The sequence below is a fragment of the Somniosus microcephalus genome, chromosome 5, assembly GCF_052327205.1.
Source record: "Somniosus microcephalus isolate GS21.2 chromosome 5, FLI_Smic_1.0, whole genome shotgun sequence".
NCBI lineage: Eukaryota > Metazoa > Chordata > Chondrichthyes > Squaliformes > Somniosidae > Somniosus > Somniosus microcephalus.
Window position 1 is genome coordinate 5985338 of NC_140991.1, and position 144179 is coordinate 6129516.

General features: G+C 52.1%; 2 protein-coding genes across 3 annotated transcripts in view; both read left to right on the forward strand.

Annotated features, from left to right (window-relative positions):
• Positions 1–30484: 30484 nt before the first annotated feature.
• On the forward strand, positions 30485–76338 carry LOC147116840 (uncharacterized). Of its 2 annotated transcripts, XM_085987095.1 has the most exons (4): positions 30485–30552; positions 36857–36976; positions 46961–47068; positions 75502–76338. In XM_085987095.1, the coding sequence occupies exons 2-4, from the start codon at positions 36898–36900 to the stop codon at positions 76161–76163; spliced, it is 849 nt and encodes a 282-aa protein (XP_085843221.1). In that variant the 5' UTR covers positions 30485–30552; positions 36857–36897; the 3' UTR covers positions 76164–76338. The 2 variants fall into 2 exon arrangements, with proteins under 2 accessions (XP_085843221.1, XP_085843222.1); XM_085987096.1 differs by lacking the exon at positions 46961–47068.
• A 45555-nt stretch (positions 76339–121893) lies between these two features.
• Positions 121894–144179, forward strand: part of LOC147116841 (IQ motif and ankyrin repeat domain-containing protein 1-like) — a 198029-nt gene continuing 175743 nt past the window's right edge. Inside the window, exon 1 of the mRNA XM_085987175.1 lies at positions 121894–121914. Within this exon, the coding sequence (XP_085843301.1) occupies positions 121894–121914 (21 nt within the window). The remainder of the gene's footprint in view (positions 121915–144179) is intronic.

Here is a 144179-nt window from a genome sequence, read left to right on the forward strand (position 1 = left end):
GACCCATCCTATAGACTCACTAACCATTGGACCATCGAAACCCATCCTATAGACTCACTGCCCATTGGACCATACACACCCATTGTATAGACTCACTGCCCATTTTGCCCATACAGGCCCATCCTATAGAATCACTGACCATTGGACCATACAGACCCATCCTATAGACTCAATGCCCATTGGACCATACAGATCCATCCTATAGAATCACTGCCCATTGGACCATACAGCCCTATGCTATAGAATCACTGCCCATTGGACCATACAGATCCATCCTATAGAATCACTGCCAATTGGACCACACGGACCCATCGTATAGACTCACTGCCCATTGGAACATACAGACCCATCCTATAGACTCACTGCCCATTGGACCATTAAGACCCATCCTATAGACTCACTGCCCATTGCACCACACAGACCCATCCTATAGACTCACTGCCCATTGGACCATACAGATCCATCCTATAGAATCACAGCCCATTGGACCATACAGACCCATCCTATAGACTCACTGCCTATTGGACCATACAGACCCATCCTATAGACTCACTGCCCACTGGAATACACAGACCCATCCTGTAGACTCACTGCCCATTGGACCATACAGATCCATCCTATAAAATCACTGCCCATTAGACCATACAAACCTATGCTATAGATTCACAGCCCATTGGACCCTGCAGACCCATCCTATAGACTCACTGCCCATTGGACCATACAGACCCATCCTATAGACTCACTGCCCATCGGACCATACCCACCCATCGTATAGACTTACTGTCCATTGGATCACACAGACCCATCCTATAGACTCGCTGCCCATCGGGCCATACAGGCCCATCCTATAGAATCACTGACCATTGGACCATACAGACCCATCCTATAGAATTACTGCCATTGGACCATACAGACCCATCCTTTTGACTCACTGCCCATTGGACCATACAGGCCCATCCTATAAAATCACTGACCATTGGACCATACAGATCCATCCAATAGAATCACTGCCCATTGGACCACAAAGACCCATCCTATAGACTCACTGCCCATTGGACCATACAGATCCATCCTATAGAATCACTGCCCATTGGACCACAAAGACCCATCCTATAGACTCACTGCCCATTGGATCATACAGACCCATTCTATAGAATCACAGCCCATTGCACCATACAGATCCATCCTATAGAATCACTGCCAATTAGGCCACACAGACCCATCCTGTAGACTCACTGCCCATTGGACCATACAGACCCATCCTATAGGCGCACTGCCTATTGGACCATACAGACACATCCTATAGACTCACTGTCCATTGGACCATACAGACCCATCCTATAGAATCACTGACCATTGGACCATACAGACCCATCCTATAGAATTGATGCCCATTGGACCATACAGACCCATCCTGTAGACTCACTGCCCATTGGACCATACAGACCCATTCTATAGACGCACTGCCTATTGGACCATACAGACCCATCCTATAGACTCACTGTCCATTGGACCATACAGACCCATCCTATAGATTAACTGCCCATTGGACCACACAGACCCATCCTGTAGAATCACTGACCATTGGACCATACAAACCCATCCTATAGACTCACTGCCCATTGGACCATACACACCCATCGTATAGACTCACTGCCCATTGGACCATACAGGCCCATCCTATAGAATCACTGACCATTGGACCATACAGACCCATCCTATAGATTCACTGCCCATTGGACCATACAGATCCATCCTATAGAATCACTGCCCATTGGACCATACAGCCCTATGCTATAGAATCACTGCCCATTGGACCATACAGATCCATCCTATAGAATCACTGCCAATTGGACCACACGGACCCATCCTATAGACTCACTGCCCATTGGAACATACAGACCCATCCTATAGACTCACTGCCCATTGGACCATTAAGACCCATCCTATAGACTCACTGCCCATTGCACCACACAGACCCATCCTATAGACTCACTGCCCATTGGACCATACAGACCCATCCTATAGACTCACTGCCCATTGGACCACACAGACCCATCCTGTAGACTCACAGCCCATTGGACCAAAGAGATCCATCCTATAGAATCACTGCCCATTAGACCATACAAACCTATGCTATAGATTCACAACCCATTGGACCCTACAGACCCATCCTATAGACTCACTGCCCATTGGACCATACAAACCCATCCTATAGACTCACTGCCCATTGGACCATACCCACCCATCGTATACACTTACTGCCCATTGGATCACACAGACCCGTCCTATAGACTCACTGCCCATCGGGCCATACAGGCCCATCCTATAGAATCACTGACCATTGGACCATACAGACCCATCCTATAGAATTACTGCCCATTGGATCATACAGACCCATCCTATAGACTCACTGCCCATTGGACCATGCAGGCCCATCCTATAAAATCACTGACCATTGGACCATACAGATCCATCCAATAGATTCACTGCCCATTGGACCACAAAGACCCATCCTATAGACTCACTGCCCATTGGACCATACAGATCCATCCTATAGAATCATGGCCCATTGGACTATACAAACCTGTGCTGTAGATTCACAGCCCATTGGACCATACAGACCCACCCTATAGAAACACTGCCCATTGGACCATACAGACCCATTCTATAGAATTACTGCCCATTGGACCATACAGACCCATCCTATAGACTCACTGCCCACTGGACCATACACACACATCCTATAGACTCACTGCCCATTGGAGCATACAGGCCCATCCTATAGAATCACTGATCGTTGGACCATACAGACCCATCCTATAGACTCACTGCCAAATGGACCATACAGGCCCATCCTATAGAATCACTGACCATTGGACCATACAGACCCATCCTATAGAATCACTGCCCATTGGACCATACAGACCCATCCTATAGACTCACTGCCCATTGGACCTTACAGACCCATCCTATAAGGTCACTGCCCATTGGACCATACAGGCACATCCTATAGAGTCGCTGCCCATTGGACCATACAGACCTATCCTATAGAATCACTGCCCATTGGACCACACAGACCCATCCTATAGACTCACTGCCCATTGGATCATACAGACACATCCTATAGACTCACTGCCCATTGGAACATACAGACCCATTCTATAGACTCACTGCCCATTGGAACATACAGACCCGTCCTATGGAATCACTGCCCATTGGACCACACAGACACAACCTATAGACTCACTGCCCATTGGACCATACAGCCCTATGCTATAGAATCACTGCCCATTGGACCATACAGATCCATCCTATAGAATCACTGCCAATTGGACCACACGGACCCATCCTATAGACTCACTGCCCATTGGAACATAGAGACCCATCCTTTAGACTCACTGCCCATTGGACCATTAAGACCCATCCTACAGACTCACTGCCCATTGCACCACACAGACCCATCCTATAGACTCACTGCCCATTGGACCATACAGACCCATCCTATAGACTCACTGCCCATTGGACCACACAGACCCATCCTGTAGACTCACTGCCCATTGGACCAAAGAGATCCATCCTATAGAATCACTGCCCATTTGACCATACAAACCTATGCTATAGATTCACAACCCATTGGACCCTACAGACCCATCCTATAGACTCACTGCCCATTGGACCATACAAACCCATCCTATAGACTCACTGCCCATTGGACCATACCCACCCATCGTATAGACTTACTGCCCATTGGATCACACAGACCCGTCCTATAGACTCACTGCCCATCGGGCCATACAGGCCCATCCTATAGAATCACTGACCATTGGACCATACAGACCCATCCTATAGAATTACTGCCCATTGGACCATACAGACCCATCCTATAGACTCACTGCCCATTGGACCATGCAGGCCCATCCTATACAATCACTGACCATTGGACCATACAGATCCATCCAATAGAATCACTGCCCATTGGACCACAAAGAGCCATCCTATAGACTCACTGCCCATTGGACCATACAGATCCATCCTATAGAATCATGGCCCATTGGACTATACAAACCTATGCTATAGATTCACAGCCCATTGGACCATACAGACCCACCCTATAGAAACACTGCCCATTGGACCATACAGACCCATTCTATAGAATTACTGCCCATTGGACCATACAGACCCATCCTATAGACTCACTGCCCACTGGACCACACACACACATCCTATAGACTCACTGCCCATTGGACCATACAGGCCCATCCTATAGAATCACTGATCGTTGGACCACACAGACCCATCCTATAGACTCACTGCCCATTGGACCATACAGACACATCCTATAGACTCACTGCCCATTGGAACATACAGACCCATTCTATAGACTCACTGCCCATTGGAACATACAGACCCGTCCTATGGAATCACTGCCCATTGGACCACACAGACACAACCTATAGACTCACTGCCCATTGGACCCCACAGACACATACTATAGGCTCACTGCCCATTGGAACATACAGACCCATCCTATAGAATCACTGCCCATTGGACCATACAGACCCATCCTATAGACTCACTGCCCATTGGACCAGACAGACATATCCTATAGACTCACTGCCCATTGGACCATACAGACACATCCTATAGACTCACTGCCCATTGGACCATACAGACCCGTCCTATAGAATCACTGCCCATTGGACCACACAGACCCGTCCTATAGACTCACTGCCCATTGGACCACACAGACACATCCTATAGACTCACTGCCCATTGGACCATACAGACCCATCCTATAGACTCACTGCCCATTGGACCATACCCACCCATCGTATAGACTTACTGCCCATTGGATCACACAGACCCGTCCTATAGACTCACTGCCCATCGGGCCATACAGGCCCATCCTATAGAATCACTGACCATTGGACCATACAGACCCATCCTATAGAATTACTGCCCATTGGACCATACAGACCCATCCTATAGACTCACTGCCCATTGGACCATGCAGGTCCATCCTATAAAATCACTGACCATTGGACCATACAGATCCATCCAATAGAATCACTGCCCATTGGACCACAAAGACCCATCCTATAGACTCACTGCCCATTGGACCATACAGATCCATCCTATAGAATCATGGCCCATTGGACTATACAAACCTATGCTATAGATGCACAGCCCATTGGACCATACAGACCCACCCTATAGAAACACTGCCCATTGGACCATACAGACCCATTCTATAGAATTACTGCCCATTGGACCATACAGACCCATCCTATAGACTCACTGCCCACTGGACCATACAGGCCCATCCTATAGAATCACTGATCGTTGGACCATACAGACCCATCCTATAGACTCACTGCCAAATGGACCATACAGGCCCATCCTATAGAATCACTGACCATTGGACCATACAGACCCATCCTATAGAATCACTGCCCATTGGACCATACACACACATCCTATAGACTCACTGCCCATTGGACCTTACAGACCCATCCTATAAGGTCACTGCCCATTGGACCATACAGGCACATCCTATAGAGTCGCTGCCCATTGGACCATACAGACCTATCCTATAGAATCACTGCCCATTGGACCACACAGACCCATCCTATAGACTCACTGCCCATTGGATCATACAGACACATCCTATAGACTCACTGCCCATTGGAACATACAGACCCATTCTATAGACTCACTGCCCATTGGAACATACAGACCCGTCCTATGGAATCACTGCCCATTGGACCACACAGACACAACCTATAGACTCACTGCCCATTGGACTATACAGCCCTATGCTATAGAATCACTGCCCATTGGACCATACAGATCCATCCTATAGAATCACTGCCAATTGGACCACACGGACCCATCCTATAGACTCACTGCCCATTGGATCATACAGACCCATCCTATAGACTCACTGCCCATTGGACCATTAAGACCCATCCTATAGACTCACTGCCCATTGCACCACACAGACCCATCCTATAGACTCACTGCCCATTGGACCATACAGACCCATCCTATAGACTCACTGCCCATTGGACCACACAGACCCATCCTGTAGACTCACTGCCCATTGGACCAAAGAGATCCATCCTATAGAATCACTGCCCATTAGACCATACAAACCTATGCTATAGATTCACAACCCATTGGACCCTACAGACACATCCTATAGACTCACTGCCCATTGGACCATACAAACCCATCCTATAGACTCACTGCCCATTGGACCATACCCACCCATCGTATAGACTTACTGCCCATTGGATCACACAGACCCGTCCTATAGACTCACTGCCCATCGGGCCATACAGGCCCATCCTATAGAATCACTGACCATTGGACCATACAGACCCATCCTATAGAATTACTGCCCATTGGACCATACAGACCCATCCTATAGACTCACTGCCCATTGGACCATGCAGGCCCATCCTATAAAATCACTGACCATTGGACCATACAGATCCATCCAATAGAATCACTGCCCATTGGACCACAAAGACCCATCCTATAGACTCACTGCCCATTGGACCATACAGGTCCATCCTATAGAATCATGGCCCATTGGACTATACAAACCTATGCTATAGATTCCCAGCCCATTGGACCATACAGACCCACCCTATAGAAACACTGCCCATTGGACCATACAGACCCATTCTATAGAATTACTGCCCATTGGACCATACAGACCCATCCTATAGACTCACTGCCCACTGGACCATACACACACATCCTATAGACTCACTGCCCATTGGACCATACAGGCCCATCCTATAGAATCACTGATCGTTGGACCATACAGACCCATCCTATAGACTCACTGCCAAATGGACCATACAGGCCCATCCTATAGAATCACTGACCATTGGACCATACAGACCCATCCTATAGAATCACTGCCCATTGGACCATACAGACCCATCCTATAGACTCACTGCCCATTGGACCTTACAGACCCATCCTATAAGGTCACTGCCCATTGGACCATACAGGCACATCCTATAGAGTCGCTGCCCATTGGACCATACAGACCTATCCTATAGAATCACTGCCCATTGGACCACACAGACCCATCCTATAGACTCACTGCCCATTGGACCATACAGACACATCCTATAGACTCACTGCCCATTGGAACATACAGACCCATTCTATAGACTCACTGCCCATTGGAACATACAGACCCGTCCGATGGAATCACTGCCCATTGGACCACACAGACACAACCTATAGACTCACTGCCCATTGGACCACACAGACACATACTATAGGCTCACTGCCCATTGGAACATACAGACCCATCCTATAGAATCACTGCCCATTGGACCATACAGACCCATCCTATAGACACACTGCCCATAGGAACATACAGACCCATCCTATAGACTCACTGCCCATTGGACCATACAGACCCATCCTATAGACTCACTGCCCATTGGACCATACAGACATATCCTATAGACTCACTGCCCATTGGACCATACAGACACATCCTATAGACTCACTGCCCATTGGACCATACAGACCCGTCCTATAGAATCACTGCCCATTGGACCACACAGACCCATCCTATAGACTCACTGCCCATTGGACCACACAGACACATCCAATAGACTCACTGCCCATTGGACCATACAGACCCATCCTATAGAGTCACTGCCAATTGGACCGCACAGACCCATCCTATAGACTCACTGCCCATTGGACCATACAGACCCATTCTATAGACTCACTGCCCATTGGACCATACAGACCCATCCTATAGACTCACTGCCCATTGCACCACACAGACCCATCCTATAGACTCACTGCCCATTGGACCATACAGACCCATCCTATAGACTCACTGCCCATTGGACCACACAGACCCATCCTGTAGACTCACTGCCCATTGGACCAAAGAGATCCATCCTATAGAATCACTGCCCATTAGACCATACAAACCTATGCTATAGATTCACAACCCATTGGACCCTACAGACACATCCTATAGACTCACTGCCCATTGGACCATACAAACCCATCCTATAGACTCACTGCCCATTGGACCATACCCACCCATCGTATAGACTTACTGCCCATTGGATCACACAGACCCGTCCTATAGACTCACTGCCCATCGGGCCATACAGGCCCATCCTATAGAATCACTGACCATTGGACCATACAGACCCATCCTATAGAATTACTGCCCATTGGACCATACAGACCCATCCTATAGACTCACTGCCCATTGGACCATGCAGGCCCATCCTATAAAATCACTGACCATTGGACCATACAGATCCATCCAATAGAATCACTGCCCATTGGACCACAAAGACCCATCCTATAGACTCACTGCCCATTGGACCATACAGGTCCATCCTATAGAATCATGGCCCATTGGACTATACAAACCTATGCTATAGATTCCCAGCCCATTGGACCATACAGACCCACCCTATAGAAACACTGCCCATTGGACCATACAGACCCATTCTATAGAATTACTGCCCATTGGACCATACAGACCCATCCTATAGACTCACTGCCCACTGGACCATACACACACATCCTATAGACTCACTGCCCATTGGACCATACAGGCCCATCCTATAGAATCACTGATCGTTGGACCATACAGACCCATCCTATAGACTCACTGCCAAATGGACCATACAGGCCCATCCTATAGAATCACTGACCATTGGACCATACAGACCCATCCTATAGAATCACTGCCCATTGGACCATACAGACCCATCCTATAGACTCACTGCCCATTGGACCTTACAGACCCATCCTATAAGGTCACTGCCCATTGGACCATACAGGCACATCCTATAGAGTCGCTGCCCATTGGACCATACAGACCTATCCTATAGAATCACTGCCCATTGGACCACACAGACCCATCCTATAGACTCACTGCCCATTGGACCATACAGACACATCCTATAGACTCACTGCCCATTGGAACATACAGACCCATTCTATAGACTCACTGCCCATTGGAACATACAGACCCGTCCGATGGAATCACTGCCCATTGGACCACACAGACACAACCTATAGACTCACTGCCCATTGGACCACACAGACACATACTATAGGCTCACTGCCCATTGGAACATACAGACCCATCCTATAGAATCACTGCCCATTGGACCATACAGACCCATCCTATAGACACACTGCCCATAGGAACATACAGACCCATCCTATAGACTCACTGCCCATTGGACCATACAGACCCATCCTATAGACTCACTGCCCATTGGACCATACAGACATATCCTATAGACTCACTGCCCATTGGACCATACAGACACATCCTATAGACTCACTGCCCATTGGACCATACAGACCCGTCCTATAGAATCACTGCCCATTGGACCACACAGACCCATCCTATAGACTCACTGCCCATTGGACCACACAGACACATCCAATAGACTCACTGCCCATTGGACCATACAGACCCATCCTATAGAGTCACTGCCAATTGGACCGCACAGACCCATCCTATAGACTCACTGCCCATTGGACCATACAGACCCATTCTATAGACCCACTGCCCATTGGACCATACAGACCCATCCTATAGACTCACTGCCCTTTGGACCATACAGATCCATCCTGTAGAATCACTGTCCATTGGACCACACAGATCCATCCTATAGACTCACTGACCATTGGACCATACAAACCCATGCTATAGACTCACTGCCCATTGGACCATACACACCCATCGTATAGACTCACTGCCCATTGGACCATACAGGCCCATCCTATAGAATCACTGACCATTGGACCATACAGACCCATCCTATAGAATTACTGCCCATTGGACCATACAGACCCATCCTATAGACTCACTGCCCATTGGACCATGCAGGCCCATCCTATAAAATCACTGACCATTGGACCATACAGATCCATCCAATAGAATCACTGCCCATTGGACCACAAAGACCCATCCTATAGACTCACTGCCCATTGGACCATGCAGGTCCATCCTATAGAATCATGGCCCATTGGACTATACAAACCTACGCTATAGATTCCCAGCCCATTGGACCATACAGACCCACCCTATAGAAACACTGCCCATTGGACCATACAGACCCATTCTATAGAATTACTGCCCATTGGACCATACAGACCCATCCTATAGACTCACTGCCCACTGGACCATACACACACATCCTATAGACTCACTGCCCATTGGACCATACAGGCCCATCCTATAGAATCACTGATCGTTGGACCATACAGACCCATCCTATAGACTCACTGCCAAATGGACCATACAGGCCCATCCTATAGAATCACTGACCATTGGACCATACAGACCCATCCTATAGAATCACTGCCCATTGGACCATACAGACCCATCCTATAGACTCACTGCCCATTGGACCTTACAGACCCATCCTATAAGGTCACTGCCCATTGGACCATACAGGCACATCCTATAGAGTCGCTGCCCATTGGACCATACAGACCTATCCTATAGAATCACTGACTATTGGACCATACAAACCCATCGTATAGACTCACTGCCCATTGGACCATACACACCCATCGTATAGACTCACTGCCCATTGGACCATACAGGCCCATCCTATAGAATCACTGACCATTGGACCATACAGACCCATCCTATAGATTCACTGCCCATTGGACCATACAGATCCATCCTATAGAATCACTGCCCATTGGACCATACAGCCCTATGCTATAGAATCACTGCCCATTGGACCATACAGATCCATCCTATAGAATCACTGCCAATTGGACCACACGGACCCATCCTATAGACTCACTGCCCATTGGAACATACAGACCCATCCTATAGACTCACTGCCCATTGGACCATTAAGACCCATCCTATAGACTCATTGCCCATTGCACCACACAGACCCATCCTATAGACTCACTGCCCATTGGACCATACAGACCCATCCTATAGACTCACTGCCCATTGGACCACACAGACCCATCCTGTAGACTCACTGCCCATTGGACCAAAGAGATCCATCCTATAGAATCACTGCCCATTAGACCATACAAACGTATGCTTTAGATTCACAGCCCATTGGACCCTACAGACCCATCCTATAGACTCACTGCCCATTGGACCATACAAACCCATCCTATAGACTCACTGCCCATTGGACCATACCCACCCATCGTATAGACTTACTGCCCATTGAATCACACAGACCCGTCCTATAGACTCACTGCCCATCGGGCCATATAGGCCCATCCTATAGAATCACTGACCATTTTACCATACAGACCCATCCTATAGAATTACTGCCTATTGGACCATACAGACCCATCCTATAGACTCACTGCCCATTGGACCATGCAGGCCCATCCTATAAAATCACTGACCATTGGACCATACAGATCCATCCTATAGAATCACTGCCCATTGGACCACAAAGACCCATCCTATAGACTCACTGCCCATTGGACCATACAGATCCATCCTATAGAATCATGGCCCATTGGACTACACAAACCTATGCTATAGATTCACAGCCCATTGGACCATACAGACCCACCCTGTAGAAACACTGCCCATTGGACCATACAGACCCATCCTATAGAATTACTGCCCATTGGACCATACAGACCCATCCTATAGACTCACTGCCCATTGGACCATGCAGGCCCATCCTATAAAATCACTGACCATTGGACCATACAGATCCATCCTATAGAATCACTGCCCATTAGACCATACAGACCTATGCTATAGAATCACTGCCCATTGGACCACACAGACCCATCCTGTAGACTCACTGCCCATTGGACCATACAGACCCATCCTATAGATGCACTGCCTATTGGACCATACAGACCCATCCTATAGACTCACTGCCCATTGGACCATGCAGGCCCATCCTATAAAATCACTGACCATTGGACCATACAGATCCATCCAATAGATTCACTGCCCATTGGACCACAAAGACCCATCCTATAGACTCACTGCCCATTGGACCATACAGATCCATCCTATAGAATCATGGCCCATTGGACTATACAAACCTGTGCTGTAGATTCACAGCCCATTGGACCATACAGACCCACCCTATAGAAACACTGCCCATTGGACCATACAGACCCATTCTATAGAATTACTGCCCATTGGACCATACAGACCCATCCTATAGACTCACTGCCCACTGGACCATACACACACATCCTATAGACTCACTGCCCATTGGACCATACAGGCCCATCCTATAGAATCACTGATCGTTGGACCATACAGACCCATCCTATAGACTCACTGCCAAATGGACCATACAGGCCCATCCTATAGAATCACTGACCATTGGACCATACAGACCCATCCTATAGAATCACTGCCCATTGGACCATACAGACCCATCCTATAGACTCACTGCCCATTGGACCTTACAGACCCATCCTATAAGGTCACTGCCCATTGGACCATACAGGCACATCCTATAGAGTCGCTGCCCATTGGACCATACAGACCTATCCTATAGAACCACTGCCCATTGGACCACACAGACCCATCCTATAGACTCACTGCCCATTGGATCATACAGACACATCCTATAGACTCACTGCCCATTGGAACATACAGACCCATTCTATAGACTCACTGCCCATTGGAACATACAGACCCGTCCTATGGAATCACTGCCCATTGGACCACACAGACACAACCTATAGACTCACTGCCCATTGGACCATACAGCCCTATGCTATAGAATCACTGCCCATTGGACCATACAGATCCATCCTATAGAATCACTGCCAATTGGACCACACGGACCCATCCTATAGACTCACTGCCCATTGGAACATACAGACCCATCCTTTAGACTCACTGCCCATTGGACCATTAAGACCCATCCTACAGACTCACTGCCCATTGCACCACACAGACCCATCCTATAGACTCACTGCCCATTGGACCATACAGACCCATCCTATAGACTCACTGCCCATTGGACCACACAGACCCATCCTGTAGACTCACTGCCCATTGGACCAAAGAGATCCATCCTATAGAATCACTGCCCATTTGACCATACAAACCTATGCTATAGATTCACAACCCATTGGACCCTACAGACCCATCCTATAGACTCACTGCCCATTGGACCATACAAACCCATCCTATAGACTCACTGCCCATTGGACCATACCCACCCATCGTATAGACTTACTGCCCATTGGATCACACAGACCCGTCCTATAGACTCACTGCCCATCGAGCCATACAGGCCCATCCTATAGAATCACTGACCATTGGACCATACAGACCCATCCTATAGAATTACTGCCCATTGGACCATACAGACCCATCCTATAGACTCACTGCCCATTGGACCATGCAGGCCCATCCTATACAATCACTGACCATTGGACCATACAGATCCATCCAATAGAATCACTGCCCATTGGACCACAAAGAGCCATTCTATAGACTCACTGCCCATTGGACCATACAGATCCATCCTATAGAATCATGGCCCATTGGACTATACAAACCTATGCTATAGATTCACAGCCCATTGGACCATACAGACCCACCCTATAGAAACACTGCCCATTGGACCATACAGACCCATTCTATAGAATTACTGCCCATTGGACCATACAGACCCATCCTATAGACTCACTGCCCACTGGACCACACACACACATCCTATAGACTCACTGCCCATTGGACCATACAGGCCCATCCTATAGAATCACTGATCGTTGGACCACACAGACCCATCCTATAGACTCACTGCCCATTGGACCATACAGACACATCCTATAGACTCACTGCCCATTGGAACATACAGACCCATTCTATAGACTCACTGCCCATTGGAACATACAGACCCGTCCTATGGAATCACTGCCCATTGGACCACACAGACACAACCTATAGACTCACTGCCCATTGGACCCCACAGACACATACTATAGGCTCACTGCCCATTGGAACATACAGACCCATTCTATAGAATCACTGCCCATTGGACCATACAGACCCATCCTATAGACTCACTGCCCATTGGACCATACAGACATATCCTATAGACTCACTGCCCATTGGACCATACAGACACATCCTCTAGACTCACTGCCCATTGGACCATACAGACCCGTCCTATAGAATCACTGCCCATTGGACCACACAGACCCGTCCTATAGACTCACTGCCCATTGGACCACACAGACACATCCTATAGACTCACTGCCCATTGGACCATACAGACCCATCCTATAGACTCACTGCCCATTGGACCATACCCACCCATCGTATAGACTTACTGCCCATTGGATCACACAGACCCGTCCTATAGACTCACTGCCCATCGGGCCATACAGGCCCATCCTATAGAATCACTGACCATTGGACCATACAGACCCATCCTATAGAATTACTGCCCATTGGACCATACAGACCCATCCTATAGACTCACTGCCCATTGGACCATGCAGGCCCATCCTATAAAATCACTGACCATTGGACCATACAGATCCATCCAATAGAATCACTGCCCATTGGACCACAAAGACCCATCCTATAGACTCACTGCCCATTGGACCATACAGATCCATCCTATAGAATCATGGCCCATTGGACTATACAAACCTATGCTATAGATTCACAGCCCATTGGACCATACAGACCCACCCTATAGAAACACTGCCCATTGGACCATACAGACCCATTCTATAGAATTACTGCCCATTGGACCATACAGACCCATCCTATAGACTCACTGCCCACTGGACCATACACACACATCCTATAGACTCACTGCCCATTGGACCATACAGGCCCATCCTATAGAATCACTGATCGTTGGACCATACAGACCCATCCTATAGACTCACTGCCAAATGGACCATACAGGCCCATCCTATAGAATCACTGACCATTGGACCATACAGACCCATCCTATAGAATCACTGCCCATTGGACCATACAGACCCATCCTATAGACTCACTGCCCATTGGACCTTACAGACCCATCCTATAAGGTCACTGCCCATTGGACCATACAGGCACATCCTATAGAGTCGCTGCCCATTGGACCACACAGACCCATCCTATAGACTCACTGCCCATTGGATCATACAGACACATCCTATAGACTCACTGCCCATTGGAACATACAGACCCATTCTATAGACTCACTGCCCATTGGAACATACAGACCCGTCCTATGGAATCACTGCCCATTGGACCACACAGACACAACCTATAGACTCACTGCCCATTGGACTATACAGCCCTATGCTATAGAATCACTGCCCATTGGACCATACAGATCCATCCTATAGAATCACTGCCAATTGGACCACACGGACCCATCCTATAGACTCACTGCCCATTGGAACATACAGACCCATCCTATAGACTCACTGCCCATTGGACCATTAAGACCCATCCTATAGACTCACTGCCCATTGCACCACACAGACCCATCCTATAGACTCACTGCCCATTGGACCATACAGACCCATCCTATAGACTCACTGCCCATTGGACCACACAGACCCATCCTGTAGACTCACTGCCCATTGGACCAAAGAGATCCATCCTATAGAATCACTGCCCATTAGACCATACAAACCTATGCTATAGATTCACAACCCATTGGACCCTACAGACACATCCTATAGACTCACTGCCCATTGGACCATACAAACCCATCCTATAGACTCACTGCCCATTGGACCATACCCACCCATCGTATAGACTTACTGCCCATTGGATCACACAGACCCGTCCTATAGACTCACTGCCCATCGGGCCATACAGACCCATCCTATAGAATCACTGACCATTGGACCATACAGACCCATCCTATAGAATTACTGCCCATTGGACCATACAGACCCATCCTATAGACTCACTGCCCATTGGACCATGCAGGCCCATCCTATAAAATCACTGACCATTGGACCATACAGATCCATCCAATAGAATCACTGCCCATTGGACCACAAAGACCCATCCTATAGACTCACTGCCCATTGGACCATACAGGTCCATCCTATAGAATCATGGCCCATTGGACTATACAAACCTATGCTATAGATTCCCAGCCCATTGGACCATACAGACCCACCCTATAGAAACACTGCCCATTGGACCATACAGACCCATTCTATAGAATTACTGCCCATTGGACCATACAGACCCATCCTATAGACTCACTGCCCACTGGACCATACACACACATCCTATAGACTCACTGCCCATTGGACCATACAGGCCCATCCTATAGAATCACTGATCGTTGGACCATACAGACCCATCCTATAGACTCACTGCCAAATGGACCATACAGGCCCATCCTATAGAATCACTGACCATTGGACCATACAGACCCATCCTATAGAATCACTGCCCATTGGACCATACAGACCCATCCTATAGACTCACTGCCCATTGGACCTTACAGACCCATCCTATAAGGTCACTGCCCATTGGACCATACAGGCACATCCTATAGAGTCGCTGCCCATTGGACCATACAGACCTATCCTATAGAATCACTGCCCATTGGACCACACAGACCCATCCTATAGACTCACTGCCCATTGGACCATACAGACACATCCTATAGACTCACTGCCCATTGGAACATACAGACCCATTCTATAGACTCACTGCCCATTGGAACATACAGACCCGTCCTATGGAATCACTGCCCATTGGACCACACAGACACAACCTATAGACTCACTGCCCATTGGACCACACAGACACATACTATAGGCTCACTGCCCATTGGAACATACAGACCCATCCTATAGAATCACTGCCCATTGGACCATACAGACCCATCCTATAGACACACTGCCCATAGGAACATACAGACCCATCCTATAGACTCACTGCCCATTGGACCATACAGACCCATCCTATAGACTCACTGCCCATTGGACCATACAGACATATCCTATAGACTCACTGCCCATTGGACCATACAGACACATCCTATAGACTCACTGCCCATTGGACCATACAGACCCGTCCTATAGAATCACTGCCCATTGGACCACACAGACCCATCCTATAGACTCACTGCCCATTGGACCACACAGACACATCCAATAGACTCACTGCCCATTGGACCATACAGACCCATCCTATAGAGTCACTGCCAATTGGACTGCACAGACCCATCCTATAGACTCACTGCCCATTGGACCATACAGACCCATTCTATAGACCCACTGCCCATTGGACCATACAGACCCATCCTATAGACTCACTGCCCTTTGGACCATACAGATCCATCCTGTAGAATCACTGTCCATTGGACCACACAGACCCATCCTATAGACTCACTGACCATTGGACCATACAAACCCATGCTATAGACTCACTGCCCATTGGACCATACACACCCATCGTATAGACTCACTGCCCATTGGACCACACAGACCCATCCTATAGAATCACTGACTATTGGACCATACAAACCCATCCTATAGACTCACTGCCCATTGGACCATACACACCCATCGTATAGACTCACTGCCCATTGGACCATACAGGCCCATCCTATAGAATCACTGACCATTGGACCATACAGACCCATCCTATAGATTCACTGCCCATTGGACCATACAGATCCATCCTATAGAATCACTGCCCATTGGACCATACAGCCCTATGCTATAGAATCACTGCCCATTGGACCATACAGATCCATCCTATAGAATCACTGCCAATTGGACCACACGGACCCATCCTATAGACTCACTGCCCATTGGAACATACAGACCCATCCTATAGACTCACTGCCCATTGGACCATTAAGACCCATCCTATAGACTCATTGCCCATTGCACCACACAGACCCATCCTATAGACTCACTGCCCATTGGACCATACAGACCCATCCTATAGACTCACTGCCCATTGGACCACACAGACCCATCCTGTAGACTCACTGCCCATTGGACCAAAGAGATCCATCCTATAGAATCACTGCCCATTAGACCATACAAACGTATGCTTTAGATTCACAGCCCATTGGACCCTACAGACCCATCCTATAGACTCACTGCCCATTGGACCATACAAACCCATCCTATAGACTCACTGCCCATTGGACCATACCCACCCATCGTATAGACTTACTGCCCATTGAATCACACAGACCCGTCCTATAGACTCACTGCCCATCGGGCCATATAGGCCCATCCTACAGAATCACTGACCATTTTACCATACAGACCCATCCTATAGAATTACTGCCTATTGGACCATACAGACCCATCCTATAGACTCACTGCCCATTGGACCATGCAGGCCCATCCTATAAAATCACTGACCATTGGACCATACAGATCCATCCTATAGAATCACTGCCCATTGGACCACAAAGACCCATCCTATAGACTCACTGCCCATTGGACCATACAGATCCATCCTATAGAATCATGGCCCATTGGACTACACAAACCTATGCTATAGATTCACAGCCCATTGGACCATACAGACCCACCCTGTAGAAACACTGCCCATTGGACCATACAGACCCATCCTATAGAATTACTGCCCATTGGACCATACAGACCCATCCTATAGACTCACTGCCCACTGGACCATACACACACATCCTATAGACTCACTGCCCATTGGACCATACAGGCCCATCCTATAGAATCACTGATCGTTGGACCATACAGACCCATACAGCCAATTATAGAGAAAAAAACAAGTCAGCTTGGTAGACAGGGCAAATATATAAGGGCAAGGCTGGATGGCATCTATTTTAATGCAAGGAGTCTTGCGAATAAGGTGGATGAACTGAAGGTGTTGATAAACACATGGGAGTATGATATTGTTGCTATCACGGAGACATGGTTGAGGGAAGGGCAAGACTGGCAGCTCAATATTCCGGGGTACAGAATCTTCAGGCGAGACAGAGGGGGAGGTATAAGAGGAGGGGGTGTCGCAATATTAATTAAGGAGTCAATTACTGCAGTAAGGAGGGATGATATATTAGCAGGGTCCTCTAATGAGGCCATATGGGTGGAGCTTAAAAACAAAAAGGGGGCAAGCACTTTGCTGGGAGTGTACTATAGGCCTCCAAACAGTCAGGGGGAGATAGAGGAACAGATATGTAGGCAAATCTCAGAGAAATGTGCAAATAATAGGGTAATAATAATGGGGGATTTCAACTTCCCCAATATTAACTGGGATAGTCAGAGTGTGAAAGGCTCAGAGGGTGTAGAATTCTTAAAGTGCATCCAGGAGAGCTTTTTGAGCCAGCATGTAGAAAGTCCTACAAGAGAGGGGGCGGTACTGGACCTAATTCTTGGGAATGTGGCCGGCCAAGTGGAAAAAGTGCTAGTAGGTGAGCACTTTGGTGATAGTGACCATAATATGGTAAGATTTAAGGTGGCCATGGAAAAGGACAGGGATGGGCCGGAAATAAAGGTTCTAAATTGGGGGAAGGCCGATTTTAATAGGATAAGGCAGGATCTGGCCAAAATGGACTGGGATCAGCTACTTGTAGGAAAATCCGCATCGGAGCAATGGGAGGCTTTCAGAAGGGAGATTGAGAACATACAATGGCAACATGTTCCCGTAAAGGTCAAGGGTGGTTCCAAAAACCACAGGGAACCTTGGATGTCAGGGGATATACGGGAATGGATTAGGAAAAAAAGGAGGGCTTTTGGTAGATACAAAAGGCTAAAGACGGAGGAAGCCCTAGAGGAGTACAAAAAGTGCAGGGGGATACTTAAAAAAGAAATTAGGAGATCAAGGAGGGGCCATGAAATAACACTGGCAAGCAAAATAAAGGAAAATCCGAAGATGTTTTATAAGTATATTAAGGGTAAGAGGATAACTAGGGAAAAAATAGGGCCCATTAGGGACAAAAGTGGCAATCTGTGTGTGGAGCCGGAAGATGTAGGAGGGGTTCTGAATGAATTTTTTGCGTCTGTTTTCACTATGGAGAAGGACGATGTAGACATAGAAATAGGGCGGGGGGACTGTGATATGCTCGAACATATTAACATCGAGCGGGGGGAGGTATTGGCGGTTTTAGCTGGCCTAAAAATGGATAAATCCCCAGGCCCGGATGAAATGTATCCCAGGCTGCTGTGTGAGGCAAAGGAGGAGATTGCGGGGGCTCTAACACATATATTCAGGACCTCTCTGGCCACAGGGGATGTGCCAGAGGACTGGAGAACCGCTAATGTAGTACCATTATTCAAGAAGGGTAGTAGGGAAAAACCGGGGAACTACAGGCCAGTGAGCCTAACATCAGTGGTAGGAAAATTATTGGAAAAAATCCTGAGGGACAAAATGTGTCTCCACTTGGAGAGGCAAGGATTAATCAGGGATAGTCAACATGGCTTTGTCAAGGGAAGATCATGTCTGACTAATTTGATTGAATTTTTTGAGGGGGTGACTAGGTGTGTGGATGAGGGTAACGCAGTGGATGTGGTATACATGGATTTCAGTAAGGCCTTCGATAAAGTCCCGCACAGGAGACTGGTCAAGAAGGTAAGAGCCCATGGAATCCAGGGTGCCTTGGCACATTGGATACAAAACTGGCTTAGTGGCAGAAGGCAGAGGGTGATGGTCGAAGGTTGTTTTTGTGACTGGAAGCCTGTGGCCAGTGGGGTACCACAGGGATCGGTGCTGGGTCCCTTGCTGTTTGTGGTCTACATTAATGACTTGGATATGAATGTAAAGGGTATGATCAGTAAGTTCGCGGATGATACAAAAATTGGTAGGGTGGTAAATAGCGAGGAGGGTAGCCTCAGTCTGCAGGACGATATAGATGGGTTGGTCAGATGGGCGGAACAGTGGCAAATGGAATTTAACCCGGAAAAGTGCGAGGTGATGCACTTTGGGGGGACTAACAAGGCAAAGGAATACACAATGAATGGAAAGACCCTAGGCAAGACGGAGGGTCAGAGGGATCTGGGTGTGCAAGTACACAGATCCCTGAAGGCGGCGGAACAGGTGGATAAGGTGGTAAAAAAGGCATATGGGATACTTGCCTTCATTAGCCGAGGCATTGAATATAAGAGCAAGGAGGTTATGATGGAGCTGTATAAAACACTGGTTAGGCCACAGCTGGAATATTGTGTGCAGTTCTGGTCGCCACACTACAGGAAGGATGTGATCACGTTAGAGAGGGTGCAGAGGAGGTTCACCAGGATGTTACCAGGGCTGGAGCGCTTCAGCTATGAAGAGAGGCTGGGCAGGTTGGGTTTGTTTTCCTTGGAGCTGAGGAGGCTGAGGGGGGACATGATTGAGGTGTACAAAATTATGAGGGGCATAGATAGGATGGATGCTGAGGAGCTTTTTCCCTTAGTAGAGGGGTCGATAACTAGGGGGCATAGATTCAAGGTAAAGGGCGCGAGGTTTAGAGGGGATTTGAGAAAGAACTTTTTCACCCAGAGGGTGGTTGGAGTCTGGAACTCACTGCCTGAAAGGGTTGTGGAGGCAGAAACCCTCACAACATTTAAGAAGCATATGGATGTGCACTTGAAATGCCATAACATACAAGGCTACGGGCCAAATGCTGGAATATGGGATTAGATTAGACAGGGCTTGATGGCCGGCGCGGACACGATGGGCCGAAGGGCCTCTATCCGTGCTGTATTACTCTATGACTCTATGACTCTATCCTATAGACTCACTGCCCAATGGACCATACAGGCCCATCCTATAGAATCACTGACCATTGGACCATACAGACCCATCCTATAGAATCACTGCCCATTGGACCATACAGACCCATCCTATAGACTCACTGCCCATTGGACCTTACAGACCCATCCTATAAGGTCACTGCCCATTGGACCATACAGGCACATCCTATAGAGTCGCTGCCCATTGGACCATACAGACCTATCCTATAGAATCACTGCCCATTGGACCACACAGACCCATCCTATAGACTCACTGCCCATTGGACCATACAGACACATCCTATAGACTCACTGCCCATTGGAACATACAGACCCATTCTATAGACTCACTGCCCATTGGAACATACAGACCCATCCTATAGAATCACTGCCCATTGGACCATACAGACCCATTCTATAGACACACTGCCCATTGGAATATGCAGACCCATCCTATAGACTCACTGCCCATTGGACCATACAGACCCATCCTATAGACTCACTGCCCATTGGACCATACAGACACATCCTATAGACTCACTGCCCATTGGACCATACAGACACATCCTATAGACTCACTGCCCATTGGACCATACAGACCCATCCTATAGAATCACTGCCCATTGGACCACACAGACCCATCCTATAGACTCACTGCCCATTGGACCACACAGACACATCCTATAGACTCACTGCCCATTGGACCATACAGACCCATCCTATAGAGTCACTGCCAATTGGACCGCACAGACCCATCCTATAGACTCACTGCCCATTGGACCATACAGACCCATCCTATAGACCCACTTCCCATTGGACCATACAGACCCATCCTATAGACTCACTGCCCTTTGGACCATACAGATCCATCCTGTAGAATCACTGTCCATTGGACCACACAGACCCATCCTATAGACTCACTGCCCATTGGGCCATACAGACCCATGCTATAGAATCACAGCCCATTGCACCATACAGATCCATCCTATAGAATCACTGCCCATTGGACCACACAGACCCATCCTGTAGACTCACTGCCCATTGGACCATACAGACCCATCCTATAGATGCACTGCCTATTGGACCATACAGACCCATCCTATAGACTCACTGCCCAATGGACCATACAGGCCCATCCTATAGAATCACTGACCATTGGACCATACAGACGCATCCTATAGAATCACTGCCCATTGGACCATACAGACCCATCCTATAGACTCACTGCCCATTGGACCTTACAGACCCATCCTATAAGGTCACTGCCCATTGGACCATACAGGCACATCCTATAGAGTCGCTGCCCATTGGACCATACAGACCTATCCTATAGAATCACTGCCCATTAGACCACACAGACCCATCCTATAGACTCACTGCCCATTGGACCATACAGACACATCCTATAGACTCACTGCCCATTGGAACATACAGACCCATTCTATAGACTCACTGCCCATTGGAACATACAGACCCATCCTATAGAATCACTGCCCATTGGACCATACAGACCCATTCTATAGACACACTGCCCATTGGAACATACAGACCCATCCTATAGACTCACTGCCCATTGGACCATACAGACCCATCCTATAGACTCACTGCCCATTGGACCATACAGACACATCCTATAGATTCACTGCCCATTGGACCATACAGACACATCCTATAGACTCACTGCCCATTGGACCATACAGACCCATCCTATAGAATCACTGCCCATTGGACCACACAGACCCATCCTATAGACTCACTGCCCATTGGACCACACAGACACATCCTATAGACTCACTGCCCATTGGACCATACAGACCCATTCTATAGAGTCACTGCCAATTGGACCGCACAGACCCATCCTATAGACTCACTGCCCATTGGACCATACAGACCCATCCTATAGACCCACTGCCCATTGGACCATACAGACCCATCCTATAGACTCACTGCCCTTTGGACCATACAGACCCATCCTGTAGAATCACTGTCCATTGGACCACACAGACCCATCCTATAGACTCACTGCCCATTGGGCCATACAGACCCATCCTATAGAATCACAGCCCATTGCACCATACAGATCCATCCTATAGAATCACTGCCCATTGGACCACACAGACCCATCCTGTAGACTCACTGCCCATTGGACCATACAGACCCATCCTATAGATGCACTGCCTATTGGACCATACAGACCCATCCTATAGACTCACTGTCCATTGGACCATACAGACCCAAGCTATAGATTCACTGCCCATTGGACCACACAGACCCATCCTATAGACTCACTGACCATTGGACCATACAAACCCATGCTATAGACTCACTGCCCATTGGACCATACACACCCATCGTATAGACTCACTGCCCATTGGACCATACAGGCTCATCCTATAGAATCACTGACCATTGGACCACACAGACCCATCCTGTAGACTCACTGCCCATTGGACCATACAGATCCATCCTATAGAATCACTGCCCATTAGACCATACAGACCTATGCTATAGAATCACAGCCCATTGGACCATACAGACCCATCCTATAGACTCACTGCCCATTGGACCATACGGACCCATCCTATAGACTCACTGCCCATTAGACCATACCCACCCATCGTATAGACTTACTGGCCATTGGATCACACAGACCCATCCTATAGACTCACTGCCCATCGGGCCATACGGGCCCATCCTATAGAATCACTGACCATTGGACCATACAGACCCATCCTATAGAATTACTGCCCATTGGACCATACAGACCCATCCTATAGACTCACTGCCCATTGGACCATGCAGGCCCATCCTATAAATTCACTGACCATTGGACCATACAGATCCATCCTATAGAATCACTGCCCATTGGACCACAAACTCCCATCCTATAGACTCACTGCCCATTGGACCATACAGATCCATCCTATAGAATCATTGCCCATTGGACTATACAAACCTATGCTATAGAATCACAGCCCATTCGACCATACTGACCGATCCTATAGAATTACTGCCCATTGGACCATACAGACCCATCCTATAGACTCACTGCCCATTGGACCATACAGACCCATCCTATAGAATTACTGCCCATTGGACCATACAGACCCATCCTATAGAATTACTGCCCATTGGACCATACATACCCATCCTATAGACTCACTGCCCTTTGGACCATACAGGCCCATCCTTTAGAATCACTGATCATTGGACCATACAGACCCATCCTATAGACTCACTGCCCATTGGACCATACAGACCCATCCTATAGACTCACTGCCCATTGGACCATACAGACCCATCCTATAGACTCACTGCCTATTGGACCATACAGACCCATCCTATAGACTCACTGCCCATTGGACCATACAGACCCATCCTATAGAATCACTGCCCATTGGACCATACAGACCCATCCTATAGACTCACTGCCCATTGGACCATACAGACCCATCTTATAGGGTCACTGCCCATTGGACCATACAGACCCATCCTATAGAGTTGCTGCCCATTGGACCATACAGACCTATCCTATAGAATCACTGCACATTGGACCATACAGACCCATCCAATAGAATCACTGCCCATTGGACCATACAGACCCATCCTATAGACGCACTGCCCATTGGCCCATACAGACCCATTCTATAGACTCACTGCCGATTGGACCATACAGACCCATCCTATAGGCTCACTGCCCATTGGACCATACAGTCCCACCCTATAGAATCACTGCCAATTGGACCATACAGACCCATCCTATAGACTCACTGCCCATTGGACCATACAGACCCATCCTTTAGAATCACTGCCCATTGGACCATACAGACCCATCCTTTAGAATCACTGCCCATTGGACCATACAGACGCACCCTATAGAATCACTGCGCATTGGACCATACAGACCCACCCTATAGAATCACTGCCCATTGGACCATACAGACCCATCCTATACACTCACTGCCGATTGGACCATACAGACCCACCCTATGGGAGTCTTGCAAATAAGGTGGATGAACTGAAGTTGTTGTTGAACACATGGTAGTACGATATTGTCGCTATCACGGAGACATGGTTGAGGGAGGGTCAGGACTGGCAGCTCAATATTCTGGGGTATAGAATCTTCAGGCGAGACAGAGGGGGCTGTAAAAGGGGAGGGGGTGTTGCAATATTAATTAAGGAGTCAATTACTGCTGTAAGGAGGGATGATATATTAGCAGGTTCCTCTAATGAGGCCATATGGGTAGAACTTAAAAACAATAAGGGGGCAAGCACTTTGCTGGGAGTGTACTATAGGCCCCCAAACAGTCAGGGGGAGATAGAGGAACATATATGTAGGCAAATCTCAGAGAAGTGCGAAAATAATAGGGTAATAATAGTGGGGGATTTCAACTTCCCCAATATTAATTGGGATAGTCAGAGTGTGAAAGGCTTAGAGGGTGCAGAATTCTTAAAGTGCATCCAGGAGAGCTTTTTGAGCCAACATGTAGAAAGTCCTACAAGAGAGGGGGCGGTACTGGACCTAATTCTAGGGAATGTAGCCGGGCAAGTGGTGGAAGTGTCAGTAGGAGAGCATTTTGGCGACTGTGACCATAATTCGGTGAGATTTAAGGTGGTCATGGAATAAAGACAAAGACGGCCCGGAAATAAGGGTTCTAAATTGGGGGAAGGCCGATTTTAATATGATAAGGCAGGATCTGGCCAAAGTGGACTGGGAGCAGCTACTTATAGGAAAATCCACATCAAAGCAGTGGGAGACTTTCAGAAGGGAAATAGAGAGAGTACAACGCCAACATGTTCCCGTAAAGGTCAAGGGGGGGACCAACAAGCAAAGGGAACCTTGGATGACAAGAGATATACAAAAATGCATTAGGATTAAAAAGGGGGGCTTTTGGCAGTTACAAAAGACTAAAGATGGAGGAAGCCCTAGAGGAGTATAAAAAGTGCAGGGGCATACTTAAAAAAGAAATTAGGAGAGCGAGGAGGGGCCATGAAATAACACTGGCGAGCAAAATAAAGGAAAATCCTAAGATGTTTTATAAGTATATTAAGGGCAAGAGGATAACCAGGGAAAGGGTAGGGCCCATTAGGGACCAAAGTGGCAATCTGTGTGTAGATCCAGATGATGTAGGCGGGGTTTTAAATGAATGTTTTGCATCTGTGTTCACTATGGAGAAAGATGATGTAGACATAGAAATCGGGCAAGGGGACTGTGATATACTTGAACATATTAGCATCGAGAGGGAGGAGGTACTAGCGGTTTTAGCAGGCCAAAAAGTGGATAAATCCCCAGGCCCGGACGAGATGTATCCCAGGCTGCTGTGTGAAGCAAAGGAGGAGATTGCAGGGGCTCTGACACAAATTTTCAGAACCTCTCTGGCCACAGGGGATGTACTAGAGGACTGGAGAACAGCTAACGTAGTACCATTATTCAAGAAGGGTAGCAGGGATAAACCAGAGAATTACAGGCCAGTGAGCCTAACATCTGTGGCAGGGAAATTATTGGAAAAAATTCTGAGGGACAAAATTAGTCTCCACTTGGAGAGGCAAGGATTAATCGGGAATAGTCAGGATGGCTTTGTCAAGGGTAAATCATGTCTGACCAATCTGATTGAATTTTTCGAGGGGGTGACTAGGTGTGTGGATGAGGGAAATGCTGTGGATGTGGTATACATGGACTTCAGTAAGGCTTTTGACAAAGTCCCGCATAGGAGACTGGTCAAGAAGGTAAGAGCCCATGGTATCCAGGGTGCCTTGGCACGTTGGATCCTAAACTGGCTGAGTGGCAGGAGGCAGAGGGTGATGGTCGAAGGTTGCTTTTGTGACTGGAAGCCTGTGTCCAGTGGGGTACCTCAGGGATCGGTGCTGGGTCCCTTGCTGTTTGTGATCTACATAAATGATTTGGATGAGAATGTAAAAGGTATGATCAGTAAGTTCGCAGATGACACGAAAATTGGTGGGGTGGTAAATTGCGAGGAGGAAAGCCTCAGGCTACAGGACGATATAAACGGGTTGGCCAGATGGGCGGAAAAGTGGCAAATGGAATTTAACCCTGAAAAGTGCGAGGTGATGCATTTTGGACGGACAAATAAGGCAAGGGAATACACAATGAGTGGTAGGACCCTAGGAAGTACAGAGGGTCAGAGGGACCTTGGTGTACATATACATAGATCCCTGAAGGCAGCGGAATAGGTAGATAAGGTGGTTAAAAAGGCATATGGGATACTTGCCTTCATTAGCCGAGGCATAGAATATAAGAGCAGGGAGGTTATGATGGAGCTGTACAAAACGCTGGTAAGGCCACAGCTGGAGTACTGTGTGCAGTTCTGGTCGCCTCACTATAGGAAGGATGTGATTGCTTTGGAGAGGGTGCAGAGAAGATTCACCAGGATGTTACTTGGGATGGAGCGCCTCAGCTATGAAGAAAGACTAAACAGGCTGGGGTTGTTTTCCTTGGAGCAAAGAAGGCTGAGGGGGACCTGATTGAGGTGTACAAAATGATGAGGGGCATAGATAGGGTAGATAAAGAGGAACATTTCCCCTTAGTAGGGGGGTCAATAACAAGGGGGCATAGATTCAAGGTAAGGGGCAGGAGGTTTAGAGGGGATTTGAGGAGGAACTTTTTCACCCAGAGGGTGGTTGGAGTCTGGAACTCACTGCCTGAAAGGATGGTAGAGGCAGGAACCCTCACAACATTCAAGAAGCATTTGGATGAGCACTTGAAATGCCATTGCATACAAGGCTATGGACCAAATGCTGGAAAATGGGATTAGATTGGACAGGGCTTGATGGACGGCGCAGACACGATGGGCCGAAGGGCCTCTTTCTGTGCTGTATAACACTGACTCTATAGAGTCACTGCCCATTGGACCATACAGACCCATCCTATAGACTCACTGCCCATTGGACCACACAGACCCATCCTATAGACTCACTGCCCATTGGACCACACAGCCCCATCCTATAGACTCACTGCCCATTGGACCACACAGACCCATTCTATAGAATCACTGCCCATTGGACCATACAGACCCATCCTATAGACTCACTGCCCATTGGGCCCCACAGACCCATCCTATAGCCTCACTGCCCATTGGACCATACAGACCCATCCTATAGAATCACTGCCCATTTGACCACACAGACCCATCCTATAGACTCACTGCCCATTGGACCACACAGACCAATTCTATAGAATCACTGCCCATTGGATCACACAGACCCATCCTATAGACTCACTGCCCATTGGACCACACAGATCCATTCTGTAGAATCGCTGCCCATTGGACCATACAGACCCATCCCATAGATTCACTGCCCATTGGGCCACACAAACCCATCCTATAGACTCACTGCCCATTGCACCATACAGACCCATTCTATAGACTCACTGCCCATTTGACCATACAGACCCATCCTATAGACTCACTGCCCATTGGACCACACAGATCCATTCTGTAGAATCGCTGCCCATTGGACCATACAGACCCATCCCATAGACTCACTGCCCATTGGGCCACACAAACCCATCCTATAGACTCACTGCCCATTGCACCATACAGACCCATTCTATAGACTCACTGCCCATTTGACCATACAGACCCATCCTATAGACTCACTGCCCATTGGACCATACAGACCCATCCTATAGACTCACTGCCCATTGGACCATACAGACCCATCCTATAGAATCACTGCCCATTGGACCATACAGACCCATCCTATAGACTCACTGCCCATTGGACCATACAGACCCATCCTATAGACTCACTGCCCATTGGACCATACAGACCCATCCTATAGACTCGCTGACCATTGGACCATACTGACCCATCCTATAGACTCACTGCCCATTGGACCATACAGACCCATCCTATAGAATCACTGCCCATTGGACCATACAGACCCACCCTATAGAATCACTGCCCATTGGAGCATACAGACCCATCCTATAGAATCACTGCCTATTGGACCATACAGACCCATCCTATAGACTCACTGCCCATTGGACCATACAGACCCATCCTATAGAATCACGGCCCATTGGACCATACAGACCCATCCTATAGACTCACTGCCCATTGGACCATACAGACCCATCCTATAGACTCACTGTCCATTGGACCATACAGACCCATCCTATAGAATCACTGCCCTTTGGACCATACAGACCCATCCTATAGACTCACTGCCCATTGGACCATACAGACCCATCCTATAGACCCACTGCCCATTGGACCATACAGGCCCATCCTATAAAATCACTGACCATTGGACCATACAGATCCATCCTATAGAATCACTGCCCATTGGACCATACAGACCCACCCTATAGAATCACTGCCCATTGGACCATACAGACCCATCCTATAGACTCACTGCCCATTGGACCATACAGACCCATCCTATAGACTCACTGCCCATTGGGCCATACAGACCCATCCTATAGAATCACTGCCCATTGGGCCATACAGACCCATCCTATAGAATCACTGCCCATTGGACCATACAGACCCATCCTATAGACTCACTGCCCATTGGACCATACAGACCCATCCTATAGACTCACTGCCCATTGGGCCATACAGACCCATCCTATAGACTCACTGCCTATTGGACCATACAGACCCATCCTATAGACTCACTGCCCATTGGGCCATACAGACCCATCCTATAGCTGTGGCCAGTTGGGGCACGTGGTCAAAGCAGAAGTCGGAATGTTTCCCGCGCGAATATCATTCTGAGGGGGCGGGGCAAAGGTCGGAACGCAATTTCCGGCAGCGGGCGGTTGCTAGGAGACACTCACAAACACCGAGAGAGAGAAAGAGAAAGAGAGCAACTAGAAGAATGGTAAAAACAGAGAGGGAGAGACTGGGATAATAGAGAGAGAGAGAGAGAGAGACTGGGATAAAACAGAGAGAGAGAGAGAGAGAGAGACTGGGATAATAGAGAGAGAGAGAGAGAGAGAGACTGGGATAATAGAGAGAGAGAGAGAGAGACTGGGACAATAGAGAGAGAGAGAGAGAGAGAGAGACTGGGATAATAGAGAGAGAGAGAGAGAGAGAGACTGGGATAATAGAGAGAGAGAGAGAGAGACTGGGACAATAGAGAGAGAGAGAGAGAGAGAGAGACTGGGATAATGGGAATAATACAGTGAGGGAGACTGGGATAATGGGAATAATACAGAGAGGGAGACTGGGATAATGGGAATAATACAGAGAGAGAGACTGGGATAATGGGAATAATACAGTGAGGGAGACTGGGATAATGGGAATAATACAGAGAGGGAGACTGGGAAAATGGGAATAATACAGAGAGGGAGACTGGGATAATGGGAATAATACAGAGAGAGAGACTGGTATAATGGGAATAATACAGAGAGGGAGACTGGGATAATGGGACTAATACAGAGAGAGAGACTGGGATCATGGGAATAATACAGCCAGAGAGACTGGGATAATGGGAATAATACAGAGAGAGAGACTGGGATCATGGGAATAATACAGAGAGAGGGAGACTGGGATAATGGGAAAAGCAGAGAGGGAGAGACTGGGAATAACGGAGGGAGAGAGAGAGACTGGGATAATGGCAATAATACACAGAGAGAGAGACAGAGACTGGGAATAACAGGGAGGGTGAGAGAGAGACTGGGAATAACAGAGAGGGAGAGAGAGACTGGGATAATGGGAATAACAGAGAGAGACACTGGGATGTTTGTGGATTGTGCATTGGAACACTTGATATGGTATTTGTGGGGGTTACCTCAGCACACTTGGCACGGTATCTGTGGCAATGCACTGGTACACTGGGTGCAGGGTATCTGCGGGCAATGCTCTGGTACACTGGGTGCAGGGTATCTGGGGGCAATGCTCTGGTACACTGGGTGCAGGGTATCTGCGGGCAATGCTCTGGTACACTGGGTGCAGGGTATCTGTGGGCAATGCTCTGGTACACTGGGTGCAGGGTATCTGCGGGCAATGCTCTGGTACACTGGGTGCAGGGTATCTGCGGGCAATGCTCTGGTACACTGGGTGCAGGGTATCTGGGGGCAATGCTCTGGGACACTGGGTGCATGGTATCTGAGGGCAATGCTCTGGGACACTGGGTGCAGGGTATCTGCGGGCAATGCTCTGGGACACTGGGTGCAGGGTATCTGCGGGCAATGCTCTGGGACACTGGGTGCAGGGTATCTGCGGGCAATGCTCTGGTACACTGGGTGCAGGGTATCTGGGGGCAATGCTCTGGGACACTGGGTGCAGGGTATCTGCGGGCAATGCTCTGGGACACTGGGTGCAGGGTATCTGCGGGCAATGCTCTGGGACACTGGGTGCAGGGTATCTGCGGGCAATGCTCTGGGACACTGGGTGCAGGGTATCTACGGGCAATGCTCTGGGACACTGGGTGCAGGGTATCTGCGGCCAATGCTCTGGTATACTGGGTGCAGGGTGTCTGCGGGCAATGCTCTGGTACACTGGGTGCAGGGTATCTGCGGGCAATGCTCTGGTACACTGGGTGCAGGGTATCTGGGGGCAATGCTCTGGGACACTGGGTGCATGGTATCTGAGGGCAATGCTCTGGGACACTGGGTGCAGGGTATCTGCGGGCAATGCTCTGGGACACTGGGTGCAGGGTATCTGCGGGCAATGCTCTGGGACACTGGGTGCAGGGTATCTGCGGGCAATGCTCTGGTACACTGGGTGCAGGGTATCTGGGGGCAATGCTCTGGGACACTGGGTGCAGGGTATCTGCGGGCAATGCTCTGGGACACTGGGTGCACGGTATCTGCGGGCAATGCTCTGGGACACTGGGTGCAGGGTATCTGCGGGCAATGCTCTGGGACACTGGGTGCAGGGTATCTGCGGGCAATGCTCTGGTACACTGGGTGCAGGGTATCTGGGGGCAATGCTCTGGGACACTGGGTGCAGGGTATCTGCGGGCAATGCTCTGGGACACTGGGTGCAGGGTATCTGCGGGCAATGCTCTGGGACACTGGGTGCAGGGTATCTGCGGGCAATGCTCTGGGACACTGGGTGCAGGGTATCTGCGGGCAATGCTCTGGGACACTGGGTGCAGGGTATCTGCGGGCAATGCTCTGGTACACTGGGTGCAGGGTGTCTGCGGGCAATGCTCTGGTACACTGGGTGCAGGGTATCTGCGGGCAATGCTCTGGTACACTGGGTGCAGGGTATCTGGGGGCAATGCTCTGGGACACTGGGTGCAGGGTATCTGCGGGCAATGCTCTGGGACACTGGGTGCAGGGTATCTGCGGGCAATGCTCTGGGACACTGGGTGCAGGGTATCTGCGGGCAATGCTCTGGTACACTGGGTGCAGGGTGTCTGCGGGCAATGCTCTGGTACACTGGGTGCAGGGTATCTGCGGGCAATGCTCTGGTACACTGGGTGCGGGGTATCTGGGGGCAATGCTCTGGGACACTGGGTGCATGGTATCTGAGGGCAATGCTCTGGGACACTGGGTGCAGGGTATCTGCGGGCAATGCTCTGGGACACTGGGTGCAGGGTATCTGCGGGCAATGCTCTGGGACACTGGGTGCAGGGTATCTGCGGGCAATGCTCTGGTACACTGGGTGCAGGGTATCTGGGGGCAATGCTCTGGGACACTGGGTGCAGGGTATCTGCGGGCAATGCTCTGGGACACTGGGTGCAGGGTATCTGCGGGCAATGCTCTGGGACACTGGGTGCAGGGTATCTGCGGGCAATGCTCTGGTACACTGGGTACAGGGTATCTGCGGGCGATGCTCTGGGACACTGGGTGCAGGGTATCTGCGGGCAATGCTCTGGGACACTGGGTGCAGGGTATCTGTGGGCAATGCTCTGGGACACTGTGTGCAGGGTATCTGCGGGCAATGCTCTGGTACACTGGGTACAGGGTATCTGCGGGCAATGCTTTGGGACACTGGGTGCAGGTTATCTGCGGGCAATGCTCTGGTACACTGGGTACAGGGTATCTGCGGGCAATGCTCTGGGACACTGGGTGCAGGGTATCTGTGGGAAATGCTCTGGTACACTGGTTGCAGGGTATCTGCGGGCAATGCTCTGGGACACTGGGTGCAGGGTATCTCTGGGAAATGCTCTGGTACACTGGTTGCAGGGTATCTGTGGGCAATGCTCTGGTACACTGGGTGCAGGGTGTCTGCGGGCAATGCTCTGGTACACTGGGTGCAGGGTATCTGCGGGCAATGCTCTGGTACACTGGGTGCGGGGTATCTGGGGGCAATGCTCTGGGACACTGGGTGCATGGTATCTGAGGGCAATGCTCTGGGACACTGGGTGCAGGGTATCTGCGGGCAATGCTCTGGGACACTGGGTGCAGGGTATCTGCGGGCAATGCTCTGGGACACTGGGTGCAGGGTATCTGCGGGCAATGCTCTGGTACACTGGGTGCACGGTATCTGGGGGCAATGCTCTGGGACACTGGGTGCAGGGTATCTGCGGGCAATGCTCTGGGACACTGGGTGCAGGGTATCTGCGGGCAATGCTCTGGGACACTGGGTGCAGGGTATCTGCGGGCAATGCTCTGGTACACTGGGTACAGGGTATCTGCGGGCGATGCTCTGGGACACTGGGTGCAGGGTATCTGCGGGCAATGCTCTGGTACACTGGGTGCGGGGTATCTGGGGGCAATGCTCTGGGACACTGGGTGCATGGTATCTGAGGGCAATGCTCTGGGACACTGGGTGCAGGGTATCTGCAGGCAATGCTCTGGGACACTGGGTGCAGGGTATCTGCGGGCAATGCTCTGGGACACTGGGTGCAGGGTAACTGCGGGCAATGCTCTGGTACACTGGGTGCAGGGTATCTGCGGGCAATGCTCTGGGACACTGGGTGCAGGGTAACTGCGGGCAATGCTCTGGTACACTGGGTACAGGGTATCTGCGGGCAATGCTCTGGGACACTGGGTGCAGGGTATCTGCAGGCAATGCTCTGGGACACTGGGTGCAGGGTATCTGCAGGCAATGCTCTGGGACACTGGGTGCAGGGTATCTGCAGGCAATGCTCTGGGACACTGGGTGCAGGGTATCTGCAGGCAATGCTCTGGTACACTGGGTGCAGGGTAACTGCGGGCAATGCTCTGGGACACTGGGTGCAGGGTAACTGCGGGCAATGCTCTGGGACACTGGGTGCAGGGTAACTGCGGGCAATGCTCTGGGGCTCTGGGTGCAGGGTATCTGCGGGCAATGCTCTGGTACACTGGGTACAGGGTATCTGCGGGCGATGCTCTGGGACACTGGGTGCAGGGTATCTGCGGGCAATGCTCTGGGACACTGGGTGCAGGGTATCTGTGGGCAATGCTCTGGGACACTGTGTGCAGGGTATCTGCGGGCAATGCTCTGGTACACTGGGTACAGGGTATCTGCGGGCAATGCTTTGGGACACTGGGTGCAGGGTATCTGCGGGCAATGCTCTGGTACACTGGGTACAGGGTATCTGCGGGCAATGCTCTGGGACACTGGGTGCAGGGTATCTGTGGGAAATGCTCTGGTACACTGGTTGCAGGGTATCTGCGGGCAATGCTCTGGGACACTGGGTGCAGGGTATCTCTGGGAAATGCTCTGGTACACTGGTTGCAGGGTATCTGTGGGCAATGCTCTGGTACACTGGGTGCAGTGTGTCTGCGGGCAATGCTCTGGTACACTGGGTGCAGGGTATCTGCGGGCAATGCTCTGGTACACTGGGTGCGGGGTATCTGGGGGCAATGCTCTGGGACACTGGGTGCATGGTATCTGAGGGCAATGCTCTGGGACACTGGGTGCAGGGTATCTGCGGGCAATGCTCTGGGACACTGGGTGCAGGGTATCTGCGGGCAATGCTCTGGGACACTGGGTGCAGGGTATCTGCGGGCAATGCTCTGGTACACTGGGTGCAGGGTATCTGGGGCAATGCTCTGGGACACTGGGTGCAGGGTATCTGCGGGCAATGCTCTGGGACACTGGGTGCAGGGTATCTGCGGGCAATGCTCTGGGACACTGGGTGCAGGGTATCTGCGGGCAATGCTCTGGTACACTGGGTACAGGGTATCTGCGGGCGATGCTCTGGGACACTGGGTGCAGGGTATCTGCGGGCAATGCTCTGGTACACTGGGTGCGGGGTATCTGGGGGCAATGCTCTGGGACACTGGGTGCATGGTATCTGAGGGCAATGCTCTGGGGCACTGGGTGCAGGGTATCTGCAGGCAATGCTCTGGGACACTGGGTGCAGGGTATCTGCGGGCAATGCTCTGGGACACTGGGTGCAGGGTAACTGCGGGCAATGCTCTGGTACACTGGGTGCAGGGTATCTGCGGGCAATGCTCTGGGACACTGGGTGCAGGGTAACTGCGGGCAATGCTCTGGTACACTGGGTACAGGGTATCTGCGGGCAATGCTCTGGGACACTGGGTGCAGGGTATCTGCAGGCAATGCTCTGGGACACTGGGTGCAGGGTATCTGCAGGCAATGCTCTGGGACACTGGGTGCAGGGTATCTGCAGGCAATGCTCTGGGACACTGGGTGCAGGGTATCTGCAGGCAATGCTCTGGTACACTGGGTGCAGGGTAACTGCGGGCAATGCTCTGGGACACTGGGTGCAGGGTAACTGCGGGCAATGCTCTGGGGCACTGGGTGCAGGGTAACTGCGGGCAATGCTCTGGGACACTGTGTGCAGGGTATCTGTGGGCAATGCTCTGGGACACTGGGTGCAGGGTAACTGCGGGCAATGCTCTGGGACACTGTGTGCAGGGTAACTGCGGGCAATGCTCTGGGACACTGGGTGCAGGGTATCTGTGGGCAATGCTCTGGGACACTGGGTGCACGGTGTTTGAAGGAGATACTTTGTTCACTTTCATGACATGGTACGTGTGGGACGTACATTGTTAAATTTGGTTTGTTTTGTGGTTCAGTTGGGGCAGCATGTATTTAGCAGTTGCACTCTGCTCGGTCGTAGTTCCTGGGATGTTCAGCTAGGCTGGTGGGACCCACGGGTTCTGCCTACATTTAGCTCATGCCATTGCCCTTCTTGGAGTCCTTTTCCCTGCCTCCGAGTCTCTTTGTTAAGTGCTGGGACCATCCCTCTTCGCAGTGTCTTCAGCACTACATTCAGCTCCGGGGCAGCTATTTCCCCGGTGATTAACTGGAGATAAATTCTCTCTCTGTTCCAGTGACGCTCCCGATCAGAGAGTTTTTTGATGCGTTTAACAACATGTCCAACCGCAAAGGAGGGAAATCAAAGCCCGGAGCTGGGAAAGCAACAAAGAAATCCAGTCAGGCGGCAAAAAAAGGTATTGAAAATACTTGTAGATATTGGATCACAAAGTACACAAAGCAGAAGTCTGACCGAGGGAGTCTGCAGCTGGCAGAAAGCACGGCTGCAAAGGGCACGCGATTTGAAACCTCCAAATCCTCAGCTTGATTGTAGGATTTTTGTGTTCCTTCCTCCTCCTTTCCACCAGTTTTCTCCTCGTCAGCAGCATCAGCGAAGGAGTGGAGAAAATTGTGAGCAAGACAAACATAGAAACATAGAAGATAGGAGCAGGAGTCGGCCATTCGGCCCCTCGAGCCTGCTCCGCCATTCAATGAGACCATGGCTGATCATCGACCTCAACACCACTTTCCTGCCCGATCTCCATATCCCTTGATTCCCCTAGAGTCGAAAACCTATCGATTATACTCAAAGACTCAGCATGTACAGCCCTCTGGGGCAGAGAAATCCAAAGATTCACAACCCTCTGAGTGAAGAAATTCCTCCTCATCTCAGTCTAAAATGGCCGACCCCTTATCCTGAGACTGTGACCCCTAGTTCTAGACACTCCAGCCAGGGGAAACAACCTCTCAGCATTTACCCTGTCAATCCCCCTCAGAATCTTGTATGTTTCAATGAGATCACCTCTCATTCTTCTAAACTCCAGAGAGTATCGGCCCATTCTACACAATCTCTCATCATAGGACAGCCCTCTCATCCCAGGAATCAATCTAGTGAACCTTTGTTGCACCACCTCCAAGGCAAGTATATCCTTCCTTAGATAAGGAGACCAAAACTGTGCCCAGTACTCCAGGTGTGGTCTCACCAAGGCCCTGTACAATTGTAGCAATACCTCCTTACTCTTATACTCCAATCCCCTTGAAATAAAGGCCAACATGCCATTTGCCTTCCTTATTGCTTGCTGTACCTGCATGCCAGCTTTCTGTGTTTCTTGTACAAGAACCCCCAATTCCCTCTGAACACCAACATTTAATAGTTTCTCGTCATTTAAAAAATATTCTGTTTTTTCTATTCTTCCTACCAAAGTGAATAACCTCACATTTCCCTACATTATACTCCATTTGCCACCTTACTGCCCAGTCACTCAGTCTACCTATATCCCTTTGCAGGTTCAATGGCCTGAACTTTAATCGGGAGAACAGGTTTCCTGCAGGTCCTGCTGAATTTAATGGCAGGGCCTGATTTGCTTTGGAAACCTCTGTTTCCCACCTGCAGCCAGCTAGATTGAGAGGTTGGCTGGCTGCGGCCTGGTAGGCCTTTGGCACTAGGCTGCAGAGAGGAGGCCGGGAGGGAGGCAAGAATCGAGATGGAGCTGGGGCGTGGTCGCGGGGGTGCCGGAGGAGCCCGGGGAGGGGGCCCTGGGGTCGGGGGGGGTGGGGGGTTAGTAGGGATCGATTGGGGGCCGAAGCAGCTGATTGGAGGGCCGGAGGTTCGGGGGAGTGTTGCGGAGTGATCATCAGAAGGTCGGAGCACCGTGTGGGGGTCAGGGGTGATCATCAGAGGGTCAGGGCACCGTGTGGGGGTCAGGGTTGACCATCAGAGGGTCGGAGCACCGTGTGGGGGTCGGGGGTGACCATCAGAGGGTCGGAGCATCGTGTGGGGGTCGGGGGTGATCATCAGAGGGTCGGAGTATTGTGTGGGGGTCAGGGGTGATCATCAGAGGGTCGGAGCACCGTGTGGGGGTCAGGGGTGACCACCAGAGGGTCGGAGTACCGTGTGGGGGTCAGGGGTGATCATCAGAGGGTCGGAGCACCGTGTGGGGGTCAGGGGGCGATCATCAGAGGGTCGGAGTATCGTGTGGGGGTCAGGGGTGACCATCAGAGGGTCGGAGCACCGTGTGGGGGTCAGGGGTGACCATCAGAGGGTCGGAGTACCGTGTGGGGGTCAGGGGTGACCATCAGAGGGTCGGAGCACCGTGTGGGGGTCAGGGGTGATCATCAGAGGGTTGGAGTATCGTGTGGGGGTCGGGGGTGATCATCAGAGGGTCGGAGTATTGTGTGGGGGTCAGGGGTGACCATCAGAGGGTCGGAGCACTGTGTGGGGGTCAGGGGTGATCATCAGAGGGTCAGAGCACCGTGTGGGGGTCAGAGTTGACCATCAGAGGGTCGGAGCACCGTGTGGGGGTTGGGGGTGACCATCAGAGGGTCGGAGCACCGTGTGGGGGTCGGGGGTGATCATCAGAGGGTCGGAGTATCGTGTGGGGGTTAGGGGTGATCATCAGAGGGTCGGAGCACCGTGTGGGTGTCAGGGGTGACCACCAGAGGGTCAGAGCACCGTGTGGGGGTCAGGGGTGACCATCAGAGGGTCGGAGCACCGTGTGGGGGTCAGGGGTGACCATCAGAGGGCCGGGGCACCGTGTGGGGCTCGGGGGTGACCATCAGAGGGTCGGAGTATCGTGTGGGGTCAGGGGTGACCATCAGAGGGTCGGAGCACCGTGTGGGGGTCGGGGGTTTTGCAAAATGGGACAAACACCCAATTGAGATCCTACATGCGGAATTCTGTAAAAGTATCCTCCGGACTCAAAGGAAAACAGTAAACAACGCATGCAGGGCGGAACTAGGCCAATACCCATTAATAATCACTATCCAAAAAAGAGCCACCAAATTTTGGAATCACCTACAAATGAGCAACCCCCAATGCTATCACTACGACGCCCTGAAATGCCAAGAGCTGACCATAAAGAAGAATACCCTCAGTCAACTAGTCCTGGGACTCAATAAAGTAACTAATAACAATACTAACAATAACCAGCCCCAGGACAGTGACAGGGTAACACAAAGAATTCGACCCAACACAATCGTCGCTAAGCAAAAGGAAAAATATCTGTCATATTGGGCAGAAACAACAAAAACCCAAAGCAAACTCAATTGCTACTTGGCCCTAAACAGACAATACAACATAGCTGATTACCTGACCATGGTAAAGGATAACAAACTGAGAAGAACCTTGACAAGGTACAGACTTAGCGAACATAGCCTAGCGATCGAAAAAGGCAGACACAGGCAGACCAGGCTGCCAAGAGAAGACAGGATATGCTCTCACTGCAGTCAGGGAGTAGTTGAGACAGAGATGCACTTCCTCACAGCCTGTGGAAAATACCAGGGCATCAGAGAGAATTTCTATCAAAAATTCTCACAAATATGCCCTGAATTCAGAAATCTGACTGACAACCAAAAACTCCCATTCCTACTGGGGGAGGAGAGAAGCTGTGTAACACTGGCGGCACACTATGTTACAGCTTGCCATGAACAGAGGGACAACCAGTAAACTAAGACAAGAGTATATATAAACAAGGCGAAAATATATTTATAAACTCAGGGATATACCTGTTTATACACTGTATGAATGGAACCGCGTTTATGTGTTCAACCATAAATGTATTTTGATGCTTTGGCAACATAAGATGTACCTTATCATGCCAATAAAGCGATTTGTATTGTATTGTATTGGGTGACCATCAGAGGGTCGGCGTATCGTGTGGGGGTCAGGGGTGACCATCAGAGGGTCGGAGTATCGTGTGGGGGTCGGGGGTGACCATCAGAGGGTCGGAGTATCGTGTGGGGGTCAGGGGTGAGCATCAGAGGGTTGGAGTATCGTGTGGGGGTCAGGGGTGACCATCAGAGGGTCGGAGTATCGTGTGGGGGTCAGGGGTGACCATCAGAGGGTCGGAGTACCATGTGGGGGTCGGGGGTGACCATCAGAGGGTCGGAGCACCGAGTGGGGGTCAGGGGTGACCATCAGAGGGTCGGAGTATCGTGTGGGAGCTGGGGGTGATGATCAGAGGGTCGGAGTATCATGTGGGGGTCAGGGGTGACCATCAGAGGGTCGGAGTATCGTGTGGGGGTCAGGGGTGACCATCAGAGGGTCGGAGTATCGTGTGGGGGTCAGGGGTGACCATCAGAGGGTCGGAGTATCGTGTGGGGGTCAGGGGTGACCATCAGAGGGTCGGAGTATCGTGTGGGGGTCAGGAGCGATCATCAGAGGGTCGGAGTATCTTGTGGGGGTCAGGGGTGACCATCAGAGGGTCGGAGTATCGTGTGGGGGTCAGGGGTGACCATCAGAGGGTCGGAGTATCGTGTGGGTGTCAGGGGTGACCATCAGAGGGTCGGAGTATCGTGTGGGGGTCAGGGGTGACCATCAGAGGGTTGGAGTATCTTGTGGGGGTCAGGGGTGACCATCAGAGGGTCGGAGTATCGTGTGGGGGTCGGGGGTGACCATCAAAGGGTCGGAGTATCGTGTGGGGGCCGGGGGTGACCATCAGAGGGTCGGAGTATCGTGTGGAGGCCGGGGGTGACCATCAGAGGGTCGGAGTATCGTGTGGGGGCCGGGGGTGACCATCAGAGAGTCGGAGTATCCCTTTGACCAAACTTTTGGTCACTTGTCCTGATATCTCCTTACAAGGCTCGGTGTCAATTTCTGCCTGATTATATATTATGAAGCGCCTTGGGACATTTGACAACATTAAAGGAATAATATAAATGCCGGTGGATATTTCTTTGGAGAAATTGAAGGAGTACTTATGTGTAAGAAATGTCCCGATCACAAGGGACAGGGTATCACTATTACACACCGGGCTAGTAGGTATAGGGCAGTGCGAGTTAATGTCCAAGGGATACGAGTGGCCAAACCACTTAAGCGAGCGGCTGACGTTACTGAACCCGAATAGGTATCGGGGCAGACCTGAATTCATAACGCCCTCAAATACCGTAATCTCAGCAAGTGGAGATCAGGAATAAAAACAGAAAATGCTGGAAACACTCAGCAGGTCAGGCAGCATCTGTGGAGAGAGAAACAGAGGAGGAATTTTCCCAGCCCTGGGGAGGCGGGACTGCCGGGAAAATGGCAGAAACTGGAAGCGGGTAACGAACCCGCTCCCAACCCGCCTCCGTGCCATTTTCCTGGGAGGCGGGTCCTCAACTCACGCAGGGACCCGTCTCCTCGAGGCAGCAAGGGGATTAGAGCCAATTAACTGCCTGTTAACAGGCAGTATTGAGGATTATCCCCATTTTACCCTTGCAAGTGCGGGCTCCCCGACGGCTGTGAACCTCGCCAGGGTCAGCGAGGCGAGCAGTGGGTCTCCGGGGGTGAGAGGGATCGAAAAGTGCGCTGTGGAGGTGAGTGATGGGTGCAAGTGTGGAGAGGTAAGTATGAGAGGTGAGTGTAAAGTGTTGGAAAAAGTTTACTTACCTTTGTTTCTTCCTGCAGGTTTCAACCCTTGGGGATCCGGAGGTGCCTCATCTCAGCAGCAGAGATGACAGAATGGCTGCTGCATTCTCAGATAGAGATGACAGAGTCGCTGCTGCATTCTCAGATAGAGATGACAGAGTCGCTGCTGCATTCTCAGATAGAGATGACAGAGTCGCTGCTGCATTCTCAGATAGAGATGACAGAGTCGCTGCTGCATTCTCAGATAGAGATGACAGAGTCGCTGCTGCATTCTCAGATAGAGATGACAGAGTCGCTGCTGCATTCTCAGATAGAGATGACAGAGTCGCTGCTGCATTCTCAGATAGAGATGACAGAGTCACTGCTGCATTCTCAGATAGAGATGACAGAATGGTTGCTGCATTCTCAGATAGAGATGACAGAATGGTTGCTGCATTCTCAGATAGAGATGACAGAGTCGCTGCTGCATTCTCAGATAGAGATGACAGAATGGTTGCTGCATTCTCAGATAGAGATGACAGAATGGTTGCTGCATTCTCAGATAGAGATGACAGAATGGTTGCTGCATTCTCAGATAGAGATGACAGAGTCGCTGCTGCATTCTCAGATAGAGATGACAGAATGGTTGCTGCATTCTCAGATAGAGATGACAGAATGGTTGCTGCATTCTCAGATGTAGCAGCCATCTGATTTCTGCTGAGAAAAGAGGTTTTGGTGAGCCTTCTGTGCAAGGGCTCACCTTAAAACAGGGATTGTCGGTGTTTGGCAGCTTCTCTAAACTGTCAAACGCTGACAATTCATCTGTCAAAAAGTTTTCGGCAGATGAAACGTCATACGCTGACGCCCTCTGTCACCGGCTTTCCCTTAATTGACTGGCTAAGCCCGCAGGGCGGGCTTAACAAGGTCAATCAAGGGAAAATAGCGTGGATTGGCCAGACGTCATTGGGTGCGGGACTGAAACCCGAAAACCAGCAGTCCCGCCCCCAACGCGCCCCCATTCACAAAATCCAGTCCAGAGTTAACATTTCAGGTCGATGACCTTTCGTTAGAACTTTCATCAGAATGGAGATCAGGTGTTGCTCACAGAGAGGGAGGAAAACTCAGAGCTAGAGATGCCTGCTCACGTACATCTCATGGCGGCTGGTTCCAGAGGGTACGGGGATTGGTCTACGAGTGAGTTACCCATCCGCTCTTTCACCCAGGCTCTGTGGCACAGGGAAGACAATTGGGGGAGAACAAGAGAAGGTAATCTAAAGTGGGGGTACGTGACTTCCCGAAAACTTGTGCCCAATGCACAGCTCTGGACGATCCCAGCTTCTGTCCTGGGACGCATTGACTGAGCTGGCCTCAGTTGGGACAGTGGTGAGGTCACTACAATTGGCCTCAGAGCCCCGGGGCTAAGGAGGGTGGGGGACACACCACGTGCTCCTGTCTGCTGTCCTCTGAGCCCCCTGGAAAGTGCGCATGTGTGGACGCTGTGGGGAGACAGGACCCGGCTAGGTCTTGACGCATTCCATGATCAAATATTGTGGCAACACAACGTCTAGGCTTGCACCTGAAGAATAAGGACCTGGGCGAAGTGCGGTAGGGTAGAGAGCACCTGTAAACTATCCCAGCACAAGCCAGCAGCTTCAGGGCAGGATGGGTGACAAGAACAGCAGGCGAATGGGAACACCACCACCTCCAAGTTCCCCTCCAAGTCACACACCATCCTGACTTAGAAATATATCGGCCGATCCTTCATCGTTGCTGGGTCAAAGTCCTGGAACTCCCTCCCTAACAGCACTGTGGGAGTACCTTCACCACATGGACTGCAGCGGTTCAAGAAAGTGGCTCACCACTACCTTCTCAAGGGCAAATAGGGATGGGCAATAAATGATGCCCACATCCTATAAAAGTATGTAAAAAAAATAAGCAAGTACGCAGCTCTCCCGCTGATTGTCCCGTCACACCTCTTATCTATCAGAAGGTGCATCCTGTTGACATAGCATCACAAAGGCACAGAAGGAGGCCATTCGGCCCATCGAGTCCGTGCCGGCTCTCTAGAACAATCCAGTCAGTCCCATTCCCCCGCTCTATCCCCGTAGCCCTGCAAGTTTATTTCCCTCAAGTGCCTATCCAGTCTCCCCTTGAAAACATTCAGTGTCTCCGCTTCCACCACTTCCGTCGGCAGTGAGTTCCAGGTCTTCACCACTCGCTGCGTAAAAAGGTTTTTCCTCACGTCCCCCTGTATCTCTTGCCCAAAACCTTAAATCTGTGTCCCCTAGTCCTTGTACCATCAACTAGTGGGAACAGCCTTTCCCCGTCTAGCCTATCCAAACCCGTCATAATCTTGTACACCTCTATCAAATCATGTCTCAACCTCCTTTGCTCTAATGAAAACAAATCCAGCTTCTCCAACCTGTCCTTGTAGCTAAGATCCCCCATCCCCGGAACCATTCTGGTAAAACTCCTCTGCACCCTCTCAAGGGCCTTCACATCCTTCCTAAAGTGTGGTGACCAGAACTGGACGCAATACTCCAGTTGTGGCCTAACCAGCGCTTTATAAAGGTTCAGCATAACTTCTCTACTTTTGTACACAATACCTCCATTTATGAAGCCCAAGATCCCATATGCTTTGTTAACCACTCTCTCAATATGTCCCGCCACCTTCAGGGACCTATGCACATTAACTCTCAGGTCCCTCTGTCCCTGCACACTCTTTAAAACTGTGCCATTAAGTGTATATTGCCTCTCCCTGTTCCTTCTGCCAAAATGCATCACCTCACACTTCTCTGTATTAAATTCCATCTGCCACTTGTCTGCCCATTCTGCTAGCCTTTCTATGTCCTGTTGCAGTCGATTGGTATCATCCTCACTGTTTGCCACACCCCCAAGTTTGGTGTCATCGGCAAATTTAGAAATTCTACTCTCTATTCCAATATCCAGGTCATTTATATATATCAAAAAAAGCAGTGGCCCCAGCACTGACCCTTGGGGAACACCACTGTCTACCACCCTCCAGTCTGTAAAACAGCCATTTACCACAACTCACTGTTTTCTGTCCTTAAGCCAATTCCTTATCCAAGCTGCCACTGACCCACCTATTCATAAGAACATAAGAACATAAGAAGTAGAAGCAGGAGTAGGCCACACGGCCCCTCGGGCCTGCTCCGCCATTCAATAGGATCATGGCTGATCTGAACCTAGACTCACGTCCACTTCCCTGCCCGCTCCCCGTAACCCCTAATTCCCTTATCAGCTAGGAAACTGTCTATCTCCGTTTTAAATGTATTTAATGTCGCAGCTTCCACAGCTCTCTGAGGTAGCAAATTCCATAGATTTACTACCCTCTGAGTGAAGAAGTTTCTCCTCATCTCAGTTTTGAAACGGCAGCCCCTTATTCTAAGATTATGCCCCCTAGTTCTTGTCTCACCCATCAGTGGAAACATCCTCCCCGCATCCACCCGATCAAGCCCCCTCACAATCTTATATTATTGCATGAGCCTCAATTTTGTTAACCAGCCTTCTATGTGGTACTTTGTCAAACACCTTCCAAAAATCCATGTAGACAACATCCATTGCATTCCCTTCATCAATCCTCCCTGTTACTTCATCAAAAAATTCAATTAGATTAGTCAAACACGATCTGCCTTTTACAAATCTGTGTTGGCTCTCCTTAATTAGCTTAAACCTCTCCATGTGCCCATTCATTTTTTCCTTGATTATTGTTTCTAAAACTTTACCCACCACTGATGTTAAACTGACCGGCCTGTAGTTACTAGGATTGTCCTTACACCCTTTCTTGAACAATGGTATCACATTTGCCACTTTCCAACCCTCGGGCACCTCCCCCGCATCTAGGGAAGATTGGAAAATTATGGCAAGCCCTTCCGCTATCTCCTCCCCCAATTCCCTTAGCAACCTGGGATGCAAGCCATCTGGACCAGGCGACTTGTCAACTCTAAGCATACCCAGCCTTTCTAGTACATCCTGTCTATCAATTTTCACCCCTTCCATTGCTTCTACCTTTTCCACTTCTACCGATATTTTGTCAGCATCCACCTCCTTAGTAAACACCGATACAAAGTACTCATTGAGTATTCTAGCCTTGCCCTGCACCTCTAAGTATATATCACCTTCTTTGTCCCTAATAGGCCCCACCCCGCCTCTTACTACCCGCTTACTATTTACATGCCGGCAGAAGATTTTTGGGTTCCCTTTTATGTTAACCGCCATTCTACTCTCATATTCTCTCTTTGCCAATCTTATTTTCATCTTCACTTCCCCTCTCAACTTATTGTATTTGGCCTGATTCTCCCTTGAAGAATTCACCTGACATGCATCAAACACCCTCTTTTTTTGTTTCATCATCTTCTCTATCGCCCTCATCATCCAAGGAGCCCTTGCTTTGGTTCCCTTACCCTTCCCTCTTGTTGGAATGTACCTAGCCTGTACTTGGAACATCTCCTTAAAGATCACCCATTGTTCCGTTACTGTTTCTCCTGTCAGTCTTTGGTTCCATTTTACCCAGGCTAGATCCTTTCGCATCCCATTGAAGTTAGCCCTATTCCAGTTTAGAAGTTCCACTCTAGATTGTTCCTTGCTCCTCTCCATTGCTAATCTAAATCTTATGATACGATGATCACTCGCACCCAAGTGTTCTCCCACAAACACTTGGTCGACCTCATTCCCCAACACCAGATCCAGCAATGTCTCCTTCCTAGAACATATTGGTCAAGGAAATTTTCCTGACCACATTTCAGAAATTCCTCCCCCTCCTTTCCCTTTACCCCAGCATTATCCCAATGTTCACTTCATCTGGCTCATTTGTTTTTCTCCCCTTCTTTTCTCTCAGCTTCTGAAAAGAATCCAACCACCTCCAGCCCCAAGAAGTCCAACAAAGCGGACAGCGGGAAGTTTGATCCTGAGCTCTCTGCCATAAAACCTGCCAACGATTTGGAAGGTACTGTGCAGCCCCAGAGCCCGCGCGGTGCAGGGTCCCCGTGAGAACGCGCGAGGGTCTGTGAGTGGGAGGAGAGAAAGACAAGCTGTGGATGCTGGGAAAACACAGCGAGTCAGAGAGCATAACAACAAAAGAAGTAAGAGCAGGAGCCGGCCATTCGGCCCCTCGAGCCTGCTCCGCCATTCAATAAGATCATGGCTGATCATCGACCTCAACTCCACTTTCCCGCCCGATCCCCATATCCCTTGATTCTCCTAGAATCCAAATATCTATCGATCTCAGCCTTGAATATACTCAACGATTCAGCATCCACAGCCCTCTGGGGCAGAGAAACCCAAAGATTCACCACCCTCTGAGCGAAGAAATTCCTCCTCATCTCAGTCTTAAATGGCCGACCCCTTATCCTGAGACTATGCCCCCTAGTTCTAGACTCCCCAGCCAAGGGAAACAACCTCTCAGCATTTACCCTGTCCATCCCCTTCAGAACCTTGTATGTTTCAATGAGATCACCTCTCATTCTCCTAAACTCCAGAGAGTATCGGCCCATTCTACACAATCTCTCATCATAGAACAGCCCTCTCATCCCAGGAATCAATCTAGTGAAACTTTGTTGCACCGCCTCCAAGGCAAGTATATCCTTCCTTAGATAAGGAGACCTAAACTGTGCCCAGTACTCCAGGTGTGGTCTCACCATACGATAACCTCACGTTTCCCTACATTATACTCCATCTGCCACCTTACTGCCCACTCACTCAGTCTACCTATATCCCTTTGCTGACTCTTTGTGTTCTCCTCACAGCTTACTGTCCCACCTAGCTTTGTATCATCAGTAATCTTGGATACATTACACTTGGTCCCTTCATCGAGATCATTAATATTAATTGCAATTAGCTGAGGCCCCAAGCACTGATCCTTGTGGCACCCCACTAGTTACAGCCTGCCAACATGAAAAAGACCCGTTTATCCCTACTCTCTGTTTTCTGTCCATTAACCAATCCTCTATCCATGCTACTCTATTACCCCCAACCCCATGAGCCCTTATCTTGTGTAATAACCTTTTATGTAGCACCTTATCAAATGCCTTTTGGAAATCCAAATATACTACATCCAGTGGTAAACCTTTATCTACCCTGCTAGTTACATCCTCAGAAAACACTAATAAATTTGTCAAACACGATTTCCCTTTCATAAAACCATGTTGACTCTGCCTAATCATGTTCTGAGTTTCTCAGAGCCCTGATACCACTTCCTTAACAATGGATTCCAGCATTTTCCCAATGACTGATGTCGGGCTAACTGGCCTGTAGATCCCTGTTTTCTCTCTCCCTCCTTTCTTGAATAGCGGGGTTACATTTGCGACCTTCCAATCCACTGGAACCATTCCAGAATCTGGGGAATTTTGGAAGATCAAAACCAAGGCATCCACTCTCTCTGCAGCCACCTCTTTTAGAACCCTAGGATATAGGCCGTCAGGTCCAGGGGATTTGTTGGGTTTTAGTCCCAATAGTTTCTCTAGTACTTTTTCTCTACTTATATTAATTACGTTAAGTTCCTCACCCTCATTAGACCCAAGTTCCTCACCCTCATTAGTTCTCAACCATTTTTGGTTTGTTTTTTGTGTCTTCTTCTGTGAAGACAGATACAAAAATATTTGTTTAACATTTCTGCCATTTCCTTATTCCCCATAATAATTTCTCCTGTCTCAGCCTCTAAGGGACCAATGTTTACTTTTGCTATTCACTTCCTTTTTACATACTTGTAGAAGCTCTTACAATCTGTTTTTATATTTCGTGTTAGTTTTCTCTCATACTCTATTTTTTCCCTTTTTATCAATTTTTTGGTCATCCTTTGCTGGTTTCTGAAACTCTCCCAATCCTCAGGCTTACTATTATTCTTCACAACATTATAAGCTTCTTCTTTCAATCTAATGCTAACCTTAACTTCTTTACTTAGCCACGGATGGATTTTTCCCTCAGAATTTTTGTTTCTCAATGGAATGTATTTTTGTTGAGAATTATGAAATATTTCTTTAAATGCTAGTCACTGCTTATCTACCGCCATACCTTTTAAGCTATTTTTCCAATCTACCTTAGCCAATTCACCCCTCATACCTATGTAATTGGCTTTATTTAAGTTTAAGACTCTAATTTCAGACTTAGGCAAGTCACTCTCAAAATTAACGTGAAATTCTATCATATTATGATCACTCTGCCCCAGAGGATCTTTTCCTGTGAGATTGCTAATTAACCCTGTCTCATTACACAAAACAATATCTAAAATAACCTGTTCTCTGGTTGGTTCCATGAAGTATTGTTCTAGGAAACTGTCCCGAATGCATTCCATGAACTGATCCTCCAGCCTACCTTTGCCAATTTGATTTGTCCAGTCTATATGAAGATTAAAGTCTCCCACGATTATTGCATTACCTTTGTTACAAGCTCCTACTATTTCTTGATTAATATTCTGTCCAACGGTATAGCTACTGTTAGGGGGGCCTATATACTACTCGCATCAGTGTTTTCTGCCCCTTGTTATTCCTTATCTCCACCCACACTGATTCTACTTCCTGATCTTCCGAACCGAGATCCTTTCTCTCTACTGTCCTTATGTCATCTTTTATTATCAGGGCTACCCCCCTCCTTTTCCATTCTGCCCATCTGTTCGAAACGTCAAGTACCCTGGAACATTTAGTTCCCGACTTTGGTCACCTTACAACCACGTCTCTGTAACGGCTATTAGATCAAACCCATTTATCTCTATTTCTGCCATTAGTTCATCTATCATGTTATGACTGCTTCATGCATTCAGATAAAGAGCCTTTAATTTAATTTTTTTTACCATTATTCCCTGATTTGACCTTATTCTCTGCTGCACTGCTACCGTTAAACGCTCTGTCCCTTCCTGTCACACTCTGCTTATTTTTATCCAAATCGCTACACTGCTCTATTGCCTTGACCTTTCTCTTTAGATTTTGAAAGTTCCCCTCACCTGACCCCTCCCCACCCCCTGTTTTAGTCTAATAGAGAAATATATGTTAACGTTTCCATTAATGTCTCAGATCCTCGTCCAGCCAGAGCCTCACCCCAACCTACCTCAGCGATCTCCTTCCTGCAGGCATCCTCCACATCTCAGAGTGTGGCCGACCATTTTCCCAGCCCTCGCTTCCCTACTTCAGCCAATCTGTCCCTGCCCACTGGACCTCCCCCATCAGCATCTCTGCTTTGGCACCTCTCTCCTTACCTTTAGTTACTTCCGAAAGACCCTTCTCTTCGACTGTGCTTTCACTACTCTACCCCAAAGATACCTTTTGTCCTTGCTCGGTCTCCACTCTTTGCCCAGTGCCCTGGAAGGCATTCTGCAACGTCTCTGTGCTTGAGGAGGACAGCAAGTTCTAGTTAAAGCCCTTCATCAGAACTGGTATTGTCAGCAGAGCCCCTTCCTAAGACTGGCCTTTGTATAATATACAGGCTATTTATAGTCCTTCACTGGATGTGGGCATCGCTGGCAAGGCTAGCATTTATTGCCCATCCCTAATTGAGAAGGTGGTGGTGAGCCGCCTTCTTAACTACAACTGAGTGGCTTGCTCGGCCGTTCCAGAGGGCAGTTAAGAGTCAACCACATCGCTGGTAGATCTGGAGTCACATATAGGCCAGACCGGGTAAGGACGGCAGATTTCCTTCCCTAAAGGACATTAGTGAACCAGATGGGTTTTTACGACAATCCGATAGTTTCATGGTCACCATTACTGATACTAGTAATTATTCCGGATCATTAGTCCAGGCCTCTGGATTACTAGTCCAGTAACATAACCACTATGGTACCGTATCCCCCCCCCCCACCCACCACACCCTCATGACTTGTTGGTCAATGCTTCTCCTCTGTTACTGTTCAGCAGTGTACCTTGACAGGGCAGTTAGTTCTCCCCTGAAGATAGCGGTTGGAGCTGGTCTACAGCAGACACCAGCTGGCCTACAGTAACTCTCCCGACGGTCAGTTCCTCAGGTGTGGTCCCAGACTATAGGCAATTTATCGATTCAGTGGGGGGTCTCACAGCCACATCTGACCCTCCCCTTGCCTGACTGCCTCTCCAGCAGAGGTCACGGCGCTGATTAGGAATTGGAACTCTGCCTAATTTCCATTTCCCCCGGCCTACACATGCTAAGGACAGCAACACTGTCCTGATTTCTGCCTGGCTGAGATGAGATTGAACATAGGATTTGACCCTGAGCTGAGCTTCCGACCCCATAGCCTCTCCATCACCAAGACCGCCTACTTCCACCCCTGTAACATCGCCCGTCTCCGCCCCGCCTCAGCTCATCTGCTGCTGAAACCCTCATCCTTGCCTTTGTTACCTCCAGACTCGACCGTTGCAAAGCTCTCCTGGTTGTCCTCCCATCTTCCACCCGACGTAAACTTGAGTTCATCCAAACCTCGGCTGCCCGCATCCTAACTCGCACCAATTCCTGTTCACCCATCACCCCTGTGCTCACTGATCTACATTGGCTCTTGTCCGGCAACGCCTCAACTTAAAAATGTTTATCCTTGTTTTCAAATCCCTCTCTGGCCTTGCCCCCTCCCTGTCTCTGTAATCGCCTCCAACTCTACAACCCTCTGAGATCTCTGTGCTCCTCTAATTCTGGCCTCTTGCACATCCCCGATTTTAATCACTCCACCATTGGTTGTCTGCCCCTCCGGTCCTGCCTCTGTTAAAACCGGAAGTGGGTGGGTTGGAGGCGGGATCAGTTCAGAAATCCCATCTTTAATAATTTAACTGCCTCCTCGCCCCAAACTCAACCGTATTTTAGGTTAAAATTCCCCCAAAGTATTTGTTTTATGTCTCTGCCATTTCCTTATTCCCCATTATAATTTCACCTGTCTCAGACTCTAAGGGACCCATGTTTACTTTCACTAATCTCTTCCTTTTTACATGTAGACGCTTTTACAATCTGTTTTTATGTCTCTCGCTAGTTTACTCTCATATTCAATTTTCTCTTTCTTTATCAATTTCTTGGTCCTCCTTTGCTGAATTCTAAAATCCACCCAATCCTCAGGCTTACTGCACTTTTTGGCAACATTATAAGCCTCTTCTTTTAATCTAATACTATCCTTAACTTCTCTAGTTAGCCACGGTTGGACCACATTTCTTGTGGAGTTTTTATTCCTCAAGGGAATGTATGTTCTTTGAGAATGATAAATTATTTCCTTAAATGTTTGCCATTGCTTAACCACCATCACATCTTTTAATCTAATTTCCCAAACTACCTTAGCCAACGCGCCCCTCATACTTGGCTTTGTTTAAATTTAAGACCCTAGTTTCGGACTTAACCACATCACTCTTGAACTGAATTTGAAATCCTACCATATTATGATCGCTCTTCCCTAGAGGAGGCTTTACTATAAGATTACTAATTAACCCTGTCGCATTACACGATACCAGATCAAAAATAGTCCGTTCCCTAATTGCTTCCTTGACATATTATTCTAGAAACTGTTTCAACACCCCATGAACTCATCCTCCAAACTACTTTTGCCAATTTGGGTTGCCCAGTCTATATGAAGATTAAAGTGCCACATGATTATTGTATTACACTTGTTACCAGCGCCTCTAATTTCCTGATTTTTACTCTTTCCAACAGTATAGCTCCTGTCAGGGGGCCTGTAAACTACTCCCATCAGTGTTTTCTGCCCCTTGCTATTTCTTAGCTCCACCCACACTGAGTCTACATCCTGATTTTCTGGGCTAAGATCCTTTCTCTCTACTGCCTTTATTTTCATCCTTTATTATCAGGGCCAACCCACCTCCTTTTCCATTTTGCCTATCTCTTCTAAAAGCCAAGTACCCTGGAATATTTAGTTCCCAACCTTGGTCACCCTGCAACCATGTCTCAGTAATGGCTACTGCATCAAACCCATTTATCTCTATTTGTGCCATTAATTCATCTATCTTGTCATGAATGTTGCGTGCATTCAGATATAGCGCCTTTAATTTTAACTTTTTGCTGTTTTCACCTGATGTGACCTTAGTCACTAATGCCCTATTACCTTTGTTAAACTCCCTGTCCGCTCGTGACACACTCGGCTTGATTTTACCCAAATCGTTACTCTGCTCCACAGCCTTGACTTTTCGCTTTAGACTTATAAATTTACCCTTACCGGAACTCGCCCCCCCATCCCCCCTTCATTAGTTTAAAACTGATGTGCCTTCAATAACCACAAAACTAGAAGTTATAAACTTTAACAAGTTGGCTTTTAATCACTAAGATCAGAGCTAACATCTCAACACACTGACTGGCTCACAGGAATGAGTCATACAGATCCTGGGATCTTTATGTAAGAGAAGTCAGGGGCGGAGCCAAGAGCCAAGACCTGGAACATTCCAGGTTAGTCAGGAAAGAGGAAGTGAAACTATACACCGTGTGGGGGAGGGTAATATACATGAGTGCAAAACGAATACAGGCAAGCCAAACACATTTCATTACATTCACCCCTTCTTTAGATTTAGTCCATTGGGGTGATGTTTCTTAAAAGTTGGTATAAGTGAGTCTGTCAGGAGGTTTTGCGGTTCTCAGTGATCGGCACAAAGCCGGTTGGGGTGCCTCTAGGGGAGTGGATTCTGGTTCCTCCGCTGTCCGGGCCTCCGCAGTGTCTTCCAGGTTATCTGCAGTGTCCTCCAGGTTAAAGTTGGGTATTGATACCTCTGGGCGTCCTGTCTCTTTTTGGTGTAGGTCTTCCTCGGGTAGTCTCTCATCGTTCTCTCTGCTCCCCGAGGGAGCGAGGTCTTTTATGGAAACAGTGTCCTCTCGCCCATCAGAGTATTCGATATAGGCGTACTGAGGGTTTGCATGGAGGAGCTGTACCTTTTCCACAAGGGGGTCCGTTTTATGGCCTCTCACGTGCTTCCGCAATAGTACTGTCCCCGGAGACGTCAGCCACGCGGGTAGAGATATGCCCGAGGTAGATTTCCGGGGGAAAACGAACATCTTTTCGTGAGGGGTAGCGTTAGTGGCTGTACATAACAGAGACCTTATGGAGTGGAGCACGTCTGGGAGGACTTCCTGCCAGCGGGAGGTCGGAAGGCCTTTTGACTTTAAGGCGAACGTGACAGCCTTCCAAACAGTAGCATTCTCCCTTTCCACTTGCCCATTACCCCGGGGGTTGTAGCTAGTGGTTCTGCTAGTGGCTATCCCCTTTGAGAGCAAGAACTGGCGCAGTTCGTCACTCATAAATGACGTCCCCCTATCGCTGTGTATGTAGTTCGGCATGCCAAACATGCAGAATAGATTACCGAGACACTTGATGACCGTGGCACTGGTCATGTCTGGGCAGGGAATGGCGAAGGGGAAGCGGGAATATTCATCGATGATATTGAGGAAGTATACGTTACGGTCGGCAGAGGGAAGGGGTCCCTTGAAGTCCAGACTTAGGCGCTCGAATGGCCGTGTGGCTTTGATAAGGTGTGCACGGTCAGGCCTGTAGAAACGAGGCTTGCATTCCGCACAGATGCGGCAGGCTCTGGTCATTGCCCTGACCTCCTCGATGGAGTGGGGCAGATTGCGGGACTTTATAAAATGGTATAGTCGGGTGACCCCTGGGTGACAGAGGTCGTTGTGGAGACCCTGTAATTTGTCCGTATGAATGCTGGCACACATTCCCCGCGATAGGGCGTCTGGGGGTTCATTAAGGGCTCCCGGCCTGTACATAATATCATAGTCGAACGTGGATAGTTCGATCCTCCACCTGATTATTTTGTCATTCTTGATTTTCCCCCTTTGTTTGTTATTAAACATGAAAGCCACCGACCGCTGGTCGGTGAGCAGGGTGAAACGTTTGCCGGCTCGGTAGTGTCTCCAGTGCCGCACTGCCTCCACTATAGCCTGTGCCTCCTTCTCGACAGAAGAGTGCCTGATTTCAGGTCCCTGAAGGGTTCGGGAGAAGAAGGCCACAGGTCTCCCAGCCTGATTGAGGGTCGCAGCTAAAGCAAAGTCTGACGCATCGCTTTCGACTTGAAAGGGAATGCTTTCGTCCACTGCACACAGTGCAGCCCTTTCAATGTCCTGTTTGATACTGGTGAAAGCCTCCCGAGTTTCAGCTGATAGTGGGAAGGGCGTCGATTTAATGAGGGGTCGGGCCTTATCAGAGTAATTGGGCACCCATTGGGCATAATACGAAAAAAATCCCAGGCACCTTTTTAAGGCTTTGGGATTGTGTGGCAGGGGCAGTTCCTTTAGGGGGCGTAATCGGTCAGGGTCCGGTCCAATTACCCCATCTTCCACCACACAGCCGAGGATACAGAGACGGGTTGTGTTGAAGACACATTTGTCTTCATTGTAGGTTAGATTCAGCTTTAGGGCAGTTTTTAAAAATCTCGCAAGATTTAGATCGTGGTCTTGCTGGTTGTGCCCGCAGATAGTGACATTGTCCAGATAGGGGTAGGTAGCTTGTAGTTTATTCTCATCAACCATGCGGTCCATCTCACGTTGGAAGACCGAGACCCCATTTGTTACCCCGAAGGGCACTCTGAGAAAATGGTAGAGGCGTCCGTTCGCCTCAAAGGCGGTGTATGGGCGGTCCTCCGTTCTAATGGGGAGCTGGTGATACGCGGATTTGAGGTCGATAGTCGAGAAGACTCGGTATTGCGCGATCTGGTTAACCATTTCTGATATGCGGGGTAAAGGGTAGGTGTCCAGCTGGGTATAAATATTAACAGTCTGGCTGTAGTCAATTACCATCTGTTTCTTTTCGCTATTTTTAACTATGACTACTTGGGCACGCCACGGACTGGTACTGCATTCAATAATGCCTTCCCGCAGGAGTCTGTCCACTTCCGCCTTGATAAAGTGTCTGTCTTCCAGACTGTACCGTCTACTTTTGGTCGCTATGGGCCTACAGTTCGGAGCGAGATTAGCGAATAAAGAGGGCGGGCTGATTTTTAAGGTTGATAGGCCACAGACTGTGAGTGGCGGCTGGGACCCGCCATATGCTAGCGTGACACTTTCGTGGTGGCACTGGAAGTCCAGGCCCAAGATTACATTAACACAGAGTTCTGGCATCACGAGGAGTTTAAAATCCTTATAGTCCGTGCCTTTTACAGTCAGTGTTACCACACAGTAGCCCAAAATGTCCGAAGTGTGGGGCTTAGCAGCCATAGCAATTCTGCTCCGTGTAGGGGTTACCATTAATGAGTGCCGCCGTACCAGGCTAGGGTGGATAAAACTCTCGGTACTCCCACAGTCAATTAAACATTTCGTTAAATTCCTGTTTACCTGTATGTCCATCATGGATTTTGTCAACGGGTGTGGCCTGGATTGATCCACCGTGATCGAAGCCACTGTTGGGCCCTGGGCGGCCGTTGAGTCGGGAAAAGATGGCGGATCCCAAGATGGCGGCCCGCACGGCACGCATGAGGCGGTGACGGAGTTGGAAATCGGATTCCCCCTGCAGACTTTGCTAAAATGCCCCTTTTTCTTACATTTGAAGCATGTAGCGTCCTTCGCTGGGCATCGTTGTCTGGGGTGCTTGGCCTGGCCGCAGAAGTAGCATTTCGGGCCTCGAGACATTGCCGCAGTAGTAGGACTCCTGGGTGAACTTCTGTGTGGGGACTCCGGCGGCGTAAAGCTGGTCTGAGACCTGGATGGGGAAGATGGCTGATTCCAAGATGGCGGCCCGCTCGGCGCGCACGAGGCGGTGAGGGCCGCATGGCCGGAAGAATAAGAGTCAGAGTTTTTCTGGGCCACGTCCAGCGATCGCGCAGTGGCCACTGCCTTTTTTAAGTCCAGGGCCTCCTTCTCCAGCAGTCTCTGCCGGATATAATTCGATTTGAGGCCCGTGATGAAGGAATCGCGGACCAATTCGTCAGAGTATGCGTTGGCCGTCACGGCCTTGCAGTTACAGTCCCGGACCAAGTCCTTTAGGCCCTGTAAGAAATCGTCCATTGATTCCTCAGGTCGCTGCCTGCGTGTAGCCAGCAGATGTCTGGTGTACACTTCGTTTACTGGCCTCTGGTATTGGGCCATCAGGATAGTGATGGCCTCCGTGTAAGAGGTGGCGTCCCGGATGAACGAATAAATCCGATGATTAACGCGAGTAGTCAGTAGACTCAGTTTATCTACCTCGCTAGCGGATGAGGCCCTCGCGAAGAGTTCGAAGCATTTGAGCCAGTGTCCAAATTGATTTGATGCTTCAGCAGAATGCGGATCCAAGTCCAGATGCTCTGGTTTTAGGAGTCGATCCATCCTAGTATTCTTTAGTGATTAAAATTGATGTGCCTTCAATAACCACAAAACTAGAAGTTATAAACTTTAACAAGTTGGCTTTTAATCACTAAGATCAGAGCTAACATCTCAACACACTGACTGGCTTGCAGGAATGAGTCATAAAGATCCTGGGATCTTTATGTAAGAGAAGTCAGGGGTGGAGCCAAGAGCCAAGACCTGGAACATTCCAGGTTAGTCAGGAAAGAGGAAGTGAAACTATACACCGTGTGGGGGAGGGTAATATACATGAGTGCAAAACAAATACAGGCAAGACAAACACATTTCATTACAAAAACCTTGTCTACTGCCCTGGTTATTCGATTCACCAGGACACTGGTCCCAGCCCGGTTTAAGTGGAGCCTGTCCCAATGGAACAGCTCCCTCTTTCTCCAGTACTGGTGCCAGTGCCCCAGGAATCGAAACCCTTGTTGGTAATTTTACACCAATTTCTGGTGACACCAAGTGATGTGACCAGAGTAAGAGAGCTTGTTGGCAATTCATGAAGTTATGGACCAGTTCAGCCAGTAAGCTGACCAAATGACCAATTCGCATTGCTCATATTAACATAATAATTGGGGCCTGGGAAAGGGTTTGGGTTTGGGTGATTCTTAACCATTCACTGAAAATGTCCAGTTAATGTGAAGATGTTAAAAACATTAATCATGGAGTTTGGATGAATCTCAAGGTAATGTGAGTGTACGTTCAACCAAGGTACTGTAACCATGGGAAGGAATTATTTGGGATACCCTGTGCAGTATTAGACACCGTTAACGGGCATTGATATGTTGGAGAGGACTCGCAGAGAGCAATAAAGATAAATGCAAGAATCTTGTAGCACAGAAGGAGGCCATTCGGCCCATTGTCTCTGTGCCGGCTCTTTGAAAGAGCTCTCCAATTAGTCCCACTCCCCTGCTCTTTCCCCAGAGCCCAGCAAATTTTCCTTTTCCAGTATGTATCCAATTCCTTTTTGAAAGTTACTATTGAATCTGCTTCCACCGCCCTTTCAGGCAGCGCATTCCAGATCATAACAACTTGCTGCATAAAAAAGTTTCTCCTCATCTTCCCCTTGTTTTTTTTGCCAATGATCTTAAATCTGTCTCCTCTGGTTACCGATCCTCCTGCCAGTGGAACTAGTATCTCCCTATCAACTCTACCAATACCCCACATAGGCCTGGGGTTCTGAGTGTGCCGTACTACCCTACAATGCCATAATCTGGGTGGTGTGACAATAGTATCTAAGTGATCTGAACTGGATATTCGCAACCTTTAAACCAGTACTGCTTCAAACTCTCTGAAGGCACTCCGAGAAAACAGTTAAGTATTAGTAAAAAAATAGTACTGGAGAAATTAATGGGACTGAAAGCCGATAAATCCCCTGGACCTGATGGCCTACATCCTAGGGTTTTGAAAAAATTGGCTATAGAGATAGTGGATGCATTGGTTGTCATTTTCCAAAGTTCCATAGATTCTAGAACGGTTCCCGCAGATTGGAAGGTAGCAAATGTAACCCCACTATTTAAGAAAGGAGGGGGAAAGAAAACAGGGAACTACAGACCAGTTAGCCTGACATCAGTAGTAGGGAAAATGCTAGAATCTATTATTAGGGACATGGTAACAGGGCACTTAGAAAATAATAATAGGGTTGGGCAGAGTCAACACAGATTTATGAAAGGGAAATCCTGTTTGACAAATCTGTTAGAGTTTTTTGAGGTTGTAACTAGCAGAATAGATAAGGGGGAACCAGTGGATGTGGTGTATTTGGATTTTCAGAAGGCATTCGATAAGGTGCCACACAAGAGGTTATTAAACAAAATTAGGGCTCATGGGATTGGGGGTAATATACTAGCATGGATTGAGGATTGGTTAACGGACAGAAAACAGAGAGTAGGAATAAACGGGTCATCTTCGGGTTGGCAGGCTGTAACTAGTGGGGTACCGCAAGGATCAGCGCTTGGGCCTCAGCTATTCACAATCTACAACAATGATTTGGATGAGGGGACCAAATATAATATATCCAAGTTTGCTGATGATACGAAGCTGGGTGGGAATGTAAGTTGTGAGGAGGATGCAAGGAGGCTTCAAGGGGATATAGACAGGCTAAGTGAGTGGGCAAGAACATGGCAAATGCAATATAATGTGGGGAAATGTGAAGTTATCCACTTTGGTAGGAAAAATAGAAAAGCAGAGTATTTTTTAACTGGTGAGAGATTGGGAAATGTTGGTGTTCAGAGGGACCTGGGTGTCCTTGTACACGAATCACTAAAAGTTAACATGCAGGTACAGCAAGCAATTAGGAAAGCAAATGGTATGTTGGCCTTTATTACAAGAGGATTTGAGTATAAGAGTAAAGACACCTTACTGCAATTATATAGGGCCCTGGTGAGACCACACCTGGAGTATTGTGGACAGTTTTGGTCTCCTTACCTAAGGAAGGATATACTTGCCATAGAGGGAGTGCAACAAAGGTTCACCAGACTGATTCCTGGGATGGGGGGATTGTCCTGTGAGGAGAAATTGAGTCGACTAGGCCTATATTCACTAGAGTTTAGAAGAATGAGAGGTGATCTCCTTGAAACATACAAAATTCTTACAGGGCTTGACAGGGTAGATGCAGGGAGGATGTTTCCCCCTGACTGGGGAGTCTAGAACCAGGGGTCACAGCCTCAGAATAAGGGGTCAGCCATTTAGGAGGGTGGTGAATCTTTGGACTTCTCTACCCAGCGAGCTGTGGAGGCTCAGTCATTGAGTATATTCAAGACAGAGATCGATATTAAGGGAATCAAGGGATATGGGGATAGTGCAGGGAAGTGGAGATGAGGTAGAAGATCAGCCATGATCTTATTGACTATCGGAGCAGGCTCGAAGGGCCAAATGGCCGACTCCTGCTCCTATTTCTTATGTTCTTAATAGGGCAAGCCAGATAAGAATTATTTCACAACTGCGAACATACATAGTTACATTGGTACAGGAGGAGGCCATTTAGCTCCTTGAGCCTGTTCCACCATTCAATGAGATCACAGCTGATTTGTGACCTAACGCCATATAACGTAGCATTGAGCAAGTTATAATTTGACTCACTTCCTTCAATCAGTACAGTTTTTCTTTGCAGAATCATACAAACTAATGAACATGCCACACTCTCCACGTTAGCGGATCGTCTTGCTTGACTTAGAACATCTCCTAACTCCTTGTTCTTACAGTCCACCCTATTCTGCAGCTTTTGTTGGGTCTGATTACCTCGCAGTTTCTGCTGTGTTATACCTTTCCCTGTTCAGAGGCAAAAAGGGTTCCTGGACTTTCCAGCATAATGGGTGTGGGGAGTTCACCAATTGCAAAGACATGCTAACAAATTCTGCTCACTGCGGAAACAACCTCATTCGTAAATTATCAATCATAATCATAATCAACTTTTATTGTCATTGTTAGTGCACAAGTGCAGTACAACGAAATGTAGGCTTGCGGCTCCCGAGAGTGTACATTTAGATTAAGACATTTAAACATTCAACATACATTTGGCTTGTAATACATTAACATAAACATAACCATAATAAAGTGCATTGGCAGATGTGCAGGCTTTAGAGTTTATTTGTGGAGTTCAGTAGGATGACAGCCCTGGGAAAGAAGCTGTTCCTAAATCTGGTTGTTCGGGTGCGAATGTATCTGTAGCGTCTCCCAGATGGCAGGAGGGCGAACAGACTGTGGCTGGGGTGGGTAGGGTCTTTAATGATGGTCCATGACCTCCGTAAACAGCGTTTCTGGTATATGTGCTCTATGGTCGGTAGCCGGGTGCCGGTAATGCGTTGGGCAGTTTTGACTACCCGCTGCAGGGCTTTCCGGTCATAGTAGCTACAGCTACCATACCATACTGTGATACAGTTTGTCAGGATGCTCTCTATTGTGCAGCGGTAAAAGTTAGAGAGGATCAGGGGTGACAGGTTACATCCCTTCAGCCTCCTTAGGAAATATAGGCGCTGCTGGGCCTTCTTCACCAGAGAGGAGGCATTGAGGGACCAGGAGAGGTCTTCCGTGATGTGGACTCCGAGGAACTTAAAGCTGTCCACCCTTTCCACCACAGCCCCATGGATGTGGATGGGGGTGTGACTTCCACCTTTAGACTTCCTGAAGTCCACAATGATTTCTTTGGTTTTCTTGATGTTAAGGGCCAGGTTGTTATCGGCGCACCACTTCACGAGATGCTGGACCTCCTCCCTGTAGGCTGACTCATTGTTGTTGGTGATCTGGCCTACTACCGTGGTATCATCCGCAAACTTGATGATGGTGTTGGAACCATGAACAGCCACACAGTCGTGGGTGAAGAGGGAGTAGAGGAGGGGGCTCAGCACACATCCTTGTGGGGCCCCTGTGTTCAGGGTCGGGGGGGGGGAGGTGTGGTTACCTAATTTGACAGACTGGGGTCTGTTTGTTAGGAAGTCCAGGGTCCAGTTGCAGAGGGAAGTGTTCAGGCCAAGAGTGTGGAGTTTGGTGGCCAGCTTGTTGGGGACGATAGTGTTGAATGCTGAGCTGTAGTCTATGAACAGCATTCTGATGTAGGTCTCTTTACCATCAAATTAATCACCTTTTGTCTAGGTGTTCTATTAACTACAGCTATGTGAATACATTATACTTCAAAAATCCAATATATAAAGGCAAACCTTGTTACCAATTCCGTTCTGTGGATAATTTTTTTTTTTTTAAAGCGTGATGTTGTGGCGGAGCCACCAAAGGACTCAGCAGTTGTACATAATTCCTTTAACAGCAATGTAGTCACTGTCTGTGCCTGTACCTTTAATTACACTGTTTGACTGTACAATGTCTAGTTACCTTTACAGCGCGGTTTCAACGTGATGACGTCATGCCGTTAGTCACGTGATGCCCCAATGGCGGGAAGAACGTGATGACGTTAGTCACGTGATGCCCCAATGGCGGGAAGAACCTGATGACGTGATGACGTTAGTCACGTGATGCCCCAATGGCGGGAAGAACCTGATGACGTCATGACGTCAGTCTCCTGATCAGGGGATCAGTCCTCGTGGAGCCCTCAGGGAGAGTAGACCTGTTATTGATGTGTTCGAGCAGTTTCCAGTTTAAACTCGTTTGATTTCATTAAAGTTCATTATTTTAATTGCCTGAGTCGAACTCAGTCTTTTTGATAGGAACCTCCGTTCCTACATTGGTGACCCCGACTTCTACGAACGATTTTCGTGGAAGATTCGACATGGACACGAACGCCGTCACGCTGAAACTGCCACAGTTCTGGGAGCAACAACCAGACGCCTGGTTCATCCAGGCCGAAGCCCAGTTCGCCATTTGGAACATCATCGCGGATCAGACCCGTTATTATTACGTGGTCTCCGCCCTCAACAGCGCAACTGCAACATGGATCATCAGCCTCCTCGGTAGTCCTCCTACTGACAGCAAGTATGATGCAATTAAGGTGCGGTTGCTTCAGGTCTTCGGGCTATCAAAGTTGGAGCCTGCTCACCGGCTCATCACACTGCCCGGCCTCGGGGACTCCAAACCGTCCGAGCTCATGAGCCAAATGCTCACACTCTTGGGTGCTGATCCGGAATGTTTCCTCTTCCGGGAGCTTTTCCTCTATCAACTGCCTGAACAGGTTCAGGCTGCCCTAGCCAGATCCGACATTACAGACTGCGCCAAGCTTGCGGCCAAAGCCGATAAGATTTTCACGGTTACCCAGCAGTGCTGCGCGGCCACGAGGCGCCCACCCTTCACAGATGCGGTTCCGGCTTCTCCTACAGCGGGCTGGTGCTCCTACCACACCCGTTTTGGTGCGAAAGCACGATGCTGCCATTCCCCCTGCAGTTTTTCGCCCAAAAAAACAAGAAAGCGCAGGCGGTGTCACTGGCGATGGATGACCAAGTCTAACGGGCGTTCCGCAGTGGCGATGGCCGTCGGTTCTACGGGGAAACTCCTCTATATCACCGATTCCCTCTCGGGCCGCCATTTTCTTTGTGACACCGGGGCGCAGTGTAGCATTCTACCTGCGGCGAAGCTCGACATGCAGACTGGGAACCTCGTTTTTTCCCTCGTAGCGGCTAATGGCGCAGCAATTCAAACGTTCCGAAAGTGGCGGGTCGAAGTCTGTTTCGGCGGTCAGCGCTTCTTTTGGGAATTTGTCACGGCCACAGTCTCACAGCCTATCCTAGGGGCAGATTTTGTGTGTGCCAACAGCCTACTAGTCGATGTCTGGCACCGCCGGTTGATCAACGCGGCCACCTTCCACTCGATTCCGTGCTTCCACGGTACCTCCGTGACACGCTCCATTGCCTGTGCTTTCCCTCCTCCAGATGATTTCACGCGGCTCCTCGGGGAGTTTCCGGAGCTGACAAGGCCCACCTTCTGCTCTTCGGCGACGAAACATGGTGTTGAACATCACATCACTACTACTGGCTCCCCGGTTTATGCGCGGGCTAGAAGGCTCGAACCCGGCAAGCTCGCAGCTGCGAAGGCGGAGTTCGACACGATGGAGCGGCTCGGGATCATTCGGCGATCCAAGAGTCCCTGGTCCTCGCCTCTCCACATTGTGCCGAAACCAGGCGGCGGCTGGCGGCCATGCGGTGACTACCGACGCCACCACTCCGGATCGGTACCCGATCACGCATAGCCAGGACTTCTCGGCCCACTTGGCGGGAAATTCTATCTTCTCTAAAGTCGACCTCGTCCGTGGATATCACCAGGTTCCAGTGCACCCACAAGACGTCCCGAAAACCGCAGTCATCACCCCTTTTGGCCTCTAATAGTTCCTGCGGATGCCGTTTGGCTTAAAGAACGCAGCACAGGCGTTCCAGCGTTTAATGGACTCCGTTCTTCGAGACCTGCGTTTCATTTTCGTCTACCTTGACGACATACTCATCGCCAGTGCCAGCAAGGAGGAGCACATTTCCCATTTGCGTTCCCTCTTTACGCGCCTCAGCCAACACAGTTTAATCATCAACCCGGCCAAGTGCCAGTTCGCCCTGCAACAAATCGACTTCCTGGGACATCGCATAACATCGGACGGCGCCGTCCCTTTGTCGACAAAGGTTGAGGCGGTTACTTCTTTCCCACGGCCGTCGACAGTCAAGGCCTTGCAGGAGTTCCTGGGGATGGTCAACTTCTACCACCGTTTTGTCCCCAAGGCGGCTCAACTCATGCAACCCTTGTTCGGGGCCCTCAAGGGCAAGTCCGGTAAAGATCCAATCAGCTGGACAGCTGAGATGATCCAGGCGTTCGGCGACACCAAGAACGCTTTGGCCAATGCAACCATGCTGGCGCACCCACTTCCAGGTGCTACTATCGCCCTTACCACCGATGCGTTAGACTACGCCATCGGTGCAGTGCAAGAACAGTGGGTCAACGGCACGTGGAAACTGCTGGCGTTTTTCAGCCGTCAACTACGAAAGAATGAAAAAAAGTACAGCACCTTCGATAGGGAGCTACTGGCCCTTTTCCTCACCATTCGCCATTTCCGGTTTTTATTGGAGGGGCGTCCCTTCATGGCTTTTGTCAACTACAAACCCCTTACGTTCGCCATGGCCAAGACCGCCGAACCGTGGTCCGCTCGTCAACAACGTCACTTGACGTTCATTTCCGAATTTACCACGGACATTCAACATGTGTCTGGTAAGGACAACCTGGTGGCAGATTGCCTCTCCCATGCGACGGTCCACGCAGTGCACCTGGGAATCGACTACGCCCTCATGGCTGCAGATCAGGCCTCGGACTCGGAGGTCCAATCATATAGAACCATTCCCTCTAGCTTCCAAGCGACCGACGTCATCTTCCAGGCCGCAGGTGCCACGCTCCTTTGCGACGTTTCCATGGGAGTTCCTCGATCTATCGTGCCAGTCGCATGGCGCCGGAAGGTTTTTGTTGTCATACACAGGTTGGCGCACCCGGGGATGAAGGCTTCGCAACGGCTTATGTCGGCCAAGTTCGTCTGGAAAGGTATGCACATCGATTTCCGTGACTGGGCTAATACCTGCGTCGTATGCCAGAAGGCCAAAGTCCAGCGTCATGTCAAGGCTCCAGTGGCTGCGTTCACTGTTCCGGAGCGTCGTTTCGACCACGTGCATGTGGACCTCGTGGGGCCGCTTCCGCCTTCTCAGGGTTATACTCATCTCCTCACCATAGTGGACCGCACCACTAGGTGGCCAGAGGCAATTCCTTTGGTTTCCACCACTTCAGCAGACGTCGCTAGAGCTTTCATCTCCTGTTGGGTTGCCCGTTTCGGGGTACCAGTGGACATCTCTTCTGACCGCGGGCCACAATTTTCCTCGGAACTTTGGAACGCTGTGGCTCAGGGGCTCGGTACCAAACTTCATCGCACCACCGCCTATCATCCACAGGCAAACGGCCTTTGCGAGCGATTCCACAGGTCGCTTAAAGCCTCTCTTCGAGCCAGTCTTCAAGGCGCAGGATGGGTGGACAGACTCCCATGGGTCCTGTTGGGTCTTCGTACGGCGCCCAAAGACGACCTACAATCGTCTTCGGCTGAACTCGCCTATGGCCAGCCGCTCCGTGTACCAGGAGATTTCCTCCCTTCTCCCACAGAGCCATGGTCCGCCTCCCAGCAACTCGTTCGCCACCAGGAAGCGGCCAGATGCTTCGCTCCGATACCTACGTCCAATCACGGTTTGCAGAACTCCTACGTGCCACCGGGACTGACGAATGTGGAGTATGTCTTCATCCGCCACGACGCTCACCGGGATCCACTCAAGCCCCCTTACACTGGTCCTTTCCGCGTCATCGAACCAGGAGACAAATCCTTTTCGGTCGACGTCGGGGGGAAGCCGGATCACATCTCGGTGGACTGCTTGAAGCCGGCTCACCTGGGCCTGGACCACCCTGTCGTAGTTGCTCAACCGCCCAAACGTGGCCGACCGCCCGCTGCCGCCGCACCAGATCAACCACAGCCGCCTGCCAACTCGACTGCGCTCGCTGCGCCTGCTCAGCCGCAACCGACTGCCAACTCGACCACCGGTCGTCAACTTCCTCTACCAGGGTATCGAAGTCGATCGGACAGGCTCATCAGGCCTCCTCCTTGCCTCACCTTTTCTGTTAAAGACAATTCTGGGGGGGCACATGTGGCGGAGCCACCAAAGGACTCAGAGCGGTTGTACATAATTCCTTTAACAGCAATGTAGTTACTGTCTGTGCCTGTACCTTTAATTACACTGTTTGACTGTACAATGTCTAGTTACCTTTACAGCGCGGTTTCAACGTGATGACGTCATGCCGTTAGTCACGTGATGCCCCAATGGCGGGAAGAACATGATGACGTCATGACGTCAGTCTCCTGACCAGAGGATCAGTCCTCGTGGAGGCCTCAAGGAGAGTAGACCTGTTATTGATGTGTTCTAGCAGTTTCCAGTTTAAACTCGTTTCGTTTAATTAAAGTTCATTATTTTAATTGCCTGAGTCGAACTCAGTCTTTTTGATGGGAACCTCCGTTCCTACAATGTCTTCAAACTTTGATACAAGAAAGTAGGAGCCTTGTACAAAAAACTCCGAGACCCAAACACAAAATCAGCCGTTCTCAGCCCGTCCTTCTCCTCCCCCGCCGTCCTTCTCTCTCTCCCCGCTCCCCCGCATCCCCCGCTCCTCCGCACCCCCCCATCCTTCTTTGTTGGCAGAGATGGGGAGAGCGAGAGATGGAAAAATGGGAGGTATATGTGCGAATGGGAAGTGCATGAGCAGATACAGGGATGGCTGCTAAAATTGGACTCAGTTTCTTTGGATTAAAGAAAGGAAAAATCACTGATGACTTTTTTTTACATATATAAATGTTGCGTTTGCAAAGATAATCCAGAGGCCGTAAGCAGAGTTCAGTTCATGTTGCTTTTTAATGCTGCTCCACACACACACTCCCAGGCAAAAGCAATCGAATACCTATACACAATACAATGATAACAGCACCATCAAACTCCATGTGCTCAGGCCAAGGCAATCGAGTACCTATCACCAATGTCAGACATAACAATAAAGTTATGCTCAGGATGTGGGTGATGCTGGCAAAGTCACATTTAATTCACACCCCTAGCTGCCCTGAAAAGATGATGGTGATGAGCCTTCTCCTAGAACCGCTGCCGTCCTCACATGGACGCTGCCGCTACGATGGTGTTAGAGAACTCTCGGATTTTGACTCCGCGACAATGGAATGAGGCCGATACGTGTCCAAGTCAGGATGGTGTGTGACATCGCTCCTCTTGCCCTCGGTGGTAGAGGTCTCCGGAGAGGGAGGTGATGTTGAATTAACCTTGATAAGTCGCTGCAGTGCATCCTGTAGATGGTATATACTGCAGCCACAGTGCGCCGGTGGTGGAGGGAGCGAGTATTGAGTCCAGTGACAGGGCACTGATCAAGCAAACTGACCTGTCCTGGATGATGTCGAGCTTTTGCATGTTGATGCACCCAGCTAGGCTAGTGGTGAGTATTGCAGCGCGCTCCTGTCTCGAGCCCTGCAGATGGTGGAGAGCCTGTGCTAGATCAGGAAATGATGCACTTGTCGCAGAGTCTCCAGCCTGTGTCCTGCTCTTGGAGTCACCTTGTTGATAATGTCTGGGCCAGATAAGCTTCTGGTCAGTGGTGACTCCACAAGATGAGGGCCAGACAGACTCTCAGAATATTTTCAGTAGTGGGAGGCCTTAGCTGGTGAAGATCGGAGGACATGGCTGGGCTTTCTCTTGTTGGAGATGGCCGTTGCCTGGCACTAATGTGGTACGACTGTTAGCTGCCACTTGTTGGGCCAAGACTGGACGTTATACAGGTCCTGCTGTGGACTGACATGGAGTTGAACACTGGAATTGCCAGTGAACAACCCCACTCCTGGCATCATGGCTGAGCAATGGTTGGTGATGAAGCATCTGGGTGTGATTGAGCTGAGGCACTCCTGCAGCTGGGCCTGTGATGATTGGCCTCCGACAACCACAACCTTCTGGTCCGGAGGGTTTTCCATTTAATCCTCATCGATCTCCGTTTCCTTGGGCTTCTTGGCCAAATGCTGCCTTGATGTTGGGGGCAGCCACTCGCACCTCTCCTCTGGCATTCAGTACTCGTGCCCATGTCTGGATCAAGGCTGTGATGAGGTCTGGAGCCGAGTGGTTCTGGCGGAACCTGAACTGAGCACCGGTGAGCAGGTTATTGGTGAGCAGGTGTTGCTCACCGGTAGTATAGATGACTCCTTCCATCACTTTATTTATGAGTGAAAGAAGGCTGATAGTTTGGCAAGGTGGAAGTATCCTGTATTTGGGGGATCAAATCAAATCAAATCAAATCAACTTTTATTGTCATTGTTAGTGCACAAGTGCAGTACAACGAAATGTAGGCTTGCGGCTCCCGAGAGTGTACAATTTGGATTAGGACACTTAAACATTCAACATACATTTATACATTTGGCTTGCAGTATATTAGCATAAATATGACCATAATAAAGTGCATTGGCAGATGTGCAGGCTTTAGTGTTTATTTGTGGAGTTCAGTAGGATGACAGCCCTGGGAAAGAAGCTGTTCCTAAATCTGGTCGCACCTGGGAAATCTTACTCGTCGTTTGGTAGATGGCAGTTTCAGAGCTCCACTGAGATTCCCTAGATTTTATAACAGTCCCCAAGGATTGGAATGTAGCAAATGTAACCCCACTATCTAAGAAAGGAGGGAGAGAGAAAACGGGGAACTACAGACCTGTTAGCCTCACATCAGTAGTAGGGAAAATGCTAGAATCTATTATTAAGGACGTGGTAACAGGGCACTTAGAAAATAATAATAGGATTGGGCCGAGTCAACATGGATTTATGAAAGGGAAATCCTGTTTGATGAATCTGTTAGTGTTTACTGAGGTTGTAACTAGCAGAATAGATAAGGGGGAACCAGTGGATGTGGTGTATTTGGATTTTCAGAAGGCATTCGATAAGGTGCCACACAAGAGGCTATTAAACAAAATTAGGGCTCGTGGAATTGGGGGTAATATACTAGCATGGATTGAGGATTGGTTAACGGACAGAAAACAGAGAGTAGGAATAAACGGGTCATTTTCGGGTTGGCAGGCTGTAACTAGTGGGGTACCGCAAGGATCAGTGCTTGGGCCTCAGCTATTCACAATCTATGTCAATGATTTCGATGAGGAGAACTGGCTTAATGTATCCAAGTTTGCTGACAATACAAAACTAGGTGGGAAAGTAAGCTGTGAGGAGGATGCAAAGAGGCTGCAAAGGGATAGAGACCGGTTAAATGAGTGGGCAAGAACATGGCAGATGGAATATAATGTGGTGAAATGTGAAGTTATTCACTGTGGTAGGAAGAATAGAAAAGCAGCATATTTTTTAAATGGGGAGAGACTAGTAAATGTTGGTGTTCAGAGGGACGTGGGTGTCCTTGTACACAAAACACTGAAGGTTAACATGTAGGTACAGCAAGAAATTAGGAAAGCAAATGGTACGTTGGCCTTTATTGTAAGGGGGTTGGAGTATAAGAGTGAGGAAGTCTTGCTGCAATTGTACAGGGCCTTGGTGAGACCACACCTGGAGTACTGGGCACAGTTTTGGTCTCCTTATCTAAGGAAGGATTTACTTCTGTTAGAGGTGGTTCACAATGAAGGTTCACTCGAGTGATCCCTGGGATGAGAGGGCTGTCCTATGAGGAGAGATTGAGTAGAATGGGCCGATACTGCCTAGCGTTTAGAAGAATGAGAGGTACAGGAAACTCTTTTTTATCCGGCACCGACGGGACCGGCACAGATCCAGGCATCCCTGTTGCTTAGCAACAGGTGCAGGAACCCCGGCCACAAGATCCAGGCATCCCTGTTGCTTAGCAACAGGTGCAGGAACCCCGGCCACAAGATCCAGGCATCCCTGTTGCTTAGCAACAGGTACAGGAACCCCGCCACAAGATCCAGGCATCCCTGTTGCTTAGCAACAGGTGCAGGAACCCCGGTTACACAGCCACAGATCCAGGAACGGCCACTAATATGAAGTAAAACTTACCTGAAACTACTCCTGAATTTTGCCGGTTAACAGAGATTTCCGGTTATTTAGGTGCCGGTAAATCGAGAGTTTCCTGTAATTTGATGAAATGTATAAAATTCTCAGAGGGCTTGACCCGGAAGATGCTGAGAGGCTGTTTCCCTTGGCTGGAGAGTCGAGAACTAGGGGGCAGAGTCTCAGGATAAGGGGTCGGCCATTTAGGACTGAGATGAGGAGGAATTTCTTCACTCAGAGGGTTGTGAATCTCTGGAATTCTCTGCCCCAGAGGGCTGTGGAGGCTCAGTTGTTGAGTATATTCAAGGCTGAGATCGATAGATTTTTGGACTCTAGGGGAATCAAGGGATATGGGGATCGGGCGAGAAAGTGGAGCTGTTGTAGATGTTCAGCCATGATCTTATTGAATGGCGGAGCAGGCTCAAGGGGCCGTGTGGTGGAGCAGGCTCGAGGGGTCGTATGGTGGAGCAGGCTCAAGGGGCCGTGTGGCGGAGCAGGCTCGAGGGGTCGTATGGTGGAGCAGGCTCAAGGGGCCGTGTGGCAGAGCAGGTTCGAGGAGTCGTGTGGTGGAGCAGGCTCAAGGGGCCGTGTGGCAGAGCAGGCTCGAGGGGTCGTATGGTGGAGCAGGCTCAAGGGGCCGTGTGGCGGAGCAGGCTCGAGGGGTCGTATGGCGGAGCAGGCTCGAGGGGTCGTATGGTGGAGCAGGCTCAAGGGGCCGTGTGGCGGAGCAGGCTCGAGGGGTCGTATGGCGGAGCAGGCTCGAGGGGTCATATGGCGGAGCAGGCTCGAGGGGTCGTATGGCGGAGCAGGCTCGAGGGATCGTATGGCGGAGCAGGCTCGAGGGGTCATATGGCGGAGCAGGCTCGAGGGGTCGTATGGCGGAGCAGGCTCGAGGGGTCGTATGGCGGAGCAGGCTCGAGGGGTCATATGGCGGAGCAGGCTCAAGGGGCTGTGTGGCGGAGCAGGCTCAAGGGGCCGTGTGGCGGAGCAGGCTCGAGGGGTCGTATGGCGGAGCAGGCTCGAGGGGTCGTATGGCGGAGCAGGCTCGAGGGGTCGTATGGCGGAGCAGGCTCGAGGGGTCGTATGGCGGAGCAGGCTCGAGGGGTCGTATGGCGGAGCAGGCTCGAGGGGCCGTGTGGCGGAGCAGGCTCGAGGGGTCGTATGGCAGAGCAGGCTCGAGGGGTCGTATGGCCGACTCTTAATCCTATTTCTTAAGTTCTTACTGGAACAGTTTGGCAAGGAGAGCATCTAGTTCTTCTGTGCAGTTGTTCAACACTGCAGCCAGGCTGTTGTCAAAATCCATAGCCTTTGCTGTATCCAGGGCACTTAGTCACTCCTCATTGTCACGAAGCGTAAACCGAATTGGGTGGACATTGATGTCTATGATGGTGCGAACCTCAAGAGGCGAAGTTGAATTGTTAACTTGGCATTTTTGGCTGGCGAGGCTTGGAATCATCTCAGTCTCATCTCCTACACTCATGCTGGGCTTCAGGTTGAAGATAGAGATGTTGACGGAGCCTCCGTCTCTTGTTGGTTACCAGGTTGTCCAATATCCTCCCTCCCCCCCTCCCTCCCTCCCCCCTCCCCTATTGTGGAGATGAGAGCTTGCCTTATCAAGGTCTGTGTGGTGATTGCTCCTATCACTGCTATTGCGGGCAGATCACTATTGGAACGTGCGCACATTTGTTAACCAGTGAGAACAGGATCATCCACGGAACCATTCTGCAGCAAGTCCGCTTCAGGACAGAGGCAGAGAAAATGGGAAGTTCAATTCAGACAAGGTTCTGAGAGTGTTTATACACTCAGCAGTCTGAAACTGGAGTAGAGAGATAATAGCGGTGGGACTTATGGTGGATAAAGGATTACGAATCCCAGCTGCTGATTTACTAACTCTGCGCAAGAGCTCATTTGACAATATTTTAGTTTGCGCTCAAGTGCAGTGAGTGCACGGACGCAGCGCTTCAAGAAGGCGGCTCACCACCACCTTCTCAAGGGGCGATTAGTGATGGGCAATAAATGCCGGCCTTGCCAGCGATGCCCACATCCCATAGACGAATTAATAAAATTATTCTGAGGTTGCCACCTCAGTGTGCCGGTGAGGTAGAGGACCCTAGGGGAGGGGGCATTACTGCCAGGAACAGGAAGATGCAGCATGGAGCGTAGAGTGCGGATAGGTGAGGAGACGACAGTTTGCAGAGGCTGAAGAGGATTAGTGGAAGAGAGACTCACACAGAAGAGGAGTGTTTTTGGGGGGCCAAGGGCATGTCAAAGTGAAAGACATGTTGACATTTTTGGATAAAATGTAATGCCCCATCCTGTGAGACATGTGTGGGGAGGAGATAAGAACATAAGAAATAGGAACAGGAGTAGGCCATTCGGCCCCTCGAGCCTGCTCTGCCATTCAATGAGATCATGGCTGATCTTCTGCCTCAACTCCATTCACCGGCCCTATCGCCATATCCCTCGATGCCCTTACTAGTCAGAAATCTATCGACTTCTGTTTTGAATATACCCAATGACTGAGCCTCCACAGCCCTCTGGGGTAGAGAATTCCAAAGATTCACCACCCCCTGTGTGAAGACATTTCTTCTCATCTCTGTCCTGAATGGCCTACCCTTTATCTTGAGGCTGTGGCCCCTGGTTCTAGACTCCCCAGCCAAGGGAAACTCTCCCAGCATCCATCCTATCAAGCCCTGAAATAATTTTGTAGGCTTCAATGAGATCCCCTCTCATTCTTCTGAATTCAAGAGAACACAGGCCTTGTTTACTCAATCTCTTCTCATACGACAGTCCCGCCATCCCAGGAATCAATCTCGTGAACCTTCGTTGCACTCCCTCTATGGCAAGTATATCCTTCCTTAGGTAAGGAGACCAAAATTGTACACTGTACTCCAGGTGTGGTCTCACCAAGGCCCTATATAATTGGAGTAAGACTTCTTTACTCCTGTACTCAAATCCTCTTGTAATGAAGGCCAGCATACCATTTGCCTTCCTAATGGCTTGCTGCACCTGCACATTCACTTTCAGTGACTCATGTACAAGGACACCCAGGTCCCTTTGAGCATCTGCATTCCCCAATCTTTCACCATTTAGGAAATACTCTGCCTTCCTGTTTTTTCTACCAAAGTGGATAACTTCACATTTATCCACATTATATTCCATCTGCCATGTTCTTGCCCACTCACTGAGCCTGTCGAGATCCCCTTGAAGCCTCTTCACATCCTCTTCGCAACTGACACTGCCACCTAGCTTTGTATCATCAGCAAATTTGGAAATGTTACACTTAGTCCCCTCATCCAAATCATTGATATAGATTGTGAATACCTGGGGCCCAAGCACCGATCCTTGCGGTACCCCACTAGTCACAGCCTGCCATCCTGAAAAAGACTTGTTTATCCCTACAGTTTGTTTTCTGCCTGTTAACCAATTCTCAATCCATGCTAGTATATTACCCCCAATTCCATGTGTCCTAATTTTGTTCACCAACCTCTTGTGTAGGACCTTATCGAAGGCCTTCTGAAAATCCAGATACACCACATCTACCGGTTCCCCTTTGTCTACTCCACTAGTTACATCCTCAAAGAACTCCAATAGGTTTGTTAAACAGGATTTCCCTTTCATAAATCCATGTCAACTCGGCCCAATCTTACTATTAGTTTCTAAGTGCCCAGTTATTACATCCTTTATAATAGATTCCAGCATTTTCCCAACTACTGATGTGAGGCTAACAGGTCTGTAGTTCCCCGTTTTCTCTCTCCCTCCTTTCTTAAATAGCGGAGTTACATTTGCTATCCTCCAATCTGCAGGAGCCATTCCAGAATCTATAGAATTTTGGAAGATGACAACCAATGCGTCCACTATCCCAATGGCCACCTCTTTCAAAATCCTAGGATGTAGGTCATCCGGTCCTTGGGATTTATCAACTTTTAGTCCCATTAATTTTGCTAGTACTGTTTTTTTACTAATAATAATTTCTTTAAGTTCCTCATTCTCGTCACACCCTTGGTTTTCTTGTATTTCTGGGAGGTTTTTTGTGTCTTCCTTTGTGAAGACAGAAACAAAGTATTTATTTAATTTCTCAGCCATTTCCTCATTCCCCATTATAAATTCTCCCGTCTCTGACTGTAAAGGACCTACATTTACCTTCGCCAGTCTTTTCCTTTTCACATACCTATAGAAGCTTTTACATGCCGTCTTTAGATATCTGTAAATGTTTGGGCCTCTTGCCCATCCCCCATTTTAATCGCTGTACCATTGGCGGCCGTGCCTTCAGCTGTCTGGTCCCTAAGCTCGGGAATTCCCTCCCTAAATGTCTCCGTCTATCTACCTCTCTCTTCTCCTTAAAAGCTACCTCTTTGGTCACCTGCCCGAATATCTCCTTATGGGGCTCGGTGTCACAATTTGTTTGATAATCGCTCCTGTGAAGCGCCGTGGGACGCTTTACTGTGTTAAAGGTGCTATATAAATGCAAGTAGTTGTTGTTTAATGCAGGGGTATGTGGGGAGGAGGGATTGGTTGTGGGAGGGGAATGGTGGCCAGTCCTCTCCTGTATGTTGTGCTGGATGATCAAAAAGCCATCAAATTGTTTTGCTTGGAGATCATTGAGGAAGCAAAGCTCTGGCAGCCTCATGCAGGCAGCAATGTTCTTTTTTTCAATTTGTTCTGGAGGTGGGGCAAAGCTGACAGGGCCGCATTTATTGCTCATCCAATGTTGACCTGAAGCGCTACAGTCCTTGTGATGGTGTCGCCGTCCCCCACAATGGGAGGAAATTCCAGGATGTTGCCATTCAATACCCAAGTCAGGATGGTGTGTGACTCAGAGGGAACGTGGAGGTGATGGTGTTCTCATGATGCTGTTGTTTTTGTCTGTCTTAATGGTAGACGGCATGGGCTGGGAGTTTGCTGTTCCAGTAACCGTGCGGTATCACTGCCGTGCATCCTGTAGATCGTACATAAGGCAGCCACAGTGCACCGGTGATGGAAGGAATGGATATTGACTTCAGCTAAGCTTATTACCACCCGTATGAGAATATATTACTGTACATAGTTTTGCTCATCACTGCTGAGTCTATGCATCCTTATGCCAAGCTTGGTATCCAAGTTCAATAAGGATCACGCAATAAATAGGTGTGAAGAAAGAGGGACACAGGGCAATGTGTTTGTGAAAGTCCTTTTCACTCTCTCACCATGATCCACCATTATTTTGCAGGTAGAGGAGACAAAGAGAAAGGCAAGTCTGAGAAGCTAGCAGTATGTTCGCAAAGCACTACAACACAGGGACCATCTCAGCCCCTAATGTATGCCCTAAAAAGGACACCCAGTGATATTCTAGAATCGCCACAGACCTTCATCTCGAGCAGACAGCGTTATAGGGGCCCAGCCAATCAGGAGACACAGAAGCGCCAAAGTTCTCCAACTTCCACACCAAATCATCAGACAATATTCAACAGATACAACAGATGGGATAGGAGTCAGTCAGTGTCTCCTAATAACCTGCCCACATTTGAGAGGGAAATGAATCAGCCTGACGTTGGGTCCCAAGTGAAGGAGGCCATTGCCTCTGGGCTCGCACAGACAAACGCTTCCTTCCAGCAAAAGATGGACTTGCTTCAAGAGGTGATTGAGGCAAACAACAGGAAGACTGAACGGGCTGTGGGGCAGGTTTGCAACTCTGTGAACAAGGTTAAGCTCAACCTGGAGATGGTGGACTCCACCCTGGAGATGATGAACTCCAGGCTGCTGGAGTTCCAAAGAGGCGTTAAGTCTGGACTGAAGGAGCTCACCAAGGAGGTTGGCAACTTGGCCTCTTCACTGGTGAGAAACGGCGCTGACCGCCAGGAGGATTTAGATGATATATGCCCTGATAATTGACAACCCGTTGTGCTTTCCGTACCACGGTCTTCCTCAGACCCGAGGCGGGGTGGCCCATAAGCATTGTGAGAAGTGGTAGGAGCCGAGGATGAAGATCATGGGGTGCAGGCGGATGTGCTGCCACCTCAGAAACTAGGGGACAAAGGAAGACAATGAATAAAATAAAGTGAAGTCATGCTGCAAGAAAGATCTCTGATTGTAATCCTTCACAACATATATCTTGTGTCTTTTGCACCATAAGCACATAAGAATTCTTTAGGAAGAGGAAATGATTAAACCTAAAAGCAAGACCCCTTTCAGGTCATAACCTTGGCTTCTCATCATCTCCCTCAATCCTTCTCTCTTTGGTGTGGAGATGCCGGAGTTGGACTGGGGTGGACAAATGCATCTAATTGCCTATTGGGCCCATTGATACTGTCTACTTGAATGTATGTCCCTGGTAACGTTCTGCACAACTCGTGCCCATTGGCTGACTCTTTCTTTCCTCATACCTCCTAATTTATTCATGTTTCCCGCCCCCAACTATTTTAATCCTTTACTGTGGTGAAAAATTTTGTTTGGATCAATTCTATTAATTTCCTTCATAGTCTTGAAGCTTTGAATTCCATCACCCCAACATCTCCTCATTTCCAAAGCAGAAAGTCCAGTTTTCTTAAACTTTACCTTGTAACTTCCAGTCTCAATACCCAGAATAACCCTGGTGGCTCCCTCTGTACCTTATTCTATACATAGACGTTCTGTCACAGAAACAAGCCATTCAGTCCGAGTCGGCATTTACTCCCCACTTCTAATCACATCTACCCGCCCTGTTCACATATCCCTTGATCCCCTCTCCCTTCAGGTCCCTCTCTCCAATCTAATCCTGAATGTTGACACAGTTTCTGCCGCAACCACTAACCCTGGGAGTCAATGCCACAGACTTACGTCTCTCTCAGGGAAGAAGTTTCTCCTGCCCTCTGTTCGAAATCTCTTACATTTAATCTTATATCTGTGGCTCCTCGATCCTGACCCCTCAATCACTGGACACAGTCTGCTTCTACCCTGTCCCATCTCTCCGTAAGATTAAACACTTCTAACATTGCGGCACGTATTTTGTGATATTCTAACAAAAAAGCCCCAATTTTTCAAGTCTTTAATTGTATTTGTATTTCCTCAAAGCAGGCAGCATCCTAGTGAACCTGGGTTGTACCCTCTCTCTAAAGCCTCAGTATCCTTCCTGTAGCATGGAGCCCAGCACTGCGCACAGTATCGAACTGAGGTCTGAAGGTTTTATATCAGCTCATCATTGCCTCTTGGCTGTTATATGCAAAAACTCTGGTTAATAGTGTCCTGCAATGACCAGGGGGCTAGAACTGCACACTTTCGGCAGGATTTTCATTGGGCCATGGAGTTGGGATTGGAGGTGTGTGGGGGGTTAAAATCCCGAAATCGGGGGTCCCGACCCCATCCCGCCCCCAACCCGCCTCCATGCCAGTTTCAAAGGAGGCGGGTACCCGCCCCGCACTGGGACCCGCCTCCCCGAGGCGGGAAAGGGATTAGTGCCAATGAACTGCCTGTTAACAGGTAGTTAACAGGCAGTTTTTAGCCTAATCCCTATTTTCATTCTTGAAGTGTGAGATTCCCGACGGCTCCAAACCACGCCAAGTTAGCGAGGCGGGCCGTCAGAATGAAGGGCTTGGAGGGTTCGAGATGTCCGGTGTTCAGGTGAGTGATGGGTGCATGAGTGCAGAGGTAAGTGTGTTTGGTGTGTGTAAAGTGTTTAAAGAAGTTCTACTAACCTTTACTTACCTTTACAGCCTTCCTTCCTTCAGGTCTCGGGAGTCCCTCATCTCACTGGCACAGAAAGCAGAATGGCCGCGATCTGTCAAAATCTGCAGCCTCTGCTTTCTCTTCCAGGGAGATCTCTAAATCATCCTGAGAGGCAGGAATTAACCTGGAGTACAGATTGTCAGTGTTTGACAGCTTCAAACAGCTGTCAAACGCTGATATTTCATCTGTCAAAAGCTCTTGACAGATGAAATATCAATCTGTGACGTCACCTGTTGCCGGGTGGCCCTTAATTGGCCTGCTGGGCCCGCTGGGCGGGCTCAACAAGGTCAATCAAGTGAAAATCGCGTGGGTTGGCCACAACTTGATGGGGGCGGGACTACAACCCCGAAAGTTGTAGTCCCGCCTCCTACCCGACTCCTCAATGAAAATCCAGCCCATTCACTCCACATGGCAGCTGGCGATTATGGGATTGCAGGTAACACCTCGGGGTATGTAGGCGTTTGCTACCTGTAAATGTGGGAGGGGGAAGAGCGAGGCAGTATCTAAAATTGGTATGATTTAGAAGATCAGCAAAGCAACTAGTGCCCGGGTGCGGCGGCGGTAGCCGGAGGCGCCCCGCGGCTCTGCGCCTCAGGTGAGGACGACATCGTTGTGCGCAACGCCCCGCTCACACCCCAGCCGCAAACCTGGCTCGCGCCCCCTGACCCAGCGCCAGACGCCATGTCCGACAGGGTCAGGGTGCCGTGTCCGACAGGGTCGGGGTGTCGTGTCCGACAGGGTCGGGGTGTCGTGTCCGACAGGGTCGGGGTGTCGTGTTCGACAGGGTCCGGGTGTCGTGTCCGACAGGGTCAGGGTGTCGTGTCCCACAGGATCAGGGTGCCGTGTCCGACAGGGTCAGGGTGTTGTGTCCGACAGGGTCGGGGTGTTGTGTCCGACAGGGTCGGGGTGTTGTGTCCGACAGGGTCAGGGTGTCGTGTCCGACAGGGTCAGGGTGCCGTGACTGACAGGGTCGGGGTGCCGAGTCCGACAGGGTCAGGGTGCCGTGTCCGACAGGGTCGGGGTGTCGTGTCCGACAGGGTCGGGGTGCCGTGTCCGACAGGGTCAGGGTGCCGTGTCCGACAGGGTCGGGGTGCCGTGTCCGACAGGGTCAGGGTGCCGTGTCCGACAGGGTCGGGGTGTCGTGTCCGACAGGGTCGGGGTGCCGTGTCCGACAGGGTCGGGGTGTCGTGTCCGACAGGGTCAGGTGTCGTGTCCGACAGGGTCATGGTGCCGTGTCCGACAGGGTCAGGGTGTCGTGTCCGACAGGGTCAGGGTGTCGTGTCTGACAGGGTCAGGGTGTCGTGTCCAACAGGGTCAGGGTGTCGTGTCCGACAGGTTCCGGTGCCGTGTCCGACAGGGTCAGGGTGTCGTGTCCGACAGGGTCAGGGTGCCGTGACTGACAGGGTCGGGGTGCCGAGTCCGACAGGGTCGGGGTGTCGTGTCCGACAGGGTCAGGGTGCCGTGTCCGACAGGGTCAGGGAGTCGTGTCCGACAGGGTCGGGGTGCCGTGTCCGACAGGGTCAGGGTGCCGTGTCCGACAGGGTCGGGGTGCCGTGTCCGACAGGGTCGGGGTGTCGTGTCCGACAGGGTCAGGGTGCCGTGTCCGACAGGGTCGGGGTGCCGTGTCCGACAGGGTCAGGGTGCCGTGTCCGACAGGGTCGGGGTGCCGTGTCCGACAGGGTCAGGGTGCCGTGTCCGACAGGGTCGAGGTGCCGTGTTTGCGGCCGGGGAGGCGCGAATTAAAGGGCAGGGGCCGGGCAGCCATTTTTTTTGGCCACCTGCCAGCACCTGCCCCCCTCTGGCCTCCTCCTTCGGGGTGCCGGCTGCAATCGGTCAGCCCCGCGCCCCTCTTGAGTACCGGGCTCTTGTCCCGGCACCCCGCTCCCCGGTGGGCCAGCAGAGCCCCGGGTCGCACTGCGCTAGGCCCTTCCCCTTTAATCAGGGGAGGGAGGCCTGGAGTACCGCGGCGCTACCAGCCGACACGCGTGGCGCTGCTGCACGTAGCGCGGCGATATTTACTGGGAGCGCCCCAAGAGGGAGGGGGAGTGTTTCCAGTAGCATCCCGCCTCCTGCTTGGGGTGCTACCATTGAATTTTGGGCACGGGGGCGCCCCAAAGGGGTTGCGACCCAATGTTTCCCCCCTAATATTATCAGGGTTGATTGGCAAGTAGGCTTTAGTACCTCAAGATACAATTCTCCCAGTACAGTGATACATAAATCTGAAGCTATAATTCTCCATACACATGTCTCTGATGTGTCATACTACTTGTCCGACATCCAGTGCTGGATGAACAGAAATTTCCTCCGACTAAATATTGGGAAGACTGAAGCCATTGTTATTACGTCCGTGAATGATTGAGACACGGACAGCAGGAGTTGAACAACACAAGTTTTTACTGATGGAAGTCAATAGTGAAACTGAAACAACAGAGGCTCACTAGCGCCTTTTATACAGGGGTGGTCACGGCCGGTACTGCAGGCTGAGACCAGTTATTCTCTTAAAGTTACATACACAACAATTCCTCCCCTTTTAGATAAACAGTACATAACATTCAGTTAACAACTAAATAATAACTAATTACAATCACAATTACGGTTGCTAGATACATTGGTTAAGTTTAAGCAATTATAAGTTTAGTCTTTGAGGAGGCTTCCTGATTCTGTCTGGATAACGCCTCTTTGGGGTATCAGGTTCTTCTGGCAATGTTGAGTCGGGATCAATGTCGTTGTTTGGTTCATCTGCTTCCAATATTACCGGTTCTGCGGTAGCTGCGTTTGGAACGTTGATTTCATTACCAGGTGTATCAGATCGTGGTGTGGAGTTGACGTTTTCCAGTGACTCTAGAATCTGGTCAGCATGGCGTCTTACAATGCTCTCCCCAACGTCCACGGTATACATGAGAGGTCCTTGTCGTGTACAAATCGTTCCTGGCTGCCATTTCTCAGTGCGGTAGTCCCGGGCCAAAACTGGTTGACCTATCTTAAAACTCCTGGTCGGCCTCTCTAAACCATCAAGGAATTTATGTGACAGTACCGCCCCAATGCCGTAGGGAGACGCATCACACGCCAGTCTGATCGGCAGTGCTGGGTTGTAGTGAGCCAATACTTCCCTTGAAGTGATTAAGCCCTTACTCTTCTGAAAGGCCCGCTTACAATCATCGCTCCATTTCCATGCTACCCCCGTTCATAGCAGGGCGTTCAGTGGGTGCAGAATTGTCGACAAATTCGGCAAAAACTTATGGTAGTAATTCACTAATCCGAGGAATGACCTCAGTTGCGACACATTTTCAGGTGCTGGGGCCTTAACAACCGCTTCAATTTTGTCAGGGGACTGATGTAACCCCTCTTCATCAATCACGTGGCCACAATACGATATCTGTTTCTTAAAAAATTCGCACTTGGGGCGGTTGGCTCGCAGCCCATGTTCCCGTAGTCTAGTGAGCACCTGTTCCAGGTTGTTAAGGTGTTCACTGTCATCTTCACCTGTCACAAGGATGTCGTCCAAGTAACACTGAGTCCCCGGAATCCCTTGCAGGACTTGTTCCATCGCTCTTTGCCATATCGCTGGAGCTGATGCTACTCCGAATACCAATCGATGATACTGGTAAAGACCTTTGTGAGTGTTTATTGTGAGATACTTCCTAGAGGACTCTTCAACCTCCATCTGCAAATATGCTTGTGCTAGGTCAATTTTTGTAAAATACTTCCCTCCAGACAGTGAGGCGAAGATGTCTTCTATCCTTGGAAGAGGATATTGTACTGTGTGAAGGACTGGGTTCACCGTCACCTTGAAATCCCCACAGATGCGAATCTTCCTTGGCTGCCCGGACTTATTGCTTAACGTTTTCTTCATGACAGGAACGATGGGTGTCGCCCACTCGCTCCAGTCGACCTTAGACAACACGCCTGTCTTCTCCAGATTCTCCAGCTCTGCCTCGACGGCTGGGCGAATTGCATATGGTACCGGTCTTGCTTTGAAAAACTTGGGAACTGCATTCTCTTCTATTTTTATCGAGGCGGTTACGCCTTTAAGCGTGCCCAGTTCTTGTTGAAATACCTATTTGGCGTTAGCTAAGATTGTTGACAATCGTCCAGGAGTGACGTCTTCATCTTTTTTACCGTCCACCGTCATCGCATGAATGGAGTGCCAATCTAAGTTTATCTTCCTGATCCATTCCCATCCTAATAACGGTGGTCCACCATTTGGCAGTATGTAGAGATACAATTTCCATATTTTCTTGTTGTTGTATTCGACAGGCACCCTTATTTTTCCTCTGGGGTATACCTTTTGCCCCGTATACGTCGTCAAGACGATGGATGTCTCTCTCAAGGGTATGTGTGAAAATAGCCGCTTGTAGTCTCGTCGATTCATGGCGGTTAGCGCTGATCCTGTATCCAATTCCATTTTAACTTGGGACCCTGCTATCGTGAGGGTGACCCAAATGGTTCGGTGATCCTCTTTTGCGATTACATTGTGAAGTTTGAGACAGCTTAGTCTCCTGTTCCCGGATTCACTATTGCTCATCTGGTCTTCGGAACTACTGTCTGTCATCTTTTGTACTTTCTTGTACGGTTCCTTAGTAGCCTTTTTGTTGTCGCTGGTCTTCTTCCCAGACCTGCAAACTCGTGCAATGTGTCCCATCTTCCCGCATTGCCTGCATATTTTGTCTTTGGACCAGCAGTCCTTCTGGTCATGGTTAGTTCTGCCGCAGCGATAACATTTTGCAAATCCCCGTGTCATTTCGTGGGTGCCGCATTCCTGTGGTTTTTGTTGAATTTCTTCAGCTCCCCTGGCTGCTGCTTCATACGATACTGCCACGCTGAAAGCCTTATCTAGCATCAGCTCTTTTTCTGAAAGTAACTTCTTCTGTGTTCCTTCACTCAGGAGTCCACAGACAAATTTGTCCCGTAGGGTATCTGCCAGTCCTGCTCCGAACTGGCAGTGCTTTGATAGCTTGCGTAGTTCCGTAAGGTACTCAGCATTGCTCTCATCTTTATGCTGAGTTCTCCTGTGGAATTTAAATCTTTCTGTTATCAACAGCGGTGCAGGGTTTAGGTGTTCCTGTAGGACAGCAACAATTTCGTTAAAACTCTTCGCCTTCGGTTTGGCTGGAGTAATCAGGTCCCGCAATAGGCCGTACGTTCTAGCGCCCATTAAGTTTAGCAATACCAATGCCTTTTTCTCCTCCGCTATTTCGTTTGCCTCGAAATAGACCTCAACTCTTTCCACATACGTGGTCCAGTCCTCTACTGTATTATCAAAAGCAGTGATACAGCCAGTCTTCGGCATCTTGCAAATCTAAAATGGCGCCTCCCGCGCTTTGCCTTCTTCCCCAATTTAACAAAATGGCGCCTCCCGCGCTTTGCCTTCTTCCCCGCTGATTAAGATGGCGCCTCCCGCGCTTTGCCTTCTTCCCCGCTGTTGTTAGCGCTGCTTTCCGTGGTTCCCGTTGCAACCTGCAGCTCCTCGCGGTTTCTTGCGCGTTTAATATTTCTTTTTTTTATTATTTTCCCGTCGTGGAACAACCATGTGGGACTCTTGCCTCCCTCTTCGCGGGTCTATACGCAGCCCGGCTTCGTAGCACCAGCTGTGCCCTGTGAGCTCCACCCTCTCTCTCTTCTTCCCGACAACGCTGCTCGGCCCCGTTGCAAACCACCCGCTCGAGTTCGCGACCGCCGCAGCCCAGGAAGGATCAGTGCACTACCTGCCACCAGCCCGATTAGCTGAAGCACCGTCGACAGGAACCAGGCCCCGCTTCCGACAGCTTCTCCAGCAATCTTCAACTCCGCAAACACAGGGGCGGATGCCCACGGTCTACTGCCTCTTACTTTCTTTTCTTTCTGGCCTTGACCTCTGCTCACTTCGCTGTAGGAATGGATCCCAGGAGGTGGTGCAGACTGTAGGTAGGTTCGTATCTGCTCATCGCCAGTATTATGTCCGTGAATGATTGAGACACGGACAGCAGGAGTTGAACAAAACAAGTCTTTACTGATGGAAGTCAATAGTGAATCTGAAAACAACAGAGGCTCACTAGCACCTTTTATACAGGGGTGGTCACTGCCGGTACTGCAGGCTGAGACCAGTTATTCTCTTAAAGGTACATACACAACAATTGTCTTCAGTCCCTGCCACAAACTCCGTTCCCTCGCCACCGACTCCATCCACCTCCCTGACAACTGTCTGAGGCTGAACCAGACTATTTGTAATCTTGGCATCCTATTTGACCCCGAGGTGAGCTTCCAACCCCATATCCGCTCCATCCCAAGACCGCCTACATCCAGCTTCCTAACATCGCCCGTCTCCGCCCCGACTCAGCTCCTCCGCTGCTGAAACCCACATCCATGCCTTTGTTACCTCCAGACTCGACTATTCCAACGCACTCCTGGCCGGCCTCCCAGTTCCACCCTCCCTAAACTTGAGCTCATCCAAAACTCTGCTGCCCCGTGTCCTAACTCACACCCAATCCCGTTCACCCATCACCCCCTGTGCTCATTGCCCCGTGTCCTAACTCACACCCAGTCCCGTTCACCCATCACCCCCTGTGCTCACTGCCCCGTGTCCTAACTCACACCCAGTCCCGTTCACCCATCACCCCCTGTGCTCACTGCCCCGTGTCCTAACTCACACCAAGTCCCGTTCACCCATCACCCCCTGTGCTCACTGCCCCATGTCCTAACTCACACCCAGTCCCATTCACCCATCACCCGCTGTGCTCACTGCCCCGTGTACTAACTCACACCCAGTCCCGTTCACCCATCACCCTCTGTGCTCACTGCTCTGTGTCCTAACTCGCACCCTGTCCCGTTCACCCATCACCCCCTGTGCTCACTGCCCCGTGTCCTAACTCACACCCAGTACCGTTCACCCATCACCCCCTGTGCTCACTGCCTCGTGTCCTAACACACACCCAGTCCCGTTCACCCATCACCCCCTGTGCTCACTGCCCCGTGTCCTAACTCACACCGAGCCCCGTTCACCAAGCACCCACTGTGCTCACTGCCCCATGTCCTAACTCACACCCAGTCCCGTTCACCCATCACCCCCTGTGCTCACTGCCCCATGTCCTAACTCACACCCAGTCCCGTTCACCCCTCACCCCCTGTGCTCACTGCCCCGTGTCCTAACTCACACCCAGTCCCGTTCACCCATCACCCCCGGTGCTCACTGCCCCGTGTCCTAACTCACACCAAGTCCCATTCACCCATCACCCCCTGTGCTCACTGCCCCGTGTCCTAACTCACACCCAGTCCCGTTCACCCATCACCCCCTGTGCTCACTGCCCCGTGTCCTAACTCACACCCAGTCCCGTTCACCCATCACCCCCTGTGCTCACTGCCCCATCTCCTAACTCACACCCAATCCCGTTCACCCATCACCCCCTGTGCTCACAATTTTTCACAATTCACAATTCAAATCGCTTTATTGGCATGATAAGTTACATCTTATGTTGCCAAAGCATCAAAATACATTTATGGTTTAGCACATAAACGCAGTTCTATTCATACAGTGTATAAACAGGTATATCCCTGAGTGTATAAATATACATTCGCATTGTTTATATATATTCTTTTCTTAGTTTACTGGTTGTCCCTCTGTTCATGGCAAGCTGTAACATAGTGTGCCGCCAGTGTTATACAGCTTCTCTCCTCTCCCAGTAGGAATGGGAGTTTTTGGTTGTCATTCAGATTTCTGAAATCAGGGCATATTTGTGAGAATTTTTGGTAGAAATTCTCCCTGATGCCCTGATATTTTCCACAAGCTGTGAGGAAGTGCATCTCTGTCTCCACCACTCCCTGACTGCAGTGAGAGCATATCCTGTCCTCTCTTGGCAGCCTGGTCTGCCTGTGTCTGCCTTTTTCGATCGCTAGGCTATGTTCGCTAAGTCTGTACCTTGTCAAGGTTCTTCTCAGTTTGTTATCCTTTACCATGGTCAGGTAATCAGCTATGTTGTATTGTCTGTTTAGGGCCAAGTAGCAATTGAGTTTGCTTTGGGTTTTTGTTGTTTCTGCCCAATATGTCAGATATTTTTCCTTTTGCTTAGCGACGATTGTGTTGGGTCGAATTCTTTGTGTTACCCTGTCACTGTCCTGGGGCTGGTTATTGTTAGTATTGTTAGTAGTTACTTCACTGAGTCCCAGGACTAGTTGACTGAGGGTATTCTTCTTTATGGTCAGCTCTTGGCATTTCAGGGTGTCGTAGTGATAGCATTGGGGATTGCTCATTTGTAGGTGATTCCAAAATTTGGTGGCTCTTTTTTGGATAGTGATTATTAATGGATATTGGCCTAGTTCCGCCCTGCATGCGTTGTTTACTGTTTTCCTTTGAGTCCGGAGGATACTTTTACAGAATTCTGCATGTAGGATCTCAATTGGGTGTTTGTCCCATTTTGCAAATTCTTGTTGAGTTAGCGGTCCCCATACCTCACTGCCATAGAGTGCAATTGGTTCAATTACTGATTTGAAAATTTTGAGCCAAATGCTAATTGGGATTTCTATTTGGATTGATTTTTTGATGGCATAGAAAGCCCTTCTTGCTTTCTCTTTCAGTTCATTCACAGCCAGTTTGAAGTTTCCCGTAGAACTGATTTTTAAGCCCAAGTATGTGTAGTTAGTGGTTTGTTCAATTTTGGTTGTTCCTACTGTGAAATTTATTTTGGGTCCCTGATGTTTGGATCTTTGCTGGAACACAAGGACTTTGGTTTTTTGGGGATTTATTGTCAGGGCCCAAGTCTGGCAGTACGACTCCAGCAGGTCCAGGTTTTGCTGTAGCCCCTCTTTAGTAGGTGACAGCAGAACCAGGTCGTCTGCATAGAGGAGGAATTTAACCTTGGATTCATATAGGGTGAGGCCGGGTGCTGTAGATTGTTCAAGTAGTTTTGCCAATCCATTTATGTAAATATTAAAGAGTGTCGGTGAGATTGGCGAGCCCTGCGTCACCCCCCGCCCCTGTGGGAAGTATTTTGTTTGTTTGTCTCCAATTTTAACTGCACATTTGTTGTTTGTATACATTGATTTAATGACATCATATGTTTTCCCTCCTACCCCACTTTCGATAAGTTTCAGGAATAAACCGTCATGCCAGATGGAGTCGAAAGCCTTCTGGAAATCTACAAAGCATGCGTAGATTTTGCTTTTGTTATGGTGAACGTGTTTGTCAATTAGGGTCTGTAGGGTGAAGATATGATCGGATGTTCTATAGTTTGGCAGGAATCCAATTTGGCTTTTACTCAAGACATTGTGCTCCTCAAGGAAGTTTATAAGTCTTTTGTTTATGATGCTAAAGAATACCTTCCCCAGGTTACTGTTTACACAGATGCCTCGATAGTTGTTTGGGTCGATTTTGTCCCCACTTTTGTATATGGGCGTTATGAGTCCTTTGTTCCAGATATCAGGGAAATAACCGACACTCAGAACCAAGTTGAAGAGTTTTAGGATAGCCAGTTTCATTTTGTTGTCTGTGTGTTTAATCATCTCGTTTAGTATGCCGTCTGTCCCGCAGGCTTTTCCTGGTCGCAGGTCCTTGAGTTTTTCAAGAAGTTCTTTTTCTGTTATTATGGCGTCCAGCGGGTTTTGGTTATCTTTTATGGCCATTTCTAGCTTTTCCAGTTTTTTGCATATTTGGTGTTGCTCTGGTCTTAGTGTGTTTTTCTGGTATAATTTTTCAAAGTGGTTTACCCATGTGTCCCCATTTTGAATGGCCAAATCGTCGTGTTGTTTTTTGTGTAGTGTTTTCAAGTTTTCCCAGAAACAATTGGAATCAATGGATTCCTCCATGGAGCTGAGTGTATTCTTAATATATTGCTCTTTTTTGGTTCTGAGTGTGTTTCTGTATTGTGTTAGTGTCTGACAATAAGTAAGGCGTAGTTCCTCGTTTTCTGGATGTCTGTGTTTTTGGTTTGATATTTTTCTAAGTTTTTTCCTCGTGTTATGGCAATCTCGGTCAAACCATTTTTCATAGTTTTTTGTTTTGGGTTTGTTCTTGCGAGCTTTCAAGTTTGCATTTGTTGCCAAATTATCAAAAATATTGTTTAGTTTACTAACTGCCCGGTTTACGCCTTCTTTATTGTGAGTGTATATGTTATCCAGAAAGGTGTCTAAGAGAGCTTGAGTTGATGCGTTGCTAATTGTTTTCTGGTATTTTTCCGTGTCGTTTTTGGCCCATCTGTACGATTTTTTGGTGTTGTATAGTTTACTGGGTTGTGTTTCTATGTTGTTTGTTTCTGTCTTTTTGAGGAACATAGTAATTTGACTGTGATCTGACAGTGTTGTTTGTGGTTTGACTGTGAATGCTCTGAAAGAGGATGGGTCTAAGTCTGTAATCATATAGTCTACTGTGCTGCAGCCAAGAGGTGAGCAATAGGTCGATCTTCCTAGGAGGTCTCCTATGAACCTACCATTGACAATGTACAGACCCAGGTTTCGACAGAGCTGTAGTAGCTGTTTTCCGTTGGTATTTGACTGCTTGTCGCAGTTATGCCTGTATGGAAGGGAAGGGATGTCAAAGTGGCTATTCCCGAAAACGTAATTGTTTCCCTGATTATTGGTGAAGTCTGGTTCTTCGCCCGTTCTTGAATTGAGGTCCCCACAGATCAACACGTTCCCCTGGGCCTGGTATTGGATAATTTCCCCCTCCATGTTGGAGAAGGTGTCCTCTTTAAAGTACGGGGAATCGATTGGAGGGATATAAAGTGCGCAAATGTAAACATCTTGGGTGTTTGAGATAATCTCCCTCTCAAGTTTGAGCCACATATGGTTTTCGCCCTTTTTTATAAATTTGATGTAATTCTTAAGTTCTGTTTTAAACCAGATCAGTATGCCTCCGGAGTCTCTGCCTTGGGTTACACTTGGTAATTTATTGGAGGGGACCACCAGCTCAGTGTACCCTTGGGGACAGCCAGTGTGTCCTTTTCCTTTATACCAAGTTTCCTGTAAAATGATAATATCTAGGTCTTTAGTTTCATCTATGAACTCTGGGGTCCTACTTTTCACTTCTCGCAGTGAAGAGCGTAGACCTTGGATATTCCAGGTCGAAATATATAATGATTTCATGTTAAGTTTGATCTTTTACTATGATAGGTTAAAGAGTGGTACGTGTTTGTCGTGTCTAAGTGTGGGAAAAAAAAGATCACATCAGTTGTCTACAAAAGTTAATACAATTTGGTTACAGTTCTTTCTATTAATTAGTCCTTGATCCATAAGGCGGAAGTAGATGCTGCTGCACATCTGCTTATTGTCTCTTAATGGATTGTTTCTGTCTGAGGTATTGCGTACGTCCTGTGCATCTCTCCCTCTGTCTGGCTGGGAGCAGTCCTATTCCCCTGTGGGACAGGAGTGGTGCAGGTCTGATATTGTTGTTTTGCATGGGGATCCTCTCTGGTCTCGGTTGGTGTGTTGGTGGTCCTTGTAGTGTTCCTGATATGTACCCCGCTGATCTCTGGTGGTCGGGGGGGGTCCTCTTGGAGTCTGGGTATGGACCCGGTTAAAAGCGACGTCCTTCAGGGCTTTAGCAAAGATCGATATTCTTTGCCTTTGGATGTGGACGTGGTCGTAAAGACATTCCTCATCGAGGGTGGGGTGTTGGGCCAGGTGTACGTTGTGGTTTGATTCGCAGTCTCTTGCTATGCTGGCATTTATCTCATGAATTGTGTTGTTGTTGAAGTCTGTTCTCGGCAATATTGTGGAAACAGTGATTCTAGTGTTTGGAAATGTACTGCTTGCTTTCCTAATCATTGCTCTGAGCGATGTTGCTACTTCTTTCTGTTGGGTCTTTAGGTCATTTGTGCCCGTGTGTATTATTATGTGTTGGGGGGAGCCTAATTTGGCTTTGGTCAGCCATCCCATGGCTCTGTTTGTTGTTGGGCACCAGATCTTTTCTACTTTACTTCTAGGGAATAGCTTTTTCTCCCATAGAAATTTCCCATTTGAGTCTATGAGTATTACAACGTCAGCCTTGTTTGTGTTTACTGTCTGGTGGCTTTCGCTTGGACTCATAGTGTGTGTGCTGGGCTGGGGTGTCTGGTGTGTGCGTACCTCTTGTGAGCGGCCCGCTTGTGGTTCCACGGTGGTGGGGGAAGATTGCGAATCAGTATGCTGGTCGGTCTGTGTGGCACCCCTTGTATTGTGTGTCTGTTGCTTTTGTTCCGTGTGGGAGTGCAGCCGTTCCGTCCGGCTCTGTCTTGTCTTATCTCTAGCCTCTGGTTGCTGGTCTAATGGTGTTATCTCTCCTCTATGGCTCTCTTCTTTTTCCTGCAGCTCTTTCACCTGATTCCTAAGTAGATTCACCTGGTTCTCAAGTAGCTTCAGCTCTCTCTTGTGTCTCTCCCTCTCCTGATTTTGATCGTCATTCATTTTGAGGAAGTCCTCTCTAAGTTTAACCATCTCTATCTCTAATTGATTAAATTTATCTTTTGGTTGTATCTGGCTGTGTGATCCCGGGGTATGTGTCTGGTCGGCCCTGGAAGGCTCACTCACTTCCTGGCTAGGCTGGTCGGCCCTGGAGGGCTCACTCACTTCCTGGCTATGCTGCTCTTCTCTTGGTGAGCTGGGAATGGTAGGGGGACTATGTGTGGCTTCCTCCCTGGTAGTTATGCTGGGGTTTGTCAGTTGTATCGTGTGGCTGTGGTTCCCCGGGGTTAGTGTCTGGTTTGAACTGTGTGGCTCGTTCACCTCCTGACCAGGCAGATTTTCTCCTGGTAAGTTGTCAATGTTGGGGGGAGTGCGGGCCACTCTGGGGCTGTTCCTTCCCCCCTTACTTAATTTTTTCAGTGTCCTGAAGGCCGTTGCAAATTTGTCGAGGTTGCCTTGCACTAATATTGTTCCGGTATTGTACGCGTTGACCGCCGTAGTTGAACTGTCTCCTGGTGTGTTAATTTTCATTATGGACCCATTTGCGGTATTTTCTAGCTTAACATTGGTATAGTGTGATTTTATTGCTGTGATCCAAGCCACTGGCTGATCTGAGTAGAAAATGAGGTTACTTTTTGTCCCATTGTTGTAACAGTCAGCAAAAAGTGTTTCTGGTTTTTCTCTCATCTGCTCATGCTTGATCGCTTTTATAGCTTTTTTTGCGGTGTTGGGGGGAATCTGGAAGCGGGGCTGTTGTGGATCTTCTGATTCGCTCATTTTTGGTAAAGTATTGTTGATCTTAGAATAAGCTTTTCTGGGGCCCCGGGTTTGGTGTTTCCCTCTCCCTGTTCGCGAACTTTCCCGGTCCCCCTCTCCGACCCCGTGGTCCCTGGGCCTCGGCTTCTGGGTTCACCCTTCTCAGGTCTGGGTCTGTGAGCCGCTGTTTCCCGGTGCCTTCGGGCTGTTCCCCTCCCCCTCAGAGGTCTCTGTGCCTCTGTCTTGGCCTGGCTCCTCGGGCCTTTCCCTGGCTTCAGTCTCCCTTCCTGGGCCCTGTACTCACAGTCTTGGTTTGCTTCTGGAAGCCTTCTGGTTGCTCCCCTTCTCCTCAGAGGTCTCTGGGCCTGGCTCCTCGGGCCTTTCCCGGGCTTTCTAGCCCAGCCGCCGCTCGGGCTGTGCCTCGTTCGCCGTTCGGGTGCTGGACTGCGGTCGTCGCTCGGGTGCTGGACTGCGGCCGTCGCTCGGGTGCTGGACTGCGGTCGTCGCTCGGGTGCTGGACAGCGGCCGCCGATCGGGCCGTGTCTCGTTCGCCGCTCGGGCTCCCCGAGTCACCTCGTTCCGGCTGCCGCTGCGTCTCCGTGCGGCCTCCCCGATTCGCCTCGTTTCCCGAAGCGGCCTCCCCGAGTCTCCTCGCTCCGGCTGCCGCTGCGTCTCCGTGCGGCCTTCGCGCCTCGGTTCCCGATGCGGCCGAGTCACCTCGCTTCTGCTGCTGCTGTGGCCCCGTGCGGCCGCTGTTCTTTGGTTTGTATATTTTTTTTTCCATTATTTCTTTTTTTTCTTTGGCTTTTTTTTTTCTAATTTCCTCTGGGTTTTTTTCCTTTGGTGGTCTCTTTGGTGGTCTTTTCCTTCTTTACTTAATCTAGACTAAACTAAACTTAAACTTAACTAAACAAACTAAACTAACTTAACGAGAACTAAATTTAACTTTAAAACCTTTTTAAACTTGAAATGAACCTTTTTTTCCCCCACTTTAAACACTAAAAACACTAAAAATTCAGCAGCCCATCTTCAGCGTGTGTATTCACTCTGTCTGGCTCACACCCAGTCCCATTCACCCATCACCCCCTGTGCTCACTGCCCCGTGTCCTAACTCACACCCAGTCCCGTTCACCCATCACCCCCTGTGCTCACTGCCCCATGTCCTAACTCACACCGAGCCCCGTTCACCAAGCACCCACTGTGCTCACTGCCCCGTGTCCTAACTCACACCCAGTCCCGTTCACCCATCACCCCCTGTGCTCACTGCCCCGTGTACTAACACACACCCAGTCCCGTTCACCCCTCACCCCCTGTGCTCACTGCCCCGTGTCCTAACTCACACCCAGTCCCGTTCACCCATCACCCCCGGTGCTCACTGCCCCGTGTCCTAACTCACACCAAGTCCCGTTCACCCATCACCCCCTGTGCTCACTGCCCCGTGTCCTAACTCACACCCAGTCCCGTTCACCCATCACCCCCTGTGCTCACTGCCCCGTGTCCTAACTCACACCCAGTCCCGTTCACCCATCACCCCCTGTGCTCACTGCCCCGTGTCCTAACTCACACCCAGTCCCGTTCACCCATCACCCCCTGTGCTCACAGCCCCGTGTCCTAACTCACACCCAGTCCCGTTCGCCCATCACCCGCTGTGCTCACTGCCCCGTGTCCTAACTCTCACCCAGTCCCGTTCACCCATCACCCCCCGTGCTCACTGCCCCGTGTCCTAACTCTCACCCAGTCCCGTTCACCCATCACCCCCTGTGCTCACTGCCCCGTGTCCTAACTCACACCCAGTCCCGTTCACCCATCACCCCCTGTGCTCACTGCCCCGTGTCCTAACTCACACCCAGTCCCGTTCACCCATCACCCCCTGTGCTCACTGCCCCGTGTCCTAAATCACACCAAGTCCCGTTCACCCATCACCCCCTGTGCTCACTGCCCCGTGTCCTAACTCACACCCAGTCCCGTTCACCCATCACCCCCTGTGCTCACTGCCCCGTGTCCTAACTCACACCCAGTCCCGTTCACCCATCACCCACTGTGCTCACTGCCCCGTGTCCTAACTCACACCCAGTCCCGTTCACCCATCACCCCCTGTGCTCACTGCCCCGTGTCCTAACTCGCACCCAGTCCCGTTCACCCATCACCCCCTGTGCTCACTGCCCCGTGTCCTAACTCACACCCAGTCCCGTTCACCCATCACCCCCTGTGCTCACTGCCCCGTGTCCTAACTCACACCCAGTCCCGTTCACCCATCACCCCCTGTGCTCACTGCCCCGTGTCCTAACTCGCACCCAGTCCCATTCACCCATCACCCCTGTGCTCACTGCCCCGAGTCCTAACTCGCACCCAGTCCCGTTCACCCATCACCCCCTGTGCTCACTGCCCCGTGTCCTAACTCACACCCAGTCCCATTCACCCATCACCCGCTGTGCTCACTGCCCCGTGTCCTAACTCACACCCAGTCCCGTTCACCCATCACCCTCTGTGCTCACTGCTCCGTGTCCTAACTCACACCCAGTCCCGTTCACCCATCACCCCCTGTGCTCACTGCCCCGTGTCCTAACTCACACCCAGTCCCATTCACCCATCACCCCCTGTGCTCACTGCTCCGTGTCCTAACTCGCACCCAGTCCCGTTCACCCATCACCCCCTGTGCTCACTGCCCCGTGTCCTAACTCGCACCCAGTCCCGTTCACCCATCACCCCCTGTGCTCACTGCCCCGGGTCCTAACTCGCACCCAGTCCCGTTCACCCATCACCCCCTGTGCTCACTGCCCCGGGTCCTAACTCGCACCCAGTCCCGTTCACCCATCACCCACTGTGCTCACTGCCCCGTGTCCTAACTCACACCAAGTCCCGTTCACCCATCACCCCCTGTGCTCACTGCCCCGTGTCCTAACTCACAACCAGTCCCGTTCACCCATCACCCTCTGTGCTCACTGCCCTGGGTCCTAACTCACACCCAGTCCCGTTCACCCATCACCCCCTGTGCTCACTGCCCCGTGTCCTAACTCACACCCAGTCCCGTTCACCCATCACCCCCTGTGCTCACTGCCCCGTGTCCTAACTCAAACCCAGTCCCGTTCACCCATCACCCCCTGTGCTCACTGCCCCGTGTCCTAACTCACACCCAGTCCCGTTCACCCATCACCCCCTGTGCTCACTACCCCGTGTCCTAACTCACACCCAGTCCCGTTCACCCATCACCCCCTGTGCTCACTGCCCCATGTCCTAACTCACACCCAGTCCCGTTCACCCATCACCCCCTGTGCTCACTGCCCCGTGTCCTAACTCACACCCAGTCCCATTCACCGATCACCCCCTGTGCTCACTGCCCCATGTCCTAACTCACACCCAGTCCCGTTCACCCATCACCCCCTGTGCTCACTGCCCCGTGTCCTAACTCACACCCAGTCCCGTTCACCCATCACCCCCTGTGCTCACTGCCCCGGGTCCTAACTCGCACCCAGTCCCGTTCACCCATCACCCCCTGTGCTCACTGCCCCGTGTCCTAACTCACACCAAGTCCCGTTCACCCATCACCCCCTGTGCTCACTGCCCCGTGTCCTAACTCACACCCAGTCCCGTTCACCCATCACCCTCTGTGCTCACTGCCCTGGGTCCTAACTCACACCCAGTCCCGTTCACCCATCACCCCCTGTTCTCACTGCCCCGTGTCCTAACTCGCACCCTGTCCCGTTCACCCATCACCCCCTGTGCTCACTGCCCCGTGTCCTAACTCACACCCAGTCCCGTTCACACATCACCCCCTGTGCTCACTGCCCCGTGTCCTAACTCACACCCAGTGCCGTTCACCCATCACCCCCTGTGCTCACTGCCCCATATCCTAACTCACACCGAGCCCCGTTCACCAAGCACCTACTGTGCTCACTGCCCCGTGCCCTAACTCACACCCAGTCCCGTTCACCCATCACCCCCTGTGCTCACTGCCCCGTGTCCTAACTCACACCCAGTCCCGTTCACCCCTCACCCCCTGTGCTCACTGCCCCGTGTCCTAACTCACACCCAATCCCGTTCACCCATCACCCCCGGTGCTCACTGCCCCGTGTCCTAACTCACACCAAGTCCCGTTCACCCATCACCCCCTGTGCTCACTGCCCCGTGTCCTAACTCACACCCAGTCCCGTTCACCCATCACCCCCTGTGCTCACTGCCCCGTCTCCTAACTCACACCCAGTCCCGTTCACCCATCACCCCCTGTGCTCACTGCCCCGTGTCCTAACTCACACCCAGTCCCGTTCACCCATCACCCCCTGTGCTCACTGCCCCGTCTCCTAACTCACAGCCAGTCCCGTTCACCCATCACCCCCTGTGCTCACTGCCCCGTGTCCTAACTCACACCCAGTCCCGATCACCCATCACCCCCTGTGCTCACTGCCCCGTGTCCTAACTCACACCCAGTCCCGTTCACCCATCACCCCCTGTGCTCACTGCCCCGTGTCCTAACTCACACCCAGTCCCGTTCACCCATCACCCCCTGTGCTCAATGCGCCGTGTCCTAACTCACACCAAGTCCCGTTCACCCATCACACCCTGTGCTCACTGCCCCGTGTCCTAACTCACACCCAGTCCCGTTCACCCATCACCCCCTGTGCGCACTGCCCCGTGTCCTAACTCACACCCAGTCCCGTTCACCCATCACCCCCTGTGCTCACTGCCCCGTGTCCTAACTCACACCCAGTCCCGTTCACCCATCACCCCCTGTGCTCACTGCCCCGTGTCCTAACTCGCACCCAGTCCCGATCACCCATCACCCCCTGTGCTCACTGCCCCGTGTCCTAACTCACACCCAGTCCCGTTCACCCATCACCCCCTGTGCTCACTGCTCCGTGTCCTAACTCACACCCAGTCCCGTTCACCCATCACCCCCTGTGCTCACTGCCCCGTGTCCTAACTCGCACCCAGTCCCATTCACCCATCACCCCTGTGCTCACTGCCCCGGGTCCTAACTCACACCCAGTCCCGTTCACCCATCACCCCCTGTGCTCACTGCCCCGTGTCCTAACTCGCACCCAGTCCCATTCACCCATCACCCCTGTGCTCACTGCCCCGGGTCCTAACTCACACCCAGTCCCGTTCACCCATCACCCCCTGTGCTCACTGCCCCGTGTCCTAACTCACACCCAGTCCCATTCACCCATCACCCGCTGTGCTCACTGCCCCGTGTCCTAACTCACACACAGTCCCGTTCACCCATCACCCTCTGTGCTCACTGATCCGTGTCCTAACTCACACCGTGTCCTGTTCACCCATCACCCCCTGTGCTCACTGCCCCGTTTCCTAACTCACACCCAGTCCCGTTCACCCATCACCCCCTGTGCTCACTGCCCCGTGTCCTAAGTCGCACCCAGTCCCGTTCACCCATCACCCCTTGTGCTCACTGCCCCGTGTCCTAACTCGCACCCAGTCCCGTTCACCCATCACCCCTTGTGCTCACTGCCCCGTGTCCTAACTCGCACCCAGTCCCGTTCACCCATCACCTCCTGTGCGCAGTGCCCCGTGTCCTAACTCACACCGTGTCCTGTTCACCCATCACCCCCTGTGCTCACTGCCCCGTTTCCTAACTCACACCCAGTCCCGGTCACACATCTTCCCGTTTGATAAAGTACCACATAATAGACTTGTTGGCAAAATTCAAGCCAATGTTAAATTAAAGTTTGCAGGTGACACCAAAACTGGGAAATGTAGTAAACAGTGAGGAGGATAGTGACAGACTTCAGGAGGAGAGAGAGAGACTGGTGAAATGGGCAGACACGTGGCAGATGACATTAGAGCAGTGCGATGTGATACATTTTGGTAGGAAGAATGAGGAGAGGCAATATAAACTAAATGGTGCAGTTTTAAAGTGAGTGCAGGAACAAATCTTTGAAGGTAGCTGGACAAGTTGTGTAGGCTGTAAAAAAAAGGATCTTGGGCTTTATAAGCAGAGGGATAGAGTACAAAAGCAAGGCAGTTGTACGAAACATTTATAAAACACTGGTTCGGCCCCAGCTGGAGTATTGTGTCCAATTCTGGGCACCACACTTTAGGAAGGATGTCAGGGCCTTGGAGAGGGTGCAGAGGAGATTGACCAGAATGGTTCCAGGATTGAGTGACCTCAGTGAGTGGAGAGACTGGAGAAGCTGGGATTGTTCTCCTTAGAGCAGAGAAGGTTAAGGGGAAATTTAAAGAGGTGTTCAGAATTATGAAGGATTTTGATAGATGGGTCGGTAACCAGAGGACACAGGTTTAAGGTGATTGGCAAAAGGACCAGAGGCGAGAACTGGAGACTTTTTTTTCCACAGCGAGTTGTGATGATCTGGAATGCGCTGCCAGAAAGGGTGGTGGAAGCAGATTCAATAGTAACTTTCAAAAGAAAGAAAGACTTGCATTTCTATAGCGCCTTTCACAACCTCAGGATGTCCCAAAGTGCTTTACAACCTATGAAGTAGAGCAGAGAAGGTTGAGAGGAGATTTGATAGAGGTGTTCAAATCCATGAGGGGTCTGGACAGAGTAGATAGAGAGAAACTGTTCCCATTGGCGGAAGGGTCGAGAACCAGAGGACACGGATTTAAGGTGATTGGCAAAAGAACCGAAGGCGACGTGAGGAAAAGCTTTTTTACGCAGCAAATGGTTATGATCTGGAACTCACTGCCTGAAAGGGTGGTGGAGGCAGATTCAATTGTGGCTTTCAAAAGGGAGTTGGATAAATACCTGAAAGAAAGAATTTGCAGGACTACAGGGAAAGGGCGGGGGAGTGGGACTGGTTGAAGTGCTCTTGCAGAGAGCTGGCACGGGCTCAATGGGCCGAATGGCCTCCTTCCCCACTGTAACCATTCTATGATCCAGCAGCACAGTGTGTCAGCGCAGAACTACCTCCAGCACTGGACATTGAGCGGAATGTTGCTTTTTACTGCAGATACTTAAGCCCTCAGTAAATTCTAATTATTACTGAACCTATAATAAATGTCTCCTAGTGGCTCAGTCAGTGAATGGCCCACCACTCCAGGCCATCAATATAAGATAGTCACTAATAAATCCAATAGGGAATTCAGGAGAAACTTCTTTACCCAGAGAGTGGTGAGAATGTGGAACTCGCTACCACAGGTACTTTTGCAGTGTAGTCATTGTTGTAACATGGGAAATGTGGCAGCCAATTTGTGCACAGCAAGCTCCCACAGACAGCAATGTGATAATTACCAAATAATCTGTTTATGTGATGTTGATTGAGGGATAAATATTGGACAGAATACTGGGATAACACCCCTGCTATTCTTCGAAATAGTGTCATGGGATCTTTTACATCCACCGCAAGGAAAGATGAGACCTCGATTTAACGTCTCATCCAAAAAACGGCACCTCTGACAGTGCAGCGCTCCCTTAGTACTGCCCCTCTGACAGTGCAGCGCTCCCTCAGTACTGCCCCTCCGACAGTGCAGCGCTCCCTCAGTACTGCCCCTCTGACAGTGCAGCACTCCCTCAGTACTGCCCCTCCGACAGTGCAGCGCTCCCTCAGTACTGCCCCTCCGACAGTGCAACGCTCCCTCAGTACTGGCTCCTGCTCCCTCATCTCACTCTTCTTAATCCAGCCACCTATACCATGATAGGTCAGCCTACACGCTGCTGCTAAAATTCGCAGGGCTACCCACATACTGAAAATGAGAGAAACAAGAGCTGGTACTTTCTCCAGATCCAGACCACTTATTATATCAAAAACGGCCTGCAGTCCTGTCGCGGTCGCCATTATGTAGGGGTGCTTCTTTTAACTGGTTTAAGGTAATTCACCTGGTCTGCAGCCTTTGACTGCACTCTGACCAATTCCAATCTTTTACCTGGTTTACGGTACTTCACCTGGTCAGACAGCCTTGCTGCTACACTGTAAACCAATTCTCAAACAGCGGTTTCGAATCGCTACCCCACCTTCCAGTTCTGACTGAAGGACTTATAATTAATGATATTAAAATGGACAAATGGTCTGGGTGAGAGAAAAATCAAGCTTTACTAACTAAAAGAAACTATAATCAAATATCAAACTATACCACACGAACACAGTAATTACAGTAAAATTGCTTAAATGGGGGAATGCAGACGGTAAAAACGAGGGATTAGATGGCTCCAATGTTACTTAAACAATCTTAGCAATTTCCCCTTAATTACCATCCCCGAACTCCTTACTCGGTTGCTTTGCTGAGGAGTCAGAAACCCTGCTCACATGTGGTCCAGCGAAGTGAGAGAGAGAGAGAGAGAGAGAGAGAGAGCGAGGCTCACCTGTGGTCCCAGGAAGTAAAGAGAGAGTGATAGCTTCTCAGGAGCTATTGTATATACCTGGTGAGCCCACCCCCCCTGCTGTTTGCCTGTCTGGAAGATTCACACCCAAAAAGTTCCAACTCACAAGAGAAAAGCTGTGATTGGCTAACTCAAAGTGGTTGGACTGGGTTAGTGTGTCTGCACTGTGGGGCCGAAATGTTCCCGCCCACATCCGGAGCTCACCTGGGCTAAAACAAAAGAGAATGCAACAGCCCTATTGTCCAGAATGATGGGTGATTTAAACACATTCAATGCTTAAACTGTTGCCTTTCAAAAGTCAATTTCAGGGTTTCAGTCTCTCATTGTCTGTGAGAGAGTTCTGAATGGCTGTGTAAACAGAAGCAGTTTCAAATCGATTGTCCTGCGGTCAATTCTCAAGTGGGCAATTGCTTAAGTCAATAAACAACTTCAAGTGCTTCGAAGGGAACCTCCCTTTGATTGGCAGGTCTGACTCACAGCCCTTGTATCCTCCCACTTTTTCACACAGACAACTCGCTGCGAGCTGTTTTGCTGCTTTGTCCTTTTGGCCAAGCTTTCTCTGGCCATTTTAAAACCTTTTGTGATATTCCAAACTCCAGGGAACGACTTTATTAAGATGTACTGTCTCAAGGTGTGTGAATATTTTCCACAGAATTCCTTGACTCCCGTGGTGTCCACGTTCTTTCCATCTCAGAACAGTCATTTTGCAGTTCTAGGCACACTTTAAAACATTGTAGACAAGTCACACCACCCAATTCTTCGTCCACGATGTGGACCAATCTTTTCAATCTTCAGGGAAAAATAGGGGAATTTTGCGAAACCCCTACAACTGACCCTCCGACAGTGCAGTGCTCCCTCAGTACTGCCCATCCAACAGTGCAGCACTCCCTTAGTACTGATCCTCCGACAGTGCAGCACTCCCTCAGTAGTGCCCCTCCGACAGTGCGGTGCTCCCTCAGTACCGCCCCTCCGACAGTGCAACGCTCCCTCAGTACTGACCCTCCAACAGTGCTGCACTCCCTCAGTACTGCACTGGGAGTGTCAGCCTGGATTTTGTGCTCGAGTCTCTGGAGCGGGTCTTGAACTCACGACCTTCTGACTCAGAGGCGAGAGTGCGACCCACTGAGCCTCGGCTGATAGGGAATTGGATTGATACTTGAAAAGGTGACAATGTGCAGGGCTACGGGGAAATCGCAGGGAATGGGACGAATTGGATAGCTCTTTTACTGCCCCACATTCCATCCGTGCCCCACATTCTGTCAGTGCCCCACATTCGGTCAGTGCCCCACATTCGGTCAGTGCCCCACATTCCGACAGTGCCCCACATTCGGTCAGTGCCCCACATTCGGTCAGTGCCCCACATTCGGTCAGTGCCCCACATTCGGTCAGTGCCCCACATTCGGTCAGTGCCCCACATTCCGACAGTGCCCCACATTCCGTCAGTGCCCCACATTCTGTCAATGCCCCACATTCAGTGGTTAGGGCGGAAGAGTGAGGGGTTTAGGGACGGGAAAGGGTGTGCAAGGGTACGTTGGAATGAGTGAGATTTGAGTGGGTGGAGGGTGTGGATGTATGTAGGAGTGGGTGAGGTTACAGGACATGGCAGAATGAGGGGTGGGTGAGTAATGCAGGGGTGGGTGAGGTTACAGAGCGTGGCAGAGTGAGGGGCGGGTGAGTAATGCAGGGGTGGGTGAGGTTACAGAGCGAGGCAGAGTGAGGGGCGGGTGAGTAATGCAGGGGTGGGTGAGGTTACAGAGTGTGGCAGAGTGAGGGGGTGGGTGAGTAATGCAGGGGTGGGTGAGGTTACAGAGCGAGGCAGAGTGAGGGGTGGGTGAGTAATGCAGGGGTGGGTGAGGTTACATGACGTGGCAGAGTGAGGGGGTGGGTGAGTAATGCAGGGCTGGGTGAGGCTACAGAGCGAGGCAGAGTGAGGGGTGGGTGAGTAATGCAGGGGTGGGTGAGGTTACAGAGTGTGGCAGAGTGAGGGGTGGGTGAGTAATGCAGGGCTGGGTGAGGTTACAGAGCGAGGCAGACTGAAAGGTGGGTGAGTAATGCAGGGGTGGGTGAGGTTACAGAGCGAGGCAGACTGAAGGGTGGGTGAGTAATGCAGGGGTGGGTGAGGTTACAGAGCGAGGCAGACTGAAGGGTGGGTGAGTAATGCAGGGGTGGGTGAGGTTACAGAGCGAGGCAGACTGAAAGGTGGGTGAGTAATGCAGGGGTGGGTGAGGTTACAGAGCGAGGCAGACTGAAGGGTGGGTGAGTAATGCAGGGGTGGATGAGGTTACAGAGCGAGGCAGACTGAAGGGTGGGTGAGTAATGCAGGGGTGGGTGAGGTTACAGAGCGAGGCAGAGTGAGGGGTGGGTGAGTAATGCAGGGGTGGGTGAGGTTACAGAGCGTGGCAGAGTTAGGGGTGGGTGAGTAATGCAGGGGTGGGTGAGGTTACAGAGTGTGGCAGAGTTAGGGGTGGGTGAGTAATGCAGGGGTGGGTGAGGTTACAGAGCGAGGCAGAGTGAGGGGTGGGTGAGTAATGCAGGGGTGGGTGAGGTTACAGAGCGAGGCAGAGTTAGGGGTGGGTGAGTAATGCAGGGGTGGGTGAGGTTACAGAGTGTGGCAGAGTTAGGGGTGGGTCAGTAATGCAGGGGTGGGTGAGGTTACAGAGCGAGGCAGAGTTAGGGGTGGGTGAGTAATGCAGGGGTGGGTGAGGTTACAGAGCGTGGCAGAGTTAGGGGTGGGTGAGTAATGCAGGGGTGGGTGAGGTTACAGAGCGTGGCAGAGTTAGGGGTGGGTGAGTAATGCAGGGGTGGGTGAGGTTACAGAGTGTGGCAGAGTTAGGGGTGGGTCAGTAATGCAGGGGTGGGTGAGGTTACAGAGCGAGGCAGAGTTAGGGGTGGGTGAGTAATGCAGGGGTGGGTGAGGTTACAGAGTGTGGCAGAGTGAGGGGGTGGGTGAGTAATGCAAGGGTGGGTGAGGTTACAGAGCGAGGCAGGGTGAGGGGTGGGTGAGTAATGCAGGGGTGGGTGAGGTTACAGAGCGAGGCAGAGTGAGGGGGTGGGTGAGTAATGCAGGGCTGGGTGAGGTTACAGAGTGTGGCAGAGTGAGGGGGTGGGTGAGTAATGCAAGGGTGGGTGAGGTTACAGAGTGTGGCAGAGTTAGGGGTGGGTGAGTAATGCAGGGGTGGGTGAGGTTACAGAGCGAGGCAGAGTGAGGGGTGGGTGAGTAATGCAGGGGCGGGTGAGGTTACATGACGTGGCAGAGTGAGCGAGTGCAGGGTTGTGTAACTGAGAACCAGGACCTTGAATTGATTGCACCGAGGGGCAGGGAGGCAGGTCCATTCAGCAGAGACAGGGCGATATGTGAGCTGGACTTTGAGCGGCTGAGTGCTGCATGAGGTGGAGATTGTGGCGGAGGTGTTGGGGAATCCGTTGGGTGGGTCGCTGAAGGAGTTTGTTTCAGGGTGAAGAGTCCATGGACCTGACCCTTCAGAATGACTCATCCTCTGTTAACGAGGGTGTGTGGGAATCTCCCTGTCGAACCGAACGTGTTCGACCTGGGATCAGCTGGGATCACGACCTGGGATCACGACCATCAGAGACACAAAACAGAGACAGACCCTCACCAGGTACAGACTAAGCGACCACCAACTGGAAATTGAAAAAGGCAGATACAAGAAATCCTGGCAGCCTAGAGAGAATAGAATATGCGATCAATGTCTGGCCGGCGAGGTTGAAACAGAAATGCATTTCCTCCTAAAATGCGAAAAATTCAACACATCAAGAAACATATTATTCAACAAGCTAAGCCAAACAACCCCAGATTTCAAGGAATTGGATGACCTGTCAAAATTGAGATTAGTCCTGGGAGAAGGAGACAGACCATACCTTGGGGCCAAATATGTAACAACATGTCACAACCTGAGGACTGTTTAAAATTAAGACTGTTTAAAATTAATATTGAATGTACCAAATGAAGTACAAAGACTGTTTAAAATTAATATTGTTTAAAAGTAATATTGTATGTACCCAACAAATGTCAAATCGATTGACACCTACAAAATGTTGAAAATGTACCTTTTTACTATGTAAGCTTTGGCAATATGGTTCTCTGTAAACTTTCATGCCAATAAAGCATTTGAATTTGATTTGAAAACAATGAGTGGAATGTCCTGTTGCAGCCCCACCCTGCTTACAAGCACCGGATTAGCAGGCACAGGATGGTCTGCCTCTCACACCCTGTTCATTATACAGACTGCCCCTGCTCTCAATATCAGCCCTCACCCCCCACAATCCCCTCACTCTGCAATCACTGATACACAACCTTCTCATTCAGGCGCTGACCTGGTGTTTACTGGAAGTTTATGAGACGACATGGTGAGAAGAAAATGATTGCTGAATGGGTGATCACGTCACTGCACCAGTCACACCTGTGGCTGTTGTCATGTGGAAAGATATTTTTAGTTTGCTGTGAAGGGACCGCAATCTGTTTCTGTGATAACTCTCAGACCAGAGCGATGTTGCGCAGATCAATCCACTCTCTGAGAATGCTCTCACACTGCTTGATCGGCAGCCCATCCACCACCTTTGTACATAGCAACAGGAGGAGGCCATTCAGCCCCTCCAGCCTGTTCCGCCATTCAGTCAGATCAGGGCTGGTCTGTATCTTAACTCTATCTACCCGCCTTTGCTTCTGCGACCCTTAATGCATTTACCCAACAAAAACCTATCAACCGGAGTCTTGAAATCTGCAAGTGTACGAACACAAGTCTTTGAAGGTGGAAGGACAAGTTGAGAAGGCTGTTAAAAAGCACATGGGATCCTTGGCTTTATCAATAGAGGTGGAGTGGAGTACAAAAGCCAGGAAGTTATGATAAACCTGTATAAAACACTGGTTTGGCCTCAGTTGGAGTATTGTGTCCAATTCTGGGCACCATACTTTTCTGCCAGAGCTCTGAATTCACTCGATGTGAACTGGGTTCCATTGTCACAGATTACCTTTTCCGGGATTCCTTGTTCAGCAAACAAGCTCTTTGCAATCCTGGTGGTAGTTGTGGCTCTCAAGTCTTTCATCCTTCTCACAAAAGGAAACTTGGAATAGTAATCTGCCACTATGAGATACCATTCTTGATTGCACATGAAGAGATACATAGAAGATAGGAGCAGGAGTAGGCCATTCGGCCCTTCGTGCCTGCTCCGCCATTCGATGAGATCATGGCTGATCCTTTAATTCAGTATCCCGTCCCCGCCTTCTCTCCGTAACCCTTAACCCCTTTTGCCCGTAGAAATATATCTAATTCCCTCTTAAATATATTTAATGAGCTGGCGTACACTGCCCTCTGTGGCAATGAGTTCCACAGGTTCACCACTCTCTGAGTGAAGAAATTCCCCCTCATCTCTGTCCTAAATGGTTTAGCCCTTATCCTTAAATTATGTCCTCTAGTTCTGTTCTCACCCGCCAAGGGAAACATTCCTTCTGCATCCAGTCTGTCTAGACCTGTCAGAATTTTATACACTTCTATGAGGTCCCCTCTCAATCTTCTAAACTCCAGTGTGTACATCCCTAAACTACATAGTCTCTCCTCATAGGTCATTCCCGCCATTCCTGGTATCAGCCTGGTGAATCGCCGCTGCACCCCCTCCATGGCAAGAACATCCTTCCTCAGATGAGGCGACCAAAACTGTACACAGTACTCGAGGTGTGGTCTCACCAGTGCCCTGTACAGCTGCAGCAAGGTATCCCTGTTCCTGTATTCTAACCCTTTTGCTATGAAGGCCAGCATACCGTTTGCCTTCTTGACCGCCTGTTGCACCTGCATGCTCGCCTTCAGTGACTGGTGTACAAGAACACCCAGGTCTCTCTGTACTTCCCCCTCTCCCAATCTATTGCCATTTAAATAATAATTTGCCCTCCCGTTCCTGCACCCAAGGTGGATAACTTCGCACTTGTCCACATTATAGTGCATCTGCCATTTATCCGCCCAATCGCCCAGTCTGTCCAAATCGCTCTGGAGCTTCCTGGTCTCTTCCTCTGAGCCCACCCCCCCTCCTAGTTTAGTGTCGTCTGCAAATTTGGAAATGCTGCATCCGACTCCCTGATCCAGGTCATTAATGTAAATTGTGAACAGCTGGGGGCCCAGGACAGATCCCTGTGGTACCCCACTTGTTACTGCCTGCCATTCAGAAAATGAGCCGTTTATTCCAACTCTCTGTTTTCTATCTGACAGCCAGTTCCCTATCCACGCCAAAACTTTCCCCTTTATCCCATGAGCCTCAATTTTCCATGCTAATCTTTTATGTGGGACCTTATCGAAGGCCTTTTGGAAGTCCAGGTACACCACATCTACTGGCTCTCCCCCATCTATTCTACCAGTTACTCCCTCAAAAAATTCCAATAGATTAGTCAAGAGATCTGCCCCAACAGTGTGCCATGGTCTTGACGGTATTTCAATAGGTATCATCTCCTCTTTCTGTTGTGCATTTCTGTATTTCTGGCATATACCACATGCAGAGACCATCTGTTGATATTTTTGTACATGCCTATCCAGTATACAGCTGATCTGGCTCTCAGCTTGCATTTCTCCATTCCCATGTGGCCTTCATGTATGAGATGGAGAAGTTGTGTCTGCATCATCTTTGGCACGATGATCCTCGATCCAGCAAGGAGAATACCGTCTTCCACTGCAATATCGTCTTTAATCGTCCAGTATTGATGAATTGTTGCCTGTACCTGCTGGATTCTCTCTGGCCATCCCTGTATTACTTGTTGTGTGAGTAGTTGCAATTCCTCATCTTTGCTAGTCTCATCTCTGATTTGACTGAGCTTTGTAGGGGTGACACTCACTAGGTGGTGGATTTTTACTGTTAGGCCCTCCACCTCGTGTTTCTCATATGGTGACAATCGAGACAACGCATCTGCTAGCACCATTTCCTTTCCTGGCTTATATTTAAGCGTGAAGTCATAGCTTTGGAGCCTTAGAAGTAGTCTTTGCAGTCTTGCAGGTGCTTTGCACAGATTCTTCTTGTAGATCTGTTCCAGTGGACGATGGTCACTCTCTATTGTAAACTGCCTTCCATACAGGTATGTATGGAATTTCTCGCATCCGTACACTACTGCTAATAGTTCTCTTTCTATGTTGGCGTATCACGTCTCGGCTGACGTCAAGGCCTTTGATGCGAAAGCTATCGGCTTTCCTTCCTGCACCAGAGCTGCCCCTAGTCCTCTGGTAGAAGCGTCTACTTGCAGAGTGATTGGTTTTCTTCTGTCATAATATGACAGACTTGTTTCTTTGCACAACAGTTCTTGAAGTTGTTTGAAATTCCTTTCGTGTGATTCAGAGTATTGGTATTCGGCGTCTTCTTTCAATAGCTCTCTGAGATTTGTTGTATGTTCCGACATGTGTGGGATGAAAGAACTCATGTATTGGACCAAGCCGAGGTAACTCCTCAGCTCTTTCTTGTCTTTGGGTGGTTTCATTTCAGCAATCGCCGCAATCTTCTCTGGATTTGGCTTGACTCCCTCTGGTGTATAAATCATACCGAAGAATTGGCATTCCTTGACTTTAACTATGCACTTACCTGCATTTAACTTGATGCCAGCCTTCCTGGTACGCTCCATGGCCTCATGTAGGTGCATGTCATGGTCTCTTTCATCTGCTCCATAGATCTGAATATCATCAGCTATTCCTATAGCTCCTCCACAGCCTCTATATGTCTCGTCTACTTTCTGTTGAAAGATATCTTGACTGACCTTTAACCCGAATGGTAGCCTCAGGAATTTGTAACGCCCAAATGGTGTGTTGAATGTTGTCAGTGTTGTTGATTCCTCATCCAACGTCACGTTCCAATATCCATTTCTGGCATCTAGTTTTGAGAAAACCTTGGCTCCTGCCAGTGATGGCGTAATCTCCTCTAGCGTTGGGGTGGGATAGTGGTCCCTCTTTATCGCCTGGTTTAGATCTTTGGGGTCCAAACATATTCTGAGATGCCCGTTTGGCTTTTCTCGTACCACAATTGAGTTTACCCAGTCTGTGGGTTCAGTGACTTTCACTCCCTTTTCTTCCATCTCCTTTAGCTCTCTTTCAAGCTTTGTCTTCAGCTCGATGGGTACTTTTCGTGGAGCATGGATAACGGGCTTTACCTCTGGATCGATGGTGATGTGGTATTGGAAATCTCCGAATCATCCCACTGTATCATCGAAACATTCCGGATACATGTCTATCAAGTCTTTTTTACTCTTGATTTGTGGGCGGTTCTCCAGTGGGGTGTTGCTGTCTATCCTCAGTGACGTTTCCATCAGCTCGTGATGCACTGAGATCAATCTCAACTTCTCGCAGCTGTTTAATCCCAGGATCGCTGGCCCCTCAGTGTCGGTGACATAGAACATGCAGTTGATGTTCTTTCTTTTATGTGTCCCTTTGATAAAGGTTATTCCGAGTTGTTTAATCTCACTCCCCCCGTATGCTGTCAGCGTGATATTACTTGCTTTTAAACAACCGCTTTTCGGGTAGCCATCTTCTCTCAGGTTTTCGGGAAAGATCTGCTGGTACAGTCTCAATGGGAGAATGTTGCTCTGAGCCCCTGTGTCCAGCTTCAACTTTAAATTGATGGTTGTGGGCCGACCTTTGACCTTTTTTTCGATTTGGATGATGGTGTGCAATTCTCTCCTCTGAGTATTTTCCGCTCTGGACATCTCGTGAAGCTGTATCTTTATGGTTTCGATGTTTAGTGCATTGTCGTGATCATCATCATCATCCTGCTCATCCATGGCATGGATATTGTGTTTCTTTCTCTGGTTCTGCTGTCCGCCTTTGTTTTTGATGTATGTTCCTCCTTTCTTCGTTCTACACCTCTTTTCCCAGTGGTTTAGTTTGCCACATGCATTGCAGCTTGTTCCATATGCTGGACATTTCCTCTTGTCTGTGTAGTCGTGCGGTCTTCCACAATTTCTGCACGTTTCCCCCGTTGTCATGTGCATGTCTTTGTGTGTTGTACTTTTCTCTCACTGCATCCACTCTGTTGTCCGTCTCAGAAGCCGTCCGCATGTCAGCCGTTTGAGAAATCAACGTTTTCATTTGCTGCTTCATGGCTTCATGAGCTCTCGCAGTATCTACAGCTTCTGTTATTCCGAGCTTTTCTTTTCCTATCAGGGCTTTTTGTACCTCTACATGCGCTGACCCCCATATTAACTGGTCCACAAGCCTTTCCTCCATTCCCTTAAATTTACACTTGCTGGCTTCATTTCTCAGCCTTGTCAGGAAATTGTCAGCTGTTTCACCGGGTTGCTGTCTTAGACTCTGGAATTTGTATCTGTGTATACGGTGATTGGATTTAGGCTCTAGATGGTTGCTGAATTTATCAAAAATTGTCGCTGGGTTTTCCTTTTCCTCTTCAGTCAAACTCCAGCTATTATACAAATCTAGGCCTTTTTCTCCTGTCCACAACAGAATGTAACTAACATTTTCCTCGTTGGTAGTACCCTTCAGGAAGCTTTTGAATGTAAGCTCACATTTCTGTTTGAACTTGCGGAATGCTTCTACTATATCGTCGGCTTCCCAGCTCATGAGGGGTTGCATTTGCACAGTCGTCATTTTAGTTTCCCGTATAATTCACTCTCAAATCACCGCAGACATCGGCACTCACAATCAGCTCATAAAATCACTTTTCGTCTTATTCGTAGTTCATATAGCAGAATTTGTACTCACTTATACCGCTGCCACCATGTTGTGTCTCCTTGTGTTCTTATACCATATATGTTACAGACACCTTTAGTTCATTTTAGTTAGTGCTTTTACTTAGCTGTATTCTTGCTTTTGTTACAGTGCTGCCGCATGGTGCGGAGTGATACAAGATGTCCGACGCTGCACTGTGCACTGCCCGTGCACAGTGTGCCACATAGCAATATAACTACACCATACCAAAGTAGTTCCATTTAACGATGTGATAGTATAACAATGTAACAGGAACTTTTACATCCACCCGAGAGAGCAGACGGGGCCTTATGTTTAACAGATCATCTGAAAGACGGCACCTCCGACAGTGCAGCGCTCCCTCAGTACTGCCCCTCCAACAGTGCAGCGCACCCTCAGTACTGCCCCTCCGACAGTGTGGCTCTCCCTCAGTACTGACTCTGTGACAGTGCAGCGCTCCCTCAGTACTGCCCCTACGACAGTGCAGCGCTCCCTCAGTACTGCCCCTCCGATAGTGCAGCGCTCCCTCAGTACTGCCCCTACGACAGTGCAGCGCTCCCCCAGTACTGCCCCTCCGACAGTGCGGCATTCCCTCAGTACTGCCCCTCCGACAGTGCAGCGCTCCCTCAGTACTGACCCTCCAACAGTGCAGCGCTCCCTCAGTACTGCCCCTCCGACAGTGCGGCTCTCCCTCAGTACTGACTCTGCGACAGTGCAGCTCTCCCTCAGTACTGCCCCTCCGATAGTGCAGCGCTCCCTCAGTACTGCCCCTACGACAGTGCAGCGCTCCCCCAGTACTGCCCCTCCGACAGTGCGGCATTCCCTCAGTACTGCCCCTCCGACAGTGCAGCGTTCCCTCAGTACTGACCCTCCAACAGTGCAGCACTCCCTCAGTACTGCCCCTCCGACAGTGTAGCGCTCCCTCAGTACTGACCCTCCAACAGTGCAGCGCTCCCTCAGTACTGCCCCTCTGACATTGCAGCGCTCCCTCAGTACTGACCCTCCAACAGTGCAGCGCTCCCTCAGTACTGCCCCTCCAACATTGCAGCGCTCCCTCAGTACTGGCCCTCCGACAGTGCAGCGCTCCCTCAGTACTGACCCTCCAACAATGCAGCACTCCTTCACCCTCCCCCTCCCCCTCCCTCCCACCTCGCCTCCACCCTCTCCCCTCACCTACACCCTCCTCGACCACACCCTCCCCCTCGCCCCAACCCTCCCCCCTCACCCCACCCTCCCCCTCTTCTCCCTCCTCCCCTCTCCCCCTCCCCCTCCCCCTCCCCCACACTCAACCCCACCCTACCCCCTAGACCCCTTCTCTCCCCTCACTTTTACCCTCCCACACTCTCACCCTCACTCTTGCCCTCTCCCCACCCTCCCCCTCTCCCGCTCTCCCCACCCTCCCCCTCTCCCCACCCTCCCCCTCTCCCCAGCCTCCCACTCTCCTGATTCTCACCCCTGCTGTGAGAAGGACGAGCTCTCTGGGCTCCCTCACCTCTGCTCACCTTTGGGATTTGAGCATTCGTTCCTAATTTCAGCTGGGTCAGTTTGATCCCAATTCAGATCTCTGCCTGTGACATTGAGTTAATGCAGAGGGGTTGAGCTCACCTCACTGCGAGAGCGGTGGAACCACATTCCTGCTCTGTGTGTAACTCTACACCTGGGTGGTGATCGAGATCAGAACTGCCACAACTTGTTTAACCGCCTCTGGAAACAGCCTCTTCCTTCACTTAGAGCAGAGACCAGATCTTCTTCGATAGCAAAATACTGCAGATGCTGGAAATCTGAAATAACAACAGAAAATGCTAGAAAAACTCAGCAGGCCAGGCAACATCCGTGGAGAGAAAATGGAGTCAACGTTTCGGGTCAAACCCTTTGTCAAGACTCAAGACTGAGTTTTTCCAGCATTTTCTGTTGTTAGACCAGATCTTCTTCTTAGGCAGTCCCTCGGAACCGAGGATGACTTGCTTCCACATTAAAAATGAGTTCTCAGGTGACTGATGAGTCCAATGCGGGACCTACAGTCTCTGTCATAGGTGGGGCAGACGGTGGTTGAAGGGGCGGGTGGGTGGGGTGCTTGGGTTGACGTGCGCTCCTTGTGCTGCCTGCGCTTGGCTTCCGCTTGCTCCCGACGAAGAGACTCGAGGTGTTCAGCGCCTTCCCGGATGCTTCTCCTCCACTTTGTGCGGTCTTGGGCCAGGGATTCCCAGGTGTAGTGGGGATGTTACACTTTTTCAAGGAGGCTTTGAGGGTGTCCTTGAAGCGTTTCCTCTGCCCACCTGGGGCTCTCTTGCCGTGCTGGAGCTCCGAGTAGAGCACTTGTTTTAGGAGTCTCGTATCGGGCATGCGGACAATGTGACCCGTCCATCGGAGCTGATTGAGCGTGGTCAAAGCTTCGATGCTGGGGATGTTGGCCTGAGCAAGAACACTGATGTTGGTGCGCCTATCCTGCCAATGGATTTGCAGGATCTTGCGGAGACAGCGTTGGTGGTACCTCTCCAGTGCTTTGAGGTGCCTGCTGTACATGGTCCATGTCTCTGAAGCATACAGGAGGGCGGGTATTGTTAGGTCCGTGATTCTGAGAGTAGGCTGTTTTTCAATAACCACATGGATGCTGTAACTTAACGATAAACAGGTATTTACTGGAGGAGTGTAGTCTCAAGACTGGGGGTACAGAGGCATGCGCAAGGCTTATATGCAAGTGTGGTCACTGCCGGTACTACAGTATAGAGGAGTTGTAAAAGTAGTTCTGTCTTAAAGGCACATACACTACAATTCCTCCCCTTTTAGATTAGTAGTACCCCTAATATTCAAATAACAATTAACACTTTAATATGTACATTAAACAACAATAGTCCATTTATAGATTCAGTCTTTGGGGCAGCTTCCTGACCCTTTCGGGATAGCGCCTTTCCTGAGGTTCTTGTTCTTGGTGCAGAGGCGATTCTGACCCCTTTTCATCGGGTAGTTCATCGGGTTCCACTGCTACTGGTTCTGAGGTAGATGCTACCGGTATGTCGGGTTCATCCCCAGGTACGCAAGACATGGGGTTGACTCGTTCCTGTGACGCTAAGATCTGGTCGACGTGGCGTCTCACAATGTTCTCCCCGACATCCACTGTGTACATTAATGGCCCCTGCCTTGTGCATATCGTTCCGGGTTGCCATTTCTCTGTTCGATAGTCACGGGCCAAGACTGGTTGTCCTACATTGAAGCTCCTTGTCGGCTTCTCATTGATGTGCTGGAGTTGTTTGTCCTCAACATTTCTTCGCACATTTGGCCTGAGCAAGTCCAGACGAGATCTCAACCTTCGGTTAAAGAACATCATGGCCGGGGTCTGGTTGGTAACTGCATGTGTCGCGTTTCAGTAGGCTAATAAGAAATTGTCCATCTTATGCTGTAGTGGAATTTCATTGTCGCACATGGCCTTTATCGCCTTCTTAAAGGTTTGTACGAACCTCTCAGCCAATCCATTTGTGGCTGGATGATACGGGGCGGATGTGTAATGCCTGACCCCATTCCTTCTCATAAGTTTTTGAAACTCTTCGGACACAAACTGTGGTCCATTATCAGAGCAAATCTGCTCTGGCAAACCGTTTCTGGCAAATATGGTCCGTAGGACTGCAATCGTTTTCTCTGTAGTGGTTGAGGACATTTTTATCACCTCAGGCCACTTCGAATGAGCATCTACTGCTATTAAGAACATTGAGTCCATGAATGGACCAGCGAAATCAATATGCACCCGTTGCCATGGAGAGGAGGGCCACTCCCATGGGTGTAGAGGGGCATGTGGTGGTGCATTTTGGACCTTCTGGCATCCTAAGCAGCTCTTAGTTAGGTCTTCGATTTGTTGATCGATTCCCGGCCACCACACATAAGCCCTAGCAAGGCTTTTCATTTTCACTCCCCCCAGATGACCTTCATGTCGCTCATTTAGCACTCTCTCCCTTAACTTGGGTGGAATCACCACTCTGGATCCACACATCACTGTCCCCTGGCATACTGACAGCTGTTCTCTTCTGGATGAGAAAGCTGGCAACAGTGAGTCGCCATGTGTTGGCCATCCCCTCACTGTCAAATCATATACCCGAGACAGCATCGGATCATTTCGGGTCTCCTTCTCTATATCCGCGTTCGTTACTGGCAATCGTTCAATTATTGACGAATAAAATATCTCGATAGGGTCCACTGCTGGTGCTTCCTCCACAGTAGGCAGTGGCAGGCGCGATAGCCCATCAGCGTTCCCATGCTGTTTTGTGCCTTTATATTCTATTTCATATTGATTCGCCCCTAGAAACAGGGACCATCTTTGTAACCATTGTGCAGTCATCACTGGAACGCCCTTCTTAGGATTAAAGATGGAGACAAGTGGTTGGTGGTCAGTCAGCAAGGTGAACTTCTGCCCATGCAGATGGTGGTTGAATTTTTTTACTCCCCATACTAGGCTGAGGGCCTCCCTGTCAATCTGGGCATAGTTGCGCTCGGCTGAGGTTAGTGACCGAGACGCAAAGGCTACTGGCCTCTCCAACCCGTCTGGGAATTTGTGCGACAGCACCGCTCCACTACCATAGGATGATGCATCACATGCCAAACGAATTGGTAGCGCTGGGTTGAAAGGGGCCGACACCTCTTTTGATGTGATCAATTCTTTACACTTCTGGAAAGCTCGTCTACGTTCGTCATCCCACTTCCATGGTACCCCTGTTTGCAGTAGGGTGTTCAGTGGGTGTAATACCGTGGACAAATTTGGTAAGAACTTGTGGTAGTAGTTTACCAGCCCGAGGAACGACCTCAGTTGTGACACATTTTCCGGTGCTGGAGCCTTGACGACTGCCTCAATCTTTTCAGGGAACTTATGTAACCCCTCTACATCGATGACGTGGCCACAATACGAGATCTGTTTCTGGAAAAACTCGCACTTGTGGCGATTAGCTCGTAGCCCATACTCCTTTAATCTGGTGAGCACCTTCTCCAAGTTGGCGAGGTGATCACTGTCATTTTCGCCCGTGACCAAGATGTCGTCCAAATAACACTGGGTCCCTGGAATCCCTTGCAGGACTTGATCCATTGCCCTTTGCCAGATAGCCGGAGCCGAGACTACCCCGAACACCAGCCGGTTGTATTGATAGAGAACTTTATGAGTGTTAATCGTAAGGTGTTGTTTCGAAGCTTCTTCTACCTCCATTTGCAAGTACGCCTGGGCTAGATCAATTTTGGTGAAGCGTTTACCTCCAGATAGCGAGGCGAAAATATCCTCAATTCGTGGAAGCGGATATTGTACCGTGTGAAGGACTGGGTTCACTGTCACCTTAAAATCCCCACAGATGCGGACCTTCTTTGGTTCCCCAGGCGCATCACTCAACGACCTCTTCATTACAGGAACGATGGGTGTAGCCCACTCGCTCCAGTCCACTTTGGACAGTACTCCTGAATGTTCCAACCCTTTCAGCTCTGCTTCGACAGCTGGTCTGATCGCATAAGGCACTGGTCTGGCCTTCAGAAACTTTGGGCTTGCATTTTCCTCTATTTTAATCGTTACTGTTATGCCTTTTAGTGTTCCTAGTCCCTCCTGGAACACTTCTTTTGCGTCAGTTAGCATTTTTGACAGTCATCCAGGTGTGACGTCGTCATCCTTTTTGGCCTCAACCTTCAGTGCCTGTATGGAATGCCAATCTAATTGTATCTTCCGGATCCATTCACGCCCTAGCAGTGGTGGTCCTCCATCTGGCAATACATATATATCCATTTTAGGTATTTCCTGGCCTTTATATATCACTTTCACCCTTATTTTTCCTTTGGGGTAGACTTTTTGCCCCGTATACGTCTTCAAGACAATCTCTGTAGCTTTCAAGGGTATATGTGAAAATAGCCGCTTGTCGTCCCTTTGGTTTATGACTGTTAGGGCTGATCCTGTGTCCAATTCCATTTTCACTTGGACTCTGTCTATCTTGAGTGTAACCCAGATAGTCTGGTGATCCTCCATTTTGGTTACCTTAAGTAGTTTCAGACAACCCAGCTCCTTGCTTCCGGAGTCTGTGTCACTTTTCTGTTCGTCTGAACCACTGTCCATCACCTGGTGTATCTTTTTGTACTTCTCCTGTGGAGATTTCTTACTGTTGGTTTTCTTCCCAGACCTGCAGACTCTTGCTATGTGTCCTTCTTTCCCACACTGTCTGCACACTTGGTCCTTGAACCAACAATCCTTCTGGTCATGTGTTGTTCTGCCACAGCGATAACACTTCCCTGTTCCATAGGACATTTCATTGGTGCCATATTCTTGCGGTCTCCGTTGTATCTCTGCAGCTCCCCTTGTGGCTGCTTCGTGTGATACTGCCATACTGAAAGCCTTGTCCAGCGTAAGATCCTTTTCTGATAGAAGCCGTTTCTGGGTTCCTTCACTTTGTAGCCCACACACAAACTTGTCCCTTAACGTATCTGCTAGTCCCGCTCCAAACTGGCAGTGTTTCGATAGCTTGCGCAGTTCCGTTAAGTACTCAGCATTGCTTTCGTCTTTGTGTTGGTTCCTTTTATGGAACTTAAATCGTTCTGCTATCAGCAGCGGTGTGGGGTTTAAGTGGTCCTGTAGGATTTCTACTATGCTTTCGAAATTCTTGTTCACCGGCTTCTCTGGGGTTATTAGATTTTGCAGTAACCCATAAATTTTTGCACCCATGGAATTTAACAAAACCAGTGCTTTACCAGCATCTGGCACTTCATTCGCCCTGCAGTACACCTCAATACGTTCCACATATGTCGCCCAATCTTCGACTTCATTGTCGAACGTAGAGATACTGCCACTCTTCGGCATCCCTGGGTGTGATTTAACTGTCAAAAATGGCATCTCCCGCGCTTCCCCTTCTTCTCCGCTGGCACAAAATGGCGTCTCCCGTGCTTTCCTTCCCGCGCTCGTCCTTCTTCTCCGCTGCGGCTTCTAAAAATGGCCTCTCCCGCGCTCTTCCTTCTTCTCCGCGGCTCAATGGCGTCTCCCGCGCTCTCCCTTCTTCTCCCCGCGGACACCGTTCAGCCCTTGAGCCCTGGCTGTGCTCTGCGCGTTCTTTTTTTTTTCCTCGACGCCGCTCGGTCCTGAACCCGGCTGTTGCTTTACCCTCTCTCTCTCCGGTTTGTTTTTTTTTCTCGACGCCGCTCGGTTTTCAACCCCCGGCTGCGCCCTGTGCGCTTCACCCTCTGTCTTACCCCGTCGACGCTATTCGGCTTTCTCTCCGCCGTCGGTCAGCTCCAGGAAGGGTCTGCGCTGGACCTGTCGTCAGTCTCTTGCTGATCGTCGTGGCTGGGGAACCAAGCCCGGCTCTCCACAGCCTCCCCTGCGATGTTCACTCTCTGCCGGACGACTGGGCGGTTGCTCGTGGTTGACGCCCGTGTTCCTGGCCTCGACTTTTTTTTTTTGTTACACCGCCCTCCCGGAGCAAATCCTCGAAGGGAAATGCAGAGTTGCAGGTAGATTCGAATCGACACTCATTGCCACTGTTAGATCCGTGATTCTGAGAGTATGCTGTTTTTCAATAACCACACAGATGCTGTAACTTAACGATAAACAGGTATTTACTGGAGGAGGATAGTCTCAAGACTGGGGGTACAGAGTATTGTGTATGTACCTTTAAGAGAATAACTGGTCTCAGACTGCAGTACCGGCAGTGACCACCCCTGTATAAAAGGCGCTAGTGAGCCTCTGTAGTTCCAGTTCCCGATTGACTCCTTTCAGTAAAGACTTATTTTGTTCAACTCCTGCTGTCCGTGTCTCAATCATTCACGGACATAATACTGGCGACGAGCAGATACGAACTTACCTACAGTCTGCACCACCTCCTGGGATCCATTCCTACAGCGAAGTGACCAGAGGTCGAGGCCAGAAAGAAAAAAAAGTAAGAAGCAGTAGAAACGGGCGTCGACCGTGGGCATCCGCCCCTGTGTTAGCGGAGGTGAAGATTGCTGGAGAAGGTGTCGAAAGCGGGGCCTGGTTCCTGTCGACGGTGCTTCAGCTAATCGGGCTGGTGGCAGGTACTACACTGATCCTTCCTGGGCTGCGGCAGTCGTGAACTCGAGCGGGTGGCTTGCAACGGGGCCGAGCAGCGTTGTCGGGAAGAAGAGAGAGAGAGGGTGGAGCACACAGGGCGCGGCCAGTGCTACGAAGCCGGGCTGCGTACAGACCCGAGAAGAGGGAGGCAAGAGTCCCACAGGGTTGTTCCACGACGGGAAAATAATAAAAAACGAAATATTAAACGCGCAAGAAACCGCAAGGAGCTGCAGGTTGCAACGGGAACCGCGGAAAGCAGCGCTAGCAATAGCGGGGAAGAAGGCAAAGCGCGGGAGGCGCCATCTTAATCAGCGGGGAAGAAGGCAAAGTGCGGGAGGCGCCATTTTGTTAAATCGAGGAAGAAGGCAAAGCGCGGGAGGCGCCATTTTAGATTTGCAAGATGCCGAAGACTGGCTGTATCACTGCTTTTGATAATACAATAGAGGACTGGACCACGTATGTGGAAAGAGTCGAGGTATATTTCGAGGCAAACGAAATAGCTGATGAGAAAAAGGCATCGGTATTGCTAAACTTAATGGGCGCTAGAACGTACGGCCTATTGCGGGACCTGATTACTCCAGCCAAACCGAAGGCGAAGAGTTTTAACGAAATTGTTGCTGTCCTACAGGAACACCTAAACCCTGCACCGCTGTTGATAGCAGAAAGATTTAAATTCCACAGGAGAACTCAGCATGAAGATGAGAGCAATGCTGAGTACCTTACGGAACTACGCAAGCTATCAAAGCACTGCCAGTTCAGAGCAGGACTGGCAGATACCCTACGGGACAAATTTGTCTGTGGACTCCTGAGTGAAGGAACACAGAAGAAGTTACTCTCAGAGAAAGAGCTGACGCTAGATAAGACTTTCAGCGTGGCAGTATCGTATGAAACAGCAGCCAGGGGAGCTGCAGAAATTCAACAAAAGTCACAGGAATACGGCACCCACGAAATGACATGGGGATTTGCAAAATGTTATCGCTGCGGCAGAACTAACCATGACCAGAAGGACTGCTGGTCCAAAGACAAAATATGCAGGCAATGCGGAAAGATGGGACACATTGCACGAGTTTGCAGGTCTGGGAAGAAGACCAGCAACAACAAAAAGGCTACTAAGGGACCGTACAAGAAAGTACAAAAGATGACGGACAGTAGTTCCGAAGACCAGATGAGCGATAGTGAATCCGGGAACAGGAGACTAAGCTGTCTCAAACTTCACAATGTAATCGCAAAAGAGGAGCACCGAACCATTTCGGTCACCCTCACGATAGCAGGGTCCCAAGTTAAAATGGAATTGGATACAGGATCAGCGCTAACCGTCATGAATCGACGAGACTACGAGCGGCTATTCTCACACATACCCTTGAGAGAGACATCCATCGTCTTGACGACATATACGGGGCAAAAAGTATACCCCAGAGGAAAAATAAGGGTGCCTGTCGAATACAACGGCAAGAAAATACGGAAATTCTATCTCTACATACTGCCAAATGGTGGACCACCGTTATTGGGACGTGAATGGATCAGGAAGATAGACTTAGATTGGCACTCCATTCGTGCAATGACGGTGGACAGTAAAAAAGATGAAGACATCACTCCTGGACGATTGTCAACAATCTTAGCTAACGCCAAAGAGGTATTTCAACAAGAACTGGGCACGCTTAAAGGCGTAACCGCCTCGATAAAAATAGAAGAGAATGCAGTTCCCAAGTTTTTCAAAGCAAGACCGGTACCATATGCAATTCGCCCAGCCGTCGAGGCAGAGCTGGAGAATCTGGAGAAGGCAGGCGTGTTGTCTAAGGTCGACTGGAGCGAGTGGGCGACACCCATCGTTCCTGTCATGAAGAAAACGTTAAGCAATAAGGTTTGGAGTTCGACCTCCGAGTGAGCGTAGACGCAAGCGTCGTCTACATACTGTAATTCGACGACAGAGGATGAGACCAGATATACAGGTAGGGGCAACACTGGCTGCACACAGACACTGACCGCACACAGACTCTGGCCGCACTCGGACACTGGCCGCACTCGGACACTGACCGCGCTCACTGACCGCACTCAGACACTGACCGCACTCAGACACTGACCGCACACACTGACCGCACTCAGACACTGGCTGCACACACTGACCGCACTCAAACACTGATCGCACTCACTGACCGCACTCAGACACTGACCGCACTCACTGACCGCACTCAGACACTGACCGCACACAGACACTGACCGCACACACTGACCGCACTCAGACACTGACCGCACTCACTGACCGCACTCAGACACTGACCGCACTCACTGACCGCACTCAATCACTGATCGCACTCACTGACCGCACTCAGACACTGACCGCACACAGACACTAACCACACTCAGACACTGACCGCACTCACTGACCGCACTCAGACACTGACCGCACACAGACACTGACCGCACACACTGACCGCACTCAGACACTGACCGCACTCACTGACCGCACTCAGACACTGACCGCACTCAGACACTGACCGCACTCAGACACTGACCACATTCAGACACTGACCGCACTCAGACACTAACCGCACTCACTGACCGCACTCACTGACCGCACTCAGACACTGACCGCACTCAGACACTGACCGCACACAGACACTGACCGCACTCAGACACTGACCGCACTCAGACACTGACCGCACTCAGACACTGACCGCACTCACTGACCGCACTCAGACACTGACCGCACTCAGACACTGACCGCACTCAGACACTGACCGCACTCAGACACTGACCGCATTCAGACACTGACCGCACTCAGACACTGACCGCACACAGACACTGACCGCACACAGACACTGACCGCACTCAGACACTGACCGCACTCAGACACTGACCGCACACAGACACTGACCGCACACAGACACTGACCGCACTCAGACACTGACCGCACTCAGACACTGACCGCACTCAGACACTGACCGCACTCACTGACCGCACTCACTGACCGCACTCAGACACTGACCGCACTCAGACACTGACCGCACTCAGACACTGACCGCATTCAGACACTGACCGCACTCAGACACTGACCGCACTCACTGACCGCACTCACTGACCGCACTCACTGACCGCACTCAGACACTGACCACATTCAGACACTGACCGCACTCAGACACTGACCGCACTCACTGACCGCACTCACTGACCGCACTCAGACACTGACCGCACTCACTGACCGCACTCACTGACCGCACTCACTGACCGCACTCAGACACTGACCACATTCAGACACTGACCGCACTCAGACACTGACTGCACTCACTGACCGCACTCACTGACCGCACTCAGACACTGACCACATTCAGACACTGACCGCACTCAGACACTGACCGCACTCACTGACCGCACTCACTGACCGCACTCAGACACTGACTGAGTAGTAAAACGTCCCAAGGAGCTTCACAGGAGTGTTAACAAACAAAATCTGACACCGATCCACATAAGGAGATATTTGGCCAGAAGACCAAAAGCTTGTTCATAGAGGTCGGTTTTAAGGAGCGTCTAAAAGGAGGAGAGAGAGGTAGAGAGACGGAGAGGTTTAGGGAGGCAATTCCAGAGCTGAGGTCCCAGGCAGCTGAAGGCACGGCCAACAATGGTGGAGTGATTAAAATCAGGGATCCTCAAGAGTCCAGAATTAGAGTAGCTCAGAGATCTCGGAGGGTTGTGGGGTTGGAGGACGTTACAGAGAGAGGGAGGGGCGAGGCCATGGAGGGATTTGAAAACAAGAATGAGAATTTTAAAATCGAGGCGATGCTTAACCGGGAGTCAAGACTGAGGGAGTGCTGCATTATCAGATCTCCTTCCTTCACATGTACCTCAAACTGAGGTTGCATCACGTCGATGTTAACTAGCTGTAATGGGAAGAAAGTAGATTGGTATTCTGGCAGGATGAGATCAAATGGGCGGTCCACCGCACTTCAGTCAGGCGTGACTTATGGTCTTTCTCTCCTATTTGACTGATGTTGGAACTGCGTGAGATCTCTGGGCTAAAAATTCAGTTAGGGGCGCCCAGCTCGCCTGGGCGCCGGAATTACCGCGGCGCGCGGAGCCACTTGCGCCATCGGGATATTCAGTTTCAGCGCCCCAAATGGAAGCCGGCCGCTAAACAAGGGTTTCGGCGCCCCGCTTGGGGCGCTGAAACTGAATATCGGCGCGCTAAGGGCCGCAGCGCCACCCGCTGCGGCACGGCACGCTGCGGTACTGCAGGCCTTCCTCTCATTGTTAAGGGGGAGGTGCCTGCAACAGCGCGATCCCCGCTCGCGAGTGCCGGCAAATGAGCCCGGCACCAAGGAGAAGTGCCGGGCTCTCGGGAAACAGCCGGCAATGCTGCGGGGGGGGGGGTGTAGGAGGCCGGGGACGGAGGTGCGGGCAGGCGGCCGCCGAAAAACCGGCCGGCCGCACCTCCACCTGAACTCGCCCCACTACCGCCACAGGTAGGCCCCTGTGTACCGGTCGCTGTTTGCGGCCGGCGCGGAAGAGGCGGCTGCGACCTAATATGGCACTCGGGGCGGTAGCGGGGCGCTGCGCACACCGATGATGTCATCGGTGGCGGCGCAGCGCTACAGGCTAACGCCGCCATTAGCGCCCCGCTAAATATCGCGGTGGTTGTGGCCAGTGGCACTAAAGCCTCTGAGTGGCCTCTTTGGGCGCAAACTGGTGGCGCAAGCAACTGAATTTCTAGGCCTCTGTCTTTTCCCAGGGAGGTCCGCCGTCATCATCCAGTGTGCTTGCCGTCAGTATCTTGCACGCCAGGAACGGACCAAACGTCTGAAGGAGAAGGAGGACTTTGAGGAATTAATGGAGATGCTTCAGAGAGAGGTGGGAGCTTTGGAGACCCACAATAGCACAAGACATCGACCACTCAGACAGCCCCTTCCACAAACTCTCCCCTATCAGGGACCCTACCCACCCACATCGCTTCTGATATATCTGACCCAGCCTCAGGACATCCCAAAGCATTTTACAGTCAATGAAGTACTTTTTGAAGTGTAGTCACTGTTGTAAATACTGCCTCTGTTGTAAAAACGGGGCCTCGGTTTAACGTCTCATCCAAAAGACGGCACTTCCAGACAGTGTAACACTCCCTCAGTACTGGCCCTCCTACAGTGCAGCGCTCCCTCAGTACTGATCCTCCAACAGTGCAGCACTCCCTCAGTTATGCCACTCCGACAGTGCAGCGCTCCCTCAGTACTGCCCCTCCGACAGTGCAGCACTCCCTCAGTACTGCCCCTCTGACAGTGCAGCGCTCCCTCAGTACTGCCCCTCCGACTGTGCAGCGCTCCCTCAGTACTGCCCCTCCGACAGTGCAGCGCTCCCTCAGTACTGCCCCTCCGACAGTGCAGCGCTCCCTCAGTACTGCCCGTCCGACAGTGCAGCGCTCCCTCAGTACTGCCCCTCCGACAGTGCAGCGCTCTCTCAGTACTGCCCCTCCGACAGTGCAGTGCTCCCTCAGTACTGCTCCTCCAACAGTGCAGCGCTCTCTCAGTACTGCCCCTCTGACAGTGCAGCTCTCCCTCAGTACTGCCCCTCTGACAGTGCAGCAGTCCTTCAGTACTGCCCCTCCGACAGTGCAGCACTCCCTCAGTAGCGCCCCTCCGACAGTGCAGCACTCCCTCAGTAGTGCCCCTCAGACAGTGCAGCGCTCCCTCAGTACTGCCCCTCCGACAGTGCAGCACTCCCTCAGTACTGATCCTCCAACAGTGCAGCACTCCCTCAGTTATGCCACTCCGACAGTGCAGCGCTCCCTCAGTACTGCCCCTCCGACAGTGCAGCACTCCCTCAGTACTGCCCCTCTGACAGTGCAGCGCTCCCTCAGTACTGCCCCTCCGACTGTGCAGCGCTCCCTCAGTACTGCCCCTCCGACAGTGCAGCGCTCCCTCAGTACTGCCCCTCCGACAGTGCAGCGCTCCCTCAGTACTGCCCGTCCGACAGTGCAGCGCTCCCTCAGTACTGCCCCTCCGACAGTGCAGCGCTCTCTCAGTACTGCCCCTCCGACAGTGCAGTGCTCCCTCAGTACTGCTCCTCCAACAGTGCAGCGCTCTCTCAGTACTGCCCCTCTGACAGTGCAGCTCTCCCTCAGTACTGCCCCTCTGACAGTGCAGCAGTCCTTCAGTACTGCCCCTCCGACAGTGCAGCACTCCCTCAGTAGCGCCCCTCCGACAGTGCAGCACTCCCTCAGTAGTGCCCCTCAGACAGTGCAGCGCTCCCTCAGTACTGCCCCTCCGACAGTGCAGCACTCCCTCAGTACTGCCCCTCCGACAGTGCAGCGCTCCCTCAGTACTGCCCCTCTGACAGTGTGGCGCTCTCTCGGTACTGCCCCTCCGACAGTGCGGCACTCCCTCAGTACTGACCTTCCGATAGTGCAGCACTCCCTCAGTACTGCCCCTCTGACAGTGCAGCGCTCCCTCAGTACTGCCCCTCCGACTGTGCAGCTCTCCCTCAGTACTGCCCCTCCGACAGTGCAGCGCTCCCTCAGTACTGCCGCTCCGACAGTGCAGCGCTCCCTCAGTACTGCCCCTCCGACAGTGCAGCGCTCTCCCAGTACTGCCCCCCTGACAGTGCAGCGCTCCCTCAGTACTGCCCCTCCGACAGTGCAGCGCTCCCTCAGTACTGCCCCTCCGACAGTGCAGCGCTCCATCAGTACTGTCCCTCCGACAGTGCAGCTCTCCCTCAGTACTGCCCCTCTGACAGTGCAGCGCTCCCTCAGTCCTGCCCCTCTGACAGTGCAGCACTCCGTCAGTAGTGCCCCTCCGACACTGCAGCACTCCCTCAGTACTGCCCCTCTGACAGTGCAGCGCTGCCTCAGTACTGCCCCTCCGACAGTCCGGCGCTCCCTCAGTACTGAAACTCCAACAATGCCACACTCCCTCAGTACTGCCCCTCCGACAATGCGGAGCTCCCTCGGTACTGCCCCTCCGACAGTGCAGCGCTCCCTCAATACTGCCCCTCCGAAAGTGCAGTGCGCCCTCAGTACTGCCCTTCCGAGAGTGCAGCGCTCCCTCAGTACAGCCCCTCTGACAGTGCAGCACTCCTTCAGTACTGCCCCTCCGACAGTGCAGCACTCCCTCAGTAGCGCCCCTCCGACAGTGCAGCACTCCCTCAGTACTGCCCCTCTGACAGTGCAGCACTCCCTCAGTAGTGCCCCTCCGACAGTGCAGCGCTCCCTCAGTACTGCCCCTCCGACAGTGCAGCCCTCCCTCAGTACTGCCCCTCTGACAGTGCAGCGCTCCCTCAGTACTGCCCCTCCGACAGTGCAGCGCTCCCTCAGTACTGCCCCTGCGACAGTGCAGCGCTCCCTCAGTACTGCCCCTCCGACAGTGCAGCGCTCCCTCAGTACTGCCCCTCCGACAGTGCAGCGCTCCATCAGTACTGCCCCTCCGACAGTGCAGCGCTCCCTCAGTACTGCCCCTCCGACAGTGCAGCGCTCCATCAGTACTGTCCCTCCGACAGTGCAGCGCTCCCTCAGTACTGCCCGTCCGACAGTGCAGCGCTCCCTCAGTACTGCCCCTCCGACAGTGCAGCGCTCCCTCAGTACTGCCCCTCTGACAGTGCAGCACTCCTTCAGTACTGCCCCTCCGACAGTGCAGCACTCCCTCAGTAGCGCCCCTCCGACAGTGCAGCACTCCCTCAGTACTGCCCCTCTGACAGTGCAGCACTCCCTCAGTAGTGCCCCTCCGGCAGTGCAGCGCTCCCTCAGTACTGCCCCTCCAACAGTGCAGCACTCCCTCAGTACTGCCCCTCTGACAGTGCAGCGCTCCCTCAGTACTGCCCCTCCTACAGTGCAGCGCTCCCTCAGTACTGCCCCTCCGACAGTGCAGCGCTCCCTCAGTACTGCCCCTCCAACAGTGCAGCGCTCCCTCAGTACTGCCCCTCCGACAGGGCAGCGCTCCCTCAGTACTGCCCCTCCGACAGTGCAGCGCTCCATCAGTACTGTCCCTCCGACAGTGCAGCGCTCCCTCAGTACTACCCGTCCGACAGTGCAGCGCTCCCTCAGTACTGCCCCTCCGACAGTGCAGCGCTCTCTCAGTACTGCCCCTCCGACAGTGCAGCGCTCCCTCAGTACTGCCCCTCCGACAGTGCAGCGCTCCCTCAGTACTGCCCCTCCGACAGTGCAGCGCTCCATCAGTAATGTCCCTCCGACAGTGCAGCTCTCCCTCAGTACTGCCCCTCTGACAGTGCAGCGCTCCCTCAGTCCTGCCCCTCTGACAGTGCAGCACTCCATCAGTAGTGCCCCTCCGACACTGCAGCACTCCCTCAGTACTGCCCCTCTGACAGTGCAGCGCTGCCTCAGTACTGCCCCTCCGACAGTCCGGCGCTCCCTCAGTACTGAAACTCCAACAATGCCACACTCCCTCAGTACTGCCCCTCCGACAATGTGGAGCTCCCTCGGTACTGCCCCTCCGACAGTGCAGCGCTCCCTCAATACTGCCCCTCCGAAAGTGCAGTGCGCACTCAGTACTGCCCTTCTGAGAGTGCAGCGCTCCCTCAGTACTGCCCCTCTGACAGTGCAGCACTCCTTCAGTACTGCCCCTCCGACAGTGCAGCACTCCCTCAGTAGCGCCCCTCCGACAGTGCAGCACTCCCTCAGTACTGCCCCTCTGACAGTGCAGCACTCCCTCAGTAGTGCCCCTCCGACAGTGCAGCGCCCCATCAGTAGTGCCCCTCCGACAGTGCAGCGCTCCCTCAGTACTGCCCCTCCGACAGTGCAGTGCTCCCTCAGTACTGCCCCTCCGACAGTGCAGCGCTCCCTCAGTACTGCCCCTCCAACAGTGCAGCGCTCCCTCAGTACTGCCCCTCCGACAGTGCAGCGCTCCCTCAGTACTGCCCCTCCGACAGTGCAGCGCTCCATCAGTACTGTCCCTCCGACAGTGCAGCGCTCCCTCAGTACTGCCCGTTCGACAGTGCAGCGCTCCCTCAGTACTGCCCCTCCGACAGTGCAGCGCTCCCTCAGTACTGCCCCTCTGACAGTGCAGCACTCCTTCAGTACTGCCCCTCCGACAGTGCAGCACTCCCTCAGTAGCGCCCCTCCGACAGTGCAGCGCTCCCTCAGTACTGCCCCTCCGACAGTGCAGCACTCCCTCAGTACTGCCCCTCTGACAGTGCAGCGCTCCCTCAGTACTGCCCCTCCGACAGTGCAGCGCTCCCTCAGTACTGCCCCTCCGACAGTGCAGCGCTCCCTCAGTACTGCCCCTCCGACAGTGCAGCTCTCCCTCAGTACTGCCCCTCCGACAGTGCAGCACTCGCTCAGTACTGCCCCTCCGACAGTGCAGCGCTCCCTCAGTACTGCCCCTCTGACAGTGTGGCGCTCTCTCGGTACTGCCCCTCCGACAGTGCGGCACTCCCTCAGTACTGACCTTCCGATAGTGCAGCACTCCCTCAGTACTGCCCCTCTGACAGTGCAGCGCTCCCTCAGTACTGCCCCTCCGACAGTGCAGCACACCCTCAGTACTGCCCCTCTGACAGTGCAGCACTCCTTCAGTACTGCCCCTCCGACATTGCAGCACTCCCTCAGTACTGCCCCTCCGACAGTGCAGCGCTCTCTCAGTACTGCCCCTCTGACAGTGCAGCTCTCCCTCAGTACTGCCCCTCTGACAGTGCAGCACTCCTTCAGTACTGCCCCTCCGACAGTGCAGCACTCCCTCAGTAGCGCCCCTCCGACAGTGCAGCACTCCCTCAGTAGTGCCCCTCAGACAGTGCAGCGCTCCCTCAGTACTGCCCCTCCGACAGTGCAGCACTCCCTCAGTACTGCCCCTCCGACAGTGCAGCGCTCCCTCAGTACTGCCCCTCTGACAGTGTGGCGCTCTCTCGGTACTGCCCCTCCGACAGTGCGGCACTCCCTCAGTACTGACCTTCCGATAGTGCACCACTCCCTCAGTACTGCCCCTCTGACAGTGCAGCGCTCCCTCAGTACTGCCCCTCCGACTGTGCAGCGCTCCCTCAGTACTGCCCCTCCGACAGTGCAGCGCTCCCTCAGTACTGCCGCTCCGACAGTACAGCGCTCCCTCAGTACTGCCCCTCTGACAGTGCAGCGCTCTCCCAGTACTGCCCCCCTGACAGTGCAGCGCTCCCTCAGTACTGCCCCTCCGACAGTGCAGCGCTCCCTCAGTACTGCCCCTCCGACAGTGCAGCGCTCCATCAGTACTGTCCCTCCGACAGTGCAGCTCTCCCTCAGTACTGCACCTCTGACAGTGCAGCGCTCCCTCAGTCCTGCCCCTCTGACAGTGCAGCACTCCGTCAGTAGTGCCCCTCCGACACTGCAGCACTCCCTCAGTACTGCCCCTCTGACAGTGCAGCGCTGCCTCAGTACTGCCCCTCCGACAGTCCGGCGCTCCCTCAGTACTGAAACTCCAACAATGCCACACTCCCTCAGCACTGCCCCTCCGACAATGCGGAGCTCCCTCGGTATTGCCCCTCCGACAGTGCAGCGCTCCCTCAATACTGCCCCTCCGAAAGTGCAGTGCGCCCTCAGTACTGCCCTTCCGAGAGTGCAGCGCTCCCTCAGTACTGCCCCTCTGACAGTGCAGCACTCCTTCAGTACTGCCCCTCCGACAGTGCAGCACTCCCTCAGTAGCGCCCCTCCGACAGTGCAGCACTCCCTCAGTACTGCCCCTCTGACAGTGCAGCACTCCCTCAGTAGTGCCCCTCCGACAGTGCAGCGCTCCCTCAGTACTGCCCCTCCGACAGTGCAGCACTCCCTCAGTACTGCCCCTCTGACAGTGCAGCGCTCCCTCAGTACTGCCCCTCCGACAGTGCAGCGCTCCCTCAGTACTGCCCCTCCGACAGTGCAGCGCTCCTTCAGTACTGCCCCTCCGACAGTGCAGCGCTGCCTCAGTTCTGCCCCTCCGACAGTGCAGCGCTCCCTCAGTACTGCCCCTCCGACAGTGCAGCGCTCCCTCAGTGCTGCCCCTCCGACAGTGCAGCGCTCCCTCAGTACTGCCCCTCCGACAGTGCAGCGCTCCCTCAGTACTGCCCCTCCGACAGTGCAGCGCTCCATCAGTACTGTCCCTCCGACAGTGCAGCGCTCCCTCAGTACTGCCCGTCCGACAGTGCAGCGCTCCCTCAGTACTGCCCCTCCGACAGTGCAGCGCTCCCTCAGTACTGCCCCTCCGACAGTGCAGCGCTCCCTCAGTACTGCCCCTCCGACAGTGCAGCGCTCCATCAGTACTGTCCCTCCGACAGTGCAGCGCTCCCTCAGTACTGCCCGTTCGACAGTGCAGCGCTCCCTCAGTACTGCCCCTCCGACAGTGCAGCGCTCCCTCAGTACTGCCCCTCTGAAAGTGCAGGACTCCTTCAGTACTGCCCCTCCGACAGTGCAGCACTCCCTCAGTAGCGCCCCTCCGACAGTGCAGCGCTCCCTCAGTACTGCCCCTCCGACAGTGCAGCACTCCCTCAGTACTGCCCCTCTGACAGTGCAGCGCTCCCTCAGTACTGCCCCTCCGACAGTGCAGCGCTCCCTCAGTACTGCCCCTCCGACAGTGCAGCGCTCCCTCAGTACTGCCCCTCCGACAGTGCAGCTCTCCCTCAGTACTGCCCCTCCGACAGTGCAGCACTCGCTCAGCACTGCCCCTCCGACAGTGCAGCGCTCCCTCAGTACTGCCCCTCTGACAGTGTGGCGCTCTCTCGGTACTGCCCCTCCGACAGTGCGGCACTCCCTCAGTACTGACCTTCCGATAGTGCAGCACTCCCTCAGTACTGCCCCTCTGACAGTGCAGCGCTCCCTCAGTACTGCCCCTCCGACAGTGCAGCACTCCCTCAGTACTGCCCCTCTGACAGTGCAGCACTCCTTCAGTACTGCCCCTGGGACATTGCAGCACTCCCTCAGTACTGCCCCTCCGACAGTGCAGCGCTCTCTCAGTACTGCCCCTCTGACAGTGCAGCTCCCCCTCAGTACTGCCCCACTGACAGTGCAGCACTCCTTCAGTACTGCCCCTCCGACAGTGCAGCACTCCCTCAGTAGCGCCCCTCCGACAGTGCAGCACTCCCTCAGTAGTGCCCCTCAGACAGTGCAGCGCTCCCTCAGTACTGCCCCTCCGACAGTGCAGCACTCCCTCAGTACTGCCCCTCCGACAGTGCAGCGCTCCCTCAGTACTGCCCCTCTGACAGTGTGGCGCTCTCTCGGTACTGCCCCTCCGACAGTGCGGCACTCCCTCAGTACTGACCTTCCGATAGTGCACCACTCCCTCAGTACTGCCCCGCTGACAGTGCAGCGCTCCCTCAGTACTGCCCATCCGACTGTGCAGCGCTCCCTCAGTACTGCCCCTCCGACAGTGCAGCGCTCCCTCAGTACTGCCGCTCCGACAGTACAGCGCTCCCTCAGTACTGCCCCTCTGACAGTGCAGCGCTCTCCCAGTACTGCCCCCCTGACAGTGCAGCGCTCCCTCAGTACAGCCCCTCCGACAGTGCAGCGCTCCCTCAGTACTGCCCCTCCGACAGTGCAGCGCTCCATCAGTACTGTCCCTCCGACAGTGCAGCTCTCCCTCAGTACTGCACCTCTGACAGTGCAGCGCTCCCTCAGTCCTGCCCCTCTGACAGTGCAGCACTCCGTCAGTAGTGCCCCTCCGACACTGCAGCACTCCCTCAGTACTGCCCCTCTGACAGTGCAGCGCTGCCTCAGTACTGCCCCTCCGACAGTCCGGCGCTCCCTCAGTACTGAAACTCCAACAATGCCACACTCCCTCAGCACTGCCCCTCCGACAATGCGGAGCTCCCTCGGTATTGCCCCTCCGACAGTGCAGCGCTCCCTCAATACTGCCCCTCCGAAAGTGCAGTGCGCCCTCAGTACTGCCCTTCCGAGAGTGCAGCGCTCCCTCAGTACTGCCCCTCCGACAGTGCAGCGCTCCCTCAGTACTGCCCCTGCGACAGTGCAGCGCTCCCTCAGTACTGCCCCTCCGACAGTGCAGCGCTCCCTCAGTACTGCCCCTCCGACAGTGCAGCGCTCCATCAGTACTGCCCCTCCGACAGTGCAGCGCTCCCTCAGTACTGCCCCTCCGACAGTGCAGCGCTCCATCAGTACTGTCCCTCCGACAGTGCAGCGCTCCCTCAGTACTGCCCGTCCGACAGTGCAGCGCTCCCTCAGTACTGCCCCTCCGACAGTGCAGCGCTCCCTCAGTACTGCCCCTCTGACAGTGCAGCACTCCTTCTGTACTGCCCCTCCGACAGTGCAGCACTCCCTCAGTAGCGCCCCTCCGACAGTGCAGCACTCCCTCAGTACTGCCCCTCTGACAGTGCAGCACTCCCTCAGTAGTGCCCCTCCGGCAGTGCAGCGCTCCCTCAGTACTGCCCCTCCAACAGTGCAGCACTCCCTCAGTACTGCCCCTCTGACAGTGCAGCGCTCCCTCAGTACTGCCCCTCCGACAGTGCAGCGCTCCCTCAGTACTGCCCCTCCGACAGTGCAGCGCTCCCTCAGTACTGCCCCTCCAACAGTGCAGCGCTCCCTCAGTACTGCCCCTCCGACAGGGCAGCGCTCCCTCAGTACTGCCCCTCCGACAGTGCAGCGCTCCATCAGTACTGTCCCTCCGACAGTGCAGCGCTCCCTCAGTACTACCCGTCCGACAGTGCAGCGCTCCCTCAGTACTGCCCCTCCGACAGTGCAGCGCTCCCTCAGTACTGCCCCTCCGACAGTGCAGCGCTCCCTCAGTACTGCCCCTCCGACAGTGCAGCGCTCCATCAGTAATGTCCCTCCGACAGTGCAGCTCTCCCTCAGTACTGCCCCTCTGACAGTGCAGCGCTCCCTCAGTCCTGCCCCTCTGACAGTGCAGCACTCCATCAGTAGTGCCCCTCCGACACTGCAGCACTCCCTCAGTACTGCCCCTCTGACAGTGCAGTGCTGCCTCAGTACTGCCCCTCCGACAGTCCGGCGCTCCCTCAGTACTGAAACTCCAACAATGCCACACTCCCTCAGTACTGCCCCTCCGACAATGTGGAGCTCCCTCGGTACTGCCCCTCCGACAGTGCAGCGCTCCCTCAATACTGCCCCTCCGAAAGTGCAGTGCGCCCTCAGTTCTGCCCTTCTGAGAGTGCAGCGCTCCCTCAGTACTGCCCCTCTGACAGTGCAGCACTCCTTCAGTACTGCCCCTCCGACAGTGCAGCACTCCCTCAGTAGCGCCCCTCCGACAGTGCAGCACTCCCTCAGTACTGCCCCTCTGACAGTGCAGCACTCCCTCAGTAGTGCCCCTCCGACAGTGCAGCGCCCCATCAGTAGTGCCCCTCCGACAGTGCAGCGCTCCCTCAGTACTGCCCCTCCGACAGTGCAGTGCTCCCTCAGTACTGCCCCTCCGACAGTGCAGCGCTCCCTCAGTACTGCCCCTCCGACAGTGCAGCGCTCCCTCAGTACTGCCCCTCCGACAGTGCAGCGCTCCCTCAGTACTGCCCCTCCGACAGTGCAGCGCTCCATCAGTACTGTCCCTCCGACAGTGCAGCGCTCCATCAGTACTGCCCGTTCGACAGTGCAGCGCTCCCTCAGTACTGCCCCTCCGACAGTGCAGCGCTCCCTCAGTACTGCCCCTCTGACAGTGCAGCACTCCTTCAGTACTGCCCCTCCGACAGTGCAGCACTCCCTCAGTAGCGCCCCTCCGACAGTGCAGCGCTCCCTCAGTACTGCCCCTCCGACAGTGCAGCGCTCCCTCAGTACTGCCCCTCTGACAGTGCAGCGCTCCCTCAGTACTGCCCCTCCGACAGTGCAGCGCTCCCTCAGTACTGCCCCTCCGACAGTGCAGCGCTCCCTCAGTACTGCCCCTCCGACAGTGCAGCTCTCCCTCAGTACTGCCCCTCCGACAGTGCAGCACTCGCTCAGTACTGCCCCTCCGACAGTGCAGCGCTCCCTCAGTACTGCCCCTCTGACAGTGTGGCGCTCTCTCGGTACTGCCCCTCCGACAGTGCGGCACTCCCTCAGTACTGACCTTCCGATAGTGCAGCACTCCCTCAGTACTGCCCCTCTGACAGTGCAGCGCTCCCTCAGTACTGCCCCTCCGACAGTGCAGCACTCCCTCAGTACTGCCCCTCTGACAGTGCAGCACTCCTTCAGTACTGCCCCTGCGACATTCCAGCACTCCCTCAGTACTGCCCCTCCGACAGTGCAGCGCTCTCTCAGTACTGCCCCTCTGACAGTGCAGCTCTCCCTCAGTACTGCCCCTCTGACAGTGCAGCACTCCTTCAGTACTGCCCCTCCGACAGTGCAGCACTCCCTCAGTAGCGCCCCTCCGACAGTGCAGCACTCCCTCAGTAGTGCCCCTCAGACAGTGCAGCGCTCCCTCAGTACTGCCCCTCCGACAGTGCAGCACTCCCTCAGTACTGCCCCTCCGACAGTGCAGCGCTCCCTCAGTACTGCCCCTCTGACAGTGTGGCGCTCTCTCGGTACTGCCCCTCCGACAGTGCGGCACTCCCTCAGTACTGACCTTCCGATAGTGCACCACTCCCTCAGTACTGCCCCTCTGACAGTGCAGCGCTCCCTCAGTACTGCCCCTCCGACTGTGCAGCGCTCCCTCAGTACTGCCCCTCCGACAGTGCAGCGCTCCCTCAGTACTGCCGCTCCGACAGTACAGCGCTCCCTCAGTACTGCCCCTCTGACAGTGCAGCGCTCTCCCAGTACTGCCCCCCTGACAGTGCAGCGCTCCCTCAGTACTGCCCCTCCGACAGTGCAGCGCTCCCTCAGTACTGCACCTCTGACAGTGCAGCGCTCCCTCAGTCCTGCCCCTCTGACAGTGCAGCACTCCGTCAGTAGTGCCCCTCCGACACTGCAGCACTCCCTCAGTACTGCCCCTCTGACAGTGCAGCGCTGCCTCAGTACTGCCCCTCCGACAGTCCGGCGCTCCCTCAGTACTGAAACTCCAACAATGCCACACTCCCTCAGCACTGCCCCTCCGACAATGCGGAGCTCCCTCGGTATTGCCCCTCCGACAGTGCAGCGCTCCCTCAATACTGCCCCTCCGAAAGTGCAGTGCGCCCTCAGTACTGCCCTTCCGAGAGTGCAGCGCTCCCTCAGTACTGCCCCTCTGACAGTGCAGCACTCCTTCAGTACTGCCCCTCCGACAGTGCAGCACTCCCTCAGTAGCGCCCCGCCGGCAGTGCAGCACTCCCTCAGTACTGCCCCTCTGACAGTGCAGCACTCCCTCAGTAGTGCCCCTCCGACAGTGCAGCGCTCCCTCAGTACTGCCCCTCCGACAGTGCAGCACTCCCTCAGTACTGCCCCTCTGACAGTGCAGCGCTCCCTCAGTACTGCCCCTCCGACAGTGCAGCGCTCCCTCAGTACTGCCCCTCCGACAGTGCAGCGCTCCTTCAGTACTGCCCCTCCGACAGTGCAGCGCTCCCTCAGTTCTGCCCCTCCGACAGTGCAGCGCTCCCTCAGTACTGCCCCTCCGACAGTGCAGCGCTCCCTCAGTGCTGCCCCTCCGACAGTGCAGCGCTCCCTCAGTACTGCCCCTCCGACAGTGCAGCGCTCCCTCAGTACTGCCCCTCCGACAGTGCAGCGCTCCATCAGTACTGTCCCTCCGACAGTGCAGCGCTCCCTCAGTACTGCCCGTCCGACAGTGCAGCGCTCCCTCAGTACTGCCCCTCCGACAGTGCAGCGCTCCCTCAGTACTGCCCCTCCGACAGTGCAGCGCTCCCTCAGTACTGCCCCTCCGACAGTGCAGCGCTCCATCAGTACTGTCCCTCCGACAGTGCAGCGCTCCCTCAGTACTGCCCGTTCGACAGTGCAGCGCTCCCTCAGTACTGCCCCTCCGACAGTGCAGCGCTCCCTCAGTACTGCCCCTCTGAAAGTGCAGCACTGCTTCAGTACTGCCCCCCGACAGTGCAGCACTCCCTCAGTAGCGCCCCTCCGACAGTGCAGCGCTCCCTCAGTACTGCCCCTCCGACAGTGCAGCACTCCCTCAGTACTGCCCCTCTGACAGTGCAGCGCTCCCTCATTACTGCCCCTCCGACAGTGCAGCGCTCCCTCAGTACTGCCCCTCTGACAGTGCAGCGCTCCCTCAGTACTGCCCCTCCGACAGTGCAGCTCTCCCTCAGTACTGCCCCTCCGACAGTGCAGCACTCGCTCAGCACTGCCCCTCCGACAGTGCAGCGCTCCCTCAGTACTGCCCCTCTGACAGTGTGGCGCTCTCTCGGTACTGCCCCCCCGACAGTGCGGCACTCCCTCAGTACTGACCTTCCGATAGTGCAGCACTCCCTCAGTACTGCCCCTCTGACAGTGCAGCGCTCCCTCAGTACTGCCCCTCCGACAGTGCAGCACTCCCTCAGTACTGCCCCTCTGACAGTGCAGCACTCCTTCAGTACTGCCCCTCCGACATTGCAGCACTCCCTCAGTACTGCCCCTCCGACAGTGCAGCGCTCTCTCAGTACTGCCCCTCTGACAGTGCAGCTCTCCCTCAGTACTGCCCCTCTGACAGTGCAGCACTCCTTCAGTACTGCCCCTCCGACAGTGCAGCACTCCCTCAGTAGCGCCCCTCCGACAGTGCAGCACTCCCTCAGTAGTGCCCCTCAGACAGTGCAGCGCTCCCTCAGTACTGCCCCTCCGACAGTGCAGCACTCCCTCAGTACTGCCCCTCCGACAGTGCAGCGCTCCCTCAGTACTGCCCCTCTGACAGTGTGGCGCTCTCTCGGTACTGCCCCTCCGACAGTGCGGCACTCCCTCAGTACTGACCTTCCGATAGTGCACCACTCCCTCAGTACTGCCCCTCTGACAGTGCAGCGCTCCCTCAGTACTGCCCCTCCGACTGTGCAGCGCTCCCTCAGTACTGCCCCTCCGACAGTGCAGCGCTCCCTCAGTACTGCCGCTCCGACAGTACAGCGCTCCCTCAGTACTGCCCCTCTGACAGTGCAGCGCTCTCCCAGTACTGCCCCCCTGACAGTGCAGCGCTCCCTCAGTACTGCCCCTCCGACAGTGCAGCGCTCCCTCAGTACTGCCCCTCCGACAGTGCAGCGCTCCATCAGTACTGTCCCTCCGACAGTGCAGCTCTCCCTCAGTACTGCACCTCTGACAGTGCAGCGCTCCCTCAGTCCTGCCCCTCTGACAGTGCAGCACTCCGTCAGTAGTGCCCCTCCGACACTGCAGCACTCCCTCAGTACTGCCCCTCTGACAGTGCAGCGCTGCCTCAGTACTGCCCCTCCGACAGTCCGGCGCTCCCTCAGTACTGAAACTCCAACAATGCCACACTCCCTCAGCACTGCCCCTCCGACAATGCGGAGCTCCCTCGGTATTGCCCCTCCGACAGTGCAGCGCTCCCTCAATACTGCCCCTCCGAAAGTGCAGTGCGCCCTCAGTACTGCCCTTCCGAGAGTGCAGTGCTCCCTCAGTACTGCCCCTCTGACAGTGCAGCACTCCTTCAGTACTGCCCCTCCGACAGTGCAGCACTCCCTCAGTAGCGCCCCTCCGACAGTGCAGCACTCCCTCAGTACTGCCCCTCTAACAGTGCAGCACTCCCTCAGTAGTGCCCCTCCGACAGTGCAGCGCTCCCTCAGTACTGCCCCTCCGACAGTGCAGCACTCCCTCAGTACTGCCCCTCTGACAGTGCAGCGCTCCCTCAGTACTGCCCCTCCGACAGTGCAGCGCTCCCTCAGTACTGCCCCTCCGACAGTGCAGCGCTCCTTCAGTACTGCCCCTCCGACAGTGCAGCGCTCCCTCAGTTCTGCCCCTCCAACAGTGCAGCGCTCCCTCAGTACTGCCCCTCCGACAGTGCAGCGCTCCCTCAGTGCTGCCCCTCCGACAGTGCAGCGCTCCCTCAGTACTGCCCCTCCGACAGTGCAGCGCTCCCTCAGTACTGCCCCTCCGACAGTGCAGCGCTCCATCAGTACTGTCCCTCCGACAGTGCAGCGCTCCCTCAGTACTGCCCGTCCGACAGTGCAGCGCTCCCTCAGTACTGCCCTTCCGACAGTGCAGCGCTCCCTCAGTACTGCCCCTCCGACAGTGCAGCGCTCCCTCAGTACTGCCCCTCCGACAGTGCAGCGCTCCCTCAGTACTGCCCCTCCGACAGTGCAGCGCTCCCTCAGTACTGCCCCTCCGACAGTGCAGTACTCCCTCAGTACTGCCCCTCCGACAGTGCAGCGCTCCCTCAGTACTGCCCCTCCGACAGTGCAGCGCTCCCTCAGTACTGCCCCTCCGACAGTGCAGCGCTCCATCAGTACTGTCCCTCCGACAGTGCAGCGCTCCCTCAGTACTGCCCGTCCGACACTGCAGCGCTCCCTCAGTACTGCCCATCCGACAGTGCAGCGCTCTCTCAGTACTGCCCCTCCGACAGTGCAGCGCTCCCCCAGTCCTGCCCCTCTGACAGTGCAGCACTCCGTCAGTAGTGCCCCTCCGACACTGCAGCACTCCCTCAGTACTGCCCCTCTGACAGTGCAGCGCTGCCTCAGTACTGCCCCTCCGACAGTCCGGCGCTCCCTCAGTACTGAAACTCCAACAATGCCACACTCCCTCAGTACTGCCCCTCCGACAATGCGGAGCTCCCTCGGTACTGCCCCTCCGACAGTGCAGCGCTCCCTCAATACTGCCCCTCCGAAAGTGCAGTGCGCCCTCAGTACTGCCCTTCCGAGAGTGCAGCGCTCCCTCAGTACTGCCCCTCTGACAGTACAGCACTCCTTCAGTACTGCCCCTCCGACAGTGCAGCACTCCCTCAGTAGTGCCCCTCCGACACTGCAGCACTCCCTCAGTACTGCCCCTCTGACAGTGCAGCGCTGCCTCAGTACTGCCCCTCCGACAGTCCGGCGCTCCCTCAGTACTGAAACTCCAACAATGCCACACTCCCTCAGTACTGCCCCTCCGACAAGGCGGAGCTCCCTCGGTACTGCCCCTCCGACAGTGCAGCGCTCCCTCAATACTGCCCCTCCGAAAGTGCAGTGCGCCCTCAGTACTGCCCTTCTGAGAGTGCAGCGCTCCCTCAGTACTGCCCCTCTGACAGTGCAGCACTCCTTCAGTACTGCCCCTCCGACAGTGCAGCACTCCCTCAGTAGCGCCCCTCAGACAGTGCAGCACTCCCTCAGTACTGCCCCTCTGACAGTGCAGCTCTCCCTCAGTAGTGCCCCTCTGACAGTGCAGCGCTCCATCAGTAGTGCCCCTCCGACAGTGCAGCGCTCCCTCAGTACTGCCCCTCCGACAGTGCAGCACTCCCTCAGTACTGCCCCTCTGACAGTGCAGCGCTCCCTCAGTACTGCCCCTCCGACAGTGCAGCGCTCCCTCAGTACTGCCCCTCCGACAGTGCAGCGCTCCCTCAGTACTGCCACTCCGACAGTGCAGCGCTCCCTCAGTACTGCCCCTCCGACAGTGCAGCGCTCCCTCAGTACTGCCCCTCCGACAGTGCAGCGCTCCCTCAGTACTGCCCCTCCGACAGTGCAGCGCTCCATCAGTACTGTCCCTCCGACAGTGCAGCGCTCCCTCAGTACTGCCCATCCGACAGTGCAGCGCTCCCTCAGTACTGCCCCTCTGACAGTGCATCACTCCTTCAGCACTGCCCCTCCGACAGTGCAGCACTCCCTCAGTAGCGCCCCTCCGACAGTGCAGCGCTCCCTCAGTACTGCCCCTCCGACAGTGCAGCACTCCCTCAGTACTGCCCCTCTGACAGTGCAGCGCTCCCTCAGTACTGCCCCTCCGACAGTGCAGCGCTCCCTCAGTACTGCCCCTCCGACAGTGCAGCGCTCCCTCAGTACTGCCCATCCGACAGTGCAGCGCTCCCTCAGTACTGCCCCTCCGACAGTGCAGCGCTCCCTCAGTACTGCCCCTCCGACAGTGCAGCGCTCCCTCAGTACTGCCCCTCCGACAGTGCAGCGCTCCCTCAGTACTGCCCCTCCGACAGTGCAGCGCTCCATCTGTACTGTCCCTCCGACAGTGCAGCGCTCCCTCAGTACTGCCCGTCCGACAGTGCAGCGCTCCCTCAGTACTGCCCATCCGACAGTGCAGCGCTCTCTCAGTACTGCCCCTCCGACAGTGCAGCGCTCCCTCAGTCCTGCCCCTCTGACAGTGCAGCACTCCGTCAGTAGTGCCCCTCCGACACTGCAGCACTCCCTCAGTACTGCCCCTCTGACAGTGCAGCGCTGCCTCAGTACTGCCCCTCCGACAGTCCGGCGCTCCCTCAGTACTGAAACTCCAACAATGCCACACTCCCTCAGTTCTGCCCCGCCGACAATGCGGAGCTCCCTCGGTACTGCCCCTCCGACAGTGCAGCGCTCCCTCAATACTGCCCCTCCGAAAGTGCAGTGCGCCCTCAGTACTGCCCTTCCGAGAGTGCAGCGCTCCCTCAGTACTGCCCCTCTGACAGTGCAGCACTCCTTCAGTACTGCCCCTCCGACAGTGCAGCACTCCCTCAGTAGCGCCCCTCCGACAGTGCAGCACTCCCTCAGTACTGCCCCTCTGACAGTGCAGCACTCCCTCAGTAGTGCCCCTCCGACAGTGCAGCGCTCCCTCAGTACTGCCCCTCCGACAGTGCAGCACTCCCTCAGTAATGCCCCTCTGACAGTGCAGCGCTCCCTCAGTACTGCCCCTCCGACAGTGCAGCGCTCCCTCAGTACTGCCCCTGCGACAGTGCAGCGCTCCCAGGGTACTGCCCCTCCGACAGTGCAGCGCTCCCTCAGTACTGCCCCTCCGACAGTGCAGCGCTCCCTCAGTACTGCCCCTCCGACAGTGCAGCTCTCCCTCAGTACTGCCCCTCCGACAGTGCAGCACTCGCTCAGTACTGCCCCTCCGACAGTGCAGCGCTCCCTCAGTACTGCCCCTCTGACAGTGTGGCGCTCTCTCGGTACTGCCCCTCCGACAGTGCGGCACTCCCTCAGTACTGACCTTCCGATAGGGCAGCACTCCCTCAGTACTGCCCCTCTGACAGTGCAGCGCTCCCTCAGTACTGCCCCTCCGACAGTGCAGCACTCCCTCAGTACTGCCCCTCTGACAGTGCAGCACTCCTTCAGTACTGCCCCTGCGACATTCCAGCACTCCCTCAGTACTGCCCCTCCGACAGTGCAGCGCTCTCTCAGTACTGCCCCTCTGACAGTGCAGCTCTCCCTCAGTACTGCCCCTCTGACAGTGCAGCACTCCTTCAGTACTGCCCCTCCGACAGTGCAGCACTCCCTCAGTAGCGCCCCTCCGACAGTGCAGCACTCCCTCAGTAGTGCCCCTCAGACAGTGCAGCGCTCCCTCAGTACTGCCCCTCCGACAGTGCAGCACTCCCTCAGTACTGCCCCTCCGACAGTGCAGCGCTCCCTCAGTACTGCCCCTCTGTCAGTGTGGCGCTCTCTCGGTACTGCCCCTCCGACAGTGCGGCACTCCCTCAGTACTGACCTTCCGATAGTGCACCACTCCCTCAGTACTGCCCCTCTGACAGTGCAGCGCTCCCTCAGTACTGCCCCTCCGACTGTGCAGCGCTCCCTCAGTACTGCCCCTCCGACAGTGCAGCGCTCCCTCAGTACTGCCGCTCCGACAGTACAGCGCTCCCTCAGTACTGCCCCTCTGACAGTGCAGCGCTCTCCCAGTACTGCCCCCCTGACAGTGCAGCGCTCCCTCAGTACTGCCCCTCCGACAGTGCAGCGCTCCCTCAGTACTGCACCTCTGACAGTGCAGCGCTCCCTCAGTCCTGCCCCTCTGACAGTGCAGCACTCCGTCAGTAGTGCCCCTCCGACACTGCAGCACTCCCTCAGTACTGCCCCTCTGACAGTGCAGCGCTGCCTCAGTACTGCCCCTCCGACAGTCCGGCGCTCCCTCAGTACTGAAACTCCAACAATGCCACACTCCCTCAGCACTGCCCCTCCGACAATGCGGAGCTCCCTCGGTATTGCCCCTCCGACAGTGCAGCGCTCCCTCAATACTGCCCCTCCGAAAGTGCAGTGCGCCCTCAGTACTGCCCTTCCGAGAGTGCAGCGCTCCCTCAGTACTGCCCCTCTGACAGTGCAGCACTCCTTCAGTACTGCCCCTCCGACAGTGCAGCACTCCCTCAGTAGCGCCCCGCCGGCAGTGCAGCACTCCCTCAGTACTGCCCCTCTGACAGTGCAGCACTCCCTCAGTAGTGCCCCTCCGACAGTGCAGCGCTCCCTCAGTACTGCCCCTCCGACAGTGCAGCACTCCCTCAGTACTGCCCCTCTGACAGTGCAGCGCTCCCTCAGTACTGCCCCTCCGACAGTGCAGCGCTCCCTCAGTACTGCCCCTCCGACAGTGCAGCGCTCCTTCAGTACTGCCCCTCCGACAGTGCAGCGCTCCCTCAGTTCTGCCCCTCCGACAGTGCAGCGCTCCCTCAGTACTGCCCCTCCGACAGTGCAGCGCTCCCTCAGTGCTGCCCCTCCGACAGTGCAGCGCTCCCTCAGTACTGCCCCTCCGACAGTGCAGCGCTCCCTCAGTACTGCCCCTCCGACAGTGCAGCGCTCCATCAGTACTGTCCCTCCGACAGTGCAGCGCTCCCTCAGTACTGCCCGTCCGACAGTGCAGCGCTCCCTCAGTACTGCCCCTCCGACAGTGCAGCGCTCCCTCAGTACTGCCCCTCCGACAGTGCAGCGCTCCCTCAGTACTGCCCCTCCGACAGTGCAGCGCTCCATCAGTACTGTCCCTCCGACAGTGCAGCGCTCCCTCAGTACTGCCCGTTCGACAGTGCAGCGCTCCCTCAGTACTGCCCCTCCGACAGTGCAGCGCTCCCTCAGTACTGCCCCTCTGAAAGTGCAGCACTCCTTCAGTACTGCCCCCCGACAGTGCAGCACTCCCTCAGTAGCGCCCCTCCGACAGTGCAGCGCTCCCTCAGTACTGCCCCTCCGACAGTGCAGCACTCCCTCAGTACTGCCCCTCTGACAGTGCAGCGCTCCCTCATTACTGCCCCTCCGACAGTGCAGCGCTCCCTCAGTACTGCCCCTCCGACAGTGCAGCGCTCCCTCAGTACTGCCCCTCCGACAGTGCAGCTCTCCCTCAGTACTGCCCCTCCGACAGTGCAGCACTCGCTCAGCACTGCCCCTCCGACAGTGCAGCGCTCCCTCAGTACTGCCCCTCTGACAGTGTGGCGCTCTCTCGGTACTGCCCCTCCGACAGTGCGGCACTCCCTCAGTACTGACCTTCCGATAGTGCAGCACTCCCTCAGTACTGCCCCTCTGACAGTGCAGCGCTCCCTCAGTACTGCCCCTCCGACAGTGCAGCACTCCCTCAGTACTGCCCCTCTGACAGTGCAGCACTCCTTCAGTACTGCCCCTCCGACATTGCAGCACTCCCTCAGTACTGCCCCTCCGACAGTGCAGCGCTCTCTCAGTACTGCCCCTCTGACAGTGCAGCTCTCCCTCAGTACTGCCCCTCTGACAGTGCAGCACTCCTTCAGTACTGCCCCTCCGACAGTGCAGCACTCCCTCAGTAGCGCCCCTCCGACAGTGCAGCACTCCCTCAGTAGTGCCCCTCAGACAGTGCAGCGCTCCCTCAGTACTGCCCCTCCGACAGTGCAGCACTCCCTCAGTACTGCCCCTCCGACAGTGCAGCGCTCCCTCAGTACTGCCCCTCTGACAGTGTGGCGCTCTCTCGGTACTGCCCCTCCGACAGTGCGGCACTCCCTCAGTACTGACCTTCCGATAGTGCACCACTCCCTCAGTACTGCCCCTCTGACAGTGCAGCGCTCCCTCAGTACTGCCCCCTCCGACTGTGCAGCGCTCCCCTCAGTACTGCCCCTCCGACAGTGCAGCGCTCCCTCAGTACTGCCGCTCCGACAGTACAAGCGCTCCCTCAGTACTGCCCCTCTGACAGTGCAGCGCTCTCCCCAGTACTGCCCCCCTGACAGTGCAGCGCTCCCTCAGTACTGCCCCTCTCGACAGTGCAGCGCTCCCTCAGTACTGCCCCTCCGACAGTGCAGCGCTCCATCAGTACTGTCCCTCCGACAGTGCAGCTCTCCCTCAGTACTGCACCTCTGACAGTGCAAGCGCTCCCTCAGTCCTGCCCCTCTGACAGTGCAGCACTCCGTCAGTAGTGCCCCTCCGTACACTGCAGCACTCCCTCAGTACTGCCCCTCTGACAGTGCAGCGCTGCCTCAGTACTGCCCCTCCGACAGTCCGGCGCTCCCTCAGTACTGAAACTCCAACAATGCCACACTCCCTCAGCACTGCCCCTCCGACAATGCGGAGCTCCCTCGGTATTGCCCCTCCGACAGTGCAGCGCTCCCTCAATACTGCCCCTCCGAAAGTGCAGTGCGCCCTCAGTACTGCCCTTCCGAGAGTGCAGTGCTCCCTCAGTACTGCCCCTCTGACAGTGCAGCACTCCTTCAGTACTGCCCCTCCGACAGTGCAGCACTCCCTCAGTAGCGCCCCTCCGACAGTGCAGCACTCCCTCAGTACTGCCCCTCTGACAGTGCAGCACTCCCTCAGTAGTGCCCCTCCGACAGTGCAGCGCTCCCTCAGTACTGCCCCTCCGACAGTGCAGCACTCCCTCAGTACTGCCCCTCTGACAGTGCAGCGCTCCCTCAGTACTGCCCCTCCGACAGTGCAGCGCTCCCTCAGTACTGCCCCTCCGACAGTGCAGCGCTCCTTCAGTACTGCCCCTCCGACAGTGCAGCGCTCCCTCAGTTCTGCCCCTCCAACAGTGCAGCGCTCCCTCAGTACTGCCCCTCCGACAGTGCAGCGCTCCCTCAGTGCTGCCCCTCCGACAGTGCAGCGCTCCCTCAGTACTGCCCCTCCGACAGTGCAGCGCTCCCTCAGTACTGCCCCTCCGACAGTGCAGCGCTCCATCAGTACTGTCCCTCCGACAGTGCAGCGCTCCCTCAGTACTGCCCGTCCGACAGTGCAGCGCTCCCTCAGTACTGCCCTTCCGACAGTGCAGCGCTCCCTCAGTACTGCCCCTCCGACAGTGCAGCGCTCCCTCAGTACTGCCCCTCCGACAGTGCAGCGCTCCCTCAGTACTGCCCCTCCGACAGTGCAGCGCTCCCTCAGTACTGCCCCTCCGACAGTGCAGTACTCCCTCAGTACTGCCCCTCCGACAGTGCAGCGCTCCCTCAGTACTGCCCCTCCGACAGTGCAGCGCTCCCTCAGTACTGCCCCTCCGACAGTGCAGCGCTCCATCAGTACTGTCCGTCCGACACTGCAGCGCTCCCTCAGTACTGCCCATCCGACAGTGCAGCGCTCTCTCAGTACTGCCCATCCGACAGTGCAGCGCTCTCTCAGTACTGCCCCTCCGACAGTGCAGCGCTCCCCCAGTCCTGCCCCTCTGACAGTGCAGCACTCCGTCAGTAGTGCCCCTCCGACACTGCAGCACTCCCTCAGTACTGCCCCTCTGACAGTGCAGCGCTGCCTCAGTACTGCCCCTCCGACAGTCCGGCGCTCCCTCAGTACTGAAACTCCAACAATGCCACACTCCCTCAGTACTGCCCCTCCGACAATGCGGAGCTCCCTCGGTACTGCCCCTCCGACAGTGCAGCGCTCCCTCAATACTGCCCCTCCGAAAGTGCAGTGCGCCCTCAGTACTGCCCTTCCGAGAGTGCAGCGCTCCCTCAGTACTGCCCCTCTGACAGTACAGCACTCCTTCAGTACTGCCCCTCCGACAGTGCAGCACTCCCTCAGTAGTGCCCCTCCGACACTGCAGCACTCCCTCAGTACTGCCCCTCTGACAGTGCAGCGCTGCCTCAGTACTGCCCCTCCGACAGTCCGGCGCTCCCTCAGTACTGAAACTCCAACAATGCCACACTCCCTCAGTACTGCCCCTCCGACAAGGCGGAGCTCCCTCGGTACTGCCCCTCCGACAGTGCAGCGCTCCCTCAATACTGCCCCTCCGAAAGTGCAGTGCGCCCTCAGTACTGCCCTTCTGAGAGTGCAGCGCTCCCTCAGTACTGCCCCTCTGACAGTGCAGCACTCCTTCAGTACTGCCCCTCCGACAGTGCAGCACTCCCTCAGTAGCGCCCCTCAGACAGTGCAGCACTCCCTCAGTACTGCCCCTCTGACAGTGCAGCTCTCCCTCAGTAGTGCCCCTCTGACAGTGCAGCGCTCCATCAGTAGTGCCCCTCCGACAGTGCAGCGCTCCCTCAGTACTGCCCCTCCGACAGTGCAGCACTCCCTCAGTACTGCCCCTCTGACAGTGCAGCGCTCCCTCAGTACTGCCCCTCCGACAGTGCAGCGCTCCCTCAGTACTGCCCCTCCGACAGTGCAGCGCTCCCTCAGTACTGCCACTC

What these genes read in the sequence shown, in the direction of transcription:
- LOC147116840 (XM_085987095.1), top strand. Translation starts at nt 36,898, where the DNA reads ATGTCCAACCGCAAAGGAGGGAAATCAAAGCCCGGAGCTGGGAAAGCA. An exon ending in CAGTCAGGCGGCAAAAAAAG is followed by an intron (nt 36,977 to 46,960) that starts GTATTGAAAATA and finishes CTTTTCTCTCAG; the next exon opens with CTTCTGAAAAGAATCCAACC. An exon ending in ACCTGCCAACGATTTGGAAG is followed by an intron (nt 47,069 to 75,501) that starts GTACTGTGCAGC and finishes ATTATTTTGCAG; the next exon opens with GTAGAGGAGACAAAGAGAAA.